General features: G+C 38.6%; 1 pseudogene; it reads left to right on the top strand.

The window, feature by feature from the left end:
• The first annotated feature begins 21,173 nt into the window (after positions 1-21,173).
• Positions 21,174-86,490, top strand: LOC133763416 (probable ATP-dependent RNA helicase DDX43; annotated as a pseudogene).
• The last annotated feature ends 56,071 nt before the right edge of the window (positions 86,491-142,561 follow it).

The raw sequence follows: 142,561 nt of genomic DNA, 5'->3' as shown, positions 1-142,561 counted from the left end.
TCAAGTCTCATTTCCAGATTTGTTTTTAAGTTAGTGGGGGTTTTACCTTTTCCCTTAATGTGAGAGTCATTTTCCTGTATATTTCTGGATCTCTCAGGGGTTGGGAGGGGGGAGTGAGGGGACTACAAGAGTAGCACTCCAAGAACCCTTTTGGAATTCCTTCAGTAATCAACTATGAGAGTTATTTTCTAAATGTAGATATGTAATCTGTTCTTTTAAAGTAAGGTACTTTGAAATATGTAGCATAAACTGGTACTGCTGTTAATGGGTCGATTATTAACTGAGCAGCTGTGCAAGGGCAGCTAACTTTGAATGCACATCTCAGTGGCTGGTGTGTCTTCATCTCATTTTATGAGCACCAGGGATTGCATTTCCACATGGTAGGACTGGTTCATCTCTCTTTCGAGCATCAATAGAAAAGATCAACTGAAAATGAGGTCAACATGCAAGACAATTCATAGCACAAAAATCTAAGTCGCTTTAAATCTTCTCTCAAACACTCATCTCATGCACACATCAAAGTGGTTTACTAAGATCAGCTTGGTTGATAAAGGGGGACACTTTACCAAAAAGGCAGAGGCTTAAGGTGTTATATACATTTGTATTCGTTTCCTTTTTTTCTTGTGAACGGAAAACAAGCCTTCTCTCCTATGAAGTCTCTTCAAAGGACAGGGGTGCAAGAATACCTTTGTGGTAAGCCATCAATGTTTCATTTAAACCCCAGCATTCAAAGTTAGCTGCCTTTTTGAAATAAACAAACAAAAAATACTACTGTATGTTTGAAAATGTGAATAGTATTTTTATAGCTTGTTAAAGACATGGCTAGTTGCATTTGTAAATAAGGATAATGTTGCTTTGATTTTCTTTCTGGGGCATCTTTATTTGGAACATAATTGTCTTTAGGGTTGATTTGTATATAAGTAATTGGCTTGTGATTGTTTCTTTTTTGGTTGGAAGTTATCATTTTGACATTACTTGTGATTCTGTGTTTAGCACTATTGTGACGTGTTCAACCTCTGCACTCGCTTACACAATAGGATATGCCAATTGTGTGTGGTGTGATATTATTTTAATTTTTTTCTATTTTATCTATGAAGGATTATGCACTTAACACATACTAACTTTTTTAATGTTAGGTATATTTTTAGTATAATTTCCCTTATTCTTTCTTCTCCTACAACTCTTCACCCTAATCTCCTTCCTTTCCCGAATTTCTGTTTTTATTTGAGAATGAGGGAAAAACAGTATTTTAAATTTATGTAATTAGGCTTTTTGGCTAGTTCTCAAGGATCCTCTTTTGGCTCTTGGGAAATAACTGTACCTGTACAAGGCATTTACAGAATGCGAACTGCTTTGCCTCATTCCGTACTGATCATCCCAGCTGAACAATTTGAAAACTGTTCTGCCTTTTTGTTACATGAATCTGTCAAAAATATATTTTTAATTTAATATAAATGAAATTCAATAAAATATGAAACAAATGTTGTCTTCTGTGTCAGAAAATTTTTATGAAACAAAATCCAATTGGGGAGGAGAAAATTTTTCTGGATTTAATAACATGGATATTTGAAAATGAGATTATTTTTGCCTATCTTTATAAATCTCGTTAGTTATTCCTCAGAACCTTTTGCTTGTTTGGGGTATCATACTTTTTGTGTGTGTTGTCCATCTGACACATATGCGTATTGATCTGTATAGACCTACTCATCTATTCAGATATGTTTATTTAACTGTGGTTAGTTTGTTTCTTAGGGAATTAAAAATAAAATATTTTAGGTTGTTTCCCAGTGACATTAATGATTTTATGATTTCTTTCTGCCCTCATTGCAGTTTTAAAATGGTTTCTAGCAGGTCTTTTGCTACAAAGAATCTGAAATTTTAGCATCATGCTTGCAGTGGTGGTGGGGAATGAGAGCTTAAGTAGTGATTAAGTGACTAATGACTTAAGGCACAGGACTATGATAGAGTGATTTCAGAGACATTGGTGACACAAAAAAAGATCTTCTAACAACATTGTCTTATTGCAAATTTTCTGTTTTAAAAATTGCTTATTACTCCTCCATGCATTCAAAGTTTAAGAATATTAATACTCCAATAATGTCTCACTAGAGTCTCTATTATTATTTCAAACTGTTATAGCTATTTGATTACACATGATGTAAACTGAGTCAGCAGTTTTTTATATAATATATTGGGATAAGTTCTCTTAAAGTAGTTTAGTTATAGGACATTAATAAACTATTTATAACATTCCCTGCTATTTTGTGAGTATGCACAGCAACCTTTGGATATTTTGATCCTTTCATCTAAAATCAGTGTCATGTCATAGTGTTCAGAGTGAAATACATCAAGATACTGTGCATGTTTTGCCATTGATAGACTGAGGAAGAGGAAGAAACAACTTTTGTTCCAATGAATTAAGGTACAGTTGACATATCTAGTGGCACGATGCTAGTTCATCGCAGTTGTAATAGTTCCTAGTAACACATCTCAGTTCTTAACCATGTGCACACTTATTCTGTATATGGTGGTTCATTTGTCTCACGATATCCCTTTAAGATAAATGTTATTGGAAAATAAGACTAAAATAAGAAATCTAGAGCCATACAACCATTCCAATTTATTACATTCTTGGGTCCATCTTCTGACTTAACATTCTTTCTTTTTTTTTTTTTTTATTTGTTTTTTTGACAGGCAGAGTGGATAGTGAGAGAGAGAGAGACAGAGAGAAAGGTCTTCCTTTTTGCCGTTGGTTCACCCTCCAATGGCCGTTGCAGCCGGCGCATCGCGCTGATCCGAAGCCAGGAGCCAGGTGCTTCTCCTGGTCTCCCATGGGGTGCAGGGCCCAAGGACTTGGGCCATCCTCCACTGCCTTCCCGGTCCATAGCAGAGAGCTGACTTGGAAGAGGGGCAACCGGGATAGAATCCGGCGCCCTGACCAGGACTAGAACCCGGTGTGCCAGAGCCGCAAGGCAGAGGATTAGCCTGTTAAGCCACGGCGCCGGCCTATGACTTAACGTTCTTTCTTGCCCGTACTCTTTCTCCCTCTGCTATAGAGGAACTTCATTCTGATAGGAACATACTTGAAGCTGGCACATGAACTCTTCATTAACAACTTGACAACTGTTCTTTGAATACAACTAAAAACTTTACTTCACCTCCTCAAACTGACAGCAATTTAGTAATAATGGAGAATTAGGTTCCTTTCATTCTAAGGGCAAAGAGATTTTTCAGATGGCTATCTAGAGGCATTACTCATTGTGTGCCTTTCCCAAAGTACTAGCAATCTACTTGGTAAAGGCGCCACTTTCCACCTAGATATGTTGGAAAGGAATGAACATAACTAGATCTCTGGCAATGTCATTACATATATTAATGTTAATAGAGGTAAAACTTCACACAAGATACCTAATTTATAAATTAGTTGGGAAGATTTTAGTTTTTGCTTAAGCTTTATTTATTTGAGAGGCAGTGGGAACAACAGACAGAGGAAGATCATCCATCAGCTGGTTCACTCCCCCGCCCCAATGCTCACAAGTGTTGGGGGAGTAGCAGGCAGAAGCCACGAGCCTGAACTCCTTCCAGGCTCCCATATGTGTGGCAGGGCCCCACGTACTTGGATCATTCTCAGCATCCTTTCCATGTGCATTAGCAAAAGCTGGATCAGAAGCAGGGCAGCCAGGATCTGAACCGGCACTCCAACATGAGATGCCAGTATCCAAGTGGTGGCTTAACCCATTGCACCACAATGTCCATTTCAAATTTCTAGGGCTTAATACATGTTAAATGATCACTGTAAATTTTTTCTGAAACACAGAAAAAGATCAGATTCTGGCCGAGTATCAAAACTCAAGATGATGATAGATAGGGGGAAAGTCATGGAGAAACTATGAGACATATACAGGCATCTATTGGAGATATGAGGCTAAAATGAGTGTCAAAATTTAGCCTCCAACTGTTCTTTTATGTTTTTACTCTACATTCCTGAATTCACAATTGTATAATTTTGAAACCCCTGTAAGGACAAAAGTATGTGTGTATGTATGTGTAAACACACACACACACACACACATAGACTAAAATATATTATTCAACATACTTAAAGATAGATTCATATATTGCAAAACTTAATACCAAATTTCTATTTCCACCACAAGCCCCAAGATATATGTTATACAACAAGTTGTACTCATAAAACTGTAGATTGAGCAGGTGCATAGTTAGCTAATTTTATGTCCCTCCAAAGTATTATCAAGCTTCATGATAAACCATGGGGAAAAAAGCCACTAGACAACCATCTTAAGATTAGAAAGAGAAGACTGTCACCAAGATAACAATTTTAAAGCTATAAACAGAATAATTCACCACAAGATAGCAATCAAGAGACTGTAAACAAAATGGTTCACAGGAGGTATGAGTATATTGGAATACTTGTACTTGCAAGTTATCTATAGATTTTTTAAGAGAAAAATACCCATGTTGCAAACTACTTGACCTGTTTCTACTTACTTGTCTTTCAGTCAAATAGAGTCCTACAAAATAATGTAATCAATGATATCTGCCTGTTTTAGAAAACACAACACTTCCAAGTTTAAAGACATTTTTGGTTACCTGCCACAGATTCCTACTGCAAGATGCATGTGTATACAATAAAATATCCTGAAAACCAAGCTTCATATCTCAGTCCAATTATCTAAATATTGTCCTTTTATGTCATCGTCATCCATATGTTCAGGGATTTATGAAATAGTCCTGTGGTTACTTCATAGGAACTATTAAGTTTATGTGGATTTGCAGCCATCTGAACAACAGCAATGACATTAAACTAAAAATATATTGATTGGATGCTTTCCATACACTGACACCCCTGTGAAGAAGCTTGTATACGCTGTCAAAGAGACAACATTCACAACAATCCTACTTAGTTAGGTGCCAGTATTTTTAAGATGATTTGAAGACTTATTCAAAGTCACCCAACATGTTACAGAGCTGAGACACAAATCCTCTTGATATCAAAATGCTGGCATTTTTAATCATATTAATCAAATTGCAAATTAAAATTCTAAAATATACCAGGTTATTTTTTTGACCTGACAGATCTTATAATTTTGACCAGACAGAATCTTATAATTCTAGTCAAGTTCAGGATTCAATAGGCAATTGGAAGTATAGGAAACCAACAGTGAAAAATCACACACACTGACTCCTTATAACATACACACAGTGCCTACTTTTTATGTTCAAAGCATTGTGCTAGGCTCTGTTAGGGCTGAGTGACAGGTCTTCAACAAATTCATGGAAAATGTCTTACCATGAATAATTTATGTGTAGATGTCAATGTTTTGTGCCAAAATGAAATTCTTTTAATTTTTTCAAAACTGATTTGAAGTTCCCTAATCCTTTTTTCCTTATGCCAAATAGCAATTACCTTATAATATTGATAATGATATATTAGTTATGATTTTTCCTCACACATTTAATCTCAAATGTGGAATAAATGTAACTTTGTTTTTCCTTTAACAAAACTTAGTGCCTTCCTGAATTTCCACTTTATCCAAAGGCACAAAACATAAAGCAAGTAAGAGATTTTCAGAAAGAATTTGGACCATAGCCAGTCAGTTGACACCTTTCCCTATCACTTCCTCTGAGAGGTGGCATCTAAGTTTAGGGAGCTAGATTACTAAGAACTCTGAAGTTTCTGTAATAATGATAAATTCAACCTGAAATACACAAAGTTCTCCATATCAGTGGGTTGGGCACCAATGGTTTCAACCATTGTGAATGAAAATTATTCAGAAAATATTACATCTGTATTGAGCATGTACAGACTTTTTTGCCTTGTTATTATTCCCTACACAATATAGTATAGCAACTATTCATATAGTACATACACTACATAAAGTGTTATAAGTAACCTAGAAGTGATTTAAAATAAATAGCAAGATGTGAGTAGGTTATGTGCAAATCCTGCCATTGTATACAAAGGCCTGGACATCCATGGATTTGGGTATGTGCAGGAGTTCTGGAACCAATCTCTCAAAGATACTGAGGGAAAACTGCATCATCAACTTATATAAAAGCTTATTTATGAGGTGCATATGATAGCTTGTTTCCAAATAATGTGTTAGGGGTCCAGACTACTTTGTCTTGTGACTCAGTATGTTAATTACTGTCACAGAGAAAAAAGAATGTTGGAAAGTCAAACTTCACACTGGCCCAGAGAAGAAGTGACACATAACCCCTGCTCCTTGTCCATTGGTTGGAACTAGTCACCTAGTCCTGTTAAGTTTAAGAGATCTATGGGAGCACATAATTTTAAGAGAATATTAATTTGACACATGGATGATCATTTATTATGACATTGAATGGGATTGTCTAATCCTCAGCTGATAATATCTAGCGATGATGTCTGTTTAGGCTAAATAGTATATATTTGGCTGTTGGTATGTTTCACTCTTCTATGCTGTCTTCCTTTGATATGTCTACATTCCCACTCAACTTTCAGAAATGTAATCCAATGTGCATTTCATTCTCACATGCTCTTAATGTGACCATGATCCTCAGGCACTCCTGCAGATCTCTAATCCTTTTTAAAAGAAGCAGTAAAATTTTCATGCTTCTGAAAACTTGATCCTGATACTTAGAGCTCCACATTAACCTCGTCCAAGGCAACTTCAATCCAAGCACGGATAAATCTCTGAGGCCACTTTTCAAGGTTCCAGCATAAAGTAGGGAATGACCGGCTTTTCCAAACTTAGAAGAAGGTGCAGAAAAACTTCATATATTGATGGACACTGACCAGAATCCATCATTTCCCTTTCTTCTTCAACATTTATCTTAAGTTAGAAGCGCTTCATACACTGGAAAATGGGATTGGTAGGAAAAGTGAGTTCTATGTAACCAGTACTTTTCTAAATAGAATATTTGAAAGCAAAAATTGAGTTATTTTTCTGGTCTAGTTCTTTTATGCATGGCCCTTATCTGGTAGCCTGAAGTCCTTATGGCTGGAAAAACTGTGTGAAGTGGGAAAAACAACTATTTTCTAGGAATCATGCTAAATAAATTACATGCACCATTTACTTAATATTTTATAAATCATTAGATAAGAGATGTGTTTTAACATTTGCTAGGTTCTGAATATGTTAGAACACATTAAAATGACTTCTACTTGGATGAAAGGCAAAACTCTGTGACATACTGCTCTGAAGAGGAGACAACTGCCACTCAAGGCTGCAGGGCATCCTGCATCTGGGGGAAGGGTATCAGCAAGCTGGAATTGTAGGGGACTTATCCAAAGTTACAGAGCTAAGAGATCATGTTGCTGGAATTCCAACTAAGAAGCTCATATAAGCCTGTTCTCTTACCCACTTTCTTTAGTCAGACTTTAGCAGGCATTCTTGTCACTATACACTTTGGATCTCTTCTTTCCTGTCTTGCATACTGTGTCACTTGTGTGACTGCTGTGGCGTCAGTGTTGAACTTCTGGGCGTTCACTCTGCTTTGGCACATTCTATTTTCCAAACCCCTTGTGCTTAGTCATGACTTGTCCCCTAGAGTTTCAGGGATGGGCAAGGAGGTAGCTGGAAAGGGCACTAACAACTGTGATTATATAGTTTAAGACAGAAACGAAAGTTACTTTTAAAGTCATTTATGTCTGTACTCAAATTAGTATGCTTACTGTCATAATTCTGGTAAAAGCATCCTGGTATCCAATATTTTTAAAAAAATGCACACTACTTTGTAGAAAAATGCTAACAGCATTTGATAATTAACAATAGAAATGTAATTGCTTTACAATCTACAAACTTTGATTGGCCTCATTCCTGGCTTTTGCTAGGTTCTCCCTGTCAGACAATGACAGACCAATTAGTAATCATCCTAATATTCACTACAATACTCAGATTGGCAACTTTATTATTGTATGACAAATATAGTTTTTCTTTCCAGTTCTATCTGATTTTATGAACTAGTTTAAAGATTGTGAGGCAGACATTTAGCCTACTAGTTAAGACACGGATTAAGATGCTCACACTCCTTATAGCTTCTATCCCTTATAGGAGTGCTGGAGTTCAGTTTCCAGCTCTGGCTCCTGATTCTAGCTTCTGCTAATGTGCACCCTTGGAGGCAGCAGATGATTGCCCAAGTAACTGTGTTCTCAATATCCATAGGGAGGCCGGCGCCGCCGCTCAACAGGTTAATCCTCTGCCTTGCGGCGCCGGCACACCGGGTTCTAGTCCCGGTTGGGGCACCGGATCCTATCCCGGTTGCCCCTCTTCCAAGTCAGCTCTCTGCTATGGACCGGGAAGGCAGTGGAGGATGACCCAAGTGCTTGGGCCCTGCACCCCATGGGAGACCAAGAGAAGCACCTGGCTCCTGGCTTCGGATCAGCGAGATACGCCGGCCGCAGCGGCCATTGGAGGGTGAACCAACGGCAAAAAGGAAAACCTTTCTCTCTGTCTGTCTCTCTCACTATCCACTCTGCCTGTCAAAAAAAAAAAAAAAAATCCATAGGAGAGATCTGGACTGAGCTCCCAGCTTCCAGCTTCAGCTCCCACCTTGTAATTATGGGCATTTGGTTGGTGAACCAGTGGAAACTTTTCTTTGTGTCTTCGTGTCCCTTTCTGTCTAACCCTCTTTGACCCTAACATAAATAAATCAAAAGATTGTACATATTAAAGAATTACATAATGAAAAATATTGACATCTTACTTGTAGAACATAGGAGGGACATCACAGAAAATATTTTAATACTGACCCAGATTGAAATCAATTTCTTAAGTTCAGAAACAGTCCTGATATTGTTGTCAAAAACCCAACAGCCAAGTACTAATAAGATACTGTGCAGGTTCCTGCCTAGTTACATGCTTAGCTTGAATTTTATGTGGGAAAAAAAGGGAAAATATTTAAAGGTAGAGTCTGATAGTTGCAACAAGAGAACTAATATGGAGATAATCAACAGTTTCTTGGAATGAGGATGTTAGGGCATTTGAAAACGCTGAACTATTAAAATAGTTCCAAATGAATGCATGTAATTGAAGATGCTCACTGAAAAATATATTAGAATACAAGGTTCTCTTTTTATAAAACTTTAGCCACCAAAAAAATCATTAAAGTTATTTAACAATAACAATGACTGCTCAAATTCATAATTTTGATAGCAAAAGATGATTATTCTGATCTGATTCACAGATTCTAATTCTGAATGTTCACAAAGCAAAACTGCCACTGGGAAGTCATTTACTTCCATTACAACAGTAAATTTCCAGCAATCCAAATCCTTGGGAAAGTCTGTCTTGTCCCTCAAAGATAGATGTGGTCGTAGGAGGTACAAGAACGGTCTGTGTGCAAAAGACAAACACATATAAATGGAAGTTGTAGATTTTCTAGTAGATGGATGCACAGTAGCAAAGAAAAAGTGATGTTACCAGTGAAGCCGTATACCTACATACTAACACCTAAAATTTCAAAATATCTCAGAGGTTCAACAAATGATGAATAATTTAAAAATTGTTCACTGGGAAGATAACCTGCGAAGCGTCCAGTGTCAGAGAAAAAATCTGAGGAAGAAATGAGCAGCTCTTCCCACATAAGAAGCCCTTGAACAAACGACAGTGAATTTCAGTGACTCTACTTCCTAAATAACTGCTCCCAAACCAACTGACAGTGAAGAATCAAAAGAACCAAAGCAGCTGCTTTGAGCCTAGGCATATAGGCTTCTTTCTGTTCCTTTTCTCTGCAATTATCATGTTCAGTATCCTACATGGGTCCCCTCTTTTTAATTCTCTCTGATATTCAGGATGGAAATCTCATCATTGTTTATATCATTCTGCAGTTCACATGAAGATTTTGGCTTCCAAATATCTCAGTAAGGTCCTTGGCTAAGAATGCAAAAGTTCAAACTCACAAACTCAGAGGAAGAAAAATCCAATGAGGTGAGCCTTTTAGATTCTGCTGTTCAGCAAGATCATTAAATAGATAAATTCCAGAAAAATGTTAAATGCCATCTTGGTAGGGAATAGCAATTGCAACATGGAATTGTGGCCACGGTGTTGGTGTTGTGGTGGAATAGAGAGCTTATGTTTTGAGAGTGTGATTGATGTAGGCAGGCATACAGGTTAAAATTGATTAGGTTTGTGAGCTGGAAGACCATGCCTTCACCATACCCCTATGTGACCTCATGCCCCTACCTGGACACACCTGAACACCCACTGGCCAATCAGGTTAATTAACCACTCGCATTTGAAAGTGAATTAAAAGCCTGGGACCTGGTGTGCCCGTCCTTTTCTTTCCTTGGCCTCTTGCCAGTACGGGGCTGGCTGCAGCCCTGCGCCTCCAGGACGTGTGGCCTTCAGGCCACCCACCTACTTTATGGCTTAGATATTCCTCCACGTGGCTGGTTCCTGGTACTTGGTATGAACTCAGATTTATTCTTCTCTTTTAGATAAAACCTTCACTCTCCGAAGCATTTCCCTTACTGAATAAAAGCTTAAAAATGTACTATGCTGCCTCGTTCATTTATGCCTGTATTCAGAATTCTTCTCTGAATATTAGGCAAGAACCTAATATTAATATTGAGAACTTATTAATAAGCATACTGTTAGGCCGTCACAAAACACACCAAACACCAGAGTAAGGGAAAGGGCTTATTGGGGAAAACCAGCAGGTTGGGGGAAAGTGGCAAAGAAGGAAAAAGAGAGAGAAGGAGAGTATAAGAGAGAGAGAGAGACAGGAGAGGAGCTAGCAAGGAGAGAAGAGAGAGAGAGAAGAGAGACAAGAGGGGGAGAGGAGAGGAGAGCAGAGAGTGCAGAGAAGAGAGAGTGAGAAGAGAGAGCCGAGAGAGAGTGAGCAGGAGAGAAGAGAGAGCCACGTGTTCAGGAACAGGTCCTTTTAAAACTTTGTCGGAGGGCGGGCAGGGAAGCAGGAGCAGGGAATCCCATTAGGATGGGGGTGGAGTTTGACACCGGTGGTTGAGCCCTGTGGCCACCAGGCTTCCAGCAATGGCGGCAGGGGCTAGAGCCTAGGATGGTGTCAGGGTGTAGATTGCGCCACAGATAAGACTGCGCCATTTTCCTAATACAGTGATATCGGATGGCACCCCAAATTCCGGCTTCATGACTACCATCTTTGTTTTCTGATTCACCAGAAGATCTCATAAGATTCAATAGTAGGTTATACTTGCAGCTAGAACTTATTATAGCTGAAAGAGCCCGAACGACAGAAAAAATGATAAAGAAGTGTGGTCCAGTCTCCCAAATCCTTCCTTCTCTGTTATCTCACATGATATGCATTTCTCTTTACCCAGGAGCAGCAGAGATGCATGTACAGGTGTCTCCACATAGGAAAGCCTGCACAAGTCTCTAGATCTAACGTTTCTATGGAAGACTAATCAGGTAGTCATAACCTGTGGTACAGCCAACCATGGGAACTGAAATTCAGAACCCTAACAGAAAAAAACAAGAACATCATCAATCTCAAGGTTTGGGTAAATCAATGTTGACAAGTCCCAACATGTTGGTACAGCATACCCTGCAGCTTTCTGTGTGTATAACACATTCTTTACATAACTTAAGAAGCATCCTGAGTACTATGTTCCCAGGAATTAGGTAAGGTTCAATCATGTCTCATGCTAGGATTGAGCAACCAGATCTGGTGTGCTACATCTTTGCTCACATCTGTGTAGAAATGTAAGGGAGTAGGATGGGAATGCAACCCAATGTTTTTGCCCCATACCTACAACACCAGACTTGAGGGGCAAAGTGGAGAACATTATCTCTTGATGTTCTAAAACATGGCAAATCTTTCATCATGGAAATCTTTCAACTGCTGTTTGGGGGCACTAAACTGATCAAAGCTGCTATAAGAAAACTGCTTTGTCTTTTTTGCTCCAGTGGATGGATGATACTGTTATGGGTAAGATGATGGCATAGGAAAAATTACCTCAGTTCTTTGTCTCACATGGAAGAAGAATTGCCAAGTGGACAGGTCCGAGAGAAAAGGAAGATTTATTTAAGTCAGAAACTCCAGCCAGAGTGACCTGGAGGGTTCGCTCCAAGAGAGGCAAAATACAAGGGGCTTGTGGTGGTGGATTTTCTAGCACAATTTTGGAGAAGAAAGAAAAGAAAACTTGACGATTAGTTACAGGCAAGGAAAAAAACCATCAAAAGACCTGATCTGTAATCTTATTTGCTTGCTCATGATAAAACAAAATGCCATGGGAGGATAGATAGGTAGTAAGGCCTTAGCTCAGAAGGATGAAATCACCACTCCCTTGCTATTCTCATGATAAGATTGGAGGCTCCCAAGGAACAGACTCTTTTGACTTTGCTGAAGATAACTTTTGGGGAAAGCAAGCATTTTGCTCGCTCAACTTCCACTAGGACCAATCTGACTGCTCATTAACCCATCTGACCCCTCACAAAACCAGAAAGCTGAGTTTACATTGAGGTCCTCAAAGAGTAATCAGCCAAGTTGCCCTTTTCACACATGATGAGTAAGGAAGTCAACAGGCATAGCACAAACTCGGTATGTTAGCTATACTGGCCAATTCATTTTACAATCACTTCAGCTTTTACTTCACAAATAATGAATATTTGTTGAAGGAAAATGAGAAAATATACATCCAGGAAGTCAAAATTTTAAGAATGTTGATTGTATATCATTTATATTCAATTCTTAAACCCATCTACAGCATTTTGCAAATATGGAACATTCACCAATCATGTTTTATTTACTACTTTTCTCCCCAGACATCCCTCACAAACATTATCCAGCTTCATATATATTCTTTTAAGGCTTTTTGATAATAGTTTAATATTCTGTTGTGTGTGAAAAATATTATATGTTCAACCAAATTTATTAATGAGGGTATCTACATTGCCTGGTCTCTCATATGCAACATATATTTTTTTTTAGAATGACTTACTGTAAAAGTAGAATTTTTATTATTATTATTTTTTATTTATTTGACAGATAAAGTTAGACAGTGAGAGAGACAGAGAAAAAGGTCTTGCTTCCGTTGTGTTCACCCCCCAAAATGGCCACCATGGCCTGCACTGCGCTAATCCGAAGCCAGGAACTAAGTGCTTTCTCCCGGTCTCCTATGTGGGTGCAGGCGCCCCAGCACTTGGGCCATCCTCCACTGCCTTCCTGGGCCACAGCAGAGAGCTGGACTGGAAGAGGAGCAACTGGGACTAAAACCCAATGCCCATATGGGATGCTGGCGTTACAGGCAGAGGATTAACCAAGTGAGACATGGCACCAGCCCCAAAAGTAGAATTTTGGAGGCAATCAATAAGCACATATTTAAAAGAGAATGAATGAATGTTTCCTTTATCTTGAGTTGTAGGTCTGGCTTTGGAGATTTACAAATTCAGAGCTTCTTAAAGTTTACTGAGAACCTACAGGGAAATAATTTTGCCATTTCAGTGTGTAAAATTTTGCTAAGGATGTTGACTTTGAGATACCTTCTCATAGAGACAATGCTTTGATAACAGATGGGACCTGGAGGATTTCTTTATACCGGGGAGCAACCTCAAGCTCACTGAAAACATTTTACCCCAACGATATATGTATTTTTTCTACTATAAGGTATGTGAACAAGTGATGGATTATTATGCAGGAGAAAACCATTCTGATATCCGATCCATATGTTGCTCCATAGAAGATCATTTTCAGTACAGGAGTCCATTGAGAAAGGGCCCAGATTATCAGACCAAGAAATGACTTTTACTTATTTGCATCATTTCATCCTCAAGCACAAAGTTGCTCCAGATTTGTATCAGTTTTATATGAGGACTTTATGATTATCTTCTAGGAATTAGAAATACATTTCATCTATACCCCTCTCTTATCACTTAAACATGCCAGCTAACATTTAAATGCTACTTTATGTTGAAATCAATTTTTTCTTTTCTTTTTTTGAACAATGTCACCGATGATGACATTATTGTTGTTGTATATTAGGAAAGATAATAGATAGAACTTTATTTTCTATTTTAAAAAACATAGAGACTTTTTTTTAAAAGATTTATTTATTTATTTGAAAGTCAGAGTTACCCAGAGAGGAGAGGCAGAGAGAGAGAGAGAGAGAGAGAGAGAGAGAAGAGAGAGAGAAGTCTTCCACCTGACGGTTCACTCCCCAGTTGACCACAACAGCTGGAGCTTCGCCAATCCGAAGCCAGGAGCCAGGAGCTTCTTCTGGGTCTTCCACAGGGGTGCAGGGGCCCAAAGACTTGGGCCTTCTTCTACTGCTTTCCCAGGAAACAGCAGAGAACTGCATGGGAAGTGGAGCAACCGGGTCTCAAACTGGCACCCATATAGGATGCTGGTGCATCAGGCCAGGGCATTAACCCACTGCGCCACAGCGTGGGACCCAACATAGAGGCTTAGTAACTGCATTATGATGATCACCTACATTTTAAAGTCCTTACATTTAATCATACAGTTTTAAAATGAAGCTGTGGAAATGTCTTTAGTTTTTCTTTTGTCTTCATTGGTTAGAGCTTTTTGTTCATTTCCAATGTAAAATCAAATTCACATAAAAAAACTATAAATCAAAATTATGAATTACAATGCATTCTCAAAGTACCAATGAGACCTCAGTATTCACCTGAAAGAAACTGGAATTGAACTTGCCAGCCTTTCAAACGGTCTGCTTCTACTCTATTATCTATCCTTTTCCACTAGAAGCTACTATTTTCATATTATATTTGCCTTTTCACACCGAAGAGTCATGCTTTGAATGCAATGAAAGAAACATCAGTGGAAAAATTTAAGCTGAGAAACTTCTAAGTGGTCTTAAATTGTGGGCACTTCCACTAGTAGTGTTCCCCAAAAAGGTTTTGAAACAAAACCAAAGGGAAAGCATGACCCTGGATAACAGGGGCTATTCAATCTCTACTGGAGCTTTTTCTAAGTGAGCAGGAAGAGAAATCTGGTTTTCATAAGAATACTTATTTTAAAATCCCTTTCTAGTTATTGAATAGAGAATATATATTTGTAGCATTGGAAGAACCAATAGTAGCTTTATGACATTGGAGAGTTAAATACAGACTGAGACAATGGAAACCCACAGTTGAGATAAAGATTATTTTAAACTCAAGATATTTGCCATTCAGCAGATGCAGAGAGAAGCCTTCTCAGAGTTTACTTTATCTGACTGAGCATAGAAACTTCTGATAAATGGTGATTAGCATAAATTCCCTCTTTGGGACAGCTTCTACCTGAGAGTGGCCAAGAGGATACCGATCATAAATCCCTTTTATGGAGAATTTTTATGGCCCTGAAGAAGGTGGAAAGAATACTCATACCACTTAGATGCTAGCATCATTGCCTTTTGTTCTCCCTACAAGCCCATTTTACTTTCCTAATGAAACTTATTTGTTTTTCCCATAGAAGCAATTTCTACCCCCGCTAATTCTCCTAAATCAGAAATATAAACTCTAAACTTTAACCATTTCACAAGCCTGTCACTTCTTTTGTTTGCTGTCACATAAATCCCCGTATGAACAAATCTTTTCCCTCTGTTAATCAGTCTTTTGTTAGTTTAATTTGCAGGCTTGAGTCAGTTAATTTCAGAGATTAGAGGAGAAAGGTTTTCTGTCCTATAAACTCAAAGATAGACCTCTAATTATCTTATTATCAGAACACAATGTTAACAAGATAGAAACTCAACAATAGCTCTTAAGCTTAATAACCCCCCTTAGTTCCCTGATGAGTTTTGAGAAAAAGGAAAGTAACTGTGAAGTTCCTTGCTTATGAAAGTGGTCCTTGTCTTGCATTTTATGTCCTAAGTCACATTGCTGTTTTTGTTCTCCTGGGGCATTAGCAGTACAGATACATATCTAAAAATGCTCCTACACAAACTCCACTTTGTTTTAATGCTAGGAGTTTTGGCAAGCAAAATGTTCTATGTCTAAATGCTTGGATACCTCAAATAAAATTCTCTATAAATGTGTAATCTGGACTCAGGTGAGCATTTTATATTTAGTGAGAGAAAGTAAAGGTCATTTAGCTCTTCAAGGCGTATTTTTAAATATTCAATTTCCCTAAGTGCCAACTATTTGTTTCTTTTGAACAACTCCTGGAAAGGTCATTTCCTAGAAATTTAATTCTCTTAACTGGAAATGTCCACGTTTCTCACTGTTTGTTTGGAATACAAGATTTGTTCCGAACGTGTAACATGACAGAAATAAATATGTGTGCTAACTTACTCAAAGTTCAGAAATCTGAATTGTATATTAGATGAAATTTATGCATTTTTTACATATCTTTACACTTTACTCCTGTCAAATTTTTTTTTTAACTTTTTCACTCATTGAGCATTGAAATATTGAAATATTGAGTGGACGTGGAAGGCCAAATTTCCATTAATTTCATTTCTCATTGCTTTTTGATGTGCAAATAATAATAATAATCAGCAGAAGACCAACTCTTAACTATTTATACTATATTTTTAAAAATATTATTAGGGAAGATTCACCTCTTAAAATGCATTTTCAGAATCTACATTTACACAGTACTTGATGAAATATTCTCCTGGATTGTACAAGAAGAAAGATATAGGGAACACAGACAACTTTTAACTATGTTGGGAATCAGATCTGAATTCTTTCTCTTTTTTTTTTAAGATTTATTTATTTATTTGAAAGTCAGAGTTACACACAGAGAGAGGGAGAGGCAGAGAGGGAAGGAGGTCTTCTATCTGCTGGTTCATGCCACAGTGGCCAGAGCTGTGCCGATCGATCTGAAGCCAGGAGCTAGGAGCTTCCTCCCGGTCTCCCACACAGGTGCAGGGGCCCAAGGACTTGGGCCATCTTCCATGCTTTCCCAGGCCATAGCAGAGAGCTGGATTGGAAGTGAAGCAGCCGGGACTCAAACCGGCGTCCATATGGGATGCCAGCACTGCAGGCAGAGGCTTTACCCGCTACGCAACAGTGCAGGCCCCTCTTTCCTACATTGTTAAGGGCTGGTTTTCCTTAGAATTAATGATTTGCTTTCTGCAGACTCATTTTACTAAGTGTCTAGTGCCCCTATTCCCAGACTTTACATTTTTGTGTGTGAAGATTTATCTTGTCCTACTGCCTTGCGGCCCCTTTTCCTTGGACTTTCCCTTTACTAATCCTTCTGCTCATCCGATCTTTCTATTGGGCCTGGGGCCAATGATTACCAAGGGATACGGTATGGGTATGGCAGAGTGTTTGGGGAACTGGGCTGCCTGGACATTGTTGCTGGCCTCCTTCCCTTTCTTCTTCTCATCCCCGTCCTCATCTTCATCCTCGTCCTCCTTCTCCTCCTCTCCTCCTCCTCCTCCTCCTTCTTTTAATGGCACTATTTTCTGCTTCACATTTCCAATTAGAAAATTTCTTTGGAATCAGTCATTGATAGCGAAGATGTGTCTTTGTATAAGAAACAGATGTCATTCAATCCAAACTGTGATTTTAGACTTTGGAGAATGTTTTGTCAGACAATAATCTTACCTGTTAATCATTTTTCTCTTCCAAATAAAAATAATGTCTTTTTAAAGTTAATAACCAAGTTTCTAGAAGAATTATTTTTTAAAGAGAGAGAGAGAGAGAGAGAGAGAGAGAGAGAGAGAGATTGAGATTTCATCTGTTGGTTCATTCCTCAAATAGCCAAATGGTCACCACAGTCAGGTCTGGGCCAGGCTGAAGTCAGGAGCCAGTTACTCCATTCTGGTCTCCCGTGCAGGTTGTTGTAAGGGCCCAGGAACTTACACTGTTTTCTGCTGCCTTTCCAGATGCATCAGCAGAGACTGGATTGAAAGCAAAGCAGTGAAACTCAAACCAGCACACTGATGCAAGATGTCTGCATTGCAAGTGTCAGCTCAACCTGTTGTGCCACAGTGCTGGCCCCCTTAAGAGAATTCTTAAATCTGAATTCTTCATTCAATTTTTATCTACTTGTCTACCACCAATTCCTGCTTTTTCATTCTCCTCTTTTTCTTTTCTCCTTCCTTCCTTTCTTCATTCTACTTCTTTCCTCCCTCCTTCCCTCCTTCTTCCCTCTTTTCCTTCTTCTTTTCTTTTTTAATGTATGGGGCCTGTGTTGTGGCACAGTGAGTTAAGACATGGTCTGCCACACTAGCATCCCATATGTATGGTGGTTAAGTACCAGCAGCTCCACTTCCAATCCAGCTCCTGTAAATGCACCTTGGAAAACAGCAGAAGACAGTCCCAAGTAAGGCAGAGTTACAGAGAGATAGAGAATGAGAAAGAGGCATAGACAATGACAGAAAGACCTTCCATCCATTGGTTCATGCCCCCAAAATGTCACAACAGCCAGGGCTTGGACAGGCCAAAGCCAGGAGCCTCGACTCCATCCAGGTCTCCCAAGAGGGTGGCAATAATAAAAAAAATTGTAGTTCTAATTCCTACCTATTTGCTGTGTGATATCTGGAAAATCATTCAATCTCGTTGGACCTCAGTTTCCTCATTTATAAAATCTGGAGTTGATCACTATTTCTCAATGTATTTTACCTCATTGGTTGATTGAAATATAGCAGTCCCAGCTAAACTCAGGTAATCTGGACAGAACCTGCTCTCATCAAGCGTGTGGTTCATAGTCAAGATAAAGCCCTAGAGTCTGCAGTTTTTACAAGCATCTTTGCTGTTGCTCTGATTCATAGACTGCACTTGGGTTCCAGGGATGGGAACTGTTTTTCCGCCAAGGGCCATTTGGATATTTATAATGTCATTCATAGGAAATACAGAATCATCTACTTAAAGATCAGCCTTCTATAGATTCATTGAATATTGAGTCCATCCTGTGGTTGAATGGCAGGGCCAGACCAAATGATTTTGTAGGCCTTATACTGACCAAGGAACAGACATTCCTCACCCACGTTCTAGAAAATGTACCTGCCCATTAGCAAAGTGCATCCTCTGCTTATTTCTGGAAAGCCTTCTGCTCTAATAAGAGCATCCCTGGCCTTCAAGTTCCAATTTAATGCAATCTTCCTCACAAAGTTTTTCAAGAAAGTGATCAAGAGATGATTTTCACAACCCACTGGAACCACCAATGGTAAATAGTTTCATTTTTTTAAATATTCCTTTTGTTTATTTGAAAAGCAGAGTTAGAGAGGGAGAGGGAGAGGGAGGGGAAGAACTTCCATCTACTGGCTCACTTTCCAAATGGCTGCAATGGCTAGGGCTGGGCCAGGTCAAAGCCAGGAGCCAGAAGCTTCAACCAAATTTCCTATGTGTGTGCAGGGTCCTATCTTCTGCTGCTTTCCCAGGTGCATTAGTGGGGAGCTCAAACAGAAGAGAAGGAACTGATACTTGAACCAGTGCCCATATGGGATGCCAGCATCACAGGCAGTGGTTTAACCAGTTAGGTCAAAGTGCCATCCCCACAAATACCTTTCAAATTTCAAAGATGCTGAAATGATCCAGCCTCGGGTCTAGCAATGAAGGCTGTCTTTGTTTTCTGTATATGGCCACCAGCTCCTGACTTATGGAGAGCAGCCCACAGCATTTATCCAAGGTGTGCTGAAGCAATCACATTCCAAATCATGTGGGTAGAAACCTGCCTGTGGAATATTCACAGTGTATACAATGAGTGTCCATAGTATTTGTGGCTGTATACATGTTTATGAGAGAGAGAGAGAGAGAGAGAGAGAGAGAGAGAATTTTCAATTATAAGTAGCAATATACCATGTAACCAGATGTAGAAAAATCCATGGCCCTACATGCTTAACATATTTCAAAGAAGCAAAACATGAGAATACAGGTATTGTATTTGTTTAGTTTGCATGCTCAGTGTTCACTATTGCCTACAAAAAAAAGTCTAAACTACTCTGTAAGGACTAAACCTGTAACATCAACCTTAATTTCCATGATGCCTTTCCCTGCCGTCACTTCCTACTCAACAGTTGGAGCAGATACTTCTTCCTCTGGAATGATTTATTTACATGTCTATTTCTGCACGCTATAATATACTTAACATCAAGAACTCTGTATGTTGTTCATCCTCAAATTCTCAATACATAATCCAATGTTTAATAGAGAAGTTACCAAGAAGTGGTTGATGAACTAAGAAGTTAGTCAAAAATCTGTTTTTGTGCAATTCGGGATATAGATTATTGACTTTTCTGGAACAATGACAAGTTTTTCTGATTCCACCTCTCCATAAAGTTATCTACACTTTAAGAACACGAATATGGGGGCCGATGGTGTGCTGCAGTGGATTAAAACCCTGGCCTGCAGCACCGGCATTCCATATGGGGGCTGGTTCGAGTCCCAGCTGCTCCACTTCCCTTTAGCTCCCTGCTAATGTGCCTGGGAAAACAGCAGAGGGTGACCCAAGTCCTTTGACCTCTGCACCCATGTGGGACACCCGTAAGAAGTTCCTGGCTCCTGGAATTGGATCAACTAAGCTCTGGCTGTTGTAGTCATTTAGGGAGTGCACCAGCAGATGGAAGACCTCTCTCTGTGTCTCTACCTCTCTCTCTCTCTTTCAAATAAAAAAAAAAAAACTTAAAAAAGGAACATGAATATCAATAACTAACTCATCATGGTATTCATAAGTCCTCATGTGTAAGACACTCACTTGTAGAGTGGACCATATAAAATCAAGAAGAAAGGAGTGTGAAGTATCAGCTTCCCTGGACTGATAGTCTCATGGCCCGGATTACCCCTGCAGGTCTCAGTAGACCCAGAGGACCTGAGTGAGACATTGACTGTGGCTACCAAAACCCCTTATCTAGCTAATCATCAGCTTCCAGTGATTACCTTAATAGTTCTTCAATCAACCTTTAACACCTCTTCTTTCTCGTTATTGAGTTAATATGGACCTACTTTACTTTTTGCTTGGGTAGCAACCATTGGTGGTTAGTGTGAATCACAGCCTAAATACAGGTAAACAGTGATTGGCACAGTTCTCTTTTTGTTTGATCTATGAGTCTGATTGTAAAGATTCATCTAACTAATATCATGGGAGGGGAGGAATATTACAGTATGAGAGTACCCAGTATTTTCAGGCCATAGGTAAATCCAGGAGTATTAAGTGTGATCAGAAATCACACAAAAGCCTCTGAATTGCAGCCAGTGGTGGTGTGTTATGATAAAGTTCACAGTGGTCCCTTTGAGTCTGATGGGGCTGGGGGACTCATCACTGCACTAGTGTGAACTTTAGTGCATTTGGCATCCGCTCCTATGAGTGACAGCAGCCAACCTACTGGGAATGTGCCACTTGCTCCCACTGATGATCTTGGGCAGAATGAGGGCGGGCGGTGTCTTCTTTTTAACTCTTTAAAGTCCTCTCCGGAGGCAAATACCGAAAATGGATCTGACTACCTTAGCAGAAGTAGGAAGGGGAAAATGCCAAAAGAACACGCCATTGAACATGCCCTTCTAGCAATAATTTCTCATTTTTTTAATTTGAAAGTCAGTGTTACAGTGAGAGGAGATACAGGAAGAGGGAGAGGTGAAGAGAGGGAGAGGGAGAGAGAGAGAGAGATCTTCCATCCTCTGGTTTACTCCCCAAATGGCTACAATCACCAGGGTTGGGCCAGGTTGAACCCAGGAACCAGGAGCTTCCTTTGAGTCTCCCACATGTGTGCAAGGGCCCAAGTACTTGGGCCATCTTCTGCTGCTTTCCCAGGTGCATTAAGAGGGAGTTGGATCAGAAGAGAAGCAGCAGGGGCTAAAACCAGTGCCCAAATGGTTTGCCAGCATTGTGGATGGTGGTTTTACCTGCTCTGCCACAGCACCAGCCCCGAATTTGTCAGCAACAAATCTTGCAACAGATTTGCTTGTTTACACTTGGTGTCCTCTGGTTGATTCCGCTGCACTACTCCAGAATAATTTTTAAAACTCAGATTTTCCTTGCTGAAAATTCTTCAGGGAAACTGCAAATCCTTGTAGATAAAGTTCTTAGACATAAGTACTTCTCTTTTCTAAATCTTCTTTTGCTACCACTGCCCACAACTCTTCACTGAAGATAACTCTGAATCCTGTCCTGTTGCCCAAAGGCATTTTGCTTTCTTTGGCTTCCTGATGGTGTCTGTACTTGCGAGGTTTAGGATGCTTCCTCTTCTTATTTTTCTGTCAGGGTGCAGTTTAAGCATCACCATCTATGGGAAGCCTTTTCCAACCTGTCCCCATTCCCAGCTCTCACCCCACAGACATCGTTGTCACACATCCCCACAGTATCTTTATCTTCATATTATCCTTATTTATTTTCTTGTCTGACTTCCTCAGGCACACTTGGAATGGGAACTATGTCCTTTTTATCTTTGAATTCTCATCTTTTAATACTTAAACTATATTATATCTGAATGAAAAGACAGAGTATCAGGAACAATTCTGTTAAGATAATAAAAACTATGAATTTGTGTGCAACTTTATCTACCAGCTAAATGGATCTGACAAAGGTAAGTATAGTTTGAGTACAAATCATGTTTGGTTTTTTTTTTTACAGCTCCACTGATCCAGGTCTCAGCTAATTCCCAATATTGTTTATTTTAAAAAATGAGTGGATGGTTTTATGTAGCCAAAGTAATCAAGAGTAAGTCTGTATAATTTATACAGTTGGAATATTGCAATTATGCTGGCCATGGTTCTCTGAGTCTCATCATGTCTGTGGCTCACCTTATGCTCTATCTATTGTGAACCTGAACTACTGCCTGAGTTGATTCAACAAGAGTTGGCACCTGACTGGAATGTAGCACAGCCTAACAGGACAACTCAGCTGAAAAGCCTTGCTCTTTGTCACACAGTGACAGATGGCCTTGTCAGGTTCTCTCCTGAGAATTTTAACACCCAGAGACAGAGTAAGTGAGCCAAAGCAGAGACGAGGCTACACCAGATCCTCAAAGTGACAGATCACTGGCTTGAGGGATACTCGCATTAGATTACTGAAGCTTCTAAAGGTTCCAGAGCTATTGCTGTGGCCTGAACACACAGGCTGTCTGACTCTGCAGCTGTAGAATTGGCTTCATGGTGTCTCTTTTATTCCAAGTTTCCTTTAAATAAACATACTACTAATTGAGATAATCAAATATTGCTTTGATCCTTGCACTATAAAAACATCTCACAGATTCCTGAATACAAAGTCCACAAGATCAAGAACTCTACTCCCCTCACCAGACTATCTTCAATGACTAGGTCAGTATCTAGAACATAAAAGTCCAAAATAATTGATGTGTCTATTTCTTCAATAAACACACTAATTTGATCAATTTTCAATAAAATGAGGTCTAAGGCCTTTAGGTTGGGGTCAGGGATCCTACTACCTAGGTTTGAATATGAGCTTCCTACTTCCCAAATGACTTCATTCTTTCTCTCTGTGGTTCAGTTTCTTACCATGTAAAATAGGAAGAGTAACTTTATCTATCTCAGAGGAGTGTGTTTTTCTAAGATTTATTTATTTGAAAGGCAGAGTTACAGAGTGTCGGGGCCAGTGGCCCTGGCCCGACATGAGATGCAGCAGGCTGAGGCTGTCCCTTATCTAATCCTGTTTCCAAGACTTTTTGTCCCATATTCCTGCAGGCAGGATGTGACTTCTGATGAAGGTTTATGATGTTCTTTGCACTATCTGCAGAGCTTGTACCCTGATCATTGCTACTTTGTAAACTTGCTTTGTTCCTGTGCTATGCATGATTACACACAATGAATGTTATCTGTATGGGGCCTGGGGTATATATCCTTGTGTTTCTTGGTGCTCGCGGCTGGAGACTGAAGGGTTTCCTTAGGGAGACTGCCTCCAGTCCCTCATCGCCGGGCCCCCTACTTTGGCCTGGAACGCGATGAGGCAATAAACGTGGTGATGAATTGACTGAGTGCTGCGTGTCTCCGTGTGGTTTGTCGGGTGGCCTCCGACAACAGAGAGACTGAGGCAGAGAGAGAGAGAGCTCTTCCATCACTGGTTCACTCTCTAATCCAAAGCCAGGAGCCAGGAGCCAGGAGCCAGGTCTCTCAGTGGAACAAATGCTTGGACCACCTTCTAGTGCTTTCCCAAGCCATAACCAAGAGCTGGATCAGAAGCAGATGAGCGAGACTCAAACTGGCAGCCATATGGGATGCCAGCACTGCAGGTGGAGGCTTTACTTGCTATGCCACAGCGTGGCTCCTCATAGGACTGTTTTAAAAATGGGATGAGGGGCCGGCACCATGGCTTAACAGGCTAATCCTCTGCCGGCACACCAGGTTCTAGTCCTGGTTGGGGCACCAGATTCTATCCCAGTTGCCCCTCTTCCAGGCCAGCTCTCTGCTATGGCCCAGGAAGGCAGTGGAGGATGGCCCAAGTCCTTGGGCCCTGCACCCGCATAGGAGATGGGAGACCAGGAGAAGCCCCTGGCTCCTGGCTTTGGGTCACCACGATGCGCTGGCCGCAGCGGCCATTGGAGGGTGAACCAATGGCAAAAAAAAAAAAAAAAAAAAAAAAAAGGAAGACCTTTCCCTCTGTCTCTCTCTCTCTCTCACTATCCACTCTGCCTGCCCCCCCCCCAAAAAAAAATGGGATGAGGAAGTGCAATGCAGTATGGTGCCCAGCATATAGTAATAACTCAATAAATGGTGGTTATTACATTGATATCATTCAATGCTAGTTACTTTTTGGGTATAATTACCGTGGATACCATAATGTTTATAGAGATAAGGAATAGTCATTTACAATATAAATGGACGACTGAAACTAGAAACCAGAAATCTTGGATTCTCATCCTTTTGTCATTATTTAATATGATGACTTGTATAGATTTATTGAGTTTTGACTCAGTACTTATGTTTGTTAAACAGGAGAGTCAGGAAGGGATGTGAGGATAGATACTCTCTACAGTCACTTTCAGCTTTAAAATTCCATAGTATTACATAAAAAGAGAAGACTTGATTTAATTCATACTGTTACTTATTAACTACTGTGATTAAAATGTTGTTTGGGAAATGGTGATTGATTCAAGTGTGGTTTAGAGATTTGCTTTATTCAGGCACATAATTACCAAGATGTTGGTGAGGCACACAGACTAAGAATTACTTGTGTCATAAAATTAATTCAATCACATGGAAAAACTAAATTATTCCCATACTCAGTGCTATGTTCATGGACAGTGTTCAATAAATATTAAGTGAATGACTGATGTGATGTCTTAAATAGAAGTGATTGACCAATTAATAAAAATTAAATCAACTAATGCTATTGGATTTGGTACAGCTTAGTTTTGGCAAGAAAGAAAGGGTGTATTTGCCAATTCAATTGACTTCCTTTTTACTGCTTCACGTGTTTTTAAAGACATCTTATAATTCAGGTGGATAAGAAATATCACTTTCATTAAATTCAATATAATTTTGACAGCCAGTACTGATTATACTCTTCAAAGGGGCAAATGAATCCAGTTAAGTCTGTCCCTCCTTGAAAAAGCAGACAGTTATCAGAGTTGTAGACCCAGGAGAGACCCCCTTAGGTTATTGATAAACAGCTCATCTCTGACATCAGGCATTTATTTGTCCAATTCACATGGTGTCCTCACAGGTCTTGCACTTTGCAACTCTTGCATATGCTTGAGAAAGAGGGTTCATTGAAAAGTTAGGAACGAGGCAGACACATCCTTCATGTTCTTGTCACTGACTAATATGATGCCACAGTGGAGATGTCAGTATTTGGCTTTACCAACCCACTGATCTCTGGCCCCTGGCCAATCTCCAGGAGTTAAAGAATTATAGCTGTCCCTTCCTTAACCACGGAGCAGACAAGTTACATTCCAAAACCCTTGTGGATGCTTAAAATTATGGATAATGCTAAGCCCTATACCCTGTTTCTCTTTTTTGCATACATGAAAAAGTTGCATTTTTTTAAGGGAAAGTGTTTATTAGAGAAAACCCAACAGACTGGAGGGAAGGGGTGAAGAAGGAGAAAGAGGGAGAAGGAGAGTGTAAGAGAGAGATAGAGACAGAGTCAGAGGTCAGGAGATGGAGAGAAAGAGAGAGATACATGTTCAGGAGCAGGTCCTTTTAAAACTTTGCCAGGGGACAGGCAGGGAAGTAGGAGCAGCAAATCCCATTAGGATGGGGGTGGGGCTGACACTGATGGCTGGACCATGTGGCCACCTGGCTTCCAGCAATGGCGGTGGGGGCTAGCGCCTAGGATACAGCAGGGTGTAGATCATGCCATAGATAAAGCTGAGCTATTTTACTTTTTTTTTTTTTTTTGACAGGCAGAGTGGACAGTGAGAGAGAGACAGAGAGAAAGGTCTTCCTTTTTGCCGTTGGTTCACCCTCCAATGGCCGCCGCGGTAGGCGCGCTGCGGCCGGCGCACCGCGCCAATCTGATGGCAAGAGCCAGGTGCTTCTCCTGGTCTCCCATGGGGTGCAGGGCCCAAGCACTTGGGCCATCCTCCACTGCACTCCCTGACCACAGCAGAGAGGTGGCCTGGAAGAGGGGCAACCGGGACAGGATCGGTGCCCCGACCGGGACTAGAACCCAGTGTGCTGGCGCCGCAAGGCAGAGGATTAGCCTAGTGAGCCGCGGCGCCGGCCTGCACTATTTTACTAACAATCCCCCCTTTTGGTTTTTATAATGCAGGAGTTGTATGGGATTACATTAGTCCCAAAAGTCCAGGAGGAGTAGAGGGATGATAATCTATCTTTAAAGCTACTTCCTGCTGACATGGGGCAACAAGGTACTCTTCGCTGGCATGAGGCGATGTCTCAAGCTGCTGTCTCTTGGGTGGGGAGCCAAGTATATCCTTGTAGCAGCATCTGATTGACTGCCTTGTTGGTGAAGGCCTTGTTTCATTCCATTATCAACTCCTGTAAACACTTAAACAGACACTGTAGCATGAGAATAGCAACCAATGGTCATAAGAGTGGCATTAACCAGGTAATGACAAGATTTCATAGAGGAGAGGAAATGGGGGGTGGTCTCTGGATCCTTGTGAAGACTGATGAATGTGGTTTAAAGCTGATCCCAACCAAGACCAGGAGAAAGGCCACTTACATTTTGCAGGTAGAGGGGCCTGTGTGTAGAGAAATTCTGAACAATCATACAAAATTAAATGGGGGAGAGGACCATCAATACACACAAGTTGGGAGTAGAGCCATTGATGTTAAAGTAGAGGTTATGATTACAAAGGAATGAAGCCCAAGCAGGCTTGATACAAAGGGCAAAGTCATTATTAGAGGACCTAATAAAGGTGCTGTCTAAGCCACAAATAAGTTCTCTGATTGAGAGGCAAATAGAAACTGACAGAAGAGGCTTGATAATAATCTGGTGGGCTTTAAGGTCTTGCCAGTTATGAGACCCAGACCTATTTCTTCATGTGGGGAACATCATAAGGGAGGTGTGAACCTCCTTGGGAAGGCACCCTGTTGACTTCCATTACCTATCTGGCTTGGGAGGAAAGCTGGCCAGGTAAAGGCAAATCTGCCTGCAACGTTACTGACCCTACTTGGCTGTCCCCCCAGCAGCGGTGGTCACTTTGGAAGCTGGGCAGAGTGAAGAGCTTTTCAGCTTAGAGCCAGCAAGGTATGTGGCTCTAACCTGGGCATCCTTTGACTCCAGGGCAGTTCCATTTCCAGTGACCAAACTCTTGGCTGGCAGAGCTGCCAGGGCTCTTCACAAGTTGACTTCTGCTGAACCCCAGGCTTACCACATTGAAAGCCACTGCAGTGGACTGGCCTGTTGGGTCTCTTTGATGGCAGATCACAGAGCAGCCTTTAATAGGCCTGCCACCTATCTTTACATTGCTTCTGATGCCTAGCTTTCTTTTCCTCCTGATTTTGGTTAAAGCAGACCAGAGGATGCAAGTCAAGGAGGTTCTCAAGTCCCTTCTCTAATCTTTGGTGGCCTAAACTAGAAGTCTATAGTCATAGGCATGTTCTGATAGTGTTTTTTCCTGAAATAGACAATGCCCAGGAGGATAGCTATGTCCTCATTTTTAAATTTTCTCTCCCTTTGTTTGGTCTGCAAGTGAGGTTTTTCCTGTTTACTGTTGCCATGACAAAGCAAATCTAGCTGTGGAATTATAATTTAAGCTCTCATGTTGGCTGTGTTATTACAGAAAAATGTTAGCCATCCCTTTTATAATACCTAAAAATCTAATTGTGCATCTTGGAGAGTCCTTCAGAATAGAATTAGTTTCCTACCTTGAAAAGAATAGAGAATTGAGAGAACAAGTTGGGCTTCAAATAGAGAAATGAGGGAGCAAGTCCCAGATTGCTTACTGACAATAACAATATCAAATGAAAACTGAGCAAACAATTTCAACCATTAAATAACAACTTAGGAGAACATTTTCCAGAAGTCCAATGCCCTCTATAAACTCTAAGAATGCATTTATTTGGAAACATCTCTTAAATATATAACATGGTGTAGCTTGTTTAACCAGCAAATTCAAGCACAAGCATATAAAATGTTTTTAGTTTCTTTCTACCAACAGATTTAAAACATCTGATGCAGAGATTCAGGTCACATGAATCAAAATGTATCTTTGATTAATTTTAGCAGTTTAAATCGATGAGCAATCTTTTATCTGAAAGCCAATTAAAACAGAGTTCTTTATAAATTTTCTCATGTAAACATACAACATGTACACACATATAACGTAACATAAATGATAGAACAATAATGCAACTTCAGTAATAACTCTTAAACTCTTTAACTGCTTTTTAAATTTACCAATTGATTTAAATTACTTTCTGCTTTTTAAAAAATTTTTAAATTTTTCTTATTTTTTGACAGACAGAGTTAGAAAGTGAGAGAGAGAGACATAGAATTCTAGACAGTGAGAGAGAGAAACAGGGAGAAAGGTCTTTCTTCCATTTGTTCACTCCCCTAAAGGCTGCTACGGCCGGCGCTGCGCTGATCCAAAGCCAGGAGCCGGGTGCCTCCTCCCGTTCTACCATGTGGGTGCAGGTCCCAAGCACTTGGGCCATCCTCCGCTGCTCTCCCGGCCACAGCAGAGAGCTGGACTGGAGGAGGAGCAACCGGGACTAATACCCAGCACCCCAACCAGGACTAGAACCTGGGGTGCTGAGGACCAGCCAAGTGAGCCACGGTGCCAGCCTACTTTCTGCTTTTAGAAGCCTGAATTAACCATCCTTTTTCCAGTTGAAACCTGTAGAGCATTATTGGCTTTTACAAAACCATCCCAAAATACTGAATACAATAGAAGTGGCTGGAGCAATTCTGTTGGACCCTATACATAGCCATGTTTAAAATTATAAACTCATGAACCAACAAGAGGCTAGGCTGTTGGGCTGTGAGCAACTAACTTGACTGTAGCTAAAAGGAAACAGCACATCTTAGACCCTGAGAGATACAAAGAATTCAAGATCTAAACAGAGGCAATCAGCTGATGGAGCAGGATGTGAAGTTTCTTTTCTAAATATCTGTTTTTGTCATCTTTGTACTCCCTGCAGGAATTAGCTTGTTATAAGCTTTTATTCCTAACACATTGGAGGTACAAACTGTTGAAAGAAAGGCTTAAGGAAAGCATCATAAACAAGTAACATGGCCCTTAATTTAAGGCTTAAAGCACAAGAACAAAAATCCTGAACTCATTTGGCTGCATTCCTAGGTTAAAACATTATATACACACTTGTGGAATCCTGGCTCATACGTGATGATTCCCAGAGGACATATAACATGGTTGTCTCATTTCAGCCCGATAATTTTTTAACTTTTGTTTATTTATTTGAAAGGCAGAGTTACAGAGAGAAGGAGAGATAGAGATCTTATATCTGCTGGTTCACTCCCCAAGTGGCCACAAAGGCCAGGGCTAGGCCAGGCCAAAACTAGGAGTCAGAAGCTTCATCCGGGGCTCCTATATGGGTGCAGGGGCCCAAGGATTTGGGCCATCTTCCACAGCTTGCCCAGGCTATTAGCAGGGAGCTGGATGCTGGATTGGAAGTGGAGCAGCCAGTACTTGAACCAGTTCCTATATGGAATGCCAACATTGCAGATTGTGGCTTAACCTGCTGTGCCACAGTGCCTGCCCCTGAGAATTCTTATTTCATTTCTAAAAGGAACTAAAAGTTTTAAGATTCTATGGATTAACATATTTCCAAATATAAATCAAATTTCAAACCAGCTAGACAATAGGCAGATATATCATAATTTGTGAGTGATTTAATATCTTAAGGCAATATGTTAAACATTTAATCTGACACTAGGACAGATACATGTGTAGGCTTATGGAACAAGTTTACTCTTTGGTTCCTCTCTTTAAGCTTGTTGCCATATTCTTCCTAGCCTACCTTGGAAACGTCACTAAATCTAGTTGGCATATCCTGCTCTTCCCTGGATTTCCTGGTGATAACTCCAAATCAATTTTAAAAAGTGTATGCATTCATACACATCTATGGACACCTAGGTAATAGACATAACATTAGTTGATTCACATGAATATATGTGTATATATATATAAAGTCAGTGGCCCAAGTGGGAGTCTAACTGCACAATTTTTTTCCCTATCCTTGTGCTTCCTTCAAGTAGAACCTTGCCTGAGTCATCATTGAGGTGATATATTTTCAACTTTTGAATATCCAAGGTGGCAGAGAGATATATTCAGATGGTGAATTCCTTTTTAAAATTTTATTTAAAAAATATAAGCTTCAAAGCCTCTCAATCAGAAAACTTAATTGTAGCTTAGTCAGCACCTTTCTTAGCTCCTCTAATAATGACTCTGTCCTTTGTTCTAGGCCCTGTCTAGTGCACTTGGGCCTCATTCCTTTGTAATCATAACCTCTACTCTACCTCCAATGTCTCTACTCCCAACCTGTGTGTACTGATGGTCCTCTTCCCCACTTAATGCTCTATAATTGTTCAAACCTGGTAAATGCCACTCTTAGGATCATTGGTTACTATCCTCACTCTGTCTTTTATGACCTTGTCTAAATATGATCAGAGTCGGCAAACTTGGAAGGCTTCCATAGCCTTGGCAACTCATGACGACAGCCTAGGATGGTTACTGGCGCCATAAACTAGAGTGTCAATTTGTTGGGTCAACAACAGGAGCCACTGTGCACTTGCTCCTCATGTGGGATCTCTGTCCTTAATGTGCTGTACATTGTGATTTAATGCTATAACTAGTACTCAAACATTATGTTTCACTTTGTGTTTCTATGTGGGTGCAAACTGTTGAAATCTTTATACTAAATTGATCTTCTGTATATAAAGAGAATTGAAAATGAATCTTGATGCAAATGGAAGGGGAGAGGGAGCGGGAAAGGGGAGGGTTGCGGGTGGGAGGGAAGTTATGGGGGGGGGAAGCCATTGTAATCCATAAGCTGTACACTGGAAATTTATATTCATTAAATAAAAGTAAAAAAAAATAAAAATAAAAAATATAAGCTTCATGCATTTCACATATACAAATTTAGGAGCATAGTAATTCATCCCATCCCACCTCCCTCGTACTCATACTCCCACTGTTCTTCATCCTCCATTTCCCATTCCTATTCTTATTTTTTTACAAAGATCTATTTTCAGTTATTATGAATGGGACTGATCTTATAAGTTCTTTCTCAGCTATGGCATTGTCTGTGTACACAAAAGCTAATTTTTGTGTGTTGATTTTATAGCCCACTATTTTACCAAACTCTCTTATGAGTTTCAGTAGTCTCTTAGCGGAGTATTTTTTGGATTCCTATATATAGAAACATGACATCTGCAAATAGGGGTAGTTTGATTTCCTCCTTTCCAATCTGCATCCCTTTGATTTGTTTTTCTTGCCTAATGGCTTTGGCTAAAACTTCCAGGAATGTAGTGAATAGCAGTGATGAGAGTGGCAATTCTTGTCTGCTTCTGGATCTTAGAGGGAATGCCTCCAATTTTTTCCCATTCAGGAATATGTTGTGGGTTTGTCATTAATTGACTTGATTATGTTGAGGAATGTTTATTCTATACACAATTTGCATAAGATTTTCATTATGAAAGGATTTTGTATTTTACCAAATGCTTTCTCTGCATCTATTGAGATAATCATATAATTTTTGTTCTGCAGCTTGTTAATGTGATGAATCACATTAATTGATTTGTAGGTGTTGAACCAACCCTGCATACCAGGGATAAATCCCATTTGCTCTGCATGAATGATCCTTTTGATGTGTTGCTGGATTCAATTGGGTAATATTTTGTTGAGGATTTTTGCATCTATGTTCATCAGGGAAAATGGTCTATAGTTCTCTTTCTCTGTTGTTTCTTTTTCTAGTTTAGTAACTAAGTTAATTCTGGCTTTTTAAAAGGAATTTAGGAGAATTCTCTCCCTTTCAATTGTTTTGAGTAACTTGAGAAATTGTTAATTTCACCTAGCCTAGAGCACATCTCCCTGTCACTATTCCACCATCTTCTCTCCCTACCTGGTAATTTCTTTTGCCTTCTTTGTTGTGACAGAACAAGCGTGATAAAAACTCATTTGTATTTTTCTCTCTCTGGTTTTTCTATGTGCCATTCCTGAATGTAATACCTTTGTGTTTCCTTATCTCAAGATGGTTTGCATCACCGTCTTCATAGCTTTTGTGAAAGTCTAAATTAATTGAACTGTTCCTGGTAAGAAGACAGTGGAACTCCACTCTTGGTAGAACAATAGAACCAGTGAGAGAATAATGACTAAGACAAGGCATTGAAATAAGGAGTCATTGCAGAACCATGTGGGTTTGAGTAATGAGCCTCTAAGAGTCATGTTTGGAGTAAAACTGGAGTAGCTATTCATGAATATTTTGCTCCACAGAAGCAAAATCATTTGGAATCTTCGAGAAAGATTGATATAAAATTCACCTTCATGGTATCAAGGAGCAGGCATGAATTTGTCTGAATGTCTCTAAATATAGCTGCAAGTTCTTGTCTATTATATTATCTTACCACCCCTAAGGCTGGTAAGGGACTCAACTTCCCAATCCTTCCAAAATGTATGCCTCATGCACTGTCAGCCAAATGCTTTGCTCATAAACTCACTGGAGCTGGGATTGATATAGCCCTATTATTTCCAGAGGGCAGACAAATTCATGGTACTTACTTTTTAAAAGTTTTCTCTGCACAAAACATTTCCCTCTCTGTTATCCTTCTCCTTACAGAATAGAGAAGAATATTGGGAGGGTGGACAGCAAAGCAAGCCAAAAATTCCCACTGAGGCTAAGAAATTAAATTACTATTCAGCAACCTTCACATTATGGTTCTTCAATTCCAAAACAAAGCTAACACAACTACAATTATTCTAAATTATAACTGCATAAGGTAAAATTATTTTTGAATGAATACTGTGGTAAACCCTTTCATAAAACAAAACAAAAAAAACCCTTTAATGTTGGGGGAAGCAAATCTCTAAGTTCCTAGAGCAGCTTTTAAAGAGACACAGCATTGTGAAATAAAACTTTGGTTTATCACACTATTAAAAAAGAAACACTAATGATTTTTATTAGAATGATGAAGTCCAAGGTGAACCTGGGCCCATGGGTTTCTCAGTATTACTTCTCATGATAAGCAACTATACCCCAGGAAAGCAGCAGGTGTTGTCCTAGAATGTTAAGAAAAAGGCAGTGAGTGCTTGGCAGGCTAATCTTTGATCTTCTTCTCTTCACTTGGACCAAAGCTCACAACAGGAGGGGACAGGAGACACTAAAGCAGGGACCTTTAGCAACTGAAGCTTAAGAAGTGATTGCAAGGACAGTAAGAAAGCAAAAACTTTTCATTAATAAAACCCCAGGTCTTCTTTGAAAATCTTCCAAACTCCTGTTTACAGGCCAATGCACCCAACAATCTACATAGTCTTTTCTGTAGACCACTATTCTAGATTCATTTGATGAGCACATAAATGAATGAACAAAGCTGTAATCATACGATTTAATGTTTCCTTACTTATTGATGAAATTGTAAAAGGAAAAAGAGAAAAATAAGAAATTTTTAACTCAAGCAGTCTATCTATGGGGAATACATTGTTTGCAGTTAAGAGCAATGTATCAGTGAAATACAATTCTTAGGTGAAAACAACAGAATTTTCCTGTTTGCTTGGTTTGCACAGTCCCTAACAAATGTGGCCTGAGAACTTTGCTCCTGGAAACAGGATCAGAAATCCTTTCCTTTTTGTATTTCAGGGAACATGGTTCACTGCTGAGATGTATCCTCCCTCATATGACTCAGGCAAGACAGTAGGATGACTCCCTTGTAATCAATAAGAGCAAACACAGACTGTCCAGATCTCTACCCTTTGTCTCATAAACAATTAGCTTCACTCTTTGTCCCCACACAATGACCCATCTTGACAAAATGTGCATAAACTGAACCCAACTTTAATCTGGCTCCTTTCCTTTCCTGAGGCTTGTAAATTTGGGTTCATCTTTGGGCTTAAGGAAACACTGTAGAAAAACCCTGTAAACCGGTCTTCTGATGAGCTCATGGGAAAGGAAACATTTTCTGCTCAAGGGTCTCATTGTGCACCTGCTCATTCCATTCTTGCACTCCTAGTTTTGTTCCAGCTTTGTTTACTCCTTGTGATAAAAGAAAAGCCTTTTTAACCTAACCTTGAAATAATTACAGATCCTTGGCAATAGTCTGTTTGAATCAAGTCTGTTTTTACCTGAATCTGGATTCAGTTTTTTTATTTGACAGCCCTCAAGTGTCAGCTGATACTCACACCTAACCATTTGAGTGACACTTTCAGTGAGTTAAAATTAAGCCATGTCTATGAACTTTAGCAAACATTCAGGAAAATTGAATTGACATTGATTGCTATTGTCCCTTAAGCATTCAAAGGGATATGGCAACAGCAATAAAAAAAACCTGCACTGCTTAGGGGTACCTCAACAATCTGATTAAAATCACTTGCTTCCTCCTGGTTGTTGCATTATCACAAGGATACAGAACAAAGCTATATATTTTAAATCTTTATTTCATTACCATTTTATTTCCCATCTTATTCTTAGGATCTCACTGTTTCTTATCTCACTGTTTCTTTATCCTCCCAAAAATAAAAAAAATCAAGAGTCTTGGTGATTCTCCAAATTATATAATGATTATTATGTTTTTAAATGTATTATTTGAAAGACAGAAACACACAGAAAGAAGGAGAGAGAGATCTTGCCTCCTCCAGTTCACTCCCCAAATGGCCGCAATGGCCAGAGTTGGGCCAATCTGAAGCCAGGAGCTTCTTCCTGCACATGAGTGCAGGGATCCAAGTATTTGGGCCATCTTCTGTGTCTTTCCAAGGTGTATTTGCAGGGATCTAGATCAGAAGAGGAACAGCCAGGACTCAAACCTACACCCATATGGGATGCTGGCACTACAGGTGGAGGCTTAACCTTCTATGCCACAATGCTGGTCCATGATAGTTATTTTTAAGGGGCAGTTGAACCCAACACAATGCAATCATTATTTGAATTTGGTGAGACTGACAGAGTAAATAGTATTTTAGGAAACTTCATTTGGTTTTAGTAGTGGTCATTATTATTTTATATTGGCAGATGAAAAGAGAGTCCTGGGTAAAATTGATTTGGAAAAACTATGAATTAACATGGTAAAGCCATTTATTTTAGAAAATGATGAGGGACAAATAATATGTGTACAGACAAAGGACTAAAAGATTATTGGAGCTGAAATTATTTTTAAAAAATAGACAAAGCCCATGTGTATATGTGTAAGAGTATGTATAACATGTATATGAATATGTATGAGAAATACATTTTTAAACATTTATTTATTTATTTGAAAGTTGGAGATTCCGAGAGAGGGAGAGTCTGAGAGAGAGAGAAAGTTCTTCCATCACCTGGTTCACTCTCCAGATTGCTGCAATGGTCAGGGCTGGGCCAAGCTGAAGCTGGGACCCAGGAACTTCATCCAGGTCTCCCAAGTGGGTGGCAGGGGCCCAAACTCTTGGTCCATTTTTCTTCTTCTTTTCCCAGGCCAATGGCAGAGCAATGGATAAGAAGTGGAGCAGCCAGGACAGGAACTAGTACCCATCTGGGATGCCAGGGTTGAGGATGGCAGCTTTACCAGCTATGCCATCAACCCCGATGGAATGCTTTTTAACTCCAAAACATTCCTTTAAGAAAAAAAAAAAAGATTTATTTATTTGAAAGACAGAGTGACAAGGGTTGGAGCAAGGAGGGGGCAGAACCTCCATTTTCTGATTCACCGCAAAATACCCACAACAGCAAAGGTTAGGGCAGGCTGAAGACACAAATGTACATATTTTGAAGCTATGTTCTTTCAACTATGTTCTTTCAACTTATAGTTCTTTCAACTATAATTTTTCATTATTTCCAGATCATAATACCAATTTACATTTAGATCTATTTTAAATAAACTAGAACAATCACATTATGTTACTTAACAAACACAAGAGCAAATTCCAGAAGCAGATTTAGTCATTTGATTTAATATTGTAAACAAAAAGATCATTGAGGTTTCTGCTTTCCTCAGTAGATAGACCAGGGAATAAATCTTTTAGATTTAATGACAAAGAGCAATAGCAATGAACTTAAGAAACTGATTTTCTTTGAATTTCAAATTAAATATATTTCTGTATAGTTCAAATATTATATGAGAGTGAGACGAAAGTCTACAAGCAAAATTCATTGTTATTTATGAAAAATATAAATAATGTGATGTGTAATAATTCCATGTGTGAAATAACTGCAGAAGGTTTCCATAAAACTGAAAGGATAGTAGTTGAAATACCATCCAAGATGGTATAAGGAGGTGAATATGTCTTCCAACATTGGCATTTTATATTAATATATTATTTATGAATATATGTTTTCACTGTGAATTAGGAATATATATATATGTATATATATGAATATATATATATATATATTCATTCAGAAGTATCACATAGAAAAAGACCCTGCAGGAGACAGTTGCCTGGAACACAGTGCAGGCAACTGCTCAGAGAAAGGCTCAGAGAAAAGAAGGTTGGTCCCAATTAGTCAAACAAAATTTAGATTAGTAGAGGGACAAGGCAGTTGCCCACTCAGTTTCTGAACCACAGGCAAGGTAGGTCTCTGATGCAATCAGGCAACAGCACCTGCTGCTACAAGAAACTGCATCCAAAACAGAGACTGTCTTTCAGAGATCAGCCGCTGGGCCTACCACACGTGGGCAGAACATCTTACCCTCTTATCAGAGTGATATCTCTGTGGCCCCATTGTACAGCCGTGAAAGGATGGTCTTCTTTTTCTTCAATCTATGATAAAAAATATCAGCTACTTTTTTTTTCTTTTATATGTGCATTTATTCATAAATTAGCTTTTAAAACACTATTATACTTGAATATTAAAGCAAAAAGTGAGTAGTGAATGTATTACGGTAATAGTCCTTCACTCATTCATTCACTGCTGCAATAAAATGCCTGAAGTGACATATCCACTGGTTCCATTAAGAGGCTGAACGCCAAACACCTGCTCTCGGCTGATGTTCACCTTCCTCATATGCTTCTCCATGATAATGGTGCAGTCTTTCCTGGTTTAGATCAAAGTCCTCCAGTTTTACCTGATCTGTTTCATCAATTTCTTCTACATCCTTCCTCTCAGAGAGTAGTTTTTCCATCAGACAGAGTTTATCAGGAGAAAGAAAGCAATTTTTGGAGAAGTTTACCTTATTTACAATGATTAGAGGATTCTTTTCCTAAGATCTATGATAAATTAGCATGCCTTCATCCATCACACACTTGATATGTCCATGTTTAACAATCAGACTTGGGTGAGAAATGATCACTATGGTTTAGTTGTCAAGAGTGGATATCGGCTTTTGGAAGCCACATAATGGTTCAACAAATTGTAAGCCCATACACATGGAAAGATCTCCTTGTCAACTATAAACAATATGATCCGTCTGATGTAACTCCATGATAATATCAGCTGCATTTATTTAGTGTTTTCTATTTATAGTTCTAGTATTCCAATCTTATCAGTCAACTACTCAAACCAAGGAAAGGTCTTCTAATAATTTTAAAAAATGTCCCTTGTATGAGACTTGAAATTTGGATTAAAACACATGAAAATGTTTTTAAAGATTTATTTCTCTATTTAAAGACATAAGTGATGGAAAACTAATATAAAATGTTCTTTCTTTCATCTACACATGGATATAGAGCTTTCTAAGCACCATTTATAGATTTTTCTTTTTTAAAAAAACTTTTACTTAGTAAATATAAATTTCCAAAGTACAGTTTATGGATTACAATGGCTTTTTCCCCCCATAACTTCCCTCCCACTCGCATTTTCTTAAATGTTCATTCCTGAGTCTTGAGTCTTTGTTGAAAATAAGTTGGCTGTAAATATGTGGATTTATTTCTGGATTCTCTATTCCATGCCACTGGTCTATATCAATGTGTTTTTGTTTTTAAGTTTTAAGGATTTCATTCAGTGAGAGAGTGAATAGGAAAGTGAGGGCTTATTTGGGGAGAAAGAGAAGCCTAGAGATTAAGTTGGTAAGTTGGATCCATACCAAACAGAGAGTAGGCCAGCAGCAAGCCACATGTAGCAAGCATGCAGGCAAAAACACAGGGGGCTGGTGGCCTGTGCTATGCCCCTTAGGCATGGGCAGCAAGGGCAACAAAAAGGGAGGGGCCCACCGTGCTCCAGGCATTTTATTCATTTTTTTTTTTTTTTTGACAGGCAGAGTGGATAGTGAGAGAGAGAGAGACAGAGAGAAAGGTCTTCCTTTTTGCCATTGGTTCACCCTCCAATGGCTGCTGCGGCCGGCGCATCACGCCAATCCGAGGGCAGGAGCCAAGTGCTTCTCCTGGTCTCCCATGCGGGTGCAGGGCCCAAGGACTTGGGGCCATCCTCCACTGCCTTCCTGGGCCATAGCAGAGAGCTGGCCTGGAAGAGGGGCAACCGGAATAGAATCCGGCGCCCCAACCGGGACTAGAACCTGGTGTGCCAGCGCCGCAAGGCGGAGGATTAGCCTGTTAAGCTACGGCATCAGCCTTTATTCATTTCTAAGGGGAGTGGCTACATAGTCTGATTGGCAGATGGGCATACAGGTGAGGTCAGGTAGGGGCATGAGGTCACACAGGGGCATGGTTGAGGGCATGGCCTTCCAGCTCACAAATCTAATCAAATTTAATCTATCTACCTGCCTACATCATTCCCACTTCAGAGACATTCCAGCCCTTAATCCTAGAGCTGTTGTAGAATCATCGTATGTTATTCTATACCTGCTTCGTGCTTATGAGGGGCATAGCACAGACCCTCCCAGTCCTGGGTTGGAAGTCTCCACTGATCTTATCTAACAAATTTGCTTAAAAAAAATGTAGCAGTCTCTGTCACTGCCAATGACTGTCTCCTGTATGGTCTGTTATCCCCAGAAGTTGCTGAGTTCTGAAACATGGAAGTTTGTTAATTAGCATAAGCAAAACTGGAACAAAACCAATTGTAAGTGGCATGCCCCTTAATTTGAAAAGAACATATCTCACATCTCCCAGATAGTGGGTGGTGATAGGCTACCCTTATGTAGATTGTACACCCATTTAGCTTGATCATAGAAAATTATGATAAAAAAAAAAGCATTAGAAGTTTTATTGTCAATAACAGTTTCCAGAGAAATTCAAAAAAGGAAGCAGGCACAGCATGTCTGCCTTAAGGTGCAGTAGTCTTGATTTGACAAAAACAGAAGTTTTAGTTATCTTTTCGTCTTTTGAAGAGGTACTTCAGGTCTTGATTGGCTTACAGGAATAATTAGACATGTCTTTTGAGTTCACCTGTGAAGACATAAGAGGTAGAATTTTAGTCCTTATTTTCCTGGGGCAGTCATGCTCAGTAGCACCTGGTAAGGTCCCTTTGATTTAAACTGCAATGATCTGAAGAGGATCTCTCTATGAATGGCTTGTTTAAGAATTCCTAATGATGGAGCTTTTGTTAAAAGCTATTTAATTTCTTGGAACAACTTTTGTGGCTCCCCTGTCCAGCACAGAGTGTCTGTATCAGGGCCTTTTAAAGCCTCATACAATGGCTTGGAATCCAAATCCATAGAATCTTGCCATCAGCAATTCCCAATGTTTGAGCTTCTTTTAGAAGCTTCTTCATTTTTTGAAAGAAATTTTGTAGCTCCCCTGTCCAGCACACTGTCTGCATCAGGGCCTTTTGAAGTTTTATACAAAAGCTTGGAATCTAAATCTTGGAATCCATATTCCATAGAATCCTGCCATTTCTGGAAATCTCCTTATCTGCTTTTTTTTTTTTTTAATATAGAATAGCTTCCTCTCTCTTGACTGATAGAGCACACTTTCCTGGATTTAGAGCATATCCCAAGTAATCTACCTCTAGTTTAGAAACCCGAGCTTTCTCTGGGAAGTTCTGCATCATCACTTTCCTAGATTATGGGTTTCATGGGATGCAGAAGAAAGTATCCCTTAGGCAAAGGTTTAGCACACAGTAAGATGTATTGAAGTGACTCTCTCATTAATAGCCCTGAGGCCTCTAACCATTCTGTACTCTGTATTTGACCTTATGTTAAAACATAGTATATATCACAGAGACATGGATCCAAGAGTTTGTGTTTGAGACAATTAACTTTAAAGAAACACCTAAGAATACAGGCAATGAAGCTTGACATTTAGACATAACTGAAACTTATGATGCATAAGAGTATAACACACTAGAACAAGGTAAACTTTTGGGAACAAGTTTTACCATTAATACTAATATGTAACTCTTTGAGGACAGAGGTCTTGCATGGGAAGTTAGTACACAATGACTCCTTTTGCTAATTTAACAATTAATACTATTATATATGACATCAGTAATTGCCCAAGGCTCTTGACTTGAGCTGTCTAGGCTATGGAAGCCTTTTGAATCCACACACTCTCAGTATTTAGACAGGGCCATAAGCAAAGTGGAAGTTTTCTCCCTTCAGAGAAAAAAGTACATCTTTCTTTGATGACCATTTTTTTCCATAGAAAGTTTCTCCAAGTAGGAACATTTCTTGCATGAGTGTCCTCACTTTCCATGCCTGAAATGCTCTCATGGACTTTTCAGCCAGACCAGAATGACTTTAGGGATGACTCTGAGGTCACTGAGCATTATAGCAATTGTCATTCTATGAGTCTGCTCTTTGGACTGTTTCCCAGGTTGGCGCATTTACTCCTCTTTAATTCTATTTATTATTAGTAGTAAACACTGAACCGTACTGATATGACCATTTAACAATTAGTCCCATCTATATGATCACTTTAAAACTTAATTCTATCGGGGCTGGCACTGTGACTTAGCGGGTAAAGCCACTGCCTGAAGTGCTGGCATCCCATATGGGCACCGGTTCTAGTCCTGGCTGCTCCATTACCTATCCAGCTCTCTGCTATGGCCTAAGAAAGCAGTAGAAGATGGCCCAAGGCCTTGGGCCCCTGCATCCACATGGGAGACCTGGAAGAGGCTCCTGGGTCCTGGCTTCGGATCAGCACAGCTGCAGCTTTGCAGTCAACTGGGGAGTGAACCAGCAGATGGAAGACCTCTCTTTTCTCTGCCTCTCCTCTCTCTTTCTACTCTGACTTTCAAGTAAAATAAAATAAATCTTTAAAAAAAACCTTAATCCTATCTATATGACTACTTTAAAACTTAATCTTATCTATATGATCACTTTAACAATGGAGATGTTACTTTTACCATCTAGCTTAAGGGGGTTGGGGATCCCATGACAAAGTTTTAAGCTGTATTCATAGAAATAAGTCCATAGGAATGTATGCAGAATTATACAGCTTTACAGTTTCTTTGTAGGACCTGAGAAGATAAAAACAGACACAGCTTTTTGCAAGCTTAATTATCCTTAAGCAGTTGACATGAATACATTGCATTAGTTATAATTCCTAAAGGACGTGACTTGGATGTATTGCATTAGTTACAATTCTGACACCTTAGAGCTCTATTTGTCTACCAAATGGGGTCCATTATTTTATCAAGCCCAGTGAAGGGGTTTTTAAATTTTTTTCCTTTTTATTGTTATCTTTTTTAAATGCAGCTTAGTAAAGCAAAACGGATAACTAAAATAAAAAATTAAAATAATGAAGACCAGTGTTAAAGCTGCCAGTGTAAGCCAAAACCAACAAACAACAACAACAGCAACAAAAAACAGTGTGGAAGCTGCCAGTACAGAAGCCAAAACAAAGAATACCAGTGTGGAAGCCAAAGCAGCAATTTATAACTTAAAAAAAAGGCTGGCGCCGTGGCTTAACAGGCTAATCCTCTGCCTTGCGGCGCCAGCACACCGGGTTCTAGTCCCGTTTGGGGTGCCGTATTCTATCCCGGTTGCCCCTCTTCCAGGCCAGCTCTCTGCTATGGCCCGGGAAGGCAGTGGAGGATGGCCCAAGTCCTTGGGCACTGCACCCGCATGGGAGACCAGGAGAAGCACCTGGCTCCTGGCTTCGGATCAGGGAGATGCGCCGGCCGCAGCGGCCATTGAAGGGTGAACCAATGGCAAAAAGGAAGACCTTTCTCTCTGTCTCTCTCTCTCACTATCCACTCTGCCTGTCAAAAAAAAAAACTTTAAAAAAAATAAAAATTTATGCTATTAATCAGGTAAGTGGCTGGCCATAGGGGCTGTCATCTTGGGGAGGAGTCTGTTGCCCATCCTCTGGTAGGGGTGAAAGTTCCCACAGGGGATTGCCATCTTTAGAATGGAAGTCCTGCACTCTGTAGCAGGAAGTGGAGCATTTGCCAAGTTTAATGCCCCGCCTCCCTGATGCTAACATGTTCCTAGGCAACCAAACCATTTCTCCAGCTCAATATTAACAATTGAAAGCATGTTTGGTTTAAGAATCAAAGACCCTGAGGCAAAACAGAATTTTTAATACCCTTGGAATCAGTCCATAAAATAAAGACTTTTTAAAGTTTCAACCGTAGAAAATATGTCAATTGTCTTTAAAACACATTACAAACAACTTGGAAACTTGAAACTAGCCCTCTGTGAAAATTCTTCTCATCTCTCTGCTCGAATTCCATTAGCACTAACATTCTCAAAGCAGGAAACAGCAAAAAAAAAAAAAAAAAAAAAAAAATCAATCCATGCTTTTTCTGAAAGCTACCAGCATTAAGACTCAAAGAAAAACCATTTAAATTAATCACTGTTTGTCTGTTTTGAATAAATAGAGCCTCAGGAGCAGCTAGAATTTTTCCACCAGGGCAGGGCTAGCTAGAGCCATGGCCACTGCAGCAACACTGCTTATCCTGTTAGCAAGACCCCCCTCCTCCATGGGGTGGCCAGGATTCAGCTGGTGGCTATTCTGGGAGTGGCCCAGGCATCCCCCCCATTCCCCCACACCCAAGTGGGTCAGAAACAGCGGCAGGTGGGATCAGCAGCTTCCAACCCTATCTCTGCTGTTTGGGCTCCTGCCCTTTGCCCAGGGATGCATCCATCTCTGTGCCTAGGCCAGGTGCTGCTGGAACTGGGCAAGCTGCAAGGAAGCATAGTCAGCTAGGCTGGAAATGCACTTTCTGAGGGGGATGAGCACAATCCAGGCCCTGCACCCATCACAAGAGTCAAAAGCTGCCCCTTCCTCCAGTGTGGGCCCAGGCAGGGTGTGCAGGGTAAGCACAGAGTACAGATGGGGGAGGGAGCAGAGTGCAAGATAATTAGGGTTAGAAGCCATGTTGCCAATTTTTCCTTTTAAACCAATAAACAATCTCGGGAATATCTCCATTATTAAGGGTCCTGCCAGAGTCACCATTGTGGTACCATGTTGCTTATTAATATTTTTTCAATATCAATAAGCCTTATGGGTTCTTGCCACGTATTCAGAGAGGAATTCTGAATACTGGCTTAAATAGACCAGGCAACAGGGTAAGTTTTAAGGATTTTGTTCAGTGAGAGGGATGCATAGGAAAGTGAGGGCAGCAAGTGCAACAAAAAGAAATCATTTTGTTTAAGTTATTATTGCTTTGTAGTATTTTTCCTTTAGGATTTATTTATTTATTTGAAAGTCATAGTTACAAAGAGAGAGGGACAGATAGAGAGAGATGTTTTCCATCCATTAATTCATTTTCCAAATGGCCACAATGACTGGGGCTGGGACAGGCTGAAGCCAGGAGCCAGGAGCCTCTTCCAGGTTTCCCAGGTGGGTGACAGTGACTTAATCACTTGGACCATCTTCTGCTGCTTACCCAGGCCATTTTCGGGAGCTGGACCAGAAGTGGCTCAGCCGGGACACAAATCAGCCCCTGAATGGGACGCTGACCTTGTACATGGTAGCTTTACTTACTAGGTCAAAGTGCTGGCCTCCAATATTTCTGTTCCTAATATGACAAAGACCTCTCCTGTATGTTTTCCTAGAAGCTTGATGGTTTAGCTCTTATTATTGTTATGTGTTTATTGGCCAAAGTTTTCAAAAATTTGTGTTTTATATATATAAATAATATATTATTATTTTATTCCAATAATATATATTGAAATACTACTTTTACCCATTGAATTGTGTTCAAAACTTGTTGAATTAAACTGATCATGGGGAATGTTACTACTAGTAACAACATTTTATCTTTGTGCTCTCACTTTTCAGATTAAAAATGCCCATGAGATGAAAAGTATTTTATGTTTTTTTCTTCAAAGAGATGAATAAGCATGGACTGTTGATGTTCTGCCCTTCAGTTAATGGAAATATATACTTAGTCACAATAAAACTCAAAGATGAACTTGCACTAACTCCTCAGTTCATAGGGAAGAAATAGGAGTCTTGTGGGCTTAATTTGAGAAGGTTTCTAGATCTCATACTGTCGTTGGCACTGGACCTGGAAAGAGAAAAGAAAACACAGGAATATGATTCATTTTATTTGCCTTGTCTTTCAAATCCAGGCACAATGGGTCTTCATAGAAAAATTACAGTTACCTTGGAATTCCACTTTTCCATGAACTTTTTGAAGTTACTGCATATTACTAATTGTGTCATCTTAAAGAACAGAACTCACAAAAGTGATGATGGGTGATCATCTCCCTACAAAAACAATGATTTAAAAAGCTATTAAGCAGCAATTACCAGTGAAGAAAATCAGATGAGATACCACAGTGCTTAATATTAGTGTAGCAACAGAATATCATTGAAGAAAGCAAGGAGGAAAAATGTTGTCCACAACACCTCTCCATCAATTTTCCATTTGAAGATGATGGAATTGAGTTCAGGTCCCAGACTTGAATCAGAGAACTAGGACTGCTATGTGAAATCCAGTACCAGATAGAGCCCCGTGGAACCTGTACATCCTAGGACAACGATCACAATCTGAGCCTTGAGACCTATTAACTAGATGGTGAAAAGACTTCAACAACCCCATTAACCTCAGGCAGCCCATCAAGGAGCAAGTCTTTACTTGCTAAGTATCAGACAGGAAAGTGACTACGTGACTTTGCCTTGTAATTCAATGCCAGTCCAATCAATGAGAATGACAGAACTCAAAAATTCCTAATCCAATAACAGTACTCATGAAGAGAACTTTAAGCCTGTCCCAGCACAGGAAGAAATCTGCACCTTTATGAGAATTACATTTTGGCCTGCATTGCCACCAGCTGTACTGAGAGCTTGGGATGTACCCCTCAGACAATGTAGGTTCCTTTGAGACTCAGGTGCAACCCTGTTAAGCATCAGCCTCAGTGACCAAAGGACTGCTTCCATCACCCTTTTCCCAAGCTTAGTGCAGTGCAGAGAAAGACTCTATCCAATGGCGGTATGACAGGATAGTAAATGCATGATTTTGCTTTGGAACCAGTTCTGGCCAGTGAAATATAACAATGAATGAGCTCTATTGATCCATTTAGATGGATCCCCTGCAACTACCACAGTGCAAGGAAGAAACTTGTGCTCTCTGTTATCTGAGTTCATTTTCACTTGACAATATGTGGCTGTTTGCAGTGGTCTCAAGACTTGGGTCTACCACAGAAATAGAGAACTCATATTAGTTTCAGTTTTAGTCCTTCTCCTGTGCTACACTTGTCTTGGCAGGCTTGTCAGGTCTTGGATTCTGGATATGATCTAGCATTGTGGCCTTGATGAGTACTGGACTATACATCATAGTGTTCCCTGAACCTGAGGCAGCACAACACGGAAAGTAATTGTGTCCTGTGTCTGGAGGAAGAAGAGAAGTAGGTGCCAATTCATTGCATAGGATCCTGGGGAAAATCCCCATATGGTAAGAGAGAAGACAGGGTATAATTCCATGGTGCCTGATCACAAGTCATCGACTATGAAAGAGCCATTTGGACCCACTTTGTCCCCAGGGAGAAGCTTGCTAGAATGATTATCCCACTGAGGTACTTCCCCAGCTCATTTGGAGCAACAAACAAAAATGGATTTTGAAAAATTTGCTTTGATGAGCTCTCTAGTGCTACAATCGCAACAACACATCAATATGGACTCAGTAAATCCAGACTTAAAGTGTTCTCTAGTGTTGAATTGGCAGAAGAAATCATAGATTCAGAGAAAATAAGCAGCCTGCTTAGACTTTTCAGAAGGTCATATTGTGAAGAATGGAGTAAATAAACAATCCTCAAGCATACAAATGATGTTTTCCATCAATAATTAAGAGTTTCTGGGGATCGTGATCTCACCTAATAGACAGAATGAGGTTCCATAAAACAACGATATAGCAATTGATATGTGTAAACATTCAGAAAAATCAAATATAGCTCTTTTAAGGAAACCCAACAAGCCTCAATAAAACACAAATGATTTAGTTCTCTATTAAACAAATTCAACAGATATTTAAATAATCAGAAAATCAAAAATAAATTCTTGAAATGGAAGTACACTACACAAAATTAAAATGCAACAGAGTATATTAAAAATATAGAACAAACAGAAGAATTAGTGAACTTGAAGACAGGCTATTTGAAAATATGGTCAGATGGTAAAAAAGATAAAATAGTGACAAAGAATTAAAAAAAAAACCTCCTGAAAACTTTTGGATAACATTAAAGAGAAAATATTCAGATTATTTGGGTTCAAGAGGGACTTGAGGAGGCCAAAGGTCTATAAAGCTTAGTCAAAGATATAATAGAAAAAATGACAGACTTAGAGATGGATATGAATACCTGGGCACAGAAAAGTAAAAGATTTCATTCATCCAAGCTATATAAGAATATGAGAGGACTTCAGAAGTTCATGGGAAAAAATACATTTAAAATTTAAGTTTACTTGAGTGGAAAAGATTTTAAAAATGTATATTTTTATGCAATGCATTTTAATGAACTTTATGAAGCACTCTTGAATTGCAATCAAACTCTCAAAAGTTGAAAGCAAAGAGAATTCTCAGTAGAAAAGAAAATGACAGTAGTACGGCGTTACCTGTTGACAATTACAGAAAACATAAGTGAATTGAGTTATCCATTTAAAAGACATAGAATAGTTTAATGGATAAAAATATGACACAATTATACACTGTTTTTTTTTTATTTTTTATTTTTTTGACAGGCAGAGTGGACAGTGAGAGAGAGAGAGACAGAGAGAAAGGTCTTACTTTACCGTTGGTTCACCCTCCAATGGCCGCCGCGGCTGGCGCACTGCGGCCAGCGCACCACGCTGATCCAAAGCCAGGAGCAAGGTGCCTCTCCTGGTCTCCCATGTGGGTGCAGGGCCCAAGGACTTGGGCCATCCTCCACTGCCTTCCCGGGCCACAGCAGAGAGCTGGCTTGGAAGAGGGGCAACCGGGACAGAATCCAGCGCCCCGACCAGGACTAGAACCCGGTGTGCCGGCGCCACAGGCTGAGGATTAGCCTATTGAGCCACGGCTCTGGCCATATACTGCTTTTTTTAAAGATTTATTTATTTTACTTGAAAGTCAGAGTTACACAGAGAGAAGAGAAGCAGAGAGAGAGAGAGAGAGAGAGAGAGAGAGAGAGAGGTCTTCCGTCCAATGGTTCACTCCCCAATTGGCCGCAACAACCAGAGCTGCGCCAATCCAAACCCAGAAGCCAGGAGCCTCCTCTGGGTCTCCCAAGTGGGTGCAGGAGTCCAAGGAATTGGGCCACCTTCCACTGCTTTCACAGGCCATAGCAGAAAGCTGGATTGGAATTTGAGAATCCAGGACTCAAATCAGCACCCAAATTGGATGCTGGCGCTTCAGGCCATGGCATTAACCTGCTGCACCACAGCACCGGCCCCACATATACTGCTTTTTACAAAATCACTTTGCCTCTAAGAACAAGCACACATTGAACATGGAAGGATGAAATAAGATATTCCATGCAAATGGAACTCAAAAGAAATACAAAATAGTTATGGGACCAGCTCTGTGGCACCATGGGTTGAAAAACTGGCCTGAAGCACTGGCATCCCATATGGGTGCTGGTTCTAGTCCTGGCTGCTCCTCTTCTGATTCAGCTCTCTGCAATGGCCTGAGAAAGCAGTAGAAAATGGCCTGAGTCTTTGGGCCCCTGCACCTGCATGAGAGACCTGGAAGAAGCTTCTGGTTCCTGGCTTTGGATCAGCTCAGCTCTGGCCATTGCAGCCATTTGGGGAGCAAATCAGCAGATGGAAGACCTCTCTCTCTCTCTCTGTGTCTCTACCTCTCTGTAACTCTGTATTTCAAATAAGTAAAAATAAATCTTTTTTAAAAAGTAGTTATGTGCAATACAATAAATAAGTTTCAAAACATTAAAAAGAGACAAGGAAGGTCACTATATAATGAAAAATGGGTCAACTCAGTAAGAGGAAATAACAACTATAAATATGAGTAAATGCATTCAATATCAGAGCATTCAAATATATAAAGCAAAAATTAATAATCCTAAGGGGAAATATGCACTACAATACAATAATGTGAAGGTGTTTTAGCATCTCACTTTCAGCAAAGGATAGATCATTCAGACAGTAAATCAACAACGAAATAGTGGAGTTAAATTGCAAAGTAAGAGGCTGGTATTGGTGTGCAGCTGATTAGGCTCCCACCTGGGAGAGTGCTGGCATCCCATAGCAGAGTGCAAGTTTAAGTCCTGGCTTCTCTGTTTCCAATCTGCTCTCTGATAATACACCTAGGAAAGCAGCAGAAGGTGGCCCAGGTTATTCGACCACTGCCACTCACATGAGAGACCCAGATGGAATTCTGAGCTCCTGGTTTTGGCCTGGCCCAGTGCTTATTGTTGCAGTCATTTGTCTAGAGAGCCAGTAGATTTAAGGTCCCTCTCTGTCTCTGTCTCTGTCTCTCCATTTCTTTCTGTCACTCTGCTTTCAAATAAATTAAAAAAAAAAACCTTACACCCTAAACCAGATGGACCTAACAAAAATCTACAGAACATTCTATCCAACAACTTCAGAATATAAATCTTTTTCAATGGCACATCAGACACTGTCTAGGATAGATCACATACACATACAAACAGCAAAACAAGCCTCTACAAATTAAAAAAAAATAAATTAAAGAATACTTATTGCGAGAGAGTGGCAAGATGGCGGAATAGGAAGGGAGCACACTGATAGTCCGGGAAGAGACAGTTTAATAAAAGTGGAGATACTGCAGGTTCAAGGAAGAGTAAGGGAAGAAACAGCAGAGGAAACTCTTCCGGAACTAGTGATTCACAGTGTACCTGCGTGGAGAGCGTGGGAGCCCAAGATCGGGACACCAGCGGCAGAATCAACACACCAGCGCTGGAACGCAAGGTTAGCCGAACCTCAATAGCCCAAGACACCAGCAGGAAAGCGGAAAGAGGAGACTAGGGGGAATGAGGCTTGAAACCCCGTGGGGAAAATTTCACCAGGCTAACTAGAAGAGAGAGAGGAAAAAAAAAGTGACCGATACGGACACGGGTTTCTCTCTCTCCAGTCACCTCTCAAAAGCGAGCAAGACAAAGAGCAGGCGCCATTTTGGAATACAGAAATAAGCAGGGCGACCTCAGGTCTGCACCGGCCCTGAGCCTAGCAGAAACACCTGAATCTGGGGGGGCGGGGTGAAATAACAGGAGATTAGGATCTAACTTGGCAACCCAGTGGGAGACTTCAGGAGAATTGGAGCCCACACTGAGGGCAGCAGAGATTCCCTGTGTGATCCTTGGGAAAGAGCTTCTGATCTCTTGCTCCTGTGGGTATATCATTCGCCTGCTAACTACCTCCAATTATATTCAGCTGTGCGGAATTACTTCCCTTTTGAATCAAAAAAAAAAAAAAAGAATGAAAGAGAGATTTACCACGCCTAACCTGGGAGAGTCACCTTTGGCACACCCACAAGCCTGAGGAACCAAACAGAGCTCTCAGGCCACACTCATCTCAAGTCTCTAAGGCTCCATCGAAAGCAAACAGTCCACTTAACCTAGAGCCATAGTATAACAAGAAGAAACACCACAGTGAAGAAACCAAATATCTCCAACATGCCAAACAACAAACGCAAAAACCGAGGTAACAAGAACAAGGAAGACACTATGACAGCCCCAAATGAAAAAGACACCCCAATTCAAGATTATGAAGATGATGAGATAGAAGAAATGCAAGAAGCGGATCTCAAAAAATTGATAAGAACATTAAGAAGTTCTCAAAAACAAATTCTTGAACTACAGAAATCCTTAATGGACAAGATAGAAAATCTCTCTCGTGAAAATGAAATATTAAGGAGGAATCAAAATGAAATGAAACAACTAGTGGAACAAGAAACTGTGATAGTGACGAGAAATCATAATGAAATGAAGAATTCAATAGATCAAATGACAAACACATTAGAGAGCCTTAAAAACAGAATGGGCAAAGCAGAAGAGAGAATATTGGACTTAGAAGACAGAGAACAGGAAAGGAAACAGGCAAACCAAAGAAAAGAAGAGGAAATTAGAAATCTAAAAAATATTGTCGGGAATCTACAGGATACCATTAAAAAACCTAACATTCAGGTCCTAGGAGTTCCTGAAGGCATGGAGAGGGAGAAAGGATTAGAAGGCATTTTTAGTGAGATACTAGCAGAAAATTTCCCAGGTTTGGAGAAGGAAAGAGACATCTTAGTATAGGAAGCTTATAGAACCCCTAATAAACATGACCAAAAGAGATCCTCACCATGACATGTTGTAGTCAAACTCACCACAGTGAAACATAAAGAAAAGATCCTAAAATGTGCAAGAGAGAAACGTCAGATTACTCTCAGGGGATCTCCAATTAGACTCACAGCAGACTTCTCATCAGAAACCCTACAAGCTAGAAGGGAATGGCGAGACATAGCCCAGGTACTAAGAGAGAAAAACTGCCAGCCCAGAATATTATATCCTGCAAAGCTCTCATTTGTGAATGAAGGCGAAATTAAGACTTTTCATAGCAAACAGAAATTGAAAGAATTTGTTGCCACTCATCCTGCCCTGCAAAAGATGCTTAAAGATGTGTTACACACAGAAACACAGAACATGGTCACCAATATGAAAGAAGGTAAAGGAAGGAAACCTCACAGCAAAAGATCACAGGAAGCTCAACTTCTCTTTGACATAGAATTAAAATCTGATGCTCTGTTAAAGCAATGTGTTAAAGTAATCTACTATATTCTCTTGATGTCTGTTAAATTCTAATTGTTCAAAAACAGCTGAATTTTTATGAAGAGCTATGGGTTATTTAAATATGTGCTTATTTTCAAAGATTTGAATAATCACCTTGTAACAATGATCAAATTTGGTCTATGTTATGTCATGATTTTAAGGAATCTTATTTCAACCAGATATTTTGGATTTTGAGCCTTCTTGGTGTTCTTGACAGGTATTCAAATAATCAAAGTTCCAAACAATCTGGACTCTAAAATTTCCAGTAAATCTTGGACTTTGGTTTTTCTAGTTTGGGCCCAACTGAAAAAATCGAAGGACCTATGTCTCTCATCTTATAGAGACACCAACTAATAGGGCTATTTGGAATATATTAGAAGTACTGTCAGAAATGCAAAGTATAAAAATACTGTTTCAGTACTAGTTATAGCATCACTTCACTTTAGACGACACATTAGGGACAGATCCCACATGGGGTGTAAGTACACAGTGACTCCTGTTGCTGATTTAACAATTTGACACTCCTGTTCATGGCGTCAGTAATCTCCCTAGGCTCTAGTCATGAGTTGCCAGGGCTATGGAAGCCTTTAGGGTTCGCTGACTTTGATCTTATTCCGATAGGGTCATAGTCAAAGTGGAAGTTCTCACCTCCCTTTGGAGAAGGGTACCTCCTTCTTTGATGGCCCCGTTCTTTCCACTGGGATCTCACTCACAGAGATCATTGATTTAGGTCTTTTTTTTTTTTCCCATGATATCTTGGCTTTCCATACCTGCTATACTCTCATGGGCTCTTCCGCCAGATCCGAATGCCTTGAGGGCTGATTCTGAGGCCAGAGTGTTGTTTAGGATGTCTGCCATTCTATGAGTCTGCTGTGTATCCCACTTCCCATGTTGGATCTTTCTCTCCCTTTTTGATTCTATCAGTTAGTATTAGCAGATACTTGTCTTGTTTGTGTGATCTCTTTGACTCTTAGACCTATCAGAGCTATCAATTGTGAGCTGAAATTGATCACTTGGACTAGTGCGATGGCATTGGTACATACCATCTTGATGGGATTGTGTTGGAATCCCCTGGCACATTTCTAACTCCACCATTTGCGGCCAGTCCGATTGAGCATGTTCCAAATTGTTCATCTCCTCCCTCTCTTTTTCCACTCTTAGATTTAACAGGGATCACTTTTCAGTTAAAATTTAAACACCTAAGAATAATTGTGTGTTAATTGCTGAGTTCAACCAATAGTACTAGAACAACAACAACAACAACAAATACTAAAAAGGATAAAGTACTGTCAAGCCGTGACGTGGTACTAAATTTTAAGTTTCTATAATGGAAAATGCTATTAATACAAATGTTGAGAACTAAAAAATCTAATGAGCTTGTGTTGCTAGACATGATAGTTATCTTAATGAGAAAGGCCCAGAGGCTTAAAGGGTTAAATACTTGTAAAATCCTACAGGTGCTTTCAAAAATACTGTGAAGTAAGCAAGTGCCTCTTGTTGGTTGATGAGTTTATAATTTTAAACATGGCGACTTAAAGTCTTTTGTCATCCACAGTTATATATGATTTGCTGCTCATAAAACAAGCATTGTTGGTTCTGTGTTTAGCTGTCCTCCTATTGGTTCCTATGGACTTTTTCCAGCCACTTCTATTGTATTCAGTACTTTGGGATGGCTCTGAAAACAGATGAAGCCAATAATGTATTAACAGTACCAACTGAGAGAAAGTATGGTTAACTGAGGTTACAAAAAAAAAAAAAAAAGCAATTCAAATCAATTGGCAATCTACAAAAAGAGTTAAAGATTTTATAAGCTATTATTACAATTGCTATATTGGTCTATTATGTTATGTTATATGTGTGTACATATTGTATGTCCACATGGGAAAATTTTATTAAGAATTTTATTTTAATTGGCTTATAGATAAGATTGTCCATAAAATTAAGCTGCTAAAATTAATCAAAGACACATTTTAATTCATGTGACCTGAATCTCTGCATCATATGTTTTATACTTGTTGGTAGAAAGAAACTAAAAACATTTTATATGGTTGTGCTTAAGTTTACTGGTTAAACAAACTACACCATGTTAGATATTTAAGAGGTGTTTTCAAATACATGATTCTTAAAATTTATAGATGGACCTTCTGGTAACTGTGTTCTTAAGTTGTTATCTAATGGTTGAAACTGTTTGCTAAGTATTCATGTGATATTGCTCTTGTCAGCAAGCAATCTAGGACTTGCTCCCTCATTTCTCTATTCTAAGCCCAACTTGTTCTTTCATTTCTCTATTCTCTTCAAGGTAGGAAACTAATTCTATTATGAAGGAATCTGTAGGATGCACAATTTAATCTTTAGACCTTATAAAAGAGATGACTAACATTTTTCTGTAATAGCATAGCCAAAATAAGAGCTTAAATAATAATCCCATAGCTAGATTCACTTCACCATCAGCGAAGTAAACAGTAAGTAGAAAAAACCTCCCTTTCAGACCAAAGGGAAGAAAGTTTTAAAGCGAGAATATAATTTTCCTCATGGGCATTGTCTACCTTAAAAAATCTACTAAGGAACATGCCTGTGACTATAGACTTGTAGTTCAGGCCACCGAAGATTAGAGATGGGACTTGGGCACTCCCTTGACTTGTATCCTCTGATCTGCTTTAACAAATCCAGGAGGAAAAGAAAGCTAGGCCTCAGAAGCAATGGGTAGCAGGCCTATTAATGGCTGATCTGTACAATGATCTGCCCCCAAGGAGACCCAACAGGCCAGTCCACTGCAGTGGCTTTCAATGTGGTAAGCCTGGGCTTCAGCAGAAGTCAACTTGTGAAGAGCCCTGGCAGCTATGCCAAGAGTTGGATCACTGGAAATGGACCTGCCCTGGAGTCGAAGGATGCCCAGGTCAGAGCCACAGATCTTATTGGCTCTAAGCTGAAAAGCCCTTCACTCAGCCCAGCTTCCAAAGTGACTGCTGCAGCTGAGGGGATGGTCAAGTAGGGTCAGCAACATTGCAGGCAGAACTGTAAATTTCTTGTTAGAGATGCCACCTGCCTTTACCTGGCCAGCTCTCCTCCCAGGCCAGCCAAGTAATGAAAGTCAACAGAGTGCCTTCCCCTAGAAGGTTCACACCTCCCTTAGGATGTACCCCATGTGAAGAGATAGATAGGTCTGGGCCTCTGAATTTACAAGGCCTAAAGCCCACCAGATTATTATCAAGCCCCTTCTGTCAGGTTCTACTTGCCTCTCAATCAGAAAACTTAATTGTAGCTTAGACAGCACCTTTCTTAGCTCCTCTAATAATGTCTCTGTCCTTTGTTCTAGACCCTGTCTAGCGCACTTGGGCCTCATTCCTTCATAATCATAACCTCTACTCTACCTCCAATGGCTCTACTCTCAACCTGTGTGTACTGATGGTCCTCTTCCCCACTTAATGCTGTATAATTGTTCAGACCTGGTTAATGCCACTCTTAGGATCATTGGTTACTATCCTCACTCTGTCTTTTATGACCTTGTCTAAATATGATCAGAGTTGGGGAACTTGGAAGGCTTCCATAGCCTTGCCAACTCATGACGACAGCCTAGGGTGTTTACTGGTGCCATAAACTAGAGTGTCAATTTGTTGAGTCAACAACAGGAGTCACTGTGCACTTGCTCCTCATGTGGGATCTCTGTCCTTAATGTGCTGTTCATTGTGATTTAATGCTATAACTAGTACTCAAACAGTATGTTTCACTTTGTGTTTCTATGTGGGTACAAACTATTGAAATCTTTACTTAATATATACTAAATTGATCTTCTGTATATAAAGAGAATTGAAAATGAATCTTGATGTGAATGGAAGGGGGAAGGGAGCAGGAGAGGGGAGGGTTGCGGGTGGGAGGGAAGTTATGGGAGGGGGAAGCCATTGTAATCCATAAGCTGTACATTGGAAATTTATATTCATTAAATAAAAGTTAAAAAAAAAGAATACTTATTGCCTCTTCCAACTACAAAGTGATAATACTGGATATTAATAGCTAGAAAAATTTTGGACACTTTGCAAATTTTAAAAAGTGTTGAAACACATGAAAATGGAAGCAGAACAACCAAAATCTGTGTTATACAACAAAAACAGTACTTAGATAGAAGTTTGCAGCAACCAATACTGACATCAAAAAGCATAAATATCTAAAATTGATAGCCTATTATACTTTAAGGTATGAGAAAAAGAACAAACCAAATCACAGATTAGAAGAAGCAGACATAATACATATTAGAGATTAAATAAATGAAATATAAACTAAAAAACTATAAAAGATCAAGAAAACTCAGATCTGGTTCTTTGAAATACACACACACACACACACACGAGACAAATTCTTGGCTAGACTAAAAGAAAAAGAAACAATCTGAAACAAAATCAGAGATAAAAGCAGAGACATTAAAACTGAAAACACTGAAATATAAAGGATCATTAGAGACTGTTATGATGAGCAACTATACACCAACAAACTTGATAATCTAAAAGAAACGTGTGAATCTTGGACTTACATGTCTTATCAAGATTGAATCGTGAAGAAATGGAAAACAAGAACAGACCAATAACAAGTATGAGATTGAATCACTAACAGGAAAGTCTCACATCATAGAAATACTAGAATGAGATTGTTTCATTAGTAAATTCTACCATGTATTCCGTAAGAATTAAATTATTCAGAAATATCACTTTTTAAAAAAATCGTTCCAAAAAATTGAAGAGGATGGAATTTGTAATGATTTAAACAGAATTTTCCTCCCCAAATAGACACAGACATTTAAACTTTAAGTCTTATGTTAATGGTGAAATGATTGATACCAGAGGTGCCAGTGTTGTGGCGCAGCAGGTTAAGTCATCACCTGCAATGTTGGCATCCCATATGGGTGCCTGTTAGAGTCCCTGCTGCTCCACTTCCAATCTAGCTTCCTGCTTATGTACCTGGGAAAGCAGCAAATGATGGCCTAAGTGCTTGGGTCATTGCACCCAAAAAGAAGACCCAGATGGAGCTCCAGTTTCCTGGCATCGGCCTGGCCCAGGCCAGTCTGATGTGGTCATTTGGGGAGTGAAACAGCAGGTGAAATATCTCCTCTTTTCTTTTTCTTTTTCTTTAATCTCTCCCTCTCTCTCTCTTTCTCTGTAACTCTGCCTTTCAAATCAATCTATCAATCTTGTTTTAAAAAAAGAACTTGTGGCCGAAGGTGTTGCAGCAGGTTAGGCCGCCATCTATGCGCTGGCAAGGAGTCCTGACTCTTCCATTTTCCCATCAATCTCTCTACTTGTTTGCCTCAGAAAGCAGCTGAGGATGGCCCAAGTGCTTGGGCCCCTGCATCCACGTGGGAGACCTGGATGAAGCTCTTAGCTCCTGGCTTGCCTGGCCCTGTTCTTATTGTTGCAGCCATTTTGGGGCTAAACCAGCAGATGTAGATATCTTTCTTCTCTTTATGTCTCTGCTTCTCCCTATCTTGCTGTAATTATTTTTTTTAACTTTTATTTAATAAATATAAATTTCCAAAGTACAGCCTTTGGATTACAGTGGCTCCCCCCCCCCATAACCTCCCTCCCACCCACAACCATCTCATTTCCCACTCCCTCTCCCATCCCATTCACATCAAGATTCATTTTCAATTATCTTTACATACAGAAGATCAATTTAGCATATATTAAGTAAAGATTTCAACAGTTTGCACCCACATAGAAACACAAAGTGTAAAGTACTGTTTGAGTACTAGTTATAGCATTAATTCACATAGTACAACACATTAAGGACAGAGATCCTACATAGGGAATAAGTGCACAGTGACTTCTGTTGATGATTTAATAATTGACACTCTTGTTTATGGCGTCAATAATCACCCTAGGCTCTTGTCATGAGTTGCCAAGGCTATGGAAGCCTTTTCAGTTCGCCAACTCCAATCTTATTTAGACAAGGTCATAGTCAAAGCAGAAGCTCTCTCCTCCCTTCAGAGAAAGGTACCTCCTTCTTTGATGGTCCATTCTTTCCACTGGGATCTCACTCACAGAGATCTTTCATTTAGGTTGTCTTTTGTTTCTGTTTTTTTGTTGTTTTGTTTGTTTGTTTGTTTTGCCAGAGTGTCTTGGCTTTCCATGCCTGAAATACTCTCATGGGCTTTTTAGCCAGATCCAAATGCCTTAAGGGCTGATTCTGAGGCCAGAGTGCTGTTTAGGACATCTGCCATTCTGAGTCTGCTGTGTATCCCGCTTCCCATGTTGGATCTTTCTCTCGCTTTTTAATTCTATCAGTTAGTATTAGCAGACACTAGTCTTCTTTATGTGATCCCTTTGATTCTTAGACCTATCATTATGATCAATTATGAACTGAAACTGATCACTTTGACTAGTGAGATGGCACTGGTATATGCCACCTTGATGGGATTGAATTGGAATCCTCTGGCACGTTTCTAACTCTACCATTTGGGGCAAGTCAGATTGAGCATGTGCCCAACTGTACATCTCCTCCTTCTCTTATTCCCACTCTTAAATTTAACAGGGATCACTTTTCAGCTAAATTTAAACACCTAAGAATAATTGTATGTTAAAGGCTTCCATAGCCCTGGCAACTCATGACTAGAGCCTAGGGAGATTACTGACGCCATGAACAGGAGTGTCAAATTGTTAAGTCAGCAACAGAAGTCACTGTGTACTTACATCCCATGTGAGATCCGTCCTTAATGTGTTGTCTAATGTGCAGTGATGCTATAACTAGTACTGAAACAGTATTTTTACACTTTGTGTTTCTGTGTGGGTACAAACTGATGAGATCTTTACTAATTATATACTGAATTGATCTTCTGTATATAAAGAAAATTGGAAATGAAAAAAAAAAACCAACCTGGTGTTAAATTGGAAATGGCATAGAAAATTAATTAATTTAAAAAAAATATTATGTAGGATCTCTGTCTTTAATGTGCTGTACACTCTTATTTAATGCTATAACTAGTACTCCAACAGTATTTTTTTTTTCACTTTGTGTTGCTATATGGGCAAACTGTTGAAATCATTACCTAATATATACTAAACTGATCTTCTGTATATAAAGAGAATTGAAAATGAATCATGATGTGATTGGAAGGGGAGAGGGAGCGGGAAAGGGGAGGGTTGTCGGTGGGAGGGAAGTTTTGGAAGGGGGAAGCCATTGTAACCTATAAGCTGTACTTTGGAAATTTATATTCATTAAATAAAAGTTAAAAAAAAAACAAGAATGGACCTTCAAAGAAGGAGGTACCTTTCTCTGAAGGGAGGAGAGAGCTTCTGCTTTGACTATGACCTTGTCTAAATAAGATCAATAAGATCGAAGTTGGCAAACTCAAAAGGCTTCCATAGCCTTGGCAACTCATGACAAGAGCCTAGGGAGATTACTGATGCCATAAACAAGAGTGTTAATGTGTTAAGTCAACAACAGAAGTCACTGTGTACTTACTCCTCATGTAGGATCTCTGTCCTTAATGTGTTGTTCAATGTGAATTAATGCTATAACTAGTGCTCAAACAGTACTTTACCCTTTGCGTTTCTGTGTGGGTGCAAACTGTTGAAATCTCTGCTTAATATATACTAAATTGATCTTCTGTATGTAAAGATAATTGAAAATGAACCTTGATGTGAATGGAATGGGAGAGGGAGTGGGAGATGGGATGATTGTAGTTGAGAGGGAGGTTATGGGGGGGGAAAAGCCACTGTAATCCAACAGCTGTACTTTGGAAATTTATTTATTTATTAAATAAAAGTTAAAAGATATACTACATGGAATGGATTATATTCATCTATTAAAAATTCATCTATTAAAAAATAAAAAATCTATTAAAAAATAAAAGGGTAAAATTCTACAACTTGTATAAACATAGGCATAACAGGAAGTCATTATTTTAAGTGAACTAAGTTCTAGGCACAGTCAGACAAATAATACATACTCTCATTCACATACAGAGTAATAAAAAAAGATGATCTGGTAGAAGCTGAACAGTGAATGGTTATCAGAGCCTGTGGAATATAACACAGAAGGGGAGGTAAGAAAAGTTTGCTAATGGGTGTTGTAATGGTTGGAGAGGAGGAAAAGTTCTGGTGCTCCATTACATGATAACGATAATAGGACTATATGTGATGATAATGTACTGTATTTTTCAGAAAAGCAAGAAAATGGGATTTTGAGTGTTTTCACTATAATGAAATGATGAACTGATGAACAGATATGAGGAGATATGCTTACACTGATTTGCATATTATGCAATGTAATCATGTATTGAAACATTACATTGTACCCCATAAATACAATACATTTTTGCATCAATTTAAATAAATAAACAGTAAAGTATAGGTGATTCTCATTTGCTGTCACTAACACTTGTTGGTGCCTTTCCGTATTGTAACGGGATTACAGGATTGGAAGATCCATGTAGTCTCTTGAGCTTAGGGTAAAAGACATCACAACTTTCTTGTTCCCTCTTATTATCTCTTCCTTGGCTAACTCACTCTGGGGGAAGCCAATGGTTACATCACCAGTGCACTCAAAGGAGAGGCCCATGTGTAAAGAATGGAGATCTGTTGTCAATAGCTATTTTGGAAGTGGATCCTCCATCCCCAATCAAGCCTTCTTGGGACTTCAGTTACAGTAATCTTCTTGACTGGGAGATAGTGAGCCAGAACCACCCAGCTGATGTTCTCCTGCTTTCCTGCCTCTCAGAAATTATGTGAAATAATAAAATGTTTGTTGCTTCAAGCTGAGTAAGTTTGCAGATACATTTTCACGCAACAACAGAAAACTAATTAGCCTTTTGTGACTATTAATTTCCCATATTCATATTTGAGTTACCTTCTTTTCAAAGAAAAAATATTAATTTGAGAGGCAGAGTTACATGGAGAGGACAGGAGAGGAGGGGAGGGAACCTAAAGGGAGAGGAGAAGAGGGAAGAGATATACTTTTCCACTGGTTGGTTCACTCCCCAAATGGCCAAAATCACTGGGGCTAGGCCAGGATGCAGCCGGAAACCAGAGACTCTATCCAGTTCTTCCACACGGATGGCAGGATCCTAAGCACTTGAGCGATCTTTTGCTGCTTTTGCAGGCACATTAGCAGGGAGCTGGATCAGAAATGGAGCAGCCTTGACTGGAACTGTTGCTCATATGGGATGCTGGTGTCACAGGTGGATGCTTAACCACATGATACTGGCCCCTAGAGTTACCTTCTCAAGAAAAACTGCCAGTTTCCCACTGATTTCTTTTTTTTTTAATATTTATTTTATTTATTTGAAAGACAGAGTTACAGAGAGAGGTAGAGCCAGAAGTAGAGAGATAGAGGTCTTCCATTCGCTGGTTTACTCCCCAAATGACCACAATGGCCAGAGCTGGGCTAATCCAAAGCCAGGAGCCAGAAGCTTCTTCCAGGTCTCTCATGCAGGTGTAGGGGCCCAAGGACTTGGGCCACCTTCTACTACTTTCCCAGGCCAAACCAGAGAGATTGATCAGAAGTGAAGCAGCTGGGACTCGAACCTGTGTCCATATGGGATGCTGGCCCTTGGAGGCAGCGGCTTTAAACCATTGCGCCACAGCGCTGGCCCCACTGATTTCTGATTTAGCCCTTTCCATATTTCAATGTGGTGATCTCACTAACTTATGTCTGCATTTAGTACAGAACTCGATAAATATGAACTATTCTAAGGATTTAGAGTGTACAGTAAAATAAGCGTAGAGGAAATGGTGTGTGGATTGCCTTTGAAGAATAGTGTGACTAGATTATAGGAGAGTAATTGGAAATGTCCTGGATAAATTGATGTGGAGATATAGTGTAGATGTTATTGAATATGAGAAGGGAAAATTTTCTAAGAAAATTTAATTAAGTTCAGGACAGAAATGTATATTATCGATGTCATCCAGGGGAAAGAACCTGAGGAATATGGGAAAGCACTCGTTACTTGAATAGAAAATACAGAATGAAAAAGAAAGGGTATGTTCACAGATCATGATCAAAAGGGTGTGTGTGTGTGTGTGTGTGTGTATGTGTGTGTGTGTGTTGAGTACAGAATAGGCATAGAAATATAAAGGTAAGGAAATAAAACACAGGGTTTTTCACCAGGTAGTAAAGAAATGTAAATTGTGGAATAGTGCTTTAAAAATAGTGAAATGCCAGAGATTAATTCATCTTTCTTTTTAAGCCTGGCAAATTCAGCAGCAGCAGGGATTTGGCAAACTGGTTTGAATTCCAGTTTTGACAATTAATGACTATGTGATATAAAGAAGTTAATTATCATCTTTTAATTACAGTTGAGTGTTTTAAGCATCAGTTCTACCTCTTCTTGGAATGAATGTAGTGAGATTAATGTACCGGAAAGGTTGTGGATCGTGCTGGGCACCTGAGCATTCATTCCAGTGAAGTTCCTTGACAGTATCCCAACTCTATCCAGCTGGACATGTAGAATTCTGACATGTTCTAGACTTATTGAGCAAGTACTCAGAATTGTTTAATCTATTTACTTCTCCATGTAAAGTATTTGCAATAAAAACAGCTCCCCCAAAGGAATTTGACAATGTTCATTCTGAGATTCTAATGTTCCCATTTTTTTAAAAATAGAAAATGATGATTAGTGCTTCAATTTTTAAGTCAAACATCTGATCTTTCCGTTATCCTTTATGTTTATGGTGCTTTCCAACATTGTATCTTTTGATGGATTTTCTCTTCATTTCTGGCATCTAGGAGACCAGTCAATCTATCATTGAAAACTTTAATGTACAGATAGAAAGGAGACTAAAAGATCCCTCTCCTTGGGGACAATATTGTTTTTTCCTAAGACATCAGTAACCTAAGGGGGCCCACCCAGGAGTTTTGAATCAAATGACAATACTACTAATATTTATAGAAATTCATGTGTTCTCAGAGCACAAAACCTTCCTAGTTTTAATTATGTATACTGGGAATTAGATTTCTATCTACAGGCTTTTAGAGAAACTACTTGCCAAATTAGAAGTTGAGAGTACTAGAACTGTATATCCAGGTTGCCCTAGATCACCAACAGGCAATAATAGAAACAACACATGAAGACCAATGCTTTGTAAAAGAAACTCAGTACCATATATACCACTCCCCTGCCATGACATAACAAAATCAAATGAAAATGTGGCACTAACTCTTCCTTATCAGTGACCAATGGTTGAAATTTACCACTGATCATCAGTCACACATCTTTTTGGTAAGGAAAGAGTTAATGCTCTCTCTTGCCTCTAGCTTCAGGAGAAATGGGGATTCTCTTATGTTGTCATGGAATTCTTATATCTTAGAATTTCTTCATGCCTTTTGGTGACACAGATTGGATTTTTATGTACTTTTCCCCCCTCCCAAATTCTGTTTATAGATTAATATAAAAAAGAAAAAGAAACTGATGGAGTGGTTTGAGTTGGGGAAAGGAATTTTTCTCCTGGCTTTCTGTTTTATTAGCCATCATAAAAGTTTTTTTAATCCATAATTCATAACCAGGAGCAATAACATAAAAATCAATAAACAAGGAGTTAAGATCTTGCCAGCCGTCCCAAAGAATTTAAGCCTTCTCTCTCTCTCTCTCTTTCTCTCTCTCTCTTTTTGCTTCTAGTTTAGAAGATGCCAGTTGAGGGCTAAATCAATGGCTGTTATGTGACTTTTTTTTTTAACACTATATACTGTGGTAAAAGACAAAAATTTGTGGTTCACTTTGTTGATACCTTCTGTTAGTACAAGACAAAAAAATCCAAAATTAAGAAAATATCTCCTTCTTACTCTTAAAAGGCCTTATGTAGTTTTTCCTCACTCAGTTGTTAATATAATCTTGATACAGAATGAGTTTATGACTAATGCATGTTGTAATTCCTTCTATGGATGTTTACAAAATCTTTCCATTCTCAGCGAGTTGGGTTGGTTAAGAAAACAGATTTTGCTGCCCAAAGGCTCAGTTTTAATATCAGTTCCACTGCTAACCAGGGTGAGAACTTCATTGTTATTCAACTGCCTCATCTGTAAAGAAAAATTATTTTCATTTCTTCTGCACATGAGTGTTGTGAAAATTAAACAAGATTATGCATTAAAAATACTCAAAACTCAGTGTCATTTGGGTAACCACTTTCTATGTTCCATAATGACCCTCAGTAGGTCTTGTCTTTCTCCCCTCCCCTCCTCTCCCCTTCTCTCCTCTCCTCTCCTCTCCTCTCCTCTCCTCTCCTCTCCTCTCCTCTCCTCTCCTCTCTTCTCCTCTTCTCTCCTCTTCTCTCCTCTCGTCTCCTTTCCTTTCCTTTTTTGCTTGCTTGCTTGCTTATTGTTTTTCTCAAGCTCATCAAGGCCTGTTTCTTCCACTTGAAATCAAGCAACCTTATAAACACACTTGCCAAGCTTGGAGGTGGACCCAAAAAGGAATGTCTAATATATGTGAAGCTTCAGAAACAGGACACACTGAGAAGTTTTATCTTCTTTTTCTTTTCTTTTTTTGACAGGCAGAGTGGACAGTGAGAGAGAGAGACAGAGAGAAAGGTCTTCACTCTCCAATAACTGCCGCGGCCGGCACGCTGCGCTGATCTGAAGCCAGGAGCCAGGTGCTTCTCCTGGTCTCCCATGTGGGTGCAGGGCCCAAACACTTGGGCCATCCTCCACTGCACTCCTGGGCCGCAGCAGAGAGCTGCTCTAGAAGAGGGGCAACCAGGACAGAATCCGGCGCCCCGACCGGGACTAGAACCTGGGGTGCCGGCGCCGCATGTGGAGGATTAGCCTATTGAGCCGTGGTGCCGGCCATATTTTCTTAATTAACTTATTTGAGAGGCAAAGAAACAGACATAGACTGACAAAGAGCCATCTTCTCTTTCACTCCCAAAATGCCAGCAGTGACTGGGTGTGGCCTGGGTCAAAGCAGGAAGCTGGGAGCTCAATCACATTGTTCCACATGAATGCCAGGAATCCAATCATTTGAGCTATCCTATCAAAGCCAAGTACTGTGATACAGGATATGGGCATTGTCAGGCTATATGCTTGTGCCATATCAAGAGGTTTTTTTTTTAATTTTTAAATTTTTAATTTTTTTTATTTGACAGAGTCATAGTGAGAGAGAGAGAGACACAGAGAAAGGTCTTCCTTCCATTGGTTCATTCCCAAATGGCCTCCATGGCCGGCGCTGGACCAATCCGAAACCAGGAGCCAGGCGTTTCTTCCTGGTCTCCCATGCGGGTGCAGGGCCCAAACACTTGGGCCATCCTCCACTGCCCTCCCGGGCCACAGTAGAGAGCTGGACTGGAAGAGGAGCAACCGGGACTAGAACCCGGCACCCATATGGGATGCTGACACTGCAGGTGGAAGATTAACCAAGTGAGCCACGGCGCCGGCCCCATATCAAGAGTTTTAACTACCAAATTTCCAATGGATATTGTCAGGCTGATACTTTTGATTCGATTTAAATAGAATTGTATCGTTGATTTATTGGGTTGTTTTAACTGCTTGTTATGTCTACTGTGCTATTATATTTTTATGGCAGAATTTTTGCTTTTATTGTAAATAAAAATTAGTTTCCTTTTGCTTTCAACAAAGTAACTAATTTTTATAGATGCAGAGAATAAACTTGAATATGAACAATATATTTTCTGGGAAATCTTTTGTAAACTAAGCTTCATTAGAAGAAGAGCTGGTAATGGGTAAACTGAGAAAAAAAAGCCTTAATTTCCTTCTGTTTTGCTTTTCTCTATTTCTCTCTGACCTTCTAATTTCTGCTTCTCACCCTCAGGCAAGTGAATGTTTCAGCTGTGGTATTCCATTTAAATGTGCCCCAAGCTCATAATACTGTGTGCATTTTCCTCTTCACTATTTCTCCTTTATTATAAATACTATTATTTTATTTATAAGACTTTAGCAAGCTGCTAGGAAAAAACACTCTCACCAAGTAAGTCATCCTAAGGTGTAAATGATAGTTCAAACATTTCTATGTGGTTGTTGTTCTTATTTTCAGAATATGATCATTACTATTTTATACCAAATATTTTACAGGATACACGGGTGGGGGGGGAGTTATTTCTGTGGTTAAGTAAATTGAACAAACTGAGAAATATTTAAAAACGTTTGTTCTTCCCATATCTCATTATCCTTTCATTCTAGTTCCTAAATTGTTACAAACCAGTTATTTTACCATTATAACAGTCCAGAAGAAATTTAAGGGAAAAATTAAGCATCAGTGTTTTATAAATAGTAAAAAATGCCAAGGTTTTTTTTTATTATTTTATTTTTATTGGTCTGTGATTCTTTCTAGCTTCCTTTACACTAAAATTGTGAAATCCTTCCTATTCACTTTTAGGTAGAGGAGCAAAGAGTGCTATTGGTGAGATGTAACAGAGATGGACCTCAATATTCGGTCAGGCTTCTTTCTACCTTTAGGTCACTGACTGCCTTTACTTTCTTTAGCGCATTTACCTTAGAAAACTTGTCTACACATCCTTTCTCTGCACTTTTGAGATGTAAATTTTTTTACAAAATCCTACAAAATCTATCTTTCTCAAAGGCCCAGGAGCCATTCTTTTGAAATGTAATATAACTTCTTCAAGGAAGATAGTGCCCTTATCTCCCAGCCAGAATCTCTTAGCCTTTGCACAAGAATAGGATTCTAACTTCAGCATCATCATTGCTCCAAGTTATATAATTACCTCTTGTCAGACAGATATAGTTTACTTTTCCTTTAGGTAAGACCAATTAGCTAAGAGGGCTTCCTGTCTCCTCACTCTCACCCTAGCTCTTTAAAATTATCTAACCATTAGTTGTTGGGGAGTTGAGTTCTGACCTCTTTGCTCCATTGCCTTACCTCTTTAATTCCATCCACACAGTTTTCCACTTGATAGTTGCCACATAAACTTCTTGAATCATGTCCTAATTCTACATCCGGAATGGTGAGTGAAACTAATGTTTGCCAAGTGAATCTTTCAAGGTAAGATTTTTTTTTTTTTTGATAGGGTTTATATTTACGTCATTCTGAAAAAAACATAGGAGTGCACTGCTCAGATAATTACCACCTTGCATATACAAAACATTTTTGTTTCTGTGCTGGATCCTTCAAGAGAAAGTATGTAGTTCTTTTAATTTTTAAATTTTTTTGAAGATTTTATTTATTTATTTGAAAGGTAGAGTTACAGAGAGAGGGAGAGATAGAGAGAGGACTTCCATCCACTAATTCACTCCCCAACTGGCCGCAACGGTCTGGTCTGAGCTGAAGCCAGGAGCCAGGAGCTTCTTCCGGGTCTCCCACATGGATGCAGGGGCCCAAGCACTTGGGACATCTTCCACTGCTTTCCCAGGCCGTAGCAGAGAGTTGGATCAGAAGAGGAGCAGCCTGGACATGAACCAGTGTTGCAGGCAGAGCCCCAGTGTGTAGTTCTTAAAGCATAAACTCAGATGCTCGAATTCCTTTTGGAGACATCTCTGGTATATAGAAACTTTATACTTGTGGGGTGAGAGGCAACAGTTCATTTAATGATTAATTTCAAGGGATCCTCATGGCCAGTTTTTGACTCTAACTCCCAAATGGTGAGCTCTATTAATCTTTAACAGTATGTATAAAAAAATTATCATCCAAAATCCATTGATTTGTGCAGTTTCAATGTTTGTTAGTCTAGCCCAGAAGATAATTGTATTTGTATTATGTAGAACTGAAAGTTCAGAAGTTTGGACTTTCACTAGAATTGTTTGTGACTCTGGTCATTGACTCATAATCGGACTTGGACTAACTTGATGACTTTCTTATTACTGATTTTCTTCCCAAGAAAGAAATAGTAAATGACATGGAAACTACACTCTGTTGGTAGTAATCAAGAGCAATATTCCTGCCTAACCTATATGCAATAAAGAATAAGAAATGTATGTATAGATACAAAGTTTTGGGACAAAGAATAAATGAATATTGCCACATTAACTGTAGCACAAGTTCACATTAGACTTCTGCCTGTGAATGCGAGTTTTTACATCAGTATTCAATAGGGTTAAATATAAATAACCACTATACACATAAATTATACATGTGCCTTGCACGTGAGTGAGTGTGTACACAGACATGCCACTATATATATATATATATATATATATATATATATATATATACACTGTTGGATTGTGTTTCTTTTGGGTGATAGTGAAGGAATAGAATTTATAACAATGATGCTGTGTGATACACATAACCTTGAAAGATTTTTGCACCATCTTTACTCCATCCTTTAACCCAAGACAATTAACAATCCTAGATTTTAATTTTATTATTGTCTTTGAGCAAGTAGTTATCTCAAAAATTCCCAATGTATGTGAACAAAACAAAAGAAGCAAGCAATTTAATTATCAAAAGATAACAGAAACTGTGCTGGACTCAGAATTACCTTTCAATATCAAGAGTTAATTACTGAGAATGCTTTATGATTAGTTAATATTCAGCCACTTATCATACCTGACAGCTCAAAAGTAAATGTCAGAGTTTAGTAGATTGTAATACAATGATTGGGTTGATTTCTTCATTAGGAAACGATAACCCTCTTGTTCATATCTATAATATGTGAAAATAATTTGCTAAATAAAAGATAAAAAAGATTATCCTGATAGCATTACATTCAATGTTCTCTCTTTCTGTGTGGGGTGAGTACCTGAATTATTGTGTACCTTCAGTAGAAGCTAATAGGTAGCACATTTTGGAACAAAGACCTCCAACACTTTATCGTGCAAGGATTCTACATTCTTAATAGTGTGTGAATCTCTTTGTGAAAACTAATTTTTCCCTATAAATTCTGGTGAACTCAGATCCATAACCCTCAGATTTGGTGTTCACCAGGGCCTGCCCTTGCCACGTATTGGGGCAGAGATTTCTCACTAATGATCTTTTTTATTTTGTTGTTCTGATGTTTAGAGGGAAATTTTTAGATATGAATATGTAAATGACTAAGCTTTTTTCTTGCACTTAGAAGAATTTCAAGTAATGTTTTATTAATATGACATCCTGGAAAAATCGCATTTTCCAGAGGGCAGCACATTTTAAGTGAAAGTTCAAGGTTCAGATAAAAATGCAATGAATTCTTAGCATACATTTATAAATTCTGAGATTATGGGTGAAAAACATAGAAATTAGTTGTTCTGATTACAAAGGAATAACTGTTTTGGTTCTTTACAAACCACAACAATATTCTAAAACACAAAAGAAGTGGTGGTTTGAAAGAAAAGCAGTTTGGAACAGGTCAGTAAAAGTGAGGTGCCGTGGGAAGATTAATGTTAGGTGATTTTTTGTGGATTTTGATGTCACGTGTCTTCATATAGAAGCAGTAATTCCTACTCAAAAAAAAAAAAAAAAGAAGCAGTAGTACAAATACGATCCATTGTGTGGTTCTGTGTTCCTGTATCAATCTCTAAGGGAATTGTTTTTTAATCATAGGAGATTGCAAATGTGGAGTAAACTACATATTTTTGGAATCTCCAATAAATGACTTCTGTAGTCACAATTTTGTTGAAATATGGGGTTTGATTTGTGTTTCCACTAGATGTAAAAGTGAAACATAGGAGTCAGTTAACATGAATAATGTTGGACCAAAATTAATAAAAGTAAGCTTATGGGGTTGCATGAAGGCAGGAATTAGGTGGGGTGAGATGAAAGGTATTTTGATAGAGTCAGAGAGGAAATAAGACTAACTTGTTTAAAATGTGATTTCTCTGTTATAAATTTAATAAGCATTCTCTTACCAAGAAACTGCTACCGAAAGGGCTATCTTTAAATGTTCACCAGAAAACAAGTTGTGGGTTTAGAACTTGTCAGAATGATGGATACTCTGCTTTTCAGAAGCTATTCTATAAATGTTCACAGCAGGCTTTGGTAGGAAAAAATTCAAGGCCAATCTCTTATAATAAAATAGGTAAGGAAACAAGCAAATAAACAGTTTCCTATTTTATCAAATCAAGTCAACTTCAGTGAGTTCTGTTACATGTAGCTGGTTCTGAATTTTAAGACATTGATGTTTTGCTTAAAATTCATGTTCACTAAAGTTTGTAATAAGAGTGAAGGGATGGGGCCAGTGGAGGCATCCCACATGGGTTCTGGTTCTAGTCCTGGCTGCTCCACTTCTGATCTAGCTCTCTGCTATGGCCTGGGAAAGCAGGGGAGTTTGGGCCAAGTGCTTGGGCCCCTGCACCCCATGGGAGATCCAGAATCCGGAAGAAACTCCTGGTTCCTGGCTTCAGATGGGCTCAGCTCTGGCCATTGTGGCTATTTGGGGAGTGAACTACCAGATGGAAAACCTCTCAATGTCTCTCCCTCTCTCTGTCTGTAACTCTACCTCTCTAATAAATAAAATCGTAAGAAAAAAAAAAAAGAGTGAAGGGTAACTCTGCTCTATCAGTTCTCAAATGTATTCTTTCTCAAAAATAAGGGAAAAAACGAAATACAAGTAGAGAAGAGGAAAAGCATTTATTAAAATCTTGAATATGGTGACACCAAGACTTTTCCTATCTACCTTCAGAATCTGATTCTTCAACTCAGAGGTTTTCCGAGGAGCAAAAATGTAGAATTTCTTGGCATCTAAATGTTTTTGAAATTCACAAAAAATGTAGCTGTTCGAGTCTAAAATTCTAGTCGTAGCAACTAGAAGACACAAACAACAACAAAAAAAATGATTTTCTCAACAACTCCAGAATGATCTTTTGTTACCTAACACATTGGGTGGTGTGTCACTATTCTTACAGAAGCTGTGTGTTAGGTACTAAAAATATGTCTGTAAGGGAAGTAATTTTCCTAATATTATGAAATATTTGTGTGTTCGTGTGTAATTAGGAGGTCTTGCCTCTATGGAAAGATGTACACAAAGAGACCTCTTGATGTTTCTTGGGTTTCAATCGCTTTTATGGATTATCCCAGTTGACTGACTTTCAAGAGTCTCATAGTTTTATGCTATTTGATTGTCCAAGTCGATTTGGGCATTTTGCAAGCTCTTTGTGTATGTGTGTGTATGCATGTATTCAGGTAAGGTTCCATCCATCATTTGTTTATCTATACTGTATACAAGTATATGCCACACAACAGCATTTCTGTCAATGATGACTCCATATGTGATGGTGGTTTCATAATAATATTTCTCCTGGTGACATTCTAGCTCTCTTATTGTACCTATGATATTTGCAACCACAAAATCTGATGATGCATTTCTCAAGCATATTGCTGTTGTTAGGTTATGCATGACTATTTTTTTTTAAAGAATTAAAATCTAGATTTTCTTGTGTTTGATCTGGTATTTCAGGCAAAAATGGGACTACAGTTTTGAGATATCATTTGTGTTAGGCTGACTAATAGTCCTCAAGGATGTTGAAGATCTGTGAATACATTAATTTAAAGGATGAAAAGAACTTTTCAGATGTGATTGATTGAGTTATTATCCTGGACTATCCCGGACTATCCAGATAGGCTCAATGAAATCACAAAGCTCCTTGTATTGTGAACAGAAGTTTAATGTCAGAGATCAGTAAAGCAAAAGTCCAAGCAATGTTATTCCTGGAAAGTGACCATGAGCCAAGGAATGCATGTGCTCTTTACAAGCTGGATAAAGCAAGGAATCAATTCTCCAAGCCTCCAGCAGGAATAACCTGAACAACACTTGATTTCAGTCCTGTAAGATTTGTTTTTGGCTTTCTCACCTCCAGAGCTTAAAGATAATAAGTAAGTACCACCAAGATGGTAGTAATTTTTATAGCATAATGGAACACTAATATGCTGTCCACAGAGTTCTGCTGTGAAGAACTTTAAGAGAGTAATTTGACATTTTCATAGCATCATGGGCCTTACTAAGGCCCTAAGACTGGGTCTTACTAAGAGGCTCACATTGATAAAAAATTCTGACAGTTGAGCCAGATACTACAGAATATTACTTAGGCTTAAAATTACAAGTGCTTTTGTTATTAAGTGAACATTGTTTAAACAAAGGATCCACCTTAGATATTATTTCTAGAATAATTTCAAATTTGGGAAGTGGGTTACATTTTTTCCTCTGATTTGAGGTAAGCCTCCTTAGTTTACAGTTATCACAGATACCAGTGGGAAGCAAAGGTCCAAGACTCTGGAACAGAGTAGTCTCAAGTGCCCCTGTGTTTCAATTTCCAGTCTTTACGGAATTTCATGGAAGTAATCTGATTCATGACCCAGAAACACATTGACATGGAGCCTCATGTTACAAACTGCAACTCCTAGAGATGGTCAAGTTCAGCCTTAAATTCCAATGAGTCCCTCAAACTTGCGATGCTTAGAATCGCCTGAAGAATTTTACAAACGAATGGTTCTTGAATCATACCTCATTTAGACTGAATAGAAATGTTCTGGCAATTATGTCCAGGAATGTGGGTTTTTAAAAGTGTCATTCTTTTTTCATAGTCAACCCAATTTAATAAGCATGACACTATGAAATTTTACTATTCTTCACCATTTGCCACATCTAAATCACCATTACAGGCACTGTTAGGAAATATAGACAAGAACAAGCCTTGGTAACTATTTCAAGAAGGAAAGTAAGACAGAAAAAATAATTATAAAAAGTGAGAAATAAATGATGTGCAAAAGTGCTAGCAAAAATAAATGTCCACTAATTCTCACGAGCAAAATCAGAAACAAATCCCTAGAGAAGGTCATGTGAAGCTAAATCAATGGGATTGGGAGACAACATGGCCTCAGGCTTATGAATTCAGCAAGCTTGAATTTGAATTTACCTCACTGTGATTGGAGATTCAATTTTCAATGAGATAACATATTAATGCATGTAAAATCATAGACTAATGATGGGCAAAGGTCAAGAATTCAACAAATATTAGTGGATGATGATTTCAAAGCATAAAAAGATGGGGGGCTGGCATTGTGGCATAGGGGGCTAGACTGCCACTTGCTATGATCACATGCAGTATTAGAGTACCATTTCTAGTACTAACTACTCTGTTTCCAATCCTGCTTTCTGCTAATGCATCTGGGAATGCAAAGGAAGATGACCCAAGTGACTGGACCTCTGGAACCCACATGGGAGAACAGAGTGGGGTTCAAGGCTACTGGCCCAGAACTGCCTGTTGTCGCCAATTGAATAGTAAACCATTGAATGGAAAATCTGTATGTGTGTGTATCTCTCTCTCTCTCTGTCACTCTATCTTTTAAATAAATATTTAAAAAAAAACATAAATATGGGGCTGACATTGTGTCACAACAGGTTAAGCTGCCACTTGCAATGCTTACATACCCTATGGGCACCAGTTTGAGTCTTGGCTGCTCCACTTCTGATACAGCTTCCTGCTAATGTGCCTGGGAAAGCAGCAGAGGATGGCCCAATTGTGTGGGCCCTTGCTACCCATATGGGAGAACTGGAAGAAGCTCCTGACACCTGGCTTTTATCTGGACCAGCCAATGGCCATTGTGACCACTTGGGAAGTGAATCAGCAGATGGAAGATCTCTCTGTCTCTACCTCCTTCTCCTCTAACTCTGCCTTTCAAATAAATAAATAGATCTTTTTACAAAGTCATAAAGATGTGGTCTTATTCCATCTATGTCTTTAGCTTCAATAGCTTCTTTCCTACCCTACATTTGTACACACACGTGTGTGCGTACACATACACATAACTTGAAGACATTTTAATTAAATACTATGAAGGTACTAAGGATGAATCTATATTGTGTAAAAAGACATATATCCTTCTGCCTTGTAGCTTACAGGCCAGTTGTGAGACAGACAGATAAAAATCAATTTGTAAGAGTGTTAAGTGTGATAGAGTTATCTAGTGCCATGAAAGCTTCTGATGGTGAATTAGATTCAGGTGAGATGGTCAGGGACGGATCTTGGAACAGACACTTGAACTAAAAGTAAGCAATAGTTATTTGGGTGAAGAGGGGAGGACAAGGCACTCTAGTGAGAACAGACAGAATATATATAAAGCAACAGTTCAAGGAATTCCTGTCAGACAAGTACAGGTGTTGTTCAATGAGAAAAAGTAGGAAAACGTTCTAGATGATGCTGGACAATAAAGTTCAGACAACACAAAGTGCTAGCGATCATAGAAGGGTTTTCATCTTTCTCCTAAAAACAACAGAAAGTTATTAAATATAGGCAAATAACTTGAATAAGATTTGCATTTTGAAATTATTGCTCTTTATGTAGTAAAATGAAGAGTTTAGAAGGTGCTGGAGTAGAGGCTGAGTATTTACACATGTTGTCACACACACACACACACAGTCTTTCAAATAAATGATGATGACTCCAGAATCTGTGATTATTATAACTAAATAATTATCTTTGCAATATGAAAAAAGAGATGCACTTTATTGATTGGGAGAGATAATGATGAGTTGAATTTCACACATGATACTGTGGAAGTACCTTGAAATAGTGTCTTGTCTTTTTTTTTTTTTTTTTTTGGACAGGCAGAGTGGACAGAGAGAGAGAGAGACAGAGAGAAAGGTCTTCCTTTTGCCATTGGTTCACCCTCCAATGGCCACCGCGGCCGGCGCACTGCGCTGTTCCCAAGGCAGGAGCCAGGTACTTCTCCTGGTCTCCCATGGGGTGCAGGGCCCAAGCACTTGGGCCAGCCTCCACTGCACTCCCTGGCCACAGCAGAGAGCTGGCCTGGAGGAGGGTAACCGGGACAGAATCCGGTGCCCTGACCGGGACTAGAACCTGGTGTGCCGGCGCCGCAGGCGGGGGATTAGCCTATTGAGCCATGGTGCTGGCCAAAATAGTGTCTTAAGCAGGTCAATATGAAGGAAAAGATTGAGCAGGAGCTTTAAAAGTAAAAACTATTTATTTTTGGGTGGTGGCTGAAGTGTTAAACAGAGATGAGATCACTTGATAAGAAGTTACAGAATTAGAGGGGCAGAGGACCTAGCAATAATCCTTATAAAATTCCCAGTACAGATGGGAGTTAATGAATTCAAAACAGAATCACTCTGATCTGTTCTCATTGCTGATGCCTATGCATGTATAGGTATAGAAAAAAAAGAACCACTGGACCCAATCAAAGATGTCCTTTTGCCCCAGATAAATCGGGAAAATAGACTACAGTGCTAGAAAAAAAAAGTTTAAAATATTGCTATGGGCTGTTATTAAAATGATAATCATGGAATAAAAGACAAATGAGAAAGGTATCAGGAAATGGAGCACCCTGGAAAGGAAAAGAGCATATGGTGATGAAGACACTGGTATTATCCAGTACATTTCAGGACCCTGAATATCTTTCTTATCTTCCAAAGCACATGATTTGACTGGGTAGTTGTCCTGCCTATGTTTAGAGAATAACTTGTAAAGAAGATAATTTGCTTATTAATTTAAGAGGGAGTGAGAGAGAAAAAAGAGGGAGAGAGAGAGAGAGAGAGACAGTTCCCTTGTACTGGTTCATTCCTCCAATGCTCATAGCAGCTGGGGCTGAGTTGGAGCTACAGTTGAGCCAGAAGTTGGTAACTCAATCCAGGAGCAGAATTACTTAAACCATCACCACTACCTCTCAGTTTATGCATTAGTAGAAAGCTGGAATGAGGAACCAGAGCTGGGAATTTAATCCAGGTAATCTCATGTGAAATATGGGCATCTTAGTGGTGTCTTAACTGATTACTAAGTGTCTGTCTCCCAAGGTAAGAATTTCAAAGATCGATTTGGTCATAAACTAGGTGGATTCAGAGATTACTCTTGTAAATGATTTAACATATTAACATTGAGACACGAAAGCCTGGACTATCTACCACCTAAAAAACTTGCTATGTCTTCAATGCCATTCCTAAGGAAACATTTTATGTTTCCATTTATTCTGAACTTTTCAGGAAAGTTTAACAGACTAGACATTTATGACTATGTAAAAAAGTATTTTTTATATGCAACCACTTATGTTTACTGAAATAAGCTATCTGGGAATAACAAATGAATGGAGAAAGGGTGAATAGCCCATGGCAGCAAATGAAAAATTCAGAAATAATACTGTAATGGAGACAGCCTGTGTGAACATTGCAAAGATGCTTTTAAAGTGCATTCATGAATTTATTTTACATTTAAGAAACATCAGTTACAAGCACTAAGATGTCAGATTTTGGTTTAAAGACATCTCACCCATCTGGTGGTCATATTTGAGTAATCAAAAAGGATTTTTATTTCTTTTTCTTTTTTTAACATAAAGTTGTACTTTTTTGTTATAAATTGAGTATATTTCAATAATACCCACTGAAGAAATATGGACCTGTACATCTCAGGATAGGTTAGTATAATACCACTTAGTTGTTAAAAAAAAAAAAAAAGAATCAAAGAGCTTTGCTATGGACTTGAACAGGTTAACTAATTTTTTCAAATAACTTCAGGTTCTCCAAGCAATGTTAATGCAACTTACTGAGTAATTTTACTCAGCCTTTGGAAATTTCATTCTAGGTACTAATGAACTGTTAGGGAAGATTCAACATATGATATTATTCATTATTTCTTTTCATGGCTCTTTACTTCACTAACAGAAAATTACTCTCCCCTTGAAACTGCTAAATGTTTTGTTTATTTATTTTTTTAGGTATGAAATTTTATTTAGGCTCTGCTCTTGTTTTTGTTTCCTTATTAGATCTAAGTTATATGAAAGGCATAATTCTCCCCTCTTTTTTTTTTGCCATTAAAACAGTTGAACCTTGCATTGATTCAAATGGCATATACAAATTGTGTTTCATTACTGCCAGCCCACATTCTTTGCAACAATTATGCAGAAGTAACCAACTTCATAAGAAGAAAATGGCAAAGTATTTGCAAATCTAAAGGACATTCTTTGCAGAGAGAAAGAAAGTTGAGTATTAAAAGACATGATTGCTAAGGGTTTTGACTCTAACAGATAGCATCTTAATCTAGTAAGGCTGCTAAAACAAAATACTTTAAACTGAGCAATCTGCAAAAATCCAGAAATTTATTGTCCACAGTTCTGGAGGCTGGAAAATCCAGGATCAAGACGCGAGCATATTTGGTACCTGATGAGAACCCATTCTTCATGGTGTTTTCCACAATTCTTCACATGAATAAAGATGTAAGCAAGATACCTAAAGCCTCTTTTATAAAAGGGCACTAATTCCATTTCTTTTTCTTTCTTTTCTTTTCTTTTTTTTTTTTTTACTTTTTTTGACAGGCAGAGTGGACAGTGAGAGACAGAGAGAAAGGTCTTCCTTTGAGGCTGGTTCACCCTCCAATGGCTGCCGCGGTAGGCGCGCTGCAGCCAGCGCACCGCGCTGATCCGATGGCAGGAGCCAGGTGCTTCTCCTGGTCTCCCATGGGGTGCAGGGCCCAAGCACTTGGGCCATCCTCCACTGCACTCCCTGGCCACAGCAGAGAGCTGGCCTGGAAGAGGGGCAACCGGGACAGGATCGGTGCCCCGACCGGGACTAGAACCCGGTGTGCCGGCGCCGCAAGGCGGAGGATTAGCCTAGTGAGCCGCGGCGCCGGCCTTAATTCCATTTCTTAGGACTCTATGCTCATGACATAATCATCTATCTAAGCCGCACCTTCAATCAAATACCAGCACTTTGAGTGTTGGATTTCAACACACAAAGCTTAGAAGACACAACAATTCAAAATGCAGCAGACAGAAAAATTACTTCCTTTTTTAAAAAAATGCATTTATTTATTCTCATCTTGTTTGAAATTCATAGAGATTGAAAAGAGAGAGAGAAAGAGAGAGAGAGAGATCTTCTGTCTGCTGTCTCATTCTCTAGATTTCAGCACCTGGGAGTGGGCTGGGCCAAAGTCAGGAGCCTGGAACATCACTCACCCTAAGTCTACCACATAGATGGCAGGGACTCAAGTACTTAAGCCAACCATACCATTTCCCAGGGCACATTAGCAGGAAAATAGATCAGAAGCAGAGTAGCCAGGAATTGAAGTGGGCACTGTTACGGGATGTGGGTATACCAAGGGGCATCTTAACCACAGCACCAAATGTCCACCCCCAGGAAAATGACATCTAATATTTCTCTCATTTCACTTATTTCACCTTGGGCACTCCAACATATGGGGCATCTCTTTCTTACTTACAGTTCCAAAATATCTGGAGAAAGAATACGGCTGACCTTGATTCAAATACTTACCTCTCTGACAGGCCATCTCACACATTTGGGAGATGTTATAGGGAATTGAAAAAGACATACTCTAATAGGCTGTTGCTTTTGAATTTAGGGGTGAAGTTGTAGGGGCTACTGATTTCTTGGCAGAGAGTAACGTGGTTATTTATCTGTTACACACATGAAAAGAGACAAGTAAAATATTGAGTGATGTATGTCATAATGAGAGAAATAAATGAGGCCATGGGAGATATCAACAGAAGAGTGAGAAGGAAGAGAATTTTATCCCAATTCAGTGGTTCAGAGAAGATGAACTAAGCCTGTAGTTGAAGGGGCCAGTGCTGTGGCACAGTAGTTTAATCCTTCGCTTGCAGTGCCTGCATTCCATATGGGCGCCGGTTCAAGTCCTGGCTGCTCCACTTCCAATCCAGCCCTCTGCTATGGTCTGGGAAAGCAGTGGAAGATGGTCCAAGTCCTTGGGCCCCTGCACCCACGTGGGAGACCTGGAAGAAGTGCCTGACACCTGGCTTTTCAGATTGGTGCAGCTCCAGCTGTTGCAGCCATTTGGCAAGTGAACCAACGGATGGAAAACCTTTTTCTCTGTCTCTCTCACTGTTTGTAACTCTGCCTCTCAAATAAAATAAATAAAATATTTAAAAAAAAAGACTGTACTAAAGACTGTATTAAAGACTGAAGTATTAAAATGACTAGCTACAGGAACAATGGAGCTGAGGCAGGTAGAGTGTTTCAAGCACTGTGGTCAGTATTTGTAAGTAGGTTGATTTTATTGTTTAAGTAAGTTAAGTAATAAGTAGCCATTTAAGTGATACTTCTCTGTCTGCAGGAAGAAAATTGACAGTGAGAGAGGAAAAAGCAGATAAATTAGAGAGGCTGTTGCAAAACATCATTAAAGAGATCAAAGCAGTTTGGACCAAAGTAGTGACAATGGGGAGTAAGGAACTGGGTGCAGCTGAGATCTCTTTAGACAACAGACATTAGGTGATTTTGTCCTACTCTATTAGACTCAGTAATCTTTGAAAAGAAACCTAGGAGGAGACTGCTGTTCTTGTTTCAATCAGAGACAATACAGGAAATTTTAAGAGAACTACACAACTTTTTCAAAAAGTTTAACAAAAAGGAAGAGAGACTTGGCAGCATATTGAAGACCAATTGGAGTGGAGGAAAGTTTTTTTTTTAATTTTAGTAAGCAAGTTTTGAATATTTATACATGATTTAGGGCAAGAGCCAGAAGGAAGAGTTGAAGATAAAATAAATTAAACTCAAAACATGAAGTGGATGGATTGGAATGACTTTGATAAGAGCAAAATCTGTCACAAACAGAAAAGAAGGAGAAAGAGTTGGGGAATAAGAACGGTGGAAAAAAGACAATGGCGTTGCCATATGAGAGCTTACTATTTTCCTTTGTGAAGCACAATTGCTATATCTTCTGAAAGTGAAGAGGAAGATGGGGTGGTAGTAAATACTAGAGATTTGAGGGGTGCTGAGTTTTTAAAATAAATTTCCTGGGGAGATGAGGAAGTGAATATGTTGGTATTTCAAAGCTGTGTTGAGGTTCCATGTGGTTAACTTGCATTCAATCAAGAATTATCAAGAATGTTGTGGGGGCCAGTGCTGCGGCATAGTGGGTAAAGCTGCCGCCTGCCCTGCGGCATCCCATATGGGCGCCAGTTCGAGGCCTGGCTGTTCCTCTTCTGATCCAGTTCTCTGGTATGGCCTGGGATAGCAGTAAAAGATGGTCTAAGTCCTTGGGCCCCTGTACCCATGTGGGAGAACCAGAAAAAGCTCCTGGCTCCTGGCTTCGGATCGATGCAGCTCTGGCTGTTGCGGCCATCTGGGGAGTGAACCAGTGGATGGAAGACTTCTCTCTTTGTCTCTAACTTTCTCTGTAACTCTGTCTTTCAAATAAATAAAATAAATCTTTTTTTAAAAAAAAAAGACCCCCCCCCCCTCTCTCTCTGTCTCTCCTTCTCTTTCTGTGTAACTCTGACTTTCAAATAAATAAATAAATCTTTTAAAAAAAGAAAGAATGTTATGAACAGTTATTGTTCCAGGAGGAGAACATTTGTTCTCCTATATAGGAGAAAATAGATAACCTATTATATTTTAGGAGAAATATCTATTTATAGGAGAAAATATTATTATAGGAGAAAATAGATAACCAACACATCTTAGGCTGCAGTTACACAGAGAGAAGGAGAGGCAGAGAGAGAGAGAGAGCTTCCATCCGATGGTTCACTCCCCAATTGGCCGCAATGGCCAGAGCTGGGCCCATCTGAAGCCAGGAGCCAGGAGCTTCTTCCGGGTCTCCCATGTGGGTTTAGAGGCCCAAGGACTTGGGCCATCTTCTACCGCTTTCCCAGGCCATAGCAGAGAGCTGGATCAGAACTGAGCAGCCAGGTCTTGAACTGGCGCCCATATGAGATGCTGATGCTTCAGGCCAGAGTGTTAATCCACTGCACCACAGTGCCAGCTCCCTCCCTATATATTTTCAATATTAATTCTTTTTTTAAAAATTTTTATTTATTTATTTTTTTATTTTTGACAGGCAGAGTGGATAGTGAAAGAGACAGAGAGAAAGGTCTTCCTTTTTGCCATTGGTTCACCCTCCAATGGCCGCTGCGGCCAGTGCGCTGCAGCCGGCGCACCGTGCTGATCCCAAGGCAGGAGCCAGGTGCTTCTCCTGGTCTCCCATGGGGTGCAGGGCCCAAGCACTTGGGCCATTACCCACTGCACTCCCGGGCCATAGCAGAGAGCTGGCCTGGAAGAGGGGCAACCGGGACAGAATCTGGTGCCCTGACCAGGACTAGAACCTGGTGTGCCGGCGCCGCTAGGCGGAGGATTAGCCTGTTGAGCCACGGCGCTGGCCCTCAATATTAATTCTTTATTGGATGCATAGGACTATTTGTCTATTTTTGCTTTTAATGCCTGTGATTCTGGGATGTAATATAAGAAGACTTACTAGATCACTGTCTTACAGTGTTTGCATGTATTTTCCTGTAGTAATTTGGCAATTTCAGGACTCAAGTCTAGAGTCTTGATCCCTTGTGAATTTATTTTTGTATAGGATTGAGTTAGGGATCATGTTTCAGACTTCTACAATTTCCCCAGCACCATTTGTTGAGGAGACTGTCATTTCTCCAGGGAATGATTCCAGCTCATTTGTGTGTGTTATGGATGTGTGAATTAATTTATGGGATTTCTATTCTGTTTCATTTGTCTACATGTCTATTTTTGTGCCAGTATCAGGCTGTTTTGATTATAGCAGGTCTATAGTATGCCTTGAAACCTGGTATTCCTCCTAGTTTGTCCTTCGTTTTTAAAGTTGCTTTGGCTATTTGAGGTCTTTTGTCTTTTTGGGATTTTTTGGGATCTTTTCCATATGAATTTTAGGATTTTTTTCCTAGTTCTATGAAGCATGTCCTTGGACTTTTGATTGTTATCACATTGAATCTGTAAATTGCTCTTGGTAGCATGGACATTTTGATGATATGTATGCTGAATTATGAACATGGAAGATACTTCCATTTTTGTGTCTTTTTTATTTCTTTCATTAATGTTTTGTTATTTTATTTGTACAGATCTTTGACATCCATGGTTAAATTTTTCTCAGGGCATTTAAATTTTTGTATCCATTGGAAATATAATTGATTTTGCACATTCTTTCTCAGCTAAAGCATTGCTGGTGTATAAGAATGCTATTAATTTTTGTATATTGATTTTATATTTCTACAACTTTTATAGGTTCTAATAGTCTCAGTGAAATCTTTTTGGTTTTCATATATAAAGGGTCTTGTCATCTGCAAGCAGGGTAATTTGACTTTCTCCTTTACAATTTGAATCTCTTTGATTTCTTCTTCTTGCTTAATGGCTGTGGCTAAAACTTCCCGAACTATATTGAATACTAATGGTGAGAGTTGACATCTTTGTCTGGTTCCAGATCTTAGAAGAGAGAACTCCAGGTTTTCTCTGTTCAATATGATTCTGAATGTAGGTTTGTTGTATATTGCCTTAATTGAGTTATTGTATGTTCCTTCTCAGTTAAAAAAATTATTGTGATTATGAAAGGATGTTGTATTTTATCAAATGCTTTCTCTGGATACACTGAGATAATCATATGGTTTTTATACTTCATCTGTTTATATGATGCATCACATTTATTGGTTTGTGTATGTTGAACCTTCCAACCTTCCCAGAATCCCTGGAATAAGGCCTAATTGTTGTTTTTTTTTTTTAAGATTTATTTTATTTATTTGAAAGACAAAGTTACAGAGAGAGGTAGAGACAGAGAGAGAGGTCTTCCATCCGCTGGTTCACTCCCGAAATGGGTGCAACGGCCAGAGCTGCACAGATCTGAAACCAGGAGCCAGGAGCTTCTTCCAGGTCTCCCACGTGGGTACAGGGGCTCAGGACTTGGACCATATTCTACTGCTTTCCCAGGCCATAGCAGAGGGCTGGATTGGAAGTGGAGCAGCCAGGACTACAACCTGCATGCATATAGGATGCTGCTCCTTCAGGCTGGGGCTTTAACCTGCTGCACCACAGCGCTGGCTCCCCCACTTGGTTTGATGGATGAACATTTTAATGTTTTGTTGGATTTTGTCAGTATTTGGTTGAGAATTTTTCATATGTAGGTTCATCAGGCATATAGGTCTATAGTTCTCCTTTTTTGTTTATAGTTCACTTCTTTGGGAATTATGGTAATACTGGCCTCATGGGATGAGTTTGGAAGTGTTCCCTCCCTTTCAATTGTTTTGAATAGGCTAAGAAGAATTGGGATTAGTTCTTCCTAAGAAGTTTGGTGTAATTCAATAGTAAAGCCATCTGGTCCTGAGCTTGTATTTGTTTGGAGGCTTTTCTTTACTGATTCTGTCTCAGTCTTGGTTATTGGTCTGTGAAGGTTTTCTATGTCTTTGTGCCTCAATTTTGGTAAATTATATGTGTCTGGAAGTCTATCTATTACTTCTAGATTTTCCAATTTGTTGGCATATAGCTGTTTGTAATAATTTCTAATGATTCTCTATATTTCTGTGGTATCAGTTGTAACATCTCTTGTTTCATCTCTGATTTTATTAATTTGGATTTTCTACCTCTTTCGAGTTAGATGGGCCAATGATATATCAATGCTGTTTAATTTTTCAAAAAAAAAGACTAACTTCAATTCAGTGATCTTTTGTACAGTTTTTAAAATTTTATTTGTTTATTTCTGCTTTAATTTTTATTATTTAATTCCTTCTACCAATTTGGGGGATTTGATTTGTTCTTGTTTCTCTATATCATTGTTAGGTCATTTGTTTGACATTCTTTCCAATTTAAAAAAAAATTTATATAAAGGGAAAATATTACATTTCATATACACAATTTTAATAACATAATTTTACTTCCCACATTGCACTCCTTCCTTTCCTCACTGTTTCCCTCCCTCCATCTTCCTTCCTTTCTCGTTTTTCTTTTAATTTTTACAGTGACATACTTTACCCAAAGGAAAGGAAATCAGAATATGAAAGAGTTATCTTACCCCATGTTTATAGTGGCTCAACTCACAATAGCAAAAATATGGAATCAATCCAAATGTCCAATTTTGTTTTGTTTTGTTCTAATATAGGTACTTATTACTATAAACTTTCCTCTTAACACTGCTTTTGCTGTATGTCAAAGTTTGGATATGTTGTGTTTTCATTTTCATTCATTTCAAGGAGCCTTTTGATATGATTTATCCTATACCACTGTTCATTCAGGTGTATGTTTTTCAGTCTCCATGAGTTTTTATACTTTCTAGAGTTTATTTTGTTACTAATTTCCAGCTTCTTTCCAGAAAAGATACATGATATGATTTCAATTCTTAAAAAATTGTTGAGACTTGTTTTATGGCCTAGCATATGGTCTATCCTAGAGAATGTTTCACTCAGTGATGAAAATAATATGTATTCTACAGCTATGGGATAAAATGTTCTGTAGATATCTTTTAGGTCCATTTTGTCCATAGTATACATTAGCTCTTTTTTCTTTGTTGAATTTTTGTCTAGTTGGCCTTTCTGTAAGCTGCCAAAAAACACACCAAACACCTGAGTAAGGGAAAGAGTTTATTGGGGGAAACCTAACAGACTGGAGGGAAGGGGTGAAGAAGGAGAAAGACAGAGAAGGAGAGAGGAAGAGAGAGAGAGGAAGAGAGATCAGGAGACAGAGAGAAAGAGAGAGAGCCATGTGTTCAGGAACAGGTCCTTTTAAAACTTTGCCAGGGGACAGGCAGGGAAGTAGGAGCAGGAATCCCATTAGGATGGGGGTAGGGCGGACACTGGTGGCTGTGTCGTGTGACCACCTGGCTTCCAGCAATGGTGGTGGGGGCTAGAGCCCAGGATGGTGTCAGGATGTAGATTGCACCATAGCTAAGATTTATTAGTCTGGGAGCCGTATAAGAGTATCCTACTGCAATTCATGACTTCTCAGCTGATGTTCTATGCCTAAAACTCCAATAGCCATGTGGGTCAGGAGTTCATGTTCCAGCTGTTCTGTCCAGCTGGCCTCTATCAGCAGTGGGAATACCTACTGTTCCCCGAATCAGAACACAGTTCAAGCGGTCAGGGAAGGGCAGGCAGTGGGGAAGCCTCCAATTCTAATGGAGTGGTCCTCCTTAAATCCAAAGTCCTATGGGGTTATCTACCCCAGCTGCCCTGACCCCACTGTTCACTGTACAACTATGTGGGCCTGGGATTTGGGGCTGCCACTGCCCTATTGGGCCTAGCTGGACTTTTGGGGTCCATCTGCCCTGCTAGAATACAGGAATATCTGTCTAGGCCATACTTAAAGCCATTGAGGACTGCAGAATCTTATTGCAGCTAGGGCTGCTGGCCCACATTGCTCTTTGGGGTTATGGTGCCTTCTTTCCCTTTCTTTCTCCCTCCCTCCCTTCCTTCTTTCCTTCCTTCCTTCCTTCCTTCCTTCCTTCCTTCCTTTCTTTCTTTCTTTCTTTCTTTCTTTCTTTCTTTCTTTCTTTCTTTCTTTCTTTCTCTCAGCATGTTGGCTTTCTGGGGGTCATGGTACTTTCTCATTTTTTTTTTTCTTTCCCCAGTATGAGGGCTTTCTTGGGGCAGGAGAGGAAAAAAACTACACCTGTTTGTCTTCTCTCCACTGCTTCATGCTGTTATTTGTATTGTTACGTCAATACCTTACTGGCTTTCTTAGCTTTAGTGATCAATGCTCGGCATATGACAAACTGTTCTAAATATTTCTGGGGATGACAGTGGTTCTCTGACACCGCAATCGGACGTGAGCGACGTCGGAAGCACCGGATCTTTTTAAGGATGTGTACGCAAGCATAGGACCTAACGCCTCCGCCTGGGTCCTTGCTGCTCCACGAGGGTCGACTGTGCCTCGAGCTCCGCGGAGGAGAGCATCGGAGGAACCAGGGCGAAGAGGTCAGAGAGGTAATAGGGGCGGCAGAGGAGGTTCCTGGAGCGAGCCCTCCGGATGCCACGTTGTGGTCGGTAGGGAATCGCCTTTCTCTTCTCTTCCGGCTCAAAGAGTGAGTTGGTCAGTGCGGTGATCGGTCGTGGTGGGTCAAAAATAAAAGAGATACAAAGTGCAACAAACACTAAAATATAGTTAATAAAAGGAACGCCTAACTCAGAAGTAATTTTTGGCAGCAAGACGATGCATACAAGAGCAAAAGCAGTATAGATGACTTTGTTAAAAAACAAGAAAATTACAATTTAAGTCGCAAAATTGATTTACTTCCGATTAAGAAAAACGTTTATGTAGAATCAGAAAAAACAAGATTGACGACACAAGAGATAGACACCTGGAGGAAGGAAAATTTTAATGTAATGTGTGACGACTTGAAAGGTGAAAAACGTCCTGTACCGAATCCTACCTGTTCCTTTGAAGGTGCCTTTTCATCGTTTCCTGAAACGATGAAAAATATTGAAAAGGCAGGGTTTAAAAGGCCGACACCAATTCAGTCGCAAACTTGGCCGGTAGTTCTACAAGGAATAGATGTCATAGGAGTAGCCCAAACAGGAACTGGGAAGACTTTGTCATATTTAATGCCTGGATTTATTCATCTAGATTGTCAACCAGTTGGCAGGGAGAAAAGGAATGACCCCAGCATGTGAGTCCTTACACCCACTCGGGAGCTGGCTCTGCAGGTGCAGGCTGAATGTTCTAAGTATTCATACAAAAATCTTAGAAGTGTTTGTATGCATGGTGGTGGAGACAGAGATGCACAAATACAAGATGTTTCAAAAGGGGTTGACATCGTAATCACAACCCCTGTAGGGTTAAATGATCTACAAATGAATAACTTCATCAGACTCAAGAGTGTAACCTACTTGGTGTTAGACGAAGCTGATAGAATGTTGCATATGGGATTTGAACCCCAGATAATGAAGATTTTATTAGATGTTCAACCAGATAGACAAGCTATTATGACAAGTGCAACCTGGCCCTATGGTGTCCGTAGGCTTGCACAGTCATACTTGAAGGAACCAATGCTTGTGTATGTGGAATCTTGAATCTAGTGGCTGTAATCCAGTAAAACAAAATATAATCATTACCACTGAATAGAGAAACGAATGCATACACAAAAATTCTTGGAAAATATGTCACCTAAGGACAAAGTCATAGCATTAGTAGAAAAGTTGTTGCTGGTCCTCCAACACATGTTGCATGGCAACAGAGAACAAAGTGATCAGGAGAAAGCATTAAAGAACTTTAAAACAGGTAAAGTGAGGATATTAATTGCTACTGATTTAGCATCACATGGATTGGATATCCACAATATCACTCATCTATAATTATGACTTTACGAGGAATATTGAAGAATATGTACACAGAGTAGGACACACTGGAAGAGCAGGGAGAACAGGGGTGTCAATCACCCTCATCATGGGAAATGATTGGAGGATTGCCGTTGAACTGATTCATATCCAGGGAAGAGCAAATCAGAATATCCCAGAGGAGCTTGTTTTAGTGGCTGAGAGATATAATGCAAGCAAGTTGAAAAGAGAGATGGAAAAAAAAAATGGGACGACCTCAAGCAAAACCCAAAAAGTTTTATTAATGATGTCTTATTGAAAGGTGTCATTAGCCTAACAGGTGAAATTTTACCTATTAGGCTTTCAAATGCCTGCCTATATAAACTAGGCTTTTTGTTTATTATAATCAGTATTATCTAAGTCTTTAATTATTGGGTGTTAATTCTCTAACCAGTTGCCTAAAATCTAATGTATGTTCAGAATTGGAAGTACTAATTTCAAAGTTGAAAATATTAAGTTGTACAGAAAGGTCATTATAGCACAAAAGTTGGTAGAGGTAAAAATTGGTAAAATGGCTTCTAAGAAACATAGTAATGTATCAGTGGTAAATACATATACCTCTGATACAGCAGTTCTAGGAATGTATTTTATAAATATGTTTGTTTAGGAGACTTAAAGCAATGTTTACACTAGCAGAAGAATGTAACATGTCTGGCAGGGGAGCTAGATGAACAAACTGCAGGTATACTGGGTATGCTGTGCATTTGAAGATCATGTGGACCACCTTTAAGGACATCTGTTAAAAGCTGAAAAGCAAAATGCACTAGAATGGTGGATTGAGCTAACATAATAAACTTTTTTACTTCAATCTCATTTCTAGAAATGCTAGATGTAATATTTTCTTGATATGTTCCCAATGCTAGATGATGGATGAGGGTTTGTGATTCTGTATGTTGCAAAACATTTTCATAACAAAACCAAATTGGCTAACAAAAAAAGTATATTTGGGAATAGGATCACTGGGGCTACAAAGATTTTGGAATTTACTTTGTGGCATTTTCTTTAAAAACACTTTGGTTTGGTTGAAACCAACCCTATCAATGCCAGCTGTCCTAATATCTTGTACAGTTGGTATTTGTATGAATATTTTCTTTTTTAGCAATGTATTTTTATCAGTAGTTGCATTAACATAAACCAGGAAGGATGTGATAGATTTCTACATTAAGTTTCTGGTTTCCTTCATGGTCTCATTTGGTGATGTATAAGATTAATATTTTTTTAAAAAGTTTTCATTTCAATATGTGATTAAATTTGAAAGATAACCAGGAAGAGTCATCCCTCTCTTATCAACTTTTTCTAGAGACATAACATGTTTTCCAAATTCAGCATACAAGTTACCCATTGATAAAAGGAAGCACCCTTGGATGTAAGCAGCTGAATATATCTGACCTTTTCCAGTCTTGGGGGTGATGGTGGAAGTATTTGATTTTTTTTCTGTGTATTTCTTGCACCAAATGCATCTACTGTATTCCTTGAAATACACTAAGCTGCTAAGATAAAATTTATTGAAATTTATCAATAAAATAGCAATAAGGAAAAATTAACAAATCAGATTATGAGCTCAAGTAGTAGAGATTTAATATTAGAATTCTGTAATTAGATTTAGGAATATATTAATTCGTTGAAAAAGTACATTGACTCCAAAGCTAAATTTAATTGGATAAATACATATTTTATACTAGGTTAAAATGAAATTAAGACTTTAGATTTTATAATATCCGTATTTTTAGAAAATTTTCAAAAAATTGTAAAAAAGACACAAATTTTATCTTGTAAAAAGATTTATTGAAGTACAATGAATGGAGACAAAACAATCCATGTAAAATTATTTGCTTAAGCATTTGAATTCTTTAATAAGAGATTATTTTCTGAAAACATCACAGTTTATCTCTATGAAGGATTTAATGGAAGATGTCAAAAATTTGAAATGTACCCACGCAGAAACACAAAGTGTAAAAATACTGTTTCAGTACTAGTTACAGCATCACTGCACATTAGACAACACATTAAGGACAGATCCCACATGGGATGTAAGCACACAGTGACTCCTGTTGCTGACTTAACAATTTGACACTCCTGTTTTACACTTGGTGTTTCTGCGTGGGTACAAACTGATGAGATCTTTACTAATTACATACTGAATCGATCTTCTGTATATAAAGATAATTGGAAATGAAAAAAAAAAAAACCTGGTGTTAAATTGGAAATGGCATAGAAAATTAATTAATTAAAAAAATATATTATGTAGGATCTCTGTCTTTAATGTGCTGTACACCCTTATTTAATGCTATAACTAGTACTCCAACAGTATTTTTTTTTCTTTTCTTTTCACTTTGTGTTGCTATATGGGGGCAAACTGTTGAAATCGTTACCTAATATATACTAAACTGATCTTTTGTATACAAAGAGAATTGAAAATGAATCATGATGTGATAGGAAGGGGAGAGGGAGCGGGAGGGGGGAGGGTTGTGGGTGGGAGGAAAGTTTTGGGAGGGGGAAGCCATTGTAACCCATAAGCTGTACTTTGGAAATTTATATTCATTAAATAAAAGTTTAATAAAAAAAAAATTTGAAATGTATTTGGCCGGTGCCGGCACACCGGGTTCTAGTCCCGGTTGGGGCACAGGATTCTATCCCGGTTGCCCCTTTCCAGGCCAGCTCTCTGCTATGGCCCGGGAAGGCAGTGGAGGATGGCCCAGGTGCTTGGGCCCTGCACCCGCATGGGAGACCAGGAGAAGCACCTGGCTCCTGGCTTCGGATCAGGGTGATGCGCCGGCCGCAGCGGCCATTGGAGGGTGAACCAACGGCAAAAAGGAAGACCTTTCTCTCTGTCTCTCTCTCTCACTATCCACTCTTCCTGTCAAAAAAAAAAATTGAAATGTATTTAATATAACATACAACTTTGGAAAAGACATAGTTATATTTAAAAATTCAGATTACATCAAAAGCTACACAATCCACCTTAGATGTTATACACAGATAATATCTGGATAGTAAGTAAAGAATGTTAATATAAAATAACAATTATGTCTTTAAAATTATTTTCATATTAAAACATCCAATTAAAGAAATTTCATTTTTTGCCTTAATTTTCATGGACTTATGCAATTTTTCATTTTTAGAAGCAGTTTATGTTGTATAATTGGAGATCCTCTGAAGGTAATCTGACATTTCTCTCCTGCACATATTAAAGTCTGTTCTTTATGCTTTACTGTAGAAAGTTTGACTACAATGTGTCATGGTGAAGAACTTTTCTGGTAATATCTATCTGTTAGGAGTTCTGTGCGCTTCCTCTTCTTGGTCCTTCTTTTCTTTCTCCAAGTTAGTGAAGTTTTCTATAATTATTTCACTAAGTAGGCCTTCTATTCCCTTCTCTCTTTCCGCTTTTTCAGGCACTCCTAAGACCTATATGTTGGGTCATTTAATAGTATCTAATTTGTCTCCAACACTGCTTTTAAGTTTTGTAATTTATTCCTCTTGCTTTTAGTATGACTATAAAATTTCCAGAGCTTTGTTTTCTAGCTTGGATATTCTTTCTTCTGCCTCACTAACTTTGTTGCGGCTTTCCACTATTTAATTTAATCTTTTGAATTCATTTATAGTATTTAATTTTGATTTTTCTTTAAAATCTCAATTTCGTGGGAAAAATTTTTATTCATATCATATATGGTTTTCTTTAGCTCATGGATTTGCTTCTGATTACTTTTGGGTAATCCTGTGATTAATTTTTTGTATTCCATTTCTGTCATTTCCTCAATCTCTTAATTTTTACATTCTAATATTGAAATGAAATGTTGTTTTATTCTTTTTTTTTTTTTTGACAGGCAGAGTTAGACAGTGAGAGAGAGGGAGAGACAGAGAGAAAGATCTTCCTTTTTCCATTGGTTCACCCCTCAAGTGGCCACTATGGCCAGCGTGGTGCACCGATCTGAAGCCAGGAGCTAGGTGCTTCCTCCTGGTCTCCCCTGTGGGTGCAGGGCCCAAGAACCTGGACCATCCTCCACTGCACTCACTGCACAGCAAAGAGCTGGACTGGAAGAGGAGCAACCGGGACAGAATCCAGCGCCCCGACCAGGACTAGAACCGGAGGTGCCAGCACCGCAGGTGGAGGATAAGCCTAGTGAGCCACGGTGCAGGCCCTTGTTTTATTCTTTTGTAGAGGTCATAGTGTTCCTTACACTTGTTTCTTGAGTTTTTGCACTTATTTTTAGGCATCTGTAAAAATGTTTTTTTCTTTTTTTTTTTTTCCCCTCTGATGGCTTTTTACCTTTGAACTATGCCTATGCCTCTGTGGCTTAGTGGAATATCTACACTTTCAGTGAATACCAAGAGGTGTGTGGTGGGTGTGGCCAGGGAGTTCTGGTCAGTGCTCCAGGATGGAGCAAGTGTCTGGGGTAATATCCAGGTTGGGCATAGTAGCTTTCCTCTGGTTAACTGGGTGGGAAAGAATGGTCACCTCTGTTAGTGCAACCACTCTTTCTCTTCCAGGCTGGGGAGTGCCCAAGTGTTAGCTCCCAATGTTTTCAACACTCATCCACACAGATGATCTGCCCAGCCCTTCCTGTGAGCACAGTTCCCTCTCCTATGAGCTGCTCTAGGCCTTCAAGGAACACATAATCTGGGTGGCTGCTAGGGGCCTAAGTCCAAAAATGGCGCTGCACCCCACAACCTGCTGGTGGCAGGTCACTTTGCAGGAGGGACTAGAGCAGAGAGATGTGCTGCCTTTTTTCTTTCCTCCTCCCGCTCTGGGTGAGCTGTGGCCCTGCTTTACCGAGGGATCCCCTATGGACTCGAAGGGGTACAATTCACCAAGCTTTTCCTGTCAAGTGTGGGCCCTGGAATCTTCCAGGGCGAGTGGGCATCCCCCTTCCCAGATCCAAGTTGGCGCTCCTTCGTCTCACTGTACCCAGCTGAGCACACCTGCCCAGATTCTGGCTGTTCCTCTGCTTTTGCTGGATGTCCCACTGCGGTTTCCCCTTGGCCTTACCCTGAGAATGTACTTTCTCTACTTTTCTTATATTAATTTCACCCCATGTAAATGAGATCACCCTGTCACTATTCCACCACCTTGGGACCCCTCGGGAGTGTTTGTTTATGATATAAATAATCAAGTGTGCTTCAATGTTGATAGATAGATGCTAGTACAGAGAATAAGCTTGAACACAGAAAAGAGTGAAACTCCAGATACAAGCTCAAGGGTAGGGAGTGAGCTGATGTTGGAAGACTAGCACATTTTCTATTAGAAACAAGAAGGGAGCAAGAAAGTTAGGTTGTATATGTTAGAACTTTGTAGCATTGCTGCAAGAATTTGCAAGAGCAATTGAACAGTCTAGATTTTTTTTCCATGATGAAGAAAAAAAGAGGAGGAAGAGAGGGAGCATAGAGTATGGCAGACGAGAGCAGGCTTAGGGTAGTTGTGGATAATGGGGAAGATATTTGGTTATATAAATTAGAATGAGTGTTGGCTAGTATCCATGATCCAAGTGAATAAGAAACTGAATTTTAGTTGTAGGGCCATCTGCTTGGCTGCACGGCAGTCTCCAGGTCTCAGGTACAGAAATGCAATCAGAATACTGGCCTAACTCAAAGTTGCAGTTTTGCTTCATTGGTGTGATGGAAAGAGATGGAATTGAAAATACTGATAAATAGAACTATCATTAATTCACTAAAACAGTATCTTTCGAAATAATTTTGATTATTTACGCCTTTACCTTAATGAAATTTCTCCTCAAATATTTTTTCACAGTTTCTCTCTGATAATGCTGTCCAAAATATTATTTCTCCTTTTATTCCTTATCTTCTTTCGTGATTCATTATTCTTGGTTTTTTTTTTTTTTAATTATTTTTGACAGGCAGAGTGGACAGTGAGAGAGAGAGACAGAGAGAAAGGTCTTCCTTTGCCATTGGTTCACCCTCCAATGGCCACCACGGCCGGCACGCTGCAGCAGGTGCACCGCACTGATCCGAAGGCAGGAGCCAGGTGCTTCTCCTGGTCTCCCATGGGGTGCAGGGCCCAAGCACTTGGGCCATCCTCCACTGCACTCCCGGGCCACAGCAGAGAGCTGGCCTGGAAGAGGAGCAACCGGGACAGAATCCGGCGCCCCGACAGGGACTAGAATCTTGTGTGCTGGTGCCGCTAGGCGGAGGATTAGCCTTTTGAGCCACGGCGCCGGCCTATTCTTGGTTCTTAACATTTTATGCTATTTATTACATCTGTTACTCCAGTTTACAACAGACATTATATGAGAATATGGACTTTAAAAACATTGTTAAAACCCAGCTCCAATTGTTCCTGGGACACAACATGAGTTCAGTACATACTAATATTCTTTATTATTTCAAAAATAATTATAATAATGAGCTTAAATGCAAAATGGCTGTATAGAAGAAAATATTGAGATAAAGACATGCAAGGTAATAAATTATATTTTCAAAGTGGATCAGCACTAATTTCAGGTACAATTGTGTTTTGATTGTGTTAATATATGGTTAAATGTAAAAATTTTGAAAGTACAGAGATATATGTTGGCTCATTAAAACTTCAAAATATCCCTTTGAAGGAACTTCTTGAAATCTTATACTCTGAATTTAAAATAAAACAATCTTCTATGATTTCAGTTAGATTTCTGACATTTCACTTTCATACATTAGTTCCTTGTCCTCTCACAACTTTTTCTATATATTGGTTGCCTTTATTATATGGTGCTAAATTATTTATGTGTAATGTTTGTCTCTTAATATATAGGAAAATGTTAAGATAGCTTTAATTTGCATGCTGTTACTTTATCACCTCAACACAGAGGCTGGCCCTATTACATTTGAATAAAGATGTGTTGAATGAATGAATGGATGAATGGACTTCCATTCCAAGGATAAGAAAACTAAGTTTATTGAGAAGTTAATTGATTTACCCAAGGCCACAGAGGATGATAAGAGATAAAGCAGCAGTCTTTTGATACTTAGGTAAAAGCTTGTTGTAACATGTACTGGACTTTAGTCATGGACTTACAGTTCTAGAACTTGGCTATGTGAATTCAATTATTTTCAAAGATTCTGAGCATGAACCACTTTACTTTCCAACTTGATTAAAGACCCAGTTAAGTCCTCTGTTTTGTTTTGTACATTTTGTATTCTTCTGTGCAAATGCTTTTCACATTAGCTACTCTAAAGCAAAGCGGCATGATTATATCAACAGCAGTACAGAGCAGTGTCATGCAGCTAAATATGATGCCGCCTGTAGCACACAAATCCTTAAGACCTCCAGAATTAATAGAAAATAGAACATCTTTTTAAGTATTTCTTCTTTTCATTATTTCACACTCAAAATTTTTTCACCAGAAAGTATATACTTGAAAGGTCTTAATACAATAATAGAGGCATATTGGAATGTTTTTCATCATTGGTTTATTGCATTATATTGTTTTGTGAATCAGGAAAACAAAGTCATAATGGAATTGAATTCCCCTGTGGAGCATTAAGCCAGGAAAGGGTTGAAAAATGTTAGAAACAGATAAAAGTCATATATATATATATATATATATATATAGAGAGAGAGAGAGAGAGAGAGAGTACTCAGAAGATCAAGGCAAAGTTCACTAATACATATGTTTTTACACAAAAGTAAGCCTATTAGAGTCTAAGAATCCCTTGAAAAGTAGGAGACACACAGACCAATGGCGAAACTAGATGTTAATAGATATAATGAAATATTAAATAAAGATAATCTGAAATAGCCTGGTCCTAATGTAGTGAATTTTGTTCACTGGTTTCTTTTGTAGACCCTGTTTAAGTAAAAGGTAGTCGTTAGGATCAAGTTACTTGAGACCTACCTTTCCTAAGGTTTTTGACTAATTCTAAGCAAGGGAAACATGAAGGAAGCAAGAGGTTTTGATAGGTATACATGAGGTATATATGTGTATGATAGGTATACATGAGGTGCAGTCACTGGATTAATTTGTTTTGCTATCTAAGGGAAGTGGCATAATTTCTCCATCCTTTAATTGTTTATCTTATATGTTTGTTGTGAGGATCCAATGGGAACATTTATATGAATCTATATCAAATCCTAGAGGATGAAAAGGAGGAACTTGCCATAACTTACTATAAGCACTGAAAGTAGAAGAGACTGATAGACACTTAGCAAGGTAGTTAATTACTCACAGCGATGCAAACAGTATAAACATTAGTATTGTTAAATTACTTTTCCTTGCCCAAGTTGATGGTGTAGCATATGGGGACATGGTAAGGTGCTATAAATGTAGTGGGTTTGTATTGCAACTAAAATATCTTGAGTATAAGGAGCCCCCTGCTTTTGTAGCAAGCGTTTGCTATCCAACTTCATAAACACCCTTGAGAAATGGCCCAGGTAAAGCAAAACCAATCATCTTGATAAAATCTTAGTATCTTTTTATACTTAGCAAGCGCAAATGCCCATGGGAGACATCCTCACAATAGAAAGGGCTTTTGAAAATAAGAAGGGGAGGGTGCCTGTATTGTGGCATTAGTGAGTAAAGCGGCTGCCTGCGATGCTGGAGTCCCATATGAGTACCAGTTTCATCCCCAGCTGCTCCACTTCCAATCCAGCTTCCTAGTAATGTAACTGGGAAAGCAGCAGCAGATGACCAAAACAATGAGGCCCATACCACCTACACGGGAGACTCAGAAAAAGCTCCTGGCTTCAGATCTGCCAAGCTCAGGCCATTGCAGCCACTTGGGGAGTGAACTAGTGAGTGGAAGAGCTCTCCCTCTCTCTGTATCTCTACCTTTCTAATAAATCAATAAATATTTAAAAGGACGGGGGGCTTCAAAAAGTTAATGGACAATTTGCATGCTCTTTTAATTTCATTTTTTTACATAAACTTCCTGGTGTTACTTTGTGTAAATATCATTTCCAAAAGAAATGAAAATATGTAGTAGTCAATAGGAATATAGAGGAACAACATAAAATGTGATATATCTATAAACTAGATTGGTACTCAGCAATGCAAAGAACAAAGTACCAGATACATACCAGAACATAGATGAAACTGGAAAACATATGCTTAGTAAAAGAAGCCAGTTCAGGATGCCGTTTGGAGCAGGAGTTAAAACAGGGCTTGTGAGACCTGCACCCCACTTCAGAGTCCCCTGGTTCAAGTTTTGGTTATTCTGCTTCCAGTCCAGCTTCCTGCTAATGACTGCTGTGGGAAGGCAGCTGCTGATGGTTCAAGAACTTGGGCCCCTGCCACCCACATGTGAGACCTAGGTAGCATTCCTTGTTCCTGGTTTAGGCATGGCACAGCCCTGTTCCAAGTAGTTAAGAAGTAAGTTGGTAGATGGACAATCTTTCTCTGATGGTTGTTGTATTTTAGAAAAAATGAAAATAAATATATTTTAAGAAATAAAAAAGAAGCCAATCAGAAAAGACCATAAATTGTACTGAATCCTTTTATGAGAATTGAATAGATAAATAAATAGAAACAGAAAGCAGATTAGAGGTTGTCTAGGCCTAGAAAGTAGAAGGGAATAAGAATGGAGAGTGAATGCTTCTAGAAAGATGGTATCTGGGGGGATGCACTGAAAATGTTCTAAAAATATATTGGTGGGATTGTTGGATATTTGTGTGTGTGTATTAACTGGCATGTAAGTACAGTTATTATATGTACATGACACTGGATTATAAATGAGTTGATTGTATTATATGAATTATATCATAATACAGCTTTTTTTTTTTTAATGGCATCATTGAAGATTTTGAATGTGCTGGGTCATCTGTGTCCACTTGCTCTCAGCACCACTTCAATATAAAGTATTGCAAAGGAGAACCTAGGAATGACATTTCCCAGAATGCCTTTACCTGTTGGCTAAAATCTACCAATGAATGACTCCTCCACAAGTTTTGAAGATATAAGAAAAAGAGAGATTATAATTTTCATGATTTTCTAGAGGGAGTTGCAGCCAAAAGTGGAGGCAAATACGGGACTCACAGAGAGACTTTGAGAATGACTACTATTAGTGCTATGGACCTGTGGCAGCTCCCAGATCCTGTAGCTTTTGCATTAAATTAAAACCCTCTGTTTCCCTATATTAAAACCCCTCATGCTTAGACTATATGGGATGTTGTCCATTTCCCTTACTGAACTGTAACTGAACCATTTTATGTCCAGGGAGCAGAACTTCAAAGATGGGAATCTGGAATTCAGTCTCTAGTTTGATTAACTTTGAAAACAGTAATGACCTCATGGCCAGTGGGAAATGAGACACAGCTCTCTAAGATTGGCAGTGGCTAAGCAATTATTTTAAAAAGCACCTCTAATCATATGGAGCCATGTGACTACTAAAGGGAAGGCTTCCAGAAACCAAGTGAATTTTTCAACAGACTGCTGTGAAAATAAAAATAATACAGACTCTAAAGTAGTTGTTTGTGACTGAACTGGGAAAGTTGAAAAACAATTAAAAATTTCAGATACAGAATTGTCATCCCAAGGAAAGTTAAGAGACTCAGAAAACCCTGCATGACCGCCTGGAAATATTATTTCTTTGTGCTATAGAAATAATATTTTATAGATTTACTAGGAAGCAATCCTCCATGCGCCTCCAAGAGCTTAAATATCTACAAACCAATTTAAATTCAGATTCAGTGGTTAAATTACAGTGCTAACAAAATTTCAATATAAATAGAATTTATAGACTCATCATGTCTCTTATGTCAAATTTAGCATATTTTTGTGAAAAACTGGGATGCTAGAATTAGAATAGGGACATTTGGGTACATTAAATGCACCTCGGCTCTTCGGAGTATCTTCATGGGAATAGTTTAGCTTCCTTTCCCCTCCTATAAGGACCTCTTCTGATAGTTTTCCCTTCATGGAGTTACTACATCAAATCTTTTACTTACTTGCCTCCCAGATTCTACAAGTAAATCGAGGCTGGAAAAAAAAAAAAGTGTGTAATGTTGAGAGTAGATCTGTAAGAGAACTTGCTGTGGTACACTGCATTAAGCAGTAGCTTGTGACATTAACATTTCATATCAGAGTCCCAGCTGCTCCACTTATGATCCATCTCCTTCCTAATACACCTAGGAAAGCAGCATATGATGCCTCAAGTGCTTGGGCCTCTGCCAACAAAGTGAGTTTGATAACAAAACTTTCGCAAATCATTGCAGAGATGAGAGAATGCAGGGAAAAGCAACCACAGTCTTGATACAAATAACCTTATGTGATATATAAAGCAATATATCTTCTTCCTAGGCTTTGCTTAGGTTAACAGGAGTCATTTTTTCTATGCTTTGTGACTAGGTACAATCCTGTGCAATCCTAAAAGAGACACTTAAAACCATACCACGTAATGAGAGCACTATGACTGCATTTTCATTTTTGGTTTGTCACAAAAAACCTAAAAGTAAAAATAATAAATACTAAATTCTAAATCACATTTAAAGTCACTCCAGCCTGGCACCACAGCTCACTTGGCCAATCCTCCGCCTGCGGCGCTGGCACCCTGGGTTCTAGTCCTGGTCCGGGAGCCGGAATCTGTCCCAGTTGCTCCTCTTCCAGTCCAGCTCTCTGCTGTGGCCTGGGAAAGCAGTGGAGGATAGCCCAGGTGCTTGGGCCCTGCACCCTCAGGGGAGACCAGGAGGAAGCACTTGGTTCTTGGCTTTGGATCTGCTTAGCACGCTGGCCGTAGCGGCCATTTTGGGGGTGAACCAATAGAAGGAAGACCTTTCTTTCTGTCTCTCTCTCACTGTCTAACTCTGTTTGTCAAAAAGAAAAAGAAAAAAAAAGTCACTCCAGCAGAGTGATGGGCGATAATCAATAATCAAGCTCTCCTACTATGCTTATCTAATTCATTAGCACTTGCTAATACAGGGTGACTGCTCTCTGTCAAGAAGTTTTGTGTCTTGCTATTTAGCTAGACCTAAGATTCTTCTCATTCTAGGAAAAAAAAATAGATAATGGGGACTCTAGGGCATATAGAGAAACAAAAGGAAATGATAAATTGATAATTTTATGTAGATAAAAATTAAGGTACCAGAAGAGAAAAAAAGAAAAAGAGTAAGATTTTTAGGAACTGCCATGGTATCTCTTGTGATCGTTTTATATAACAAATAGAACTTTTTTACTTAATCAACACTGTAAATAGTAGGTTTAAGGCTATCTACACATGAGCTGAACATCTTAGAAAATATTGTAAAGGGAGAAGAGAGAACTTGCTGATAAAACAGTACTTGCAAAACAAGCTTTTGCTATTTCCCTCTTGACACTGTGCATGTTGTCTACCAGGGCAATCATATCCACCAGTAATTGTCTAACAATTGTTCTGTGCTGAGAAAATACTTCTGATTACAGACATTAACACGTTTAGGCATTAAACCTCCTCACTGTAATTACCCTTGAGCTTATTCTCACAAATGAATTAATATGCTGATCGCTTGGACTAATACAACCAGCAAAAGGGTGATGAATTGCTTCCAAATCAGATAAAATGAAGCATGACATCATTTAATTAATTTCATGGAAGTGGGGGGTTGAGACAGAAAGAAAACATTTCCACTGGGGCAATCTTCCCAGAATGGGGTGTGAAACAGGGACAGGCAGTAGAGAAAGGAAGAGGAAACACAGTGTAAATGAAAACTTTTGCATTTTTGAGCAGGAAGTTTGCATAGTCCAAGCTAACATTGGAAACAGTAATATTTTTGTAGCCAATTGCTCAAAGCATGGCAGATGTGCAAATGGTCCCTAATATGAATGCCTCAGTGGTCTAAGAAGGCAAAATTACTAGTCTCTCTATGCTACTGCTGAGATAAGTTACCTTGTTGAATGACTAGCTTGAACTAAAATGGTAAAAATGTCAAAAATTTGGCCTTGAAATAAAAAAAACCAAGCAAACAAACAAAACAAAACAAACAAAAAAACCAGGTTATGTAGAATAAGGATGTTGTAATAGGTATGATGAGAACACAAAATGAATTCTTTCACACGCTCAGTTGGTAGGACTGTTAATCAACAAAGTAGCTAGATACACAAGAAGTGAGTGGTCCTGATTAAGATAGAAAAGTGATTTGCCTTGTGTAACTGTGAGGATAGCAATTCATCTTCCTAACTCTTAGTCATTCAACAAAAAGAGCTTTCACACGACTATTAACAAATCAAAAGTACTTTATTTAGATCATGGCTTGATTTCCTCCACTATCTCCTACCCATTTCTACCATTTCTTTCTTTCTTTTTTTTTTTTTTTTTTTTTTTTTTTTTGACAGGCAGAGTTAGACAGTGAGAGAGAGACAGAGAGAAAGGTCTTCCTTCCATTGGTTCAACCCCCAAATGGCCGCTACGGCCAGAACTATGTCAATCTGAAGCCCAGGAGCCAGGTGCTTCCTCCTGGTCTCCCATGCAGGTGCAGGGCCCAAGCACTTGGGCCATCCTCCACTGCCTTCCCGGGCCACAGCAGAGAGCTGGACTGCAAGAGGGGCAACCGGGCAGAATCCGGCACCCCAAGCAGGACGAGGACCTGAGGTGCTGGCACCGCAGGTGGAGGATTAGGCTATTGAGCCACAGCGCCGGCCATTTCTACCATTTCAGGAGGCCTAGATCACCTAGTTAGGAATTTTTAAGGGTGACAAATACTTTCCTTAATTATTTTTATACAGAACTGAAATTATATCTGTTAAAAATTTTGCAAATAATAAAAGATTAAAATTTGAAGCATTTGAATTACAATTTTATACTTTTTTGTATTTTTAACACATTTATTTTAGATAGAGATCCTGCGAGCTCCTATTTGCTGATTCACTCCCCAAATTCCTGCAAAGACTGATGCTAGACCAGGCTGGGAACTGGGAACTCAATCCAGGTCTCTCACCTGGGTGGCAAGAACCTATCTGTTTAAACCATTATCTGCTGCCTCTCAGGTTCTATTAGCAGGAAGCTAGAGTCAGGATCTGGAGTGGGGAACTGAATTTTGGTGCTACAATGTAAGATGCGGCCATATTGATTGCTATGCAAACATTCTTTATATTCTTTTATTTTCTCAGAAATGCAAACCTGTTATGATTTTTTCCCATCTTCATTTGTTTTGTTTAGCTGCGTAATCATGTATAACCTTATACAAAAATGGTTTTTAACAATGTTAATTAAATTGACAAGTGTAAAAGTACTAGCTCAATAGTCATACTATCTGATTTTGCTCTCAGCTACTGGCTGTGTGACTTTAGGCACACTGACTCTAAATTTTCATAATTGTAACATGAGCTCAATCCAACACATTCATAAGCTTGATAAGGATCCAATGTAGGAAACATATAAAACAGACTTTGCTCAATAAATATTGATTTTTTTCCATGTCATCAATTGTTGAAACTGCCAGCATTTATTGTCAGCATGTTTCTATTTATTTGACATGTTCATCTGGCTTTTATTCAAGAAATACCTGCTCCTACATGTAGACATCCCTGCCCCATCTCTGCTCTCACTGTTACCCATCTTTAAGCATTTTTTTGGGCATAGCAGTGCAAATAAACATCTTGGAATATAATTAAGATTCATTGCATTCCTACTTAATACACTTCAGTAAGTTGACTTTACACTTAAAATGAAATCCAACCTCTCATTGGCTATGTTCTCTTACTCTGTGAACCAGAACTTTCCACTCCAAAATGCCTCTTTTTAGCAGACAAATAGCTGAGCTGAGGGCAGTTAAGAGGAAGCAGATGCAGGAAAACTCTGGGACCTTCCTCTTTTTGCTTATAAGCAGAACACAAATTGGTCAGACAAAAGATACTTTAATTCCCTTTTTCTATGGGGAATAACAGAGTTAACCACTGAACACAACTGTGGACTCTTTTTGGCCTAGAGATGGCACCAGAGCCATCTCCATTAACAAGTTTACTCACAGCCTTTATTTGCTGTCTCACAAATGGCCAAAACTAGACACTCAAAATCCTTTTCTTTTGTGTGACCACCATCAAAACCATATTGTTGTCTTTGGAGTGGGCTATATAAGATACAGTGCACCTCGATATCTCCCATGTTTGTATGGAATAGTCATTTACTTGCACATATTAATAAACTAGTATTTATTTTGTTGTTGTTGTTCATGCTCCATTATTAAAGGGTCTAGCATGATTAAGAACTTACAAAGGAAAAAATCTTTTTCCACCTCTATAATTTCTACCTCACTAATTTATCTATACTGCTTTCTATTTCCTTTTATTAAAATAGTAAAGATAAAAATAAGAATGAACACCATGTGGAAATGCTTTCCTGTCCAGTAAACAATGCGCTTTAGCATACTGTATTGACTCTGAATGAGGAGGTTGAACATGTTGGAAGAGCAGATCTTTTTAAGTAATTAAAAAAAACAAACAAAAAACAAGATCCGATGGTTAGATATGGGTTCAATGGTTGGGCTGAGTGTTGCAGAACTTTTGCTGGGCAGGTACAGATGCCCTTGGGGAGGACTGGGTGCAGTTCTCTCTATTGAGAGGGTGCCAGGACAGGATGGAGATGATGGCATTCAGGTTTGCACCATGACCCACAGGCTGTGTGGCCAGATCAGATTTGTCGCAGCAATACCAGCCTTCTTCCAGTTAAACATTTGTACTTCAAGGGTTTTGCACAAGCTTTTCCCTCTGCTAGGAACATTTTTCACTTCACATGATTCAGCTCTTCAAGGAGGTCTTCCCTGAACCCTTTTTCATCCCCTAGTCTCAGTCTCTATCTCAGTTCATTTTTCTTCATTGTAATCACAAGAATTTATAATTACAGCACTAATTTATTTTGCATGCATGTGTCTATCATCTCTATCATCTATTGTCTTAGTTCCATATGTTATTAGATTATAAACTATTATCTGTTTTTAAAATTTTCTATCATCTATCTACCTATCATTAATTTGTATCCTGTTGGACTGCACTGGGAATGAACTACAGTAAAAGATGAATAGTATTTTTTTTCACTTCAATTTTTGATTCAACAGACAAAAGGAAAGCCATGATGCTTCAATTAGTGTAAAAAAATCAAATCATATTTAATTCATAGGCATTAAAGATATCACTCATATCTTTCAGGGGTATTTGTAGTAGATTGAAATGTATATTCCTTTAATAAGAAAGCAAAAGCTTCATTTCTGCATGCATCATGTTAATATTCATATATTTGTATGCAGTCAGCCTTTGGAGCAAGCAAATGTCCTCTAACTGCAATTTCAGTCTGGTCAAGGTAACAGACCTTTTTCATTAAGTACTTCCAAGTTTCTAATCTATCCACGAACGTGAAAAATCTGTGCTAATTAAAGGCTGTCATATAGGCCAATAGTGCAGAGAGGACTAGGGAGGTCCCCAGGATTTAAAGGAGCAGAATCTGCATTAAATATTACTAGGATTTTCTGCACTATGATGCAAGCTGTTGCTTCATTCCAGTTTTGTGACCTGATTTATAGTCAGTTGTTAAAATGTTCGATGGGATTTTCACCTTGTAAAATGTTGATCAATTTTTGTAGCTAGAAAAAGAGAAACCACACAATGCAGAGAACATGTGCTAGAACAAATTTAGTGGGTAAAATCCCCTTTTCTTTTACATCATCCTGTCATGTGCCTCAAGGATTTCAAACTTAAATGTCCTCAGAGGTCTGACAGAGTGATTTTGTTTTTTATTGACAGCACACTCCATGAAAAGTGAATAGCTCTGTTCTAGCTAAAGGAAGCAGTCACTTTTAGTTCCAGCAAATTCTTACTATGCAAGAATGAATGCAGCTTTCTAAAGTCTAATTTTTCAGGAGAAGTCAAGTCCACTCTGCCTGTCAAAAAAAAAAAAAAATCTGTGGGTTGAAATGCCCTACATCAATTTCTGATTTCTCCATTAAGCTATGATTTTATTCTCTAATGCAGCCTTGTTCATTAGGGATATAAAGTGAGCTAACTATGTAATTTTAAATTTTCTATTAACCAAATTTTTACAAAGCAATATATAAAATGAAATGAATAAATGTGCTTTGTTAACTCACTATGTAAGGAATCTTCAAAAAGTTCAAAGAAAATGCACGTTATCATTTAATTCCATTTTCTTTTTTTTAAAAGAGGATTTTAAAACTTTATTTGATGAAGCCAGTGCTGTGGCTTAGCAGGTAAAGCTTCCATCTGCAGTGCCGGCATCCCATATGGGCGCTGGTTCGAGACCCGGCTGCTCCACTTCTGATGCAGCTCTCTACTACGGCACTGGGAAAGCAGTAGAAGATGGCCCAAGTCCTTGGGCCCCTGCAACCACGTGGGAGACCTGGAAGAAGCTCCTGGCTCTTGGCTTTGGATCAGCTCAGCTCTGGTCGTTGTGGCCATTTGGGGAGTGAACCATCAGATGGAAGACCTCTCTCTCTCTCTCTCTCTCTCTCTCTCTATATCTCTATCTCTCTTTGCCTTTCCTTATCTCTGTGAAACTCTGACTTTCAAATAAATAAATAAATAAATAAATAAATCTTTAAAAAAGAGAAATATAAGCACAAGGAAAATTATAACAATAAAGAATTATAATACTTCAAATAAATTAAGAAACTGAATCTATATTGATAGTAAATATTACACAAATAAATATAAACTATTTATTATAGTAGAAAGCCTCACCCCTATCAGTCTAGGATAAGCTTAGTGGGTGAAACATAAATACAATATAAAGGATCCAAGTAATAAGGTGTAACTGATAGATATATTTTGGCTAGAAGGCATACCTAATAAATATATATCAAACTTTATATTATAAAAATAGAGAAGATGTCTTATTTTCAACTCCAGCTTGACTATTTTAGAACTTCAAAGATTTAATATAGCATACAAATATAGATATTATATATTAAATAATGTTTTTATTATGAAATATTACATTTTTATAAATTTGAACAAGCAAAAATCCTATCTCCAGGAATGAGAGGCAAGTCTATTTTATCTTTAGCTAAAAAGCAAAAAGTCAGGACTGGCTCTGTGGTTCACTTCCACCTGCGGTGCCGGCATCCCATATGGCCCCGGTCCTAGTCCTCGCTGCTCTTCTTCCCATCCAGCTCTCTGCTATGGCCTGGAAAAGCAGTAGATGATGGCTCAAATGCTTGGGCCCCTGCACCCGCACGGGAGACCTGGAAGAAGCTACAGGCTTCTGGCTTTGGATCAGCGCAGCTCTGGCCATTGCAGCCATCTGGGGAGTGAACCAGTGGATGGAAGACCTCTTTCTCTCTCCCTCTCTCTGTCTGCAACTGTCTCTCCCTTTCAGTGTTTGTAACTCTATCTCTAAAATAACTAATCTCTTTTTTTAAAAAAAAAGCCAAAAAGTAAACATGTATAAGGAAGACACCTAATTTGCCTGTGATGCTTGGGGGAAAATTACAATTAGAACTATTTTCATATATTTATATTGATGAATGGAAATAAATATTACTATAAGAATTATAATTCAAAAAAATGGGAAAAGAACAAATTTTAACACCAAAAAGAGGATGGAATTAATGACATGGAGGGATACTAAGTCTCACTCATCATAAAATACATAGCATTGCAAATGTTTATATTATATTTTGTAGGAAATCTGTTGAACCATTTTCAGCTAACCTAATTCTCAAGGATTGAAAATTTTCATAACTTTATAGGCAAGGAAGTACCAAACCTGGCGTCACTTGCTTGCTGGCTGTAGTATAAAATAGGCACAAATTTTTAGGAGTGTATTTTGAAAAATTGCTAGCAGCACAAGTGATTAACACAGCCCCTTATGTAGATATTTCTACCTCTCAATATTTATTTGTACCTCTCAATATTTGCTCCAAAAGTGCATTTGCTTATGTGGGAAAGACTCAGACTTCTTTGTTGAAGTATTTTTTGTAGTGTAAAAGATCAAAACAACCTCAAATTCTATTGATAAAGAACTAACAAGTAAAATCTGTGGAGTATCTATCACTGCAATAGAATACTATGCAACCAAACACATGAATGAGGAATTTTTTTGTGACAATATGGAACAATATCCATGTTATCTACCATTGCTTAGAAAAAGGAATGTGTATAACAGATTATAAAACAAAATCGAATGTGTCCTAAAAATGTCAAAAGAAAAAGGAATCCTCTATAGATATTTTTTGTTTTACAGATGCACAAAGTATTTCTAAAATCATTTTTAAGTAATTAAAAACAATAGTTGTTTCCAGGCAGGTGATTCCAATGAATATATTCTGTAAACACTTTAATAATCATTTAATTTTATATTTAATAAAATGAGAACAATTAAGGATATTGTTTAAAAGGACCAAAAAGGTGAAGATAATACGCTGGTTAATCATATGTTTAGGCACTGGAGTGTTTTCTTTAACACCTGGGAAATTCACTAAAAGCAGAGGAGTCAATTAAAATGCCCTCTATATGTTAAAAAGTGAGCAACCAAGCCCAATGGGCCCATTTTCCTTTAAGACTTCATTATTATGTACTAGGATAATTGCTAATTAATCCCTTACAATATACTTTATTCCTGAAATGTCACCACCTGTATGTTACCACTACCAGTTTATACAGTATTCTAGTGTGTTAATTAAAAAAATTTCATATGAGGCACTTGTTTGGCCCATGGCTCATTTCTAGGTTAAATACACTTTCATTACTGTTCTTTGTAATTTGTGGGATTTTACTATGTAAGAACAAAACATCTCTAGACAACCAGAGTTTTTCACACAAAACTGAAATCTATTTCTATCAAATGTCTAAATGACCAAGTTTTAACCTGTTATAAACACTTGTTTTTCATTGTGTTTATTAAAAGCTATTTAAATCAGAAATATCACTCATTCATGCTGAATGATGGAAACTAATTCAAATTAAGATTGTAAATTTCATCATAGCATAGTGGGTAAATCTGCTGCCTGTGACACTGGGATGCCCATTCATGTCCCCACTGCTCCACTTCCAATCTAGCTCCTTATATGGCTTGGGAAAGTGGCAGAAGATGGCCCAAGCATCTGGGAACCTGCCACACACGTAGGAAGTTCCTGGCTCTTGGCTTTAGCTTGGCCCAGTGCTGGCCATTGGCGGCCATTTGGGGAGTGAGCCAGTGGATGGAAGAAATAACTCTGTGTGTGTGTCTCTCTCTCTCCCTCTTTCTCTGTAACTCTGGTTTTCAAATAAATAAATAAATAAATAAATCTTTTTTAAAAATTGGAGATTTTGCTGAAGTCAGGCATTTGGAGCAGCGTCCGGTATTGAGGTGGCTGAGATATGAGTCCCACACTTGCATCCTATCCAGCTTCCTGCTAGCGTGCATCGTGGGGGGCAGCATGGTTCTGGGTCCCTGCGACCCACGTAGGAGACTCAGTTGGAGTTCCTCAGTCCTGGTTTCAACCTGGTCCCGCACTGGCTAGTGAATGTATTTGGAGGAGTGAAACACCAAGAATGGAAAATCAATCTCCCTCTCTCTCTCTTTCACATAAAAAATGAAAATAAAAAATCAGTTTAAAAACGAAATGGTAGGAGTTGTATTGCAATAGGTTAAACTATCTCTTGGATATTAGCATCCCATATCAGAATGCAGGTCCAAGTTCAGGCTACTTCACTTCCTACCTAGCTCACTATTAATGTACTTGGGGTTTGAATTTCACCTATTTGAAACATCTAGATGGAGTTCCTGATTCCTGGCTTCAGCCTGACCCAGTTGCAACTGTTGTGGCCATTTAGGAAGTGAACTAGTAGATGGAAGGTTGATCTCTCTCATTGTGTGTGTGTGTATGTGTGTGTGTGTGACTTCAACTTTTAAATAAATAAATAAGTAAAAATTTTAAAATAGAAATTTCATTCTCAATTCATATATATAGAAATATGTATATATATATATATATATATATAGAGAGAGAGAGAGAGAGAGAGAGAGAGAGAGACATGGATGCATAGGTAGTGTTAACATGTTACTTTTTATGACATGTAATGCTGCAAATTGCTCATTTTCCAGAAACTTTAGAATCTGTTAGGAGGCTCAGTGTGAGCTCTGATAAACACCAGAATAGAATCCCTATTGGCAATAAGTCCTAGAAACATGAATATAAGAAGTTTGAATCCTAGGGAAGGGAGAACACACTTATATGAATTTTGTGACTTAGAATGTCTTACAAAGTCATTAAAGCTTCTCAGACATAGGATTCCAGTTTATTGGATATATGAATATACACATTTCAAAACAAGTGTGAATTTTTTCCATTGTAAATAATTAGCTATTTTATTTATTAAAATGCTTTAAATTAAGACTTTAAAAAACAACTCAAGTGAATATAGCATTATAATACAGTGGTTAAGAGCTCAGATTTTTTAAAAAATATTTATTTGTGGTATACAAACTTTATGTATTTCCTGTACAGGTTCAGGAACATAGTGATACTTCCCTTCCTGCACTTCCTACTGCCCGTGATGCAATCATTCTTCTTCCTCCTATTTCCACTTTAATTTTACAAAGATCTATTTTTAAATAACTTTATAATCATAAGACTAACCATATACTAAGTACAGATTTCAGCAAGTAGTATGAAGAAAAAAACACTGTTCCTCAACAGTTGAGAAAAAGGTTGTAAACAATCATTGAATCTCAAAATATAAATTTTACTCCTATACATTACCTTTTAGATACTCTATTAGTTACCACAAATCAGGGAAAACATATGGCATTTTTTTGGGGGGGTGGGACTGGCTTATTTCACTAAGTGTAATGGTTTCCAGTGGAATCCTTTTTGTTGCAAAAGATATGATTTTGATTATTTTTACTGCTGAGTAGTATTCCATAGTGTATATATACCATAATATCTATCCAGTCTTCAGTTGATGGACTTTTGGGTTGATTCCATTATCTTAGCTGTTATGAATTGAACTGCAGTATTCATGAAGGTACATATTACTCTTTCAGATGCTGATTTCATTTCCTTTGAGTGGATTCCCAAGAGTGGGATGTCTGGATCACTAGGTCTATATTCAGATTTCTAAGGTATTATCATACTGTCTTCCACAGTGACTGCATCAGGTCACACTGTTACCAACAGTGGATTAGGGTATTTTCTTCCCCACATTCTTGCCAGCATTTGTTGTTTGTTGATTTTTGTATGAAAGCCATTCTAACAGGGGGTGAGGTGAAACCTCACTGTGTTTTTTGATTTGCATTTCTATGATGGCTAGTGATCCTGAGCACTTTTTTCAGTGTCTTTTGGGAATTTTAAATTTCTCTCCTGAAAAATACCTGTTCAAGAACTTAGCCCATTTCTTAACTGGATTGTTTGTTTTATTGTTGAGTTTCTTGAGCTCTTTATAGATTCTGGGTAATAATTCTTTATAGTTGCATAGTTAGCAAATATTTTCTCCCATTCTGTCACTTGACTTCATTTTGCTGAGTGTTTCCTTTGCAGTGCAGAAGCTTCTCAGTTTGATGTAAACCCATTTGTCAATTTTGGCTTTGATTGCCTGTGCTTCTGGGGTCTTTTCCAAGAAGTCTTGGCCCATGCCAATGTCTTGCAGAGTTTCTCCAATGTTCTTTAATAGTTTGAGGGTATTGGGTCATAGATTTAGTTTCTTGATCTATTTGAGTGCATTTTTGTGTAAGAGGGGGGTGTCATGTGTTGTGTCAGTGCTTATTGCTGTGTCTGCACCTTCCACAGAGTTCCATGGCATCTCTCCTACTTCTGCAGAACCCTCCAACTCTTTCCTGAGAATTTACTGTTTGTTTTTATTAATTTCCCCTAGCCTAGCACAGTCCACCTTTCCCATATTCTACCATCTTGGGATCTCAAGAGCTCTGCTTTAAAGGTGATGTAGTCTGGAGTCCAAATCTTAGAAATTTAGTTGAAATAAGCTCAACCACTTATTCTATAACTTTTGAGCAAGTTGAATTATTACAAATTTTACCCCCATTCATGAGTTGTACATATTAAATGATAAAAATTGCATAAAGGATAGCTATTATTGAAATGATTAACTTATTTTGAATTGATTCTATCATTTTCACTCATTATATTTGTTCACATAGGTTTAGTCACTCATTAAGTCTGTGGTCACTTCATTAGATTGTTAGTAATATACCAGTTAATGCAAGAGAAAAAAACAGAGTTTTTGTTTGTTTCTTCAAGTGATTCTTACTCTGCAGGGAAATACAAATTTCTTCTGTTCTAAAGATAGAAAACTGCTATTAGTTCTCACCTTTATCTTTAATACTCAGACAAGTCAGCTTCCAAATAAACCTCAGAAATGATACTGGTGTAAGTGGAAAAGATTTTCAGAGTATTTTATATGTGTCATAGGGCATTAACTTCTAGTAAGTAGCTGTCTTGATTCACTTGGGTTTCGATAAGCACTTTTCATCCCATTTCTATAAGGTGGTAAATCAAAGTGAAAAAAATACCCTCCAAACATTAATATAAACATGATTCATTTTTGCTTGACAGTCAATAATACAACAAGTAGTGAGTAGGATATGGATACAACAGGTATCCAAAGAAATTTTTTTATGTGTATGGATCTAGTAATGTTTCTGAGTAGCATGTAGTATTTTGATTATGGAATAGTCCTCAATTTTAAAAATCTTCATTTAGACACATATAATTGTCAATGTGGCTTTGTACTTCCTCCCAAGAACATGTCCCATCTATATTCCTATCCTTGAGATGAGCTGCCTATGCGACTTCTTTTGTTAAAAAGAATGTGGCAGAAATGATGTCACTAATGAGTCTCTACCTCAAAGACCTTGATAATTCTTCCTCCTCTCTCCCTTCATCTTTTTCCTCCACCACCTCCTCCTCCTTCTCCTCTCTCTCTCTCTTTCTCTCTCTGTCTCTCTGCCCCTCCTGTTTCCTCCAGGCAGGTTCCTCTGCCTGCCCTGGAATCTTGGCTTCTGTTAAATGCAGATGTGCGACAACCTGAAAACTAACTAATTGCCTAAAGTCCTCAACTCTGGAATTCTGAGCTCAATCAATGGGGTGCTATGTGAAGCCACTACACTGATACAATAGATGATTTTCTGTTAGGCAATGAATTTCTTAACAGTCTAGCATAGTCCAACTGGTATGGAGTTAGGTTTTAGTCAACGCTGAAAGTTATAGTAGTTGGATTTTGTTACAACAATAGAAAGGAAATTGGCAAGAGCTAAGAAATTTTCAGAACTCAAGCCATTAGACTTGAAGAGAAATCTCTAACCTGAATCTAAGACCTGGTCATCCAGATAGGGAAAAAAAAATCATTCATGTCAAAATTCAGTAGAATTTCAGTGCTCCAAACAGTTAACAGTTTTACTAGTTCCAGACCTTTCTCCCTGGTGGTTCTGAATTGATACCATCCTCATCAAGAACTGGACAGAAAAACATTTGCAGAGTGGTAGACTTCAGTCACTAAAGCTGACTGAGAAAGGCAGGAATGAGCAGGGGAACAAGACATTGAGAAAGAATAGAAGAAAGTAGGGTAGAAATGTAGTAATCCAGGGGTGATTGTAATAAATTTCAATATCTTCCTTCTATGCCCATGTCTTCTCATCACCATTTCATTTCTTACTCTCCTCATATCAAGAAAATTTAATCTTACTTTCTCATGAAAAAGTTCCAGATATTTTAAAAGCAGTATATGATCAGGTAAGACAGTGCTTGGCTTTTGTATTATTTTGTAATGGAGAGTAGTACTAAACAGTTACACAAATATCTGACAATTTTGTCTTAAAGACTAAGTGCAGATTAGACTCTTCAAAATGTTCATGGGAACCAGTGAGGATCTGGATAAATAGCATTAAGTTAATGAATATTAGAGTACTTAACCTGTGCTCTGAATATACCCTCAATGGAATAATTTCTTGTGCTCTGCAGTACAGGTTTGACAAAGATCAGCCGGGGGCGGTTCTATGCAGTAGCAGATTAAACCACCACCTGCAGTGCCAGCACCCCATATGGGTACCAGTTGGAGTCCTGGATGCTTCACTTTCCATCCAGTTCTCTGCTAATGTGTCTGGGAAAGCAGCAGAAGATGGTCCAAGTTCTTGGGTCTCTGCACCCAAGTGGGAGGCCAAGACGAAGCTCCTGGTTCCTAGCTTCAGATTGGCCCAGCTCTGGCCATTGTGGCCATTTGGGAAGTGAACCAGCAATGGAAGACCTCTCTCTCTCTGTCTCTATCTCTCTCTGTAACTCTTTCTTTGAAATAAATAAAATACATAATAAAATTTTAATATGAAAAATAAGAAAAAAAAAGAAATTTTCATAGTCTTTTAATGTGGAAAGGTTAAGACTCTGGTTACAAATTTACCCCGAGAGTCATTGGCCAAAGACACAGGGCAGAGAGGCTAATACCAGACTGCAAAGTGCACAGGACAAAGAAAGGAAGGAAATCTGAACTTTAAAGCACAATTGAAGTTTTGACTGACTACATTTTGAAACTGGAAACTTACTTACTAATTCATACTAAGTTGTAGAACTCCAAACTTTATTTAAAACAACAGCACAGTTCAAACATTTATGAAAAAATGGAATTAAAAGATGAATTTAGGAGTGAGTGTTTCCATTAGTGGTTAACATGCAGGTTAAGATGTCCGCATCCCACATTGGAGAAGCTGAGTTCGAACCCTAGCTGTGGCTCCTAATTCCAGTTTTCTGCTAATGCAGACCCTTGGTGACAACAGTGATGGCTCAAGTAGTTGACGTCCTGCCACTCACATGGGACAACAGGATATAGTTCCTGGCTTCTAGATTTGGAAATCCTTATTTAATTTTTTAATAATATGCATTTTTCATCATCTTTTTAAAGACATCCTGTATAAGTTGAAAATTCAAAAAGAGCTATCAATATGGTCATCCAAGTGCAGGGGAAGTACCAATCAACACAACATACTTAAAGAAAGAAACAATGACAGAGAAATATAATTTTGCTTTCTGGCTGTCATGAAATCTTTTTTAAATGCAATGATTATATAAGTTTTTATGTTTTTGAAAATAATTCTTTATATTATGTACTTATTATCTTTTAAATTCAGTTGATAGAAGAGGATGTAAAAACAAGAGAATATAGTTCATATTGTAAATTCTAAACCTTTCCCAGTTATGATCTGTTAGCAGATATGGACAACGTAAGTTCTAAATTAGCAAAATATTTGTATCATTCAAATCTTACACACTATTAAAATAAGTTGTCTTACTACTTGGGAATAAACCATTTAAACTCATGTTTTCCTCCATCATTTTGACTAGAAGGTACACTAGAATTTTTGACACTTTTCTTTAAATACATGGGGCATTGTTAATAATGGATCTATTCTAATTGATATATAATAGTTTATTAACCCAGCAAGGTAAGAACCCTAAACACAAAAGAAGTATTTCCCACAGATTCAGATGAGCTACTAAATTTGTTTGGTACATTCTGGAAAATAATCCACGTGCATATATTACCATAGGTGTTGATCTTCATTGAAAAGAGCCAGGTACACTGGAAGTTGAATTTTGACTGTACAGAAATAGAATTTGAACATCAGAAAATCACACTCAGCTAGAATGCTGGTACAACAAAGAAAGGAAGCAGCTTGTTATGTGATTTTAAAAATAATAAAAACATTTCAGAAGGATTTTCTTTTTTAGTCTTTAAGCATACTTGAGGTCATTTTTTCTGGGCAGGTCAGTGCCTGGTAATATTTGCAAGTTATTTTTCTTTTTGCCAGAATGTTTTTGTGAAATTTTTATAGTTGATGAGCATTGATTCATTTGATTTTAGGAGAATCGTCTTCATCGGAGAAATAAAAAATCTTAGGTTGGGAAATTAATTTACTTTTCTAAATAGTAATCATATTCTGTGAAAAGTTGGAGGAATTACTGTGACTCCACTGAGCAATAAAAAGCCCTAATATGGGCATAATGTACCCATTGTTCTCCCAGGATTTACTTATTTTCAGTGTGAATAAAGGCTTAGAATATTCATGGAATAAAAACAAGTTGCATTTCTTTTGTCCTGCTGGATATCTTTATTCATTCAGCCTCAGGAATCATTTTCTAATACAAGAAGAATCTTGTTTTCTCTATACTCTTATCTTCTCTCTTAGGTAGAACTCATGTTAACTTTTACTTTCTTTGGGATGGAAGAGCAACATTTTACCTAGAAAAGATGAAAGCAAAAAAGGACGATAATTACCAACATCACTTTTTTGCTTCCCTGGGCCACTAATTCATCACATGGATCCATTTTATATTTAATGTTTGCAAATTTACTAGCAAAAATTTTGCAAACTATACTTATTTTCAGGGAAACCACTTTTGCTCTTTTCTTCTAAAATTAAGAAGAAAAATATTTCTATTTCTTTGATCCTATCCACAGATCTTGCATAAACTTTGGATAAAACTGACTTTTTTTAAATCGGAAATATAATGTAGCTTGCTTTACAGAGACCTTTTTGTAGTTAGCGTAAAAAAAAAAAACTAGAAAACAGACACACACACAAATGTGAAGACTGTTTTTGTTTGAATTATGTAAAGATAAACATCAGATTAATATTTCTCCAAATCAGAAGTCTACAGTCTCACCTGGATCACCTTTCCTTTAAAAATACAACTATTACTTTAAAATAAATTTTCAAAATCCAAAAGGTGCATTTTCTTTTCAATAAGTCAAAATTTTTTTCTTTAGTAATTACATTACAGAAAAGATCAGTAAGCTACTTTATTGCTTTGACTATTGTTGTAATGTTTAAAAATAATTTTGATACGAGATCATTGTTTTGGTCTCTGAATTTGCACGTACACACCCACCCCTGCCCTGTTTGTCTCCTTTCTCTCTTGTGAAGTACATCACAAGTCTTAGCTGCAGGAGGATTCAGGGAAGCCAAGTAATTGTCATCAAGCTAATTCATGACTAGGAATTTGTTAGATGCCTAATGTCAACCTGATATCCTTTTGAAAATCTAAATCACAGTGAGATTAAGAAACAGTTTCTCTTACTGAGTCATTGCTTTCACAAATTGGACAGTGATACATTCCATTTCTAAAGGGAAAATCAGGGACTGTGAGAGAATAGATCATAAAATGATCATCTCAACAGTGAGGACCAGAAAAATGTCCAGTAAAGAAAAACAACATGTTCTTTCATATGATGAAAAATTCTACTTTCATTGACTTTTTCTCACCATAAAATGTGGTAAATTTCCATGGATGGTACACTTAGTGGGATCAGTCAAGATTTCTTCTAGGTTTTGATTTGGACATCAGGTCCCTTACCATACAGATATTCTTCTATTTACAATGCTGTGATAAATCCATAAAAAGTTGAAAATATCATGAATTGAAATGGATTTATTACACCTAAGCTACAGGACATGATAGTTTAGCAGCATGGGACACTGTAGAATGTATATTGTGTCCCCTAGGGACTCCTGGATGGCTGAAAGCTGCAGCTCACTTCTACTGCCCAGTATCATGAGATAGTATCATACCACATATGGCTAACCAGGGAAATGATCAAAATTTGAAATTCAAAATACAGTTTCTATTTAACACATATAGCTTTCACTTGTCATAAAATAAAAAAAATTGCAAAGTGGACCATCATAGGTCAAGGATGGTCTATGTATATCTATTGTTATAAAGATAAAGTTTAAATTCACATTATGGACCTGGTGCCATGGTGTAGTGGGCTAAGCCTCGCCTGCAGTGCCAGCATCTCATATGGGCTACAGTTCGTGTCCTTCATGCTCCACTTCCAATCTAGCTCTCTGCTATGACCTGGGAAAGCAGGGGAAGATGACCCAAGTGCTTGGACCCTGTACCCACGTGGGAGACCCAGAAGAAGCTCCTGACTCCTGCCTCCGGATTGACTCAGCTCCAGCCATTGCAGCCATCTGTAACTCTGCTTCTCAGATAGATAAATAACACTTAAAAATTCACATTATGATATAATGGAGAAACCATTAGTTTTTATTTTTTTTTCCTTTTTAATAATTTTGAAACTGAGGTACAGGGAGTAGAGAGGCATGTATTCCTGAATAACTGGACAAGTGATTCCCTTTCAAAGCCATTCTCTTCCAATTCATTTTCTGTTCCCTTCACCAGAGTAACTCCATTGTTTTAGATATGCATTTGTTAAGATGGGTAGTACTATTTTGTCATATATATTGAACTTTTTAAAAAAATAATATAAATTTCTTCATTTAGTTGAAGAGCAGAGTTACAGAGAGGGAGATACATGAGAAATAGAGATAGAGAGTGAGATCTTCCATCAATCAGTTCATTCCCCAGATGGCTGAAACAGCCAAGTCTGGACTGAAAGCAGGAAGCTGGAACTCCATCCAGGTCTCCCATGCCGTGGGAAGTGCCCAAGAACTTGGATCATCTTCCACTATCTCCCAAGGCATATTAGTAGGGATCTGGATCAGAAGTTGAGCAGCTGTGGCTCCTACCAGTGCACATATGGGATGCTGGCCAGAGTAGTGATGATTTAACCCATAGCACTACAACACTGGCCCCTATATTGAGCTATTTACTTGTTCCTTTATTATTATGATAATCATTCAGCACTGTTTTTATATAAAGTCTACCCATAACTCTCTGTATGTACAGTTTGTTACTTCCAAAAGCTGAATTACACACACACACACACATATATATACACACACATACAAAAGTACTGATTTTAACAGAAATATTAGTTTCAGTAACTAATACTTCTCTGACATGCATGTAACAAATAGCCATTAATTTAGGGGCTTAAAATGACATTTTTTTATTCTTTTACGTTCTGGAGTTCAGAAATCCAAAATGGGTTGGCAGAGTCTTCTTTCTGGAGTCTCTAGAAGAATCCTTTTCTTTGATTCTTCTGGCTTCCAGAGGTAAACTGCATTCCTTGGCTTGTGGCATCTTCTGTGTTCAAAGTTCACATTAAATCTCTCTTTGCTGTTCTCTGACCTTGGCTTCTGTCATCACATCACTTTGTCTGATTGTGATGCTTCTATCTTCCTCATATCACAACATCTGTGATCATATTGAATCCAACTAGATAGTCTAGGATAATCTCCCCAACTCAAGATCCCTAGCTGAATCACAACTGCAAAGTCCCTTTTGCCACATAAGAGGACATCTTGTAGATTTTGAGCATTAGGATATGGGTATGTGTGGAAGGTCATTATTCTGCCCTTCACAATACCAGAAGAAATGGCACAGGCCTAGTTTTGGTCCTTGACTATCATCATCCTTACTGTTGTTTCTAAGGGCAGGTTCTGCTAGTCCATGAGGGCACAACGATACTCTGCCAGGCAGTTGTATGAAGACTTGGCACAGACACTTTGGAAATATTGTCAACACCTCACATGTGTTCTGCGAGTGTCCTTTCTGCTATTATTTCCCCTTGAGAAGTGCTAAATGGTAGTCAGTCAAAGGCCTTGGACACGTAAGCTCCCCAGACATTGTCACCTTCCTGTTTCAACAAGCTAGCCAGCATTGTCTGGTCTGGTCACTCTCAGCTTCTCCAAACTTTGCGTATCTCCTGCTTCCAGGCTACTTACCTCCATTGCTTAAATGAGTCTGATCCTTCCTGAGTGTAAGACTGGGTGGCCTTGTATGGCACATTCCCTTTTGGATGCTATTTTTCAAAATAAGAATAAGAACTACTCATATATAGGAACATGAAGATATGATTACCTCCTTCAGAGAGGCAAGGATCTTTCCACACCAGTGAGGGTGAATAATGTCACACAAATTACTAATCAAATGTGCTATCAATAAGTTAACAGTCCTATAGTTTAATAGTTTTTAAAAATTCTCTTGGTTATAGTAACTCTATAAGATCATGGACAATTGCCTATGGAAGATGTCAAAAGTATGCTTGGACACTAAAAAATTCTGCCAATTTATATGGTTACATATAATCTTTATTGGCATGCTTGGATGTAAGGCTTGATTATCAGATTTTTCTGCACCTTGTACCCTTGACTAGTTTTTTATTCTTTGCTCTCTTCTGGTAGAATGCAACTGATTCGAATGCATTTTCTTTCAATTTTTTTACTTCAACTCTGATTGGCTTGTGGCTCCTGCTGATTGACAGGCAAGTCTACAGCTGTGGGTATTCTTTTGAAGCTATTTTATCTTTTCTCTTTGACTTTCTTTTAATTTGATTGGATTCACTCTTGGAGCACCCTGTGGAAAGAACCTTGATTACTCTTTTCCACTGTGAGTTGGTAGATGGCAAAGCCCACTCAGAGGTCTTATCCCTCTTTTGTTAGGAGGGGCTGCCTCTGAAAGCCCTGGGAGTGCTTATCTCTGCTGGCAGATAACTGCTCCCAGGTTTAAACTTCAAAGGCAAAACCCAGGCAGTCCCAAAGAAAGAAAATGCAGTCAGCTTCAAGGGGTGAAGGAGCTGGTCCTGTGGCTACTTTTGGAAATATGAAAAGCACATTGAGAAATCTGGTTGGCCTCAAGGTCTCCAGGTCATTTTTTAACATTTGGATAGCGGCTTCTTCTCATCGACTCCTTCACACAGGCAGAGAGTCTCTCAGCTGGAGGACTGACACTAGGTGCAGGTGCTGACCTCATGGCCAAGTACTCCACAAAAAGTCTTCAGGTGCAGTGAGGAGGTGGGCTGGTACAAGACTGTTCATTAGCTGCAGCCTGACCAATAATTCTGTGACACAGGATGTCTGAAACTGACAAATCACCCCACATAGTAACTATAGCTCAAGATGCCATGGGAAATTTTCACAGCATGTTTTTCCCCAACCACAGACAGCTGTCAATGTCTATAGTGTGTTTTTCTAATCCTGAAGCAAGAATGACTAGGGTGTCAAAGAAAAAAAAAATTATCAAGCCCCTCCTCCCCCAACAATGACATGATGACAATCATTTTTCAATCACTTCTTTCTCTTTTCACACAGACACACACACCTACATAGTCCTGTGCATATGTACATATGTATGAATAGTAACTGGATTCATTCATGGATCCTGCAATGGAAAGAACCAGGATAATCCTTTTTCACTGTTGGACATTGTGGTGCAGTTGGTTAAGCCACCTCTTACACATGGATCCCACAGCGGAGTGCCTGGGATAGTGTCCAACCTATGCCCCGCTAGTGTGCCTGGGAGTTAGCAGATGATGGGTCCCAGTGGGAGACCTGCATGGGAGATCTGGATGTAGTTCCTGGCTCTTGGCTTTGACCTGTTCCAGCCCCAGTTGTTCGCAGGCACTTGGGAGAGTAGAGAGGAAATTCTTTCTGTCGCTCTCCTTCTCTGTTTGATTATTATTAGTGTAACTCCCTTACTGAATAATCTCTTTAGGAATTCCTAGCTTAGTGAGTGTTTGTGTGTGGGAGGGGCTGCAAAAGAAGGGGATGGATATCACTGTGGTTTCTACACTCACAGCACTGTTCATATCTAATGATCACTCTGATCTGTTGTCCTCTTCTGGCACACAGAAGGCAAATGATCACTTGCACATTGTGAACAGAATACCCTGAAATATGTTAGTTTCTATTTTAGAAGTATGGTTGCAGTGTGAAAATGATGTATGATGAACTGAGAGTTTGTGTTAATTTAATTCTATTAACCTGAGATCCAATAGAGTAATCATTAAATTAGATATTGAAGAGTCTGTTTTTCCTCTTTTGATATGGCCTCTGCAGACATATTGAGGTTTATCCACTTCTTCCCAATATTCAATCACCTCCAAAACTCCCCTGCACACACAGACACAGACACACACACACACACACGGAGTGCAGATTCTATGCTGTGATATTGCAAAGCCACAAATTTGCCATTACGGACTAAGATTTTAAGCCAACCGTGATTGAACCTCTTGGACCTCTTGGCAGTGACAGCTTTTTTTTGTCAAGGAATTACTGAGCAGATTGTCTACAGACCATGTGCATTCTCCCAACTTGCATTGTCGAATAAACATTGTGGATCTCAAAGGTAAGTACTGGTCAGCATGGAACTACACAAGCGAAATATTAAAATCTATAGTCAAATACATTTTCCTTGGTTGGGGAATATGTAAGGTGTTATAGATTGGTGACAGTGGAAGTTATGAAGTGGTGGAGGTTGACTCTCTTTCTGTTATAGCTTCCCATTCCACCAAGAAAACATTACTTAGTACCTGTTACTTGACAGGAACTGCTTTGGGTAGTGGAGATAGAACACTGAATAAGAAACATAAAATTCCTGACTTTGCAGAGTTTATTGTGTAGTCAGGTATGCAGACAAGTAAAGAAGATAATACTGTTACCACGTACTAGTCCATGTAAAGTGTTCTGAAGGAAAACGTGCAGAGTTGTAAAGGATCAAGTGAAAGTAGCATCTAATTTTCAGGGCTGTTGTGCTTGGGAAGTGATCAGCAAAAGGTGCTTGGAGGGAGTTGCATTTATGCTGATATCTGAAGGATGAGGACGAGTTAGCCAAGAGAAGACAGAAGCACGTGCTAGGCACAAAAACTGTATGTACTGGCAAGAAAGTATGGCTCATTGAGGGAACTGAAAGCTATTATGTAAGTGTGGAATAGAAGATATAAGGGCAGGACTAGTCATCAGGGAAGAAACTGGAAACTTGAGTAAGCTCAGATCATGCACAACCTTGGAATTCATGTTAAAGAATTTGAATACTTCGTTCTAAAGTTCTGGAGAGAAAGTGGGTAACATGGGCTGGTTGGGCTGAGTCCAGGGTACTGAATGCAGGCGAGAGGAATAGAATAGAAGCATGGAGACTAGTTAAATGATTGCTGCAGAAAATCAAATTAGGACTTTCAGTGCCCAAAGCATGATTTTAGGTGATGTGGTAGGTAGAAGAGTGGTATTCACAATGTTCACAACCTAATCCTGAAGACCTGTGTGTGGCAAGGGGAATTACAGATGTAGATGGAATTAAGGTTGCCAAAACAAAGAGATCATTCTGGCTATCTGTGTGCCCTGAGATAATCACAAGAGTCTTGAAATGAAAGGAAGTCAGAAGATGAGGTGAGAGAGGTTTGAAGAGCCAAAACTGATCCCACTGAAGGGGAAAGAAGCAGGCTGTGAGATGAGGAATTCAGGAAGCCACTTGAAACTGGGTAAGTGAAAGAATGAATTTTATCCCTTGAGAGTCCAGAAAGAATATAGTCATACTGACACCCTGGTTTTGGTCCAGGGAGACATGATTTTGATTTCTGACTTCCAGCACTGGCAACAACAAATATGTGTCATTTTAAAGCACTATGATTGTACTTTGCTGCAATTTGCTATGGCAGCAATAGGAAGCTAATACAAGTAGAGACAGGAAGACTTACAGAAGTTTGCAAGATCTTTAAATCTTAGGAATGAGTTAATTTAGTGTCCATTTGAACACACAAAAGGAAAAATGAGCTTACAAGAGTTATTTTTGCAAAAAATTTTCTGATCTTTTGGAGTTTTCATATTAATATAATAAATATTTGACTTAAAATAACAGTGAATACCATTAAAGACAAAGACGGATTAATTTTATATAAATGATTAATAACTTGTTTCTCTGGGCATTTACCATCAATAGTTCTTCATTAGACTTTTGAAGGATTCACATAATTCAAACTTTTTTCAGCCAAATGCCATATGAGTAAATAGAATGAAATGTTGAATTTCAGGGCACATTATATTAATAGCAGGTTTCTCAGAGTTTTAAGGTATTACATGTTCTAGAACAGCTCTGCGTGACTCAATATGGTATTATTTGGGAAATAAAATAAAATAAAATGGAAAATTGGGAAGATTTAATTTTAAAATAAAAGGAAAGGGGACACCACTATGGCGTAGCGGGTAAAGCCGTCACCTGTATTGCCTGCATCCCATATGGGCTCCAGTTCAAGTCCCAGCTGATCCACTTCTGATCCAGCTCCCTGCTAATTTGCCTGGGAAAGCAGCAGAGGATGGCCCAAATGCTTGGGAACTTGCATCCCTGAGGGAGACCCGGAATAAACTCCAGGCTTCTGGCCCTGAATAAGCCCAGCTCTGGCCATTGCAGCCGTTTGGGAAGTAAACTAAAAAATGGAAGAGCTCTCTCTCTCTCTCTCTCTCTCTCTCTCTCTCTCTTTCTTTCTCTCTCTCTCCCACAGAGGGAGGAATACTTTAAAAGAAATGATGCCTACAGAAAATTTGATTAATTCTGTTTTATGTGTTATGCTATGTAAATTACATCTTTGTCCTCCTATGCAGTTTTGTTAACTTTCTCCTAATGTTCAGTGGAGTTGGAGCTATCTCTTTTTTTAAAAGATTTATTTAATTTTTGAAAGTCAGAGCAACAGAGAGAGACAGAGACAGAGAGATCATCCATCGGCTGGATCACTCTCCAGATAGCCACAACAGATGGTGCTGGGTCAGACCAAAGCCAGGAGCCAGGAGCTTCTTCTGGATCTCCCATGTGGGTAACATGGGCCCAAGCACTTGGGCCATCCTCCTCTGCTTTTCCAAGGCCATCAGCCAGGAGCTGGATCTGGAGCTGAAGTGGAGCAACTGGTGTTCGAACTGGTGCCCATATGGGATACCTGCACTGCAGACCATGACCCCCAACTGCTATACCACAATGCTGGCCCTGGAGCTATCTGTAGTATACCTCAAAGCTTTGAGTGTGTCTTGTCTTAGAGGTCAAAAATGACAAGACTAAATGGTTGTGTAGGAAACTGCTATACAGTTTAAGCACTCAATAAACCTTTAAATAATTACCTATTGTTTATTCATCCTTAAGCTTTTTCTAAAATTAAATTTTATAGCATCCTCTATTTGTAATAATAATCACAACAATGAACCACTGAACATTATTTCAGGTAAATTTGACAAACCATGATCATCTTTATTGCCGCCCAATTCTTACCTGGTGTTTTACCTCTTGATTTCCTATGTGGTGTTGTTATAAACTTAATGGGAATTTTGGCATCATTTTGTGACTTGTATTTAATTGATTGACAGTGAAATTGAGAACTAAAACATGATGCCTAACAAGAGAGAGAAAATGCAATATTTTATGTTAATGAAGTCAAACAGAATAGTTTTCATTCCTAGCAAGCCCCACAAAGTTTCATACATAGCAACCATTCCTCTAAGGTTGCAATAAAAGCCAGAAAATGTCACTGTGAAATTTGTTTGTCTGTTTTTAAAATCATTCATAATTCTAGAGTTATCTACAGTGGAAAGCCACAAGTACCTGAACCTAAAAGAGTGAAATGGTGAAGAGAGAGATTGACACACAGATATTATGGTCTGGATTTCACTTTAATCCACTGACATGTCATATGAACACTAACTGTCTTGTAGTTAAATCCAACAACAACCTGATGTTTTAATGAACTGGACAAATTTTTACAAGGTAAACATAAGCAAATCAGTAGAAGAGCATTCATAGCATCACAGAAGCCTAGGTAGTGATCTCAAGAAGGCATTATTGCTCCTCCCTGAAAGGAGCTATCTAACTTCTATCATGATTGATTAATTTTGTTAGTTGAGCTTTGTGTGAAAAAATTCATCCTTATGAACTCTACTATTTGGCACATGATGTCAGTGAGTCTTATCCATGTTTTGCAAGTAACAAGAAGCCATTCATTTTTATTGTATATAGTTTAATGTCATATAAATATGCCACAATTTTTGTGTTCTTTGTACTATAAATGTTCATTTGGATTGTAATATATTTAAAGCCATCTTGTTCAGTGTATATAATTTTAGAATTTATGCTTCTATTAATTGCCTTTTATAACTTCGAAAAATTACCCTGTATCTTTAATAGACTTCTTGGCTTCAGTATTATTTGCCTGTAAGTTAAATACTTTTCCCTGGTGTATCTTTTTCGTTCCTTTACTTTTAGCCTTTGTGTTTATATGGTCCATATCCTCTCTTGTGAAAAGTTGTAGTTGGTATAGGCAGAAACAACTAATTTTCCCAGTATCCTTCCAAGCTCTTAGCTGGACCCCAAAACAAAAGACAGATTAACACCACCAACAAAAAAGACAGAATGACAAGAGAAAAACAGATTGTTGTTAACATGAATATCATACACATACATGGGAGATACCCAGTGAAATGAGTAAATCTAGAAGGCATGGTTGAGCTTCAGCTTATATGACATCTTCAACAAAGAACAATACATTTTTAGAGAAGTGAGAAGGCAATGGAAAAGGAATGTTAGTCTTCAAGGGCTGCAACTGTGGGAAGAAGACAAATGTGTATGCAAGGCATGGTGGATACAGGCCAATTATTAATGTTTATTAAGTAGGTTTCAAGCTGCCTCTTCCAGGCTGTTATGTCTCCAGGCTGTTAAGTGATCAACTTTATTTACTGCCTGGTAGAGAGGGAGAGAGAGAACTTTATAAATATATGTGCTGTTTTTTAGGCAAATAGGGACAGACCAGGGAGCTTTTCTTATACCTGTTTATTCTCAGTTACCTTCAGCTTAAAAACAGCCTATGGGGGTGGGTGTTTAGTGCAACAGTTGAATTTCCTTGGAAAGTTGAATCCCTGGGTTTGAGTTCCAGCTCTGTTTCCTATTTCAGCCTCTTGCTAATGTGTACTCTGGGAGGCACTAGATGATGAAACATGTATTTGGGTCACTGTCACCCATGTGGGAGACATATATAGAGTTATAGGGTCCTGACTCCAACTTGGCCCAGCCCCAGCTGTTGTGAATTTTTGGGGAATGAATCTGCACATAGAAGATAACTTTCTCTCTCTGTTTTTGTCTCTGTTGGTCTGTTTTTCTCCTTTCAAAAATTAAAAAAGATGACAATAATGTTAAAATGACACATTTTGAGGTAGCATATCCTAACACTACTCATTTCCTATTTAATATTTTAATTGGAGTCTTCAGTACATTTAATGTCATTATTGATTTTAGTTTAACTGTAAAATTTTGTTAATTATTTTCTGTTTATTAAAACATTTTTATTGTCTTCCTTTTGCTTTATTTTTCTTTGGATCAACAGTATTCCTTCATAATATTTCCCATATTTTTCTTGTTAGCTTTTTAATCGAAAATATTGTATTTTTCTTAGAAATTACAGTGTAATTTCATAATTCTTTATAACCTCCTTGAAATTACCATTTTTAAAGATCTATTTATTAAATTGAAAGGCAGAGTTACAGAGGCAGAGTCAGAGAAAGAGAGAGAGAGGTCTTCTATCCGCTGGTTTACTGTTCCACATGGCCACAAAGGCTGGAGCTGGGCTGATCTGAAGCTAGGAGCCTGGAGCTTTCTCTGGGTCCCCATTGCGGGTTCAGGAGCCCAAGCATTTGGGCCATCTTCTACTGCTTTCTCATGCCATAGCAGAAAGCTGGATCAGAAGTGGAGCATCTGGAACTCAAACCAGTGCCCATTTGGGATGCCGGCACTGTAGGCAGTGGCTTTACCTGCTATGCCATAGTGCCACCTCCAAAATTACTATTACCATTCATTTCTGGATTAATGTACAAATATATAGCAGTTTAACTCATTTTGTTATGGAACAAGGCAGATTCACTGTCTGTTGCTACATATCAAAGTTCTTATATCTTCTGAGTGGACAAATATTTTATTACTGGCCAAAAAAAAAAAAAAGATTGAGAAATATCTCAAATCTTCCTGCTCTGTTAGGTGGGGCATTGAGTGAGAGCTTTGTGGAGTAGGTAGGAGGGAGCTGTCATGCAGAAATGTTGGTAAGACAAGTTCTGAATGGAAGGGCTCAGAATCAATCAAGTTGGTATGGAGTTAACATGGTCAATAACTTTCCTGAGAAAGCAGGGACTTAAAAGGGGGAGTCCAATATCAACTCAACACACTCCTGCTCTTTGTGCAGTTGTCATAGTTTTACCACTCTATTTGCTAGATATCCTGCAAGGTAATTTTAAGTACTGTTTTCTACAGCCATTAATTATTTATATCCAATGACCATATTTATCATCTATGATACTCTTTTATTTCTTCTTGCATCTCTTTGGTTCTATCTCAGATTGTGTTCTTGTACTCTATACCATTTATGAAAGAAAAAAAATTTTTTTTCTAATTTTTGAGAGAGAGAGAGAGAGAGAGAGAGAGAGAGAGAGGTATCTTCCATTTGCTGGTTCTGGGCTGGCTAGAGCAGCAATCCAGGTCTCCCACACTGGTGGCAGGAGCACAGTTATTTTAGCCATCACTTCTGCATCCTAAGATCTGCAAGGCAGGAAGCTGGAGTCAGGACCCAGTACTGGGAATGTAATGCAAGTATTCTAATGTGGGATGTGAATGTCTTAACTGCTAGGGTAAACATTCAACCCCAGGACAGGTCTTTTGATGACAAATTATCTTAACTTTTATTTGTTTCTGCAACATCTTAATTTCCTCTTAATTTTTGGAAGATATTTTGTTAGCTTAGAATTCTCTCTCTCTTGGGGCCAGTGCCGTGGCATAGTGGGTGAGCAATCACTTGTGTATGGGTACCTGTTCAAGGCTAGGCAGCTGTACTTCCAATCCAGTTCTCTGCTATGACCTGGAAAGGCAGTAAAGGATGGCCCGTGTGCTTGGGCCCCTTTACATGGGTAGGAGACCCAGATGAAGCTCCTGGCTTTGGAATGGTCCAGCTCCAGCTGTTGTGGCCATTTAGGGAGTGAACCAGAAGATGACCTCTCTCTCTCTCTGCCTCTGCCTCTCTGCAATTCTATCAAATAAATAAATAAATAAATAAATCTTTACAAAAAGAGAACTCTCCCTCTTCCTTTCCTAGAGAAAGTTGTTGTACCTTTCTGAGATTTTACCATAATCTCTATACTCATCATACAAATAAATAGAAAGGTAAATTTTATAGCTACCTAACAGAAACCATTCTTGGCATAGGAAAATTAAAACAGCTGGTTATATCTGATGGAACAGGATCAGGAAATTTAGGAAGAAGAACACATATATTGTCTTAAAATATCAATGCTTATGTGTATGGATGTGGGAAGATAAGGAAGTATGTGTAATAGCCTAAAAATGTTTTTAAATTAAGACAAAATTTATCTGCTACAGAATGAGGAGCATAGTGGTGGAATAGGAAGTATAAAGTTATTAGTTTTCATTTAAAAATGGCAAAGATGAGAAACTGGAGAGAGAACAGAACCAGAAACTTGAAAGAAAATTGCTGAGCTCCGCTGGAAACCCATCTGGAGTCCAAATAGTTGGCACTAATTTCTACAATTACTCTATTTTCTCTAACGGAATTCAAAAGTCTGGGTACAGCAAATAATATGGATGGTTGGACAGATATAACACAGATGATCTGAAAGCTTTCATGATTATGAGGCAAAGGAGTGTGAGTGTAGGAGCAAAAAAGTTGTTGGAAAGTTATCAAAGAGAGGAAATTATAGGAAGCTATGAGGGGGGTGGTGGGTTGCAAATAACTAGAGGGAAGAAGAATCCAGAATTCATATGAACAAGAGTGAAAGGACCAAAAAGAGCAGGGCACTTGATAGTACAATACATTCTGAATTTTCAGATTCCACAAAAGAAGTCTGAATGATGGGTTCACTGCCATTTCTGTGGCGATTGCTTTAGAGGACTGGAGTGGGGTGGGGATGTCAGTATTAAAGTCAAGCTACTTTGAGACTGAGTGCTGAAAAAGTCCTGTATGTGTTGACCTTCTCTTATGGGTGATAGCTATTTTTAAAGTGAGAGTGAAGTGTGAGAGCTCCATTTCAAAATTTTCAGCAAATGAATAAAGGAAGTCAAGACTACAGAAAATGATGCCAATAAGGAGCAGAAATAAAAGCATTCCCAGTTTTCATGAATACTACAGAAAGAGTAATGCATACTTCAGACCAAAATGATTAGGAGCTAGGAAATGACCAATGCTACCTCTGTGCCAATGTGTTCTTTGAGGCAGAATCAAAAAAACAAACAAACAAACAAACAAACAAAAAAAAACGTTCACTTAACAGGAATTTAAGGGATGTGGTGTTTTAGGGGAGATCATTTGTTTTCCCTGATCGGTGACAACTAACTGAGCACCAAAGGGGAAACCTGTGGAAGTGAAATGGACACTATGAGAAATAGTGACCTGATCAGCTCTTGTTCTGACTGTTGATGTACAATGTAATACTTTATCCTTTTTAGTATTTTTGTTGTTGTTGTTGTTGTTGTTCTAGTACTAGTGGTTGAACTCTGTAATTAACACACAATTATTCTTAGGTGTTTAAATTTTAACTGAAAAGTGATCCCTGTTAAATATAAGAGTGGAAAAAAGAGAGGGAGGAGATGTACAATTTGGGACATGCTCAATTGGACTTGCCCCAAATGGTGGAGTTAGAAACATGCCAGGGGATTCCAATACAATCCCATCAAGGAGGCATGTACCAATGCCATCTCACTAGTCCAAGTGATCAATTTCAGTTCACAATTGATCACTCTGATAGGTCTAAAAGTCAAAGGGATCACACAAACAAGACTAGTGTCTGCTAATACTAACTGATAGAATAAAAAAGATAACATAATTTTTCATTGCAAATGTCAAGGACACATAAACGTATGGTAAGAAAATGAGCGGGGGGTCTCAAACCATTCTAAGAAGCGAGAAAGTCAATTGTTCAAGGAGGAACTGAACTGGGGATCATATATATATATATATATATATATATATATATATACACATTATATATCACACATATATGTGTGATAGAATATATATTACATATATACATATATATAATATAATAATAAAAGTGAGATGATATTGACCAAAGGATTGAATTTGAGTTTGTGACTAATGAGAAGAAGGAAGAGACACATAGCTGAATTTATTATCATCATGTTACTGCTCTAATAAGAAGAGCAGGCTGTGGTCTTTGCTTAGAATTCAAATGAATTGACACTGGATAGCTCTGCCTCAAGAGCATTCTCCCTTAGCACCCAGAATGGAAGAACTGTAGCAAAAATGTAATCCAGAAATATTTCTAAAGTAGAATCATCAGGCTTAGGGAAAGGCTTTTTAACAGGGCTGTCCCTAAGATATTTGGGAAGAACATGGATGAGATATTCAGAAGCTCACACTATAATTGAGTTTGAGCTCATTAGTAACAATTAGTATAATTTTACTGGATTTACCTGAAGCACATTGTTGGAGGGTGTGAGGCATCCTGGGAGTCTAGTATCACATTAATAATGTGAAGGAATGTATGTAATCAGATAACCACAATGTCCACTTCTTAGTGAGTAATGTGAATCAAGGTGCCTAGAAATTCTATATGGTCATTGCAGAAGACTGACAAGCTACTGAATGTCCAGTCTGTACTAGAAACAGAGAAGGCTAAGAAATTTGCTTCAACCTCCACAAAGTGGCTATCATTCTTCATTAGTTATGTCAGTGTGTATATTTCTAGGGAAAAAAGGTTCTACATAATTTTACCAATTTTTATAAGTTAGCCTGATATCTTGTTAATATTTGACTTGAAACTAAAATTCCTTAGCTCTTAACCTCTTCAACTAGCATGACTAATCTAATTATACTTCCACAAAGAAATAGAAAGACAACACAGCTTACACAGTAATTTTTTTCCAGCATGATGTTGTCATCAAACCCCCAGTCAAGTTTTCTTTATCCATCTATTTATTTTGCTACTGTAACAGGATACCTCAGACTGAGTGGTTTATAAAATTTACTGGCTCACAGTTCCAGAGGCTGAAAAATCCAACATCCTGATCACAGTGCTTGCACTAGTGAAGATCTTCTTGCTGTGCTGTCACTTGATGGAAGTTACCACAGTGGAAAGGAAAGAGGGCAAGACAGGGATGAATTTGTCCTTTTGCAAACTCAATCCCAGTCACACCCATCACTGTGGGGTCCTCATGATCTACTCACCTCTTAAAGTTCCCAACTCTGAATACTGTTACGGCAGCAATTACATTTAAACACGAATTTTGGAGAGGACAAACTTTCAAAACCATAGGACAGATTAAATCAACAAAGGCCACAATGAATTTAAACAAGATAAATAAAACACATTTTTCTAATTTTTGAAAAATTAGAGCTCTTCCATGCAGTATAGCACAAAGGTCATTTTATTATACCTTATAAAAGGAAAAGCAGATTACAACTTAGATCTCTACTACTAAAAATAAATAACATATGTGATACTACATTAAAATCAAGGAAGAGGGGACCGGTGCTGTGGCACAGTGGGTTAAAACCCTGGCCTGAAGTGCCAGCATCCCATATGGGCGCTGGTTCTAGACCTGGCTGCTCCTCTTCCGATCCTGCTCTCTGCTGTGGCCTGGGAAAGCAGTGGAGGATGGCCTGGGTCCTTGGGCCTTTGCACCCACGTGGGAGACCTGGAGGAAGCTCCTGGCTCCTGGCTTCGGATCAGCGCAGCTCTGGCTGTTGTGGCCAATTGAGGAGTGAACCATCGGATGGAAGATCTCTCTCTCCCTCTCTCTGCCTCTCCTCTCTCTGTGTAGCTCTGACTTTCAAATAAATAAATAAATCTTTAAAAATAAAATCAAATCAAGGAAGAAGAAATCAGTGATGACTATATCTGTTTTTTATTGATATCGTATATTTAAATTTTTTTTGAAGTCTTAGTTGATTAAGATAATTTTTATACACTGTTTAAACATTTTCATCAATTTGAAACTTCAATTATTTGCTCTGATTTCTTAAGTCTACAAAAACATATTTAATATTTTAGGGTGCTACGGCTATTTTTAACTCATAAAAGGGAAATGATTAGCAATGGTATTTGAGCAAGGAGGCTGTAACTAAACAGCTCATGGGCTGTTTACAACCATATCCATATGAAACATTTATATTTGACTTTCATTTTATTTAAAAAGTAGAGAAATATAAAGTATTTGTTGTTTAAATAAAACCAAATAGCCACTTTTTTTTCTGTTACAAAGCAAAGTGTTGTATCTCAAAGCCCTTTATAAAATGTCAAGCAAAAAAACATAAGGGGAGTCATATGCACTTTGCCAAGGAAATTATCTAAGTATGAAGGAGGAAACAACAGGTTGAACAGAGGACAAAGCTCCAAAATAAAGAAGAGCATGAGAAGGAGAACATGACTAATTTCATTTTTAGTTAATTGAAATTCTATGTTACTGAGAAGAATTCCAAAAGTCCATTTCAAAATATAATTGGCATCTGGAAATTACTGTGTGTATATAAGAATATCTATAAAGATTTATTATAGGGGTAGGCATTAGAGCACAGTGGGCTAAGCTGCCTCTTGGGACACCTGCATCTCATATCAGAGTGCTGACTTGGCTCCCAGCTCCTTCATGTCTTATCCAGCTCCCTGCTAATCCATACTGGGAGGCAGCAGATGAAGAGTCAAGTGTTTGGGTAGCAGATAAAGAAACAAGTGTTTGGTCCTCCCATGTGGGAGACCTGGATGGAAATGTGGCCTTCTGGTTTCAGCCTGACCCAGTCCTGGCTGTTGCAGGCAATTTGGGAATGAATCAGCAGGTAGAAAGGCTCCCCGACCCTCTGTCTGTCACATGCCTTTCAAGCAAATGAAAATAAATAAATTTTCTAAAAGTTACAAGGAAGAACTTTTTCTTACTTAGAGACTTTTCTTTCTCAGTACATATTTATGTAAGAATGGAAATAACAAAAAGAGTTTACATAATGAAAAATATTAAATAAGTACAGGGTGATATGAGTGGCTTTAATGGGATGTGATTGAATTGAAACTTAATAGCACAACAGTTTTAAGAATTTGCTTCCTTTTTTATATTAGGTATGTGGATCATTATTATTAACTATTTTATACTAACATATCTTTCTCATGTTTATTTTTTAAATTTTTGTTTATTTGACAGACTAAGAGGGGCAGTCGGAGACAGACACGGCTCCCATCTACTGGTTTAGTCCCCAGATGTGTGCCCTGGACATGGCTGGGTCACACTGAAGTCAGGAGCCAGGAACTCAATCCAGGTCTTCCACAGGAATGGCAGAAAACCAACTACTGGAGCCACTACCTGCTGCCTCCCCGAGTATACAGTAACAGGAAGTTGGAATTGGGAGTGGAGCCAGGACTTGAACCCAGGTATTCCAATATAGATTGTGGATGTACTGCTACATCAAATGCATACCCCTCTCACTTATTTTTGTCAGTTATACTAACTCACAACACTGAGCAATGGAAAAGGACAAGTGTCACATGCTTACTATGAATTGGGAGATAAAAATCAGTCATGACATTGAGAAAGTATCTAGGAAGACGACTTCACAGATACTTAATATAAAACACTTTATTTCTGAGGCATCTTAGCTTATAAGTGGGGTGGATGGCACTAGACTTATAGGGGGAAATGGGATAGCATAGGGAAATCGTGTTATGTTCTGAGTAGCACAGAGCTATCCTTCCGTCATGAGAGCAGGGTAGAAGAAGGAGGGTCTTCCTGCAGACACTTGGAAGCCATTGCTTAAATGCCATTCACAGATCATTGCCATGTGAAAGAAAAGACAGCACTGACAGAAAACGGGCCAGTTAGGGTACAGGACAAATCGGTTTGAGAGTCACCCTGGAGGGTGCCAACCAGGGAGAAAAGGAGAATCTGTCTGCGAGCTCAGCACAAGGAAGCAGAAATATGAGAATGGCATTGCCAGAGGAGGGGTCAGATTGTGGAGAATTAAATCTCAAAGGAACATTCCTTTATTGCAACAAGAGTGGATTGTGCAGGCTTTAGGCAGACCTTTAAAGAAGAGAAATTACACCAAATGAGATGACCACCGACCTTGTAGTCCAGAATGAGAACAGTCTTAAATACTCCAGTTGGTGCATTTTGAGTGGGGATGGGAAGCCATGCAGCAGGGGCACTCAGTATTGTCGCCAGTGGACTGAGGCGTGACTTCCTTCCATCAGTGCACGGCCCACGAAGTCACATTTCTGGTCACATCCCTCATGGGAGAACACAATGATTCTAGATCCCTGCCTTTGCCATTTTCAGCAGTTCAATTTCAACAATGTTCAAATACCATTAAAAATCTTTTTTATTTTTTTAAGACTGTGGAAATTTTCAGTAAAATGGAAACAAATTGCTACAAGTAAACCATTTGTCACAGTCTGATTACTTTGCAGCCACTCTGGGAACACCAATTTGTCATGCTAGATCAAGATAACCACAGCCTGACTAGAGGAAATCGCTTTTTGCCTACTAGTTGGGAATTTTTTTAAATGTTCACCCAGAGAGACGTGCTCCATGGAGTCTTCATGTTCCACTCCAGCTGTGTGACCAAGGAGGAAAGCTGAGGCATTGAGAACAAATTGTGCCTTCTAAAAGCATTTATGGGCAAAATAATTAAGTATGGTTAAATATAAACTCAGGATTGGTAGAAAACATACATTTACAGAAACAAATATTTATATGCCTATATACACATATATATGCATTTACAGTATTTCATTGTACATTTTTAAGTTATTTGCATGAGGAAAAGTTAAAGAACTAAGTCTCAGTTAGAAAAAGAAAATGGAAAATAATCAAATAAATATTTTTTGCTATATTCATTTCTCAGCATAAAGTAGGTATTTAAGAAATGATTAATGATTTCTTAGTTATTTGATATGAAAGAGATCAATTTATTCTCTTATTTAAAGTACATTTTAAAGTTGAGAAAGTTTTTAAAATTATAGTGTTAATCACCTGCATTTGTGATATAGTTTAAATATAATTGAGCCTTAAGGAGAAAACAATTAAGATTCCTCTCTCTTTTTTCCCACATATACCCTTAACACAAAATAAAAATCAGTTCTGGGGCCAGTGCTGTGGTACAGCAGATTATTAGGCCACCATCTGTAGCACTGAACCCTATATGGTTTGAGTCCTGGCTGCTTGCTGTCTGATCCAGCTCACTGCTAATGGGCTTGAGAAAGCAGCAGATGACTGAAGTGCTTGGGCCCCTGTACCCACAATAGAGACCTGGATGAAGTTCCTGGCTCTGGGTTCAGCCTGGCCCAGCCCTGGCTGCTGCAGCCACTTGGGGAGTGAACCAGTGAATGGAGGATCTGTGTGTGTGTGTGTGTGTGTGTCTGCCTCTCTCTCTCTCCATAACTCTGCCTTTCAAATAAATAAAAATTAAAAAGAAATTAGTTGAGTGGGACCTACAACTGGATGCAAGAGCTGGCAGAAGTAACAAACTCTAGAATTAGAATCGTATGCCTAAATTGAGTTTTGCAAGCTAGGAATGCTTCTAGATTCCTTTTTATGCTTCATATAGTCTTCACCATAACAATGGTTACTGTTTCTCAAGAAATGTTGTCAGTTCACTCTCACATTTTATTGATCATAGGAAAATTTAGTATAGTAAACATGAAGAAATTATTCAAGTTGTTGGAACCTGGAATTAAAAAGTATGTTTATTTTAATACAGAGAGATTTTGCAATTCATGTGCAGTTTTGTTAGTAATACATATTTCCACAAACTCTTTAAGTTCTCTCATAAACTCAGTGCTTTGTTAGAGCATGTTGTCTTTCTGTGATATGCTGTCTGTGATATTTTATATTTATACTACACTTGATCTTTGAGTGTGTGTGTGTGTGTGCGTGTGTGTAATTTACAATACAATTTATTTGAAAGTTGGGGAAGGGGGAGAGAGACAGAGAGAGAGAGAGAGAGAGAGAGAGAGAGAGAGAAACAGAGAGAGCAGAGAGAGGGAGGGAGACTGTGCATGAGCCAAAGAGCTGCCATCCTCTGATTCACTCTCCAAAGCCTCCCAGGGTCTTCATTGTCAGGAAGCTGGATTCAGGAGCCAGAGCCAAGAATTGAACTCGGCAAGCTGATGAAGGATGTAGGCATCTTAGCCAGTAGGCTAAATGCACACTACTCAGTATATATTTTGAAAACATTTTTAATAGTTACAGCTACTTTTTAATTGATTTATTTTCACTTATATTTTCATTACAAGGCTTTCCTTGAATTTTAATGCAGTGATGCTTTCAAGTTGTATCTAATCTCTTGGTGTTAAAATCCAATATTACCATATATATTTTTCAAATGTTGGTGACAAGGCTTTTTGAGAATTGTTAGAGGAGCGATTTTGAAACTCAAATGCTCCCTTATCATTTTATACACCATTGGTTTTGGGTCATGGAATTCCATAGGAGTCCAGTGGGTGGGAGGTGGTAATGAAGGAGAGGGGTGAATTACTTTACATAAAGTCGCTGCTATTAGCTTTGCAAGCCCTGTTCACTAATGTACACATCATCACTTCACATTATGATGGAAATACAGTCCTTTGGAGGAACATTACCTATCCCCAGAGGCTGTTTGTTGTCATGTCTATAAAAAGATCTATTATTTGACACCATTTACATAGTTATTTACTTTCAATATTACTTTGATAGCTAAGCACATAATATCTATCTCTGATAGGTAACTACTGTCTACTATCTATTTTAAGTTGTAATTGTTTTTGAGAACATCATCTACATATTGAGAATATAAAAGTATCTACCTCATAGGGTTTCTGTAAGGAATCAAAAAGTTCATGCAAACAGAGTGTTGAAAACTGCTTCACATGCAGTAAATGATGATGATGATAGGCTGATAAGGAGGATGATATAGTAACTGACGTTCAAGACATTTTGTACATTCATTCATTTTATTAAATATACAATAAAATTTACATATTTCAGCAGAAATGTTTTCCAGACTTTCTCTTCTAGTACTGGTGTTTCCTATTTAAAAAATCAGAGATCAGGGGTCAGCACTGGGGTGCAATGGGTTAAATTGTGCCAGTGATGCTGGCATCCCATATGGGCACTATTCAAGTCCCAACTGCTGCTCCACTTCTGATCCAGCTTCCTGCTACTGTGCTTGGGAAAGCAGAGGAAAGTGCCAGGTGCCCCTGGCACCTACTTGGGGGACATCGATGGAGTCCCTTGCTCCTGGCTGTGGCTTGGCTTAGCCCTGATTATCATGGTCATTTGCAGAGTGAAATGATGGACAGATTTCTCTGTCTCTCTCTGTCTCTCTCCCCTTTCTCTCTCTTTCCCTTTTTGTGTAACTCTTTTAAAAAATAAAAAATAAAAATTACATTGTTTTTAAATCAATGATTAGCTGGTTTTCATGAATCTTTGCAAATACTCCACAAGCTTTTAGATGTAGTCTGTCATGGATAGCACACCTTTCCAGAAAATATATTAAGAAACTGCCTTCTGTCTATCTTTTTTGCCTTCCCAGAGAGTTGCCAAGGAAGACTAAATTTTTATTTTGAGAACCCCTATAAGATATTAATATCTATTAATATTCACTGATTTGTGGAGATTTCATATATTGTAATAGAGCCTTGGGTGATTAATAAGTTTTAGGCAACTCTTCAGATCACACCACTCAAATAGGACCTGATTGCTGTACAGAGGGCTCTTCAGGTAAACTGTTAAAAAGCGTGCTCTTTCCTCCTCCTCCCTCTCACCCCCAAGTAAACCAAGGCATGTGCCACAGGAGGAAACGGAGATGCTGTTCTTCATTGTATTTGACATGTATTAGGATGTTCCAGAAGTGCTGTTAATAAAATACTTCATGTTGCCAGTGAAGAAAGAAAATGCATAGGAGTTGTTGATGGGGCTGGCATTGTGGCTTAGTGAATTAAGCTGCTGCCTGCAATACTTGCATCCCATGTGGATGCTGGTTTGAGTCCCAGCTGCTGTGTTTCCTAGCCAGCTCCCTGCTAATGTGCTGGGAAAGCAGCAGAGGCTGGCCCAGGTGCTTGGGTCCCTGCACCCACTTGGGAGACCTGGATAAAGCTTCTGGCTCCTGGCTTTGGCATGACCCAGCCACGGCTGTTGTGGCCATCTGAGAAGTGAACCAGTGGATAGAAGATCTCTTTTTCTCTCTCTCTCTCTCTGTAACTCTGTCTTTCAAGTAAATAAAATAAATCTTTACAAAAAAGAGAAATTTTTACCTATAAAAATATGTGCAATAGTAAAAATAAATATTGGAATGTAAATGGGTTTAGAAAATATTTTTTGCGATCAGTCAATGATTTTCTTACAGTGCTGTAAAGGTTTTAAGGTATACCCTTTAGTTTTTAGTTTAACATTTAGAAGGGCAAACTCCAAATCTTTGATTGCTTCTTTATCCTGTATGCAATACCATGTGGAAAACAGCCCTTACTCAAACTGGCATTTTCTCCATTTTTATGCTATTTAAAATATTTTTAGTTTTTCAAAATATGTTATCCTAGCACTCTTGATCTTTTAAACAAAGTAGAATATTGTCATTTCCCAATAGAATAGCAATTTAATGGTGATATCATTTTGATAAAGCATCTAAATAAAAACAAAGCATAAAAACTGTCTACAGAATTTTCTATAATAGTATTTTACTTCAATCCTTTGGAGATTAAATTATTCCTTATTTTCCTTGAAGGAGAAAACATATTGAACCCTCTAAATTAATGAAGTTACTAAATGAGTAGGAATGCCCAAGGAGGGAGACATATCAAAAATATATAAGAAATTTTCAGATTAAGTTCATTTCTGCGTGACACTAGCTATTCCCTTGAAAAATACCTCTGTGATAGAATTTCAGTCTCTCAGAATTACTGACATTTATTTAATGTTCTGAAAGTCTTCATTAAAAACTAAATATCAACTTAAAAATGGAACTTTCAGTTGAAAATCAAATGAAAAGTCATGATGGGGAAAGAAGGAGTTGATGGGGAGACAAAGTACAATTAGAATTATATTGCTTTGTGAAAGAAGGTGCATTGCATCCCACACAACATGTCCTGGCATATATTGATGCAATAAAAAACACAAACCAAAGGAGATCTGTGCATTTCATTTCAAGAATGCATTGTGACTAGCAAATGCTTATTAGCAAGTATAGCTTAAATATTATGTGTAAAATACCAGTGATTAACCTAATACAAAGTTTATAACAAGATTTTTAACTGATGCTGTTTTAATTATGACCATTATTTTAAAAATAAAAAAAACAGAAAAATCATCAAAACAATGGTTTAATTTCTACTTTAATGAAAGTAAATGAAACAGTAGCACATGAGAAAGTATATTCCTATTTTTGTCTTTTGTGATGCTAAATTTAGGATGCATTAGGATGTGATGAAATTTAGAATGACTTTTCACTTTTCTTGGGACTCAAGTATACTCAAAGCTCAAGAGACTTTCCTGTATTTGACAACATTTGAAGCATTTTTATTTTGAGTACCATATAAAGCTGGCAAAAATGATGAACTATTCTGAAATAGCATTTGACTTTGTGTCTACTACATTTGGTTCTGCACAATATTGATCAGCATACTTGCTGGGCTAGCAACAAAATTGAGAATCATTATTCAGCAGTATTTAAATGTAGCTGAAGGAGCTCATTTTATATCTTTTCTTATTTTCTCTTTTATCTCTTGATAAATCACACTAGATCACTTTCAAATTAGACAGGACAGCAGGTAAGGCATTGGGATCCATCCATCTGCATTTTTAAACTGTTTCACTTGGATCACAGGTGCACATGGGAAAAACTGAATAGTGTAATTCTTTCACTCTACCTGTTGAAAATTGAATTTGCAGAAAATAACGGGAAGATTTTGTCTTCCTACTTTGATGTTTATATCTCACACAAAGCACTCCTGAGGATATGCTGATAGACTCAGGTCTGAATGCCCTTAGTTCAAGATAAGATCTATCCTGCTCTTCAGGAGTCTGATTGCCAACTAAAAATTATTACTGATAAGCCTATTAAAACATTTCTATAAAATACTTTCTTCTGCAGTAGTTTCTTAATTAACTTAATGCTACCAGTACTCTCTGCTTTTTCCAAAACCAAAGTTCATTATGCTTTAAGAATATGTCTCCACACAGAAACACAAAGTGTAAAAATACTGTTTTAGTACTAGTTATAGCATCACTTCACATTAGACAACACATTAAGGACAGATCCCACATGGGATGTGAGTACACAGTGACTCCTGCTGCTGATTTAACAATTTGACACTCCTGTTCATGGCTTACATCCCATGTGGGATCTGTCCTTAATGTGTTGTCTAATGTGAAGTGATGCTATAACTAGTACTAAAACAGTATTTTTACACTTTGTGTTTCTGTGTGGGTACAAACTGATGAGGTCTTTACTAATTATATACTGAATCGATCTTCTGTATATAAAGATAATTGGAAATGAAAAAAAAAAACACCTGGTGTTAAATTGGAAATGGCATAGAAAATTAATTAATTTAAAAAAAATATTATGTAGGATATCTGTCTTTAATGTGCTGTACACTGTTATTTAATGCTATAACTAGTACTCCAAAGGTATTTTTTTCACTTTGTGTTACTATATGGGGGCAAACTGTTGAAATCTTTACCTAATATATACTAAACTGATCTTCTGTATATAAAGAGAATTGAAAATGAATCTTGATGTGAATGGAAGGGGAGAGGGAGCGGGAAAGGGGAGGGTTGTGGGTGGGAGGGAAGTTATGGGAGGGGGGACGCCATTGTAACCCATAAGCTGTACTTTGGACATTTATATTCATTAAATAAAAGTTTAATAAATGAAAAAAAAAGAATATGTCTCCAAGCCAAATCCATCTATGGCCTAGCTCTTATATACCAGATTATTTTTGGCTAAACAGGATAAAAACTGCTTCATCCTGAGGAAGAGTTCTCTCTCAAACTTAAAATTTGATGATACCTTATAATATTTTGTCTTTGAATAAGGTCAAAAATCACATTTTTATCACTTGTAGTTGATCTGGAAATTCAATTTTGAGAATTTCACATGAGTCTTGGAATACATCTTGCGTGCTTACCATATCTCCTCAGTCCACTTTTTACTGAGGCAACCTTGGTGCTGGCACAACCAGAGAGCTTCCCTTTGAATAGCACCAGGGATCTTCAGCTTGGGTCTTCTCTGGAAGTTAGGAGTCTTGCAGTAGGAACCTTCTAGCACTCATGCATGCACAATCTGAGAGCAGGACAGCCCTTCACATGGAGTGGGCACTGCAGGTTGATCTCTTTCAAGACATTCCCATAATGTGCCTAGGGAGATCATGGCAGGAATGAGTTCTGTCCAACTTAATTGGCACACATTTGGGATATTTCTCCTTCTCTTTTTCACTCCCTCATTCCTGTTTGTTGAAGCCACTTCCTAAATAAATCACCAGCATGAAATTCATTGCCTGACTCTGCTGTTGTGGGGAACCCAATGTTACACAATTTCTTAATTTCATTTTAGTAGATGCAAGTCTTAAATTTGGTGTTATGAGGTTATATTAATTCTTGTACCTAAAATATTAACAATGGGCTATCTAGTTTTCTGTGAGAATATTAATTTTTAAATTTTAAGTATTTTATTTACCCTACTTTAAAAACATTAAATTTTTTCTTAGTAATAATTGTACATTTAAGGGGTACAGTGTGACTGTTCAATACATGCATATATTGTGTACTGATAAAATCAGGATAATTAACATTATGTTCTGTCATTGCTTTACAATTGGGACTTGAAACTCCTCTCTGTTATTTGCTCATTAGATATGTAATAGGTTGTTGTGAACCATAGTCATCCCCACTGTGCTGGGTAACATTAGGGAAATATTCTTATAATTTTGATTTGGTACCTGTTATGCAGCCTCCAGCCTCTAGTTATTATAATATTTTAGTTTCTATATATGAGAGTGAAGTGCAGTATTTGATTTCTGTGTCTCACTTATTTCACTTAACATAATGTCTTGCAATTCCATCCATTTTATTGTAGTTGACAGAATTTCATGTGTTTTTAATGGTTGAAAAATACTCCCTGTATATATGTTTGTGGGCATCACATTTTTTATTCATTCAATGGTTGATGGACACTTTTATTAATTTCTTATCTTCACTATTGTGAATAGTGCTGCAGTAAACATGGTGGGTCAGGCATCTCTTCAACATAATGATTTTATACCCATTAGTGTCATTGCTGGATTGTGTGGCAGTTCCTTTTCCAGCTTTATAACAACTCTCAACACTCTTTTCTATAGTGTCTGCACTAACTTGCATTCCCACCAACAGTGCATTAGAGTTCTAACCAACATTTCCTACTTTTTGTCTTTTTGATAATAGCAAGTCTAACAGGCACAAAGCAATAGCTCCTGTGGTATTAAGTTTCGGTTCCCCAATGGCTAGTGATATTGAGCATTTTTTCATATATTTGCGAGCCAGTCCCATTTCTTCTTTTGAGAAAGGTTCATTCAGTTCTTTGTCCTATTTCTTAAAGGATTGGTTTTTGTTGTTGCTGTTATTGTTGTGGCTCCTTTTTTTTTGAGTTTCTTATATATTCTGGATATAAATCCTTTCTCAGCTATGTAGCTTGCACCTATTTTCCTCCATTCTGTTGGCTGTCTCTTAAAAATGTTTATTCTTTCCTTTGCTGTGCAGAAGCTCCTTTGGGTTAATACTATTTGCTTAGCTTTGCTTCTGTTACCTCTGCTTTGGGGATCTCATAAAAAGAAAATCTTTGCCTACACCAGTGTCTTTTTTAAAAAATTTATTTATTTTCTTTGGAAGGCAGAGTTACAGAGAGACAGAGGCACAGAGAGAGAGAGCTCTCCTGTCTGCTGGTTCACTCCTCCAATGGCCAAAATGGCCAGAGCTGCACCAATCTGAAGCTAAGAGCCAGGAGTTCCCACTGGGCCTTCCAAGCTAGTACAGGGCCTCAAGCACTTTGGCCATTTTCTACTGCTTTCCCAGGCCATTGTAGAGAGCTGGATTGGAAGTGGAGCAGCTAGGTCTCAAACTGTCGCCCATATGGGATGCTGGCACCACAGGCAGCAGCTTTACCCTCTATGCCACGGTGCCGGCCCCTACACTAATGTCTTGAAAAGTTTCCCCCATGTTTTCATCTAGCAATTTCATAGTTTCAGGTATTACATCCAGGTTTTTGACTCATCCTGAATTGAGATTGCTTCTCAAAATACATGTGGCCATGCAAGTAATACTGAGCATTGCATCAAACGCTTAATTTTCACATAAATTTAATATCAGACAGGTTACCAGGTCTAAAGAGTCACCTATTAAACTTAAAAGACTTCTTGTTTTTCAGAATGTCGAATAATTTTTTTTTAATTCCGTTTGTCTGAGGACATTAACGCAAGGACCAAAGTAATGGCAGTAAGACAACAGCCTCTCATACCAGTGCCCATCAGTGGACACATTGGACTCTCAGCTTCCTCTAGTTTGCTGTTCACTCTGGGCAAGGGTCCTAGTGGCTCCAAACTCTTCTTCAGTTGTCCAAGTCTGTTTTCTTTCCCCTGGCCTGAACTAGTAGGATCTATAATCACTGGCATTGTTCTTTCCGTTGAGTGTTATTTTTACTTCTTGTAGAGGCCACTTTCACTGGGCCACTGGCCATGCTGCTAAATCTCTCTCATCCCATGGCAGAAGCTCCAACATAGCTCTTTCTAACCGCAAAGGTCTCTAGCGCTCATATGTCCTGTATTTTTGCCTTCCCTGAACTCCACCCAGCGAAGACAGGTCCACTCAGAGCAAAGCTGCCACACCCTATGGAGTTATCTGCCCGCCGTTCCTGAGTTCTTTCCCAAGGATTTTTAGTGCACTTCTTTGCAAGTGCAGTGGGGCTTTTGACAAAGTTCAATGGGTCTCTTCTCCCACAAGAGGAGTCAGGCTTTTCTGCTCACCGAAGGACTATGGCATTTGAATGCTGTTTCCTTTCTGAGATACTAGGAAGCTGTTTTTCTCTAGAAAGTAAACAGAGACTGAATACTTTTCTGACTATGTTTCAGTCCTTCTCCTGTATTTGTCAAGTTCATGCCAGATCAAACATCAACAGCTCTGGAATCCTCATGGTTTGGCTTGGTTGCCAAATTTTGTGAGTAAGTAGCCTTAAAAAGTCCCATACAGTTTTCTTATTTTGCCTGTAGCTGTGCCATTTAGAAGCAATTAAGCTAGCTCATCCATTTTAATTGCTTTACAGCATTTCTTTGTACCTACTGTGCAAGTGTTTATATGTGCCAATATGAATAAATCATGCAAATATATAACTGAATGAAAAATAAAAGTTAAAAAGATAGTCTACTTATGTAAAAACTAAATAAAATACTAGGAATTCAACACTACATGATGTCATAGACATAAATATGTTTAGCCAAAGTCTAAAATAGAAACATAGAGGCATGCGTGTGGCGTTGGCCATGGCACCAGGCAGATGCCGCGTGGGGAGACCTTGGAGTTCCCAGAGCAGCCATAGAACTGGCGGTGGGACCACGGACAGTGTTAATTTTGATGGTTGTCATTACTAACATAGGAGCTAAAAGTGGTTATGCTACTTGAGAGAAATTTCTGTGACCCGTGAGTCAAAAATTCCATGATTTTGAGCCATGTCTTTACTGAAGAGGAACATTGAACCCTGGCCCTTGAGCGGGGAGCTCTGCCAAAAGGAATTCCATTCGCGTAACCAATAGCACTCTCGCCGCGAC

This window comes from Lepus europaeus, chromosome 1, assembly GCF_033115175.1.
Source record: "Lepus europaeus isolate LE1 chromosome 1, mLepTim1.pri, whole genome shotgun sequence".
NCBI lineage: Eukaryota > Metazoa > Chordata > Mammalia > Lagomorpha > Leporidae > Lepus > Lepus europaeus.
The sequence above is the reverse complement of the archived record's forward strand: the minus strand, read 5'-3'. Positions and strand labels throughout refer to the sequence as shown.